Genomic DNA, 120,818 nt, shown 5'->3' on the forward strand with positions numbered 1-120,818 from the left:
GACGTGAGGTGATCTTACGCACCTTATTCCTCAGATAGCTGAGGGAACTCAGCCTGAGAAAAGGAATCCAGGCCCAAAATCACACTGGGAGTTCGTGGCAAAGGCAGAATTAGAACCCAGACACCCCCCCCCCCCCCATCCCCTGTCCACATGCTCCTGCGTCCATGCATAGGTTTACAGGCCGCGGAGAGGTGCGTGGGCTTTTCCAAGCGGTTAGTGCCGTCACTTACCCCGAAACGCACACGTTGACAAAAGCTCCCTCCACTTCTGGACCACAGAGCTAGGTCCCCCAGGCTAAGCAAGCAGAGAGTAAGGCTTTTTCACCGTAGTATGCCTACATTACACACTCCCTATTGCCATGGTCTGAGCTTCCCACCCGTTTTTCCTGCTGCAGGGGACGCTGCCTAGGCAGATACTGCAGGTGCCCCCTGCTGGCCAAACCGAATGTCACAGGCCAGTCCGCCCTCCCTTTTACAGATTCTGGCGCTGTCTCCAGTGGTTTAAAACCTGTTCATAGATATGGGGCTGAAGTAGAGCAATTCTCCACATAGAGGGGAAGGAAAATGCTCCATGAGACTTTGTCCTGTTCATGCTCAGTTGAGACTATGGCAATCAGAACTGCACCCACAAGATCCTGAAAGTATGAAGCCCAGGTAGTGAAGCCCAGAGCAGTGCCTTGAAATTTAATGTGAACAGACATCACCTGGGAATCTTGTTCAAATGCAAATTCTGATTAGCTGGGCCTAGGATGGAGCCTGGGATGCTGCATTACTAACAAGGTCCCAGGTCATGCCAATGCTGCTGGTCCAAGGACCACACTTTGAGTAGCAAGATTGTAGATGGAAGTGCATGGACTTTGGAGTCAGAATGGTCTGAACCCCAGGTTTTCCACTTACCAGCTGTATGATCTCAGACAAAGATGGTTAAGTCATCTTTTTTTTTTTTCCCACACACACACACTGTATTTTATTTTTACAAGAGATAAATAGACTGACACCAAGCATTGTACATGGATGACCACAACAAAAGCAACAATGATTGCAATTACCAAACATGAAACACACTCATACTATGTCATAATATTGACATTCAGTCCAGTAATCCTCCACTGTAACAGCTCCTTTACTTTGCAGTGAAAATTGATTTGTATATTCTTTGCCTCTGAGTCCTTGATGGATTTTTTTTTTTTAATTCAGACAGAAAGTCACAAAAATTATACTCATCCTCATCAGTTCACTCAGTCCCATGTAATTAATTTTTTTTTCATCTTGATCTTTTGTTAGCACTTTTATGAGTTCATCAGTTTTTCATTAGAGTTCTGAAAATGCTTATTCATTCAGTTCAGCAGTACAGTTACCAGAAACCTGTACTTGTCAGAGTCTTTTCCATGAGTTTCTTGAAGATGAAGCCCTTTTATAGGAACATATTTGCAAAATCATCAGAGTACACCCAGAACTGTCTGTAAATGACAAAAGACTTAAAAATGACCATGGTTAAAGATTTGATGAAAGTTCATAATAATGCAGTTGACAAGAAAATTAGTTATTTCTGAGATATACATTTTAAAGTAATAACTAGGATTATTACTTATAACATTATACCAGAATATATAAGATTTTTAGAAGTTTCCTGTAATGTCTGAAACATTTATATTAACATATTTCCATACATATTTCCATACAAATACAAATATAAGATTTTTAGAAATTTCATGTAATGTCTGAAACATTTATATTAACATATTTCCATACATATTTCCATACAAATACAAATATAAGATTTTTAGAAATTTCATGTAATGTCTGAAACATTTATATTAACATATTTCCATACAAATAACCCAATGAAAGTTTAGTATTAGTTGTTTTGTTTGTTTTTTTATACTGCAGGTTCTTATTAGGCATCAGTTTTATACACATCAGTGTATACATGTCAATCCCAATCGCCCAATTCAGCACACCACCATCCCCACCTCACCGCAGTTTTCCCCCCTTGGTGTCCATATGTCCATTCTCTACATCTGTGTCTCAACTTCTGCCCTGCAAACTGGCTCATCTGTACCATTTTTCTAGGTTCCACATACATGCATTAATATACGATATTTGTTTTTCTCTTTCTGACTTACTTCACTCTGTAGGACAGTCTCTAGATCCATCCACGTCTCAACAAATGACTCAATTTCGTTCCTTTTTATGGCTGAGTAATATTCCGTTGTATATATGTACCACAACTTCTTTATCCATTCGTCTGTTGATGGGCATTTAGGTTGCTTCCATGACCTGGCTATTGTAAATAGTGCTGCAATGAACATTCAGGTGCATGTGTCTTTTTGAATTACGGTTTTCTCTGGGTATATGCCCAGTAGTGGGATTGCTGGGTCATATGGTAATTCTATTTTTAGTTTTTAAGGAACCTCCATATTGTTCTCCATAGTGGCTGTATCAATTTACATTCCCACCAACAGTGCAAGAGGGTTCCCTTTTCTCCACACCCTCTCCAGCATTTGTTGTTTGTAGATTTTCTGATGATGCCCATTCTAACAGGAGTGAGGTGATACCTCATTGTAGTTTTGATTTGCATTTCTCTAAGAATTAGTGATGTTGAGCATCTTTTCATGTGCTTCGTGGCCGTCTGTATGTCTTCTTTGGAGAAATGTCTATTTAGGTCTTCTGCCCATTTTTGGATTGGGGTGTTTGTTTCTTTGATATTGAGCTGAATGAGCTGTTTATATATTTTGGAGATTAATCCTTTGTCCGTTGATTCATTTGCAAATATTTTCTCCCATTCTGAGGGTTGTCTTTTCGTCTTGTTTATGGTTTCCTTTGCTGTGCAAAAGCTTTGAAGCTTCATTAGGTCCCACTTGTTTATTTTTGTTTTTATTTCCATTACTCTAGGAGGTGGATCAAAAAAGATCTTGCTGTGATTTATGTCAAAGAGTGTTCTTCCTATGTTTTCCTCTAAGAGTTTTATAGTGTCCAGTCTTATATTTAGGTCTCTAATCCATTTTGAGTTTATTTTTGTGTATGGTGTTAGGGAGCATTCTAATTTCATTCTTTTATATGTAGCTGTCCAGTTTTCCCAGGACCACTTATTGAAGAGACTGTCTTTTCTCCATTGTATATCTTTGCCTCCTTTGTCATAGATTAGTTGACCATAGGTGCGTGGGTTAATCTCTGGGCTTTCTATCTTGTTCCATTGATCTATGTTTCTGTTTTGGTGCCAGTACCATATTGTCTTGATTACTGTAGCTTTGTAGTATAGTCTGAAGTCAGGGAGTCTGATTCCTCCAGCTCCATTTTTTTGCCTCCAGACTGCTTTGGCTATTCGGGGTCTTTTGTGTCTCCATACAAATTTTAAGATGATTTGTTCTAGCTCCGTAAAAAATGCCATTGGTAATTTGATAGGGATTGCATTGAATCTGTAGATTGCTTTGGGTAGTATACTCATTTTCACAATGTTGATTCTTCCAATCCAAGAACATGGTATATCTCTCCATCTGTTGGTATCATCTTTAATTTCTTTCATCAGTGTCTTATAGTTTTCTGCATACAGGTCTTTTGTCTCCCTAGGTAGGTTTATTCCTAGGTATTTTATTCTTTTTGTTGCAATGGTAAATGGGAGTGTTTCCATAATTTCTCTTTCAGATTTTTCATCATTAGTGTACAGGAATGCAAGAGATTTCTGTGCATTAATTTTGTAACCTGCAACTTTACCATATTCATTAATTAGCTCTAGCAGTTTTCTGGTGGCAGTTTTAGGATTCTCTATGTATAGTATCATGTCATCCGCAAACAGTGACAGTTTTACTTCTTCTTTTCCAATTTGTATTCCTTTTATTTCTTTTTCTTCTCCGATTGCCATGGCTAGGACTTCCAGAACTATGTTGAATAATAGTGGTGAGAGTGGACATCCTTGTCTCGTTCCTGATCTTAGAGGAAATGCTTTCAGTTTTTCACCATTGAGAATGATGTTTGCTGTGGGTTTGTCATATATGGCCTTTATTATGTTGAGGTAGGTTCCCTCTATGCCCACTTTCTGGAGAGTTTTTATCATAAATGGGTGTTGAATTTTGTCAAAAGCTTTTTCTGCATCTATTGAGATGATCATATGGTTTTTATTCTTCAATTTGTTCATATGGTGTATCACATTGATTGATTTGCGTATATTGAAGAATCCTTGCATCCCTGGGATAAATCCCACTTGATCGTGGTGTATGATCCTTTTAATGTGTTGTTGGATTCTGTTTGCTAGTATTTTGTTGAGGATTTTTGCATCTATATTCATCAGTGATATTGGTCTGTAATTTTCTTTTTTTGTAGTGTCTTTGTCTGGTTTTGGTATCAGGGTGATGGTGGCCTCATAGAATGAGTTTGGGAGTGTTCCTTCCTCTGCAATTTTTTGAAGAGTCTGAGAAGGATGGGTGTTAGCTCTTCTCTAAATGTTTGATAGAATTCACCTGTGAAGCCATCTGGTCCTGGACTTTTGTTTGTTGGAAGATTTTTAATCACAGTTTCAATTTCATTACTTGTGATTGGTCTGTTCATATTTTCTGTTTCTTCCTGATTCAGTCTTGGAAGGTTATACCTTTCTAAGAATTTGTCCATTTCTTCCAGGTTGTCCATTTTATTGGCATAGAGTTGCTTGTAGTAGTCTCTTAGGATGTTTTGTATTTCTGCGGTGTCTGTTGTAACTTCTCCTTTTTCATTTCTGATTTTATTGATTTGAGTCCTCTCCCTCTTTTTCTTGATGAGTCTGGCTAATGGCTTATCAATTTTGTTTATCTTCTCAAAGAACCAACTTTTAGTTTTATTGATCTTTGCTATTGTTTTCTTTGTTTCTATTTCATTTATTTCTGCTCTGATCTTTATGATTTCTTTCCTTCTGCTAACTTTGGATTTTGTTTGTTCTTCTTTCTCTAGTTTCTTTAGGTGTAAGGTTAGATTGTTTACTTGAGATTTTTCTTGTTTCTTGAGGTAGGCTTGTATAGCTATAAACTTCCCTCTTAGAACCGCTTTTGCTGCATCCCATAGGTTTTGGGTCGTCGTGTTTTCATTGTCATTTGTCTCTAGGTATTTTTTTATTTCCTGTTTGATTTCTTCAGTGATCTCTTGGTTATTTAGTAAGGTATTGTTTAGCCTCCATGTGTTTGTCTTTTTTACGTTTTTTTCCCTGTCATTCATTTCTAATCTCATAGCGTTGTGGTCAGAAAAGATGCTTGATATGATTTCAATTTTCTTAAATTTACTGAGGCTTGATTTGTGACCCAAGATGTGATCTATCCTGGAGAATGTTCTGTGCGCACTTGAGAAGAACGTGTAATCTGCTGTTTTTGGATGGAATGTCCTATATATATCAATTAAATCTATCTGGTCTATTGTGTCATTTAAAGCTTCTGTTTCCTTATTTATTTTCATTTTGGATGATCTGTCCATTGGTGTAACTGAGGTGTTAAAGTCCCCCACTATTATTGTGTTACTGTCGATTTCCTCTTTTATAGCTGTTAGCAGTTGCCTTATGTATTGAGGTGCTCCTATGTTGGGTGCATATATATTTATAATTGTTATATCTTCTTCTTGGATTGATCCCTGGATCATTATGTAGTGTCCTTCCTTGTCTCTTGTAACATTCTTTATTTTAAAGTCTATTTTATCTGATATGAGTATAGCTACTCCAGCTTTCTTTTGATTTCCATTTGCATGGAATATCTTTTTCCATCCCCTGACTTTCAGTCTGTATGTGTCCCTAGGTCTGAAGTGGGTCTCTTGTAGACAGCATATATATGGGTCTTGTTTTTGTATCCATTCAGCCAGTCTATGTCTTTTGGTTGGGGCATTTAATCCATTCATGTTTAAGGTAATTATCGATATGTATGTTCCTATGACCATTTTCTTTTTTTTATTTATTTATTTATTTATTTATTTTTTTAAAGTGGCTGCTAATGTTATATTTTATAGCTGAGGAATTTGAGGCATAGCAAAGATAAATAATATGTTCAAGGTTTACAACTAATAGGCAACTGAGCTGGAATTCAATTCAGGCACTTAGCACCAGAGTCCATGCTCTTATCCATAATGCTATGGGAAATGCATATCAAAAATGGTATTCAATTTTGAGGAATTTCCCTTCCTCTCTTTCTCCCTTCTTCCCACCCATTCTTTTTTTTTTTTTTTTTCCCACACACACACACTGTATTTTATTTTTACAAGAGATAAATATGGGCTTTCCTGGTGGCGCAGTGGTTGAGAATCTGCCTGCCAATGCAGGGGACACGGGTTCGAGCCCTGGTCTGGGAAGATCCCACATGCCGTGGAGCAACTAAGCCCGTGCGCCACAACTACTGAGCCTGCGCGTCTGGAGCCCGTGCTCCGCAACAAGAGAGGCCGCCATAGTGAGAGGCCCACGCACCGCGGTGAAGAGTGGCCCCCGCTTGCCGCAACTAGAGAAAGCCCTCGCACAGAAAACTAAGACTCAACACAGCCAAAAAAAATTTTTTAAAAATATAAAAATAAATTAAAAGAAAAAAAAAAGAGATAAATAGACTGACACCAAGCATTGTACATGGATGACCACAACAAAAGCAACAATGATTGCAATTACCAAACATGAAACACACTGATACTATGTATGACCATTTTCTTAATTGTTTTGGGTTTGTTTTTGTAGGTCCTTTTCTTCTCTTGTGTTTCCCACTTAGAGAAGTTCCTTTAGCATTTGTTGTAGAGCTGGTTTGGTGGTGCTGAATTCTCTTAGCTTTTGCTTGTCTGTAAAGCTTTTGATTTCTCCATCAAATCTAAATGAGATCCTTGCTGGGTAGAGTAATCTTGGTTGTAGGTTCTTCCCTTTCATCACTTTAAGTATATCATGCCACTCCCTTCTGGCTTGCAGAGTTTCTGCTGAGAAATCAGCTGTTAACCTTATGGGAGTTCCCTTGTATGTTATTTGTCGTTTTTCCCTTGCTGCTTTCAGTAATTTTTCTTTGTCTTTAATTTTTGCCACTTTGATTACTATGTGTCTCGGCGTGTTTCTCCTTGGGTTTATTCTGTATGGGACTCTCTGCGCTTCCTGGACTTGGGTGGCTATTTCCTTTCCCATGTTAGGGAAGTTTTCGACTATAATCTCTTCAAATATTTTCTCTGGTCCTTTCTCTCTCTCTTCTCCTTCTGGGACCCCTATAATGCGAATGTTGTTGCATTTCATGTTGTCCCAGAGGTCTCTTAGGCTGTCTTCATTTCTTTTCATTCTTTTTTCTTTAGTCTGTTCCTCAGCAGTGAATTCCACCATTCTGTCTTCCAGGTCACTTATCCGTTCTTCTGCCTCAGTTATTCTGCTATTGATTCCTTCTAGTGTAGTTTTCATTTCAGTTATTGTATTGGTCATCTCTGTTTGTTTGTTCTTTAATTCTTCTAGGTCTTTGTTAATCATTTCTTGCATCTTCTCAATCTTTGCCTCCATTCTTATTCCGAGGTCCTGGATCATCTTCACTATCATTATTCTGAATTCTTTTTCTGGAAGGTTGCCTATCTCCACTTCATTTAGTTGTTTTTCTGGGGTTTTTTCTTGTTCCTTCATCTGGTACATAGCCCTCTGCCTTTTCATCTTCTCTGTTTTTCTGTAACTGTGGTTTTTGGTCCACAGGCTGCAGGATTGTAGTTTTTCTTGCTTCTGTTGTCTGCCCTCTGGTGGTTGAGACTATCTAAGAGGCTTGATGGGAGGCTCTGGTGGTGGGTAGAGCTGACTGTTGCTGTGGCGGTCAGAGCTCAGTAAAACCTTAATCCACTTGACTGTTGATGGGTGGGGCTGGGTTCCCTCCCTGTTGCTGTGGGGGTCAGAGTTCAGTAAAACCTTAATCCACTTGACTGTTGATGGGTGGGGCTGGGTTCCCTCCCTGTTGGTTGTTTTGCCTGAGGCAACCCAACACTGGAGCCTACCCGTGCTCTTTGGTGGGGTTAATGGCAGACTCTGGGAGGGCTCACGCCAAGGAGAACTTCCCAGGACCTCTGCTGCCAGTGTCCTTATCCCCACGGTGAAACAGAGCCACCACCCGCCTCTGCAGGAGACCCCCCGACACCAGCAGGTACGTCTGGTTCAGTCTCCCCCAGGGTCACTGCTCCTTCCCCTGGGTCCCGATGCACACATTACTTTGTGTGTGCCCTCCAAGAGTGGGGTCTCTGTTTCCCCCAGTCCTGTCACAGTCCTGCAATCAATTCCCACTAGACTTCAAAGTCTGATTCTCTAGGAATTCCTCCTCCCGTTGCCGGACCCCCAGGTTGGGAAGCCTGACGTGGGGCTCAGAACCTTCACTCCAGTGGGTGGACTTCTGTGGTATAAGTGTTCGCCAGTCTGTGAGTCACCCACCCAGCAGTTATGGGATTTGATTTTACTCTGATTGCGCCCCTCCTACTGTCTCACTGTGGCTTCTCCTCTGTCCTTGGACGTGGGGTGTCCTCCTTGGTGAAGTCCAGGGTCTTCCTGTCAATGATTGTCCAGCAGCCAGTTGTGATTCTGGTGCTCTTGCAAGAGGGAGTGAGAGCACGTCCTTCTACTCCGCCATCCGGTTAAGTCATCTTGAACCTTGAATTCTATGTCTGTAAAATGGGCATGCCCACGCCTACCTCACTGGGTCTTGCGTGGATTGTATAAGTACCATATATACCTACCTAGGATGGTATGCAGTATGTCATGGATGTCCAGTAAATAGTGTCTATTACCATAATGTGAGTTTTCTCCCAATAGGTTCACGTCCTCAGCAGCTTACTGCTCGTGGGTACTGCTAAAAGGCTTTGATTTACGCAAACATGTAAATCATAGCATCTCAAACTTACGGACGTCACAGTTTCATTTATTAGACCCTCACTGCCAAGGTTAGATCTACTTATACTTGTAAACCCTGAGGCTTTTGGTCAGTTAGAGCTGAATCCTTAACATTCGTCTCAGGCGTCCCTGATGAATGTACATCTCTCACATCCAAACTGGAAAGATACAGAAGAAGTAAGATTGATGCCTCATCGCGACACTGGAGGTGAGCCGTATTTCACATGTGCTCTAGGCAGACACTGGAACGTGACCTGCAGATAAAATCTTCAGAGAAGTGTGTAGGAAGAGACTTAGTGCTGCGAGCTGGAGGGTCTTGGTTCACATACTAGCATCAGTGTTCTGTCACTGAGCCACCTCAAAAAACCCTCTAAGTTATAGGAGCCTTAGTTTCTTCATCTGTAAAATGAGGTGATGAAAATAATGCATCCAGATTAAATGCAGAATGTGAACTGCTTTGAAAAGGATCATCCCCCTTACCTTGGTTCCCCTTATGTGAGGGGAGTTAGAATTCAAGGTAAATTGGGACCCTTTCTCCACAGTTAGTTCTGGACCCAAGGACCGAGGAATTTAGAAGCAGCAGACGTTACAGAAATATTTGTTTGTAATTAAAATATACTGTGGTTTATTTTACATCAAACAGTTTAGGTCACGAAGTGTCAAAAGCCCATTCCCCCCATCTGGGTTACATTTTGAAGCAAAGAGTGATTGAACTAAGGTAACCCCATCTCCATAGCAGAGCCTGTAAAAGCCTTCTGCCCTGGCCCTCTCCATCGCACCCCTGACTCCATCCCCAATAACTCCAGACTCCCAGATCCTGGTGCCCTTTTATACCTCTGCACATTTTCACGTGCCCCTCCCTTGTCCTTTTCCTCAATCCTCCCCAAACTTCTGACTCAAGAACCAGTCAAGGCTCTTGCTTTCAACAGAATCTTTCCCAGGGTGACGTAAGCAGTAAAATCACATATCAGAGGCTAACAGGGAGCTGGCAGAATCAGCTGGAAGGCTGGAGAGAGCAGCTGGGCAGGTGGAGGGAAATTGAGGAAATCACAGTCAGAACCACAGCCAAGACTTCAGAGCAAAACAGCCAAGGGACGACCCCTCTGCTGCCACCACCAAGCACTGGAAGCCGTAGGTGTGTGCCCCACCCATGCCACCGCCCTGGAAGGCTGGCCTTGCCCCCGCACTGCCGCCATCCCCGACCCAGGAAATGAAACTCAGCAGCTGCAGTGCAAGTCCCAGACAGATCTGTCCAGTTGGGTAAGTCTGGGGGACTTTGCCCTTCTTACCAGGAGGGCAGGAAATGGGGATATTGGGCTTTTCAACTTCTGTGGTAGAATCCTGCATTCCAGCCAGACACACTCAGGTAAAGAGCTCAGAAGCCAGGCAGCCAGACGGATAACAGATACAAGGCTACAAGTCTGGCATCACAGTGGTGCCAAAACTTCCCTGGCACACTTTATCTCTGTGTCCCCGAGCTGTGCTCCCAGCACCCCTTAAACTTGATTGTGAGGTTTTATAGTTTTCTGACTAGGTTTCTGTGACTGCCTTAGGACAGACTCCCAAAAAAGCAGACCTTGGGAGGAGAAATCACGTACAAGTAATTTAGGAAGGAAGCTCTCCAGGGAAGATATGTGAGGGAGTGGGGAAACGGGACAGGAGGAAGAGGAAGCCAAGCAAGGGGGAGATCTTGGGCGAAAGTGAAGCGGATGGTGCCTTCAAGCTGAGCCCCACGGGGGACCTCAAGGGCGTAAACCACACCTCAGAATTGGCTCAAACCAAGGCAAGGGGCTGGGTTCCCACACCTGATGCCCAACAGGCATTAGTTAAAGGCAGCCAGGGTTGAAGAAGGAAGGTATAAATATAAATCCAAGGCACGTCCTTGCAAAGTGGCTTCAGTTGCCCTAGCACAGCCCTCCAAGAAGAGCAGCAGGTGCGAGCATGATGTTGACAGCAGCGACGGTAAAATGGGGTCTGAGGGGATGGGACGGAGCTCCGACGCTGTCTGCTCCAGTGACCCCACTAGACGGGGAGCCCCCTCGACAGCACTGCCTGTGACTGATTTGTCCCTACGTTCCCAGCACCCAACACAGGCAGGAGCTTAGGAGGCACTGAGGAAGTGTTCAAAAAGTGAATAAATGCTGGCTAGAAGGGGCATTTTGCTTTCGGGGTGCAAAATGAATCAAAGGGATGAATGCAGACCCTGATGGGAGGCAAGCAGGCAAGGGTCCGGGAATTCCAATCTGGGATTTATAATCCCTTCATTATCTTGCAAGTCCTGGCCACACTGTCTCAGACAAAGGAAAGAAAGAATTCATGGAGTTCGCAAGGTCAGAGGGCCTTCCTCGTCAGAAAGGATTCAATGTCGGGTGAGCACTTGTGTCTAGAAGGGGAACAAGCATTTGGAGTTCTCAGACACAGTGGCCCACAGCTACCCATCCCCTTGGGAAGAGGCTAGAAGCTGGAGCTGACACAGATGGCTTCTGAAGTCACGTATGATAGCCAGAGGACATGGGCGATTTGCCATAGCAGCTCACTTCTTGTCGCCTACTAGCAGGGGGAAGGCAGGACTGGACAGGCTTGTAAGCCCCTGACGGATGCGCTTTCACAGTAGAGTCCCCAGAAGAATTCATCCAGGCTGACTCTGGAGAGAGGGCTATTTTTAATCCTACGCCTTTGAATTGTCTAACCTCAGAGAAAGAGCAGCAGAGCCAGTGGGGCGGGGGGAAGGGGCAATCTCCCCCTCCCATTTTAGGATAAGAAGAGGGTGCAGTGATTTAGCAAAGGCTTGATTTGGGATGCTAGAGAGATCTGGGTCCTTCTAGTCTGAGGCATAGATGGTAGCCCCGGGAATGTGGCAGGGCACCAAGAGAAGGGACCACCAAGTAAGGCCCTCCCTTAGGGTCACCATGGCCCAGGTCATGTCATCAGCAGGCCAGTGCTTAACACCACCATTGGCCTCTGGAGTTAAGGGCCACCGTGATGGTTAATTTTATGTCAACTTGGCTGGGCCACAGTGCCCAGATATGTGGCCAAAGATTATTCTGGACCTTTTTGTCAGGGTGTTTTTGGATGAGATTAACATTTAAATTGGTGGACCTTGAATAAAACTGGTTGTCCTCCATGATGTGGATGGGCCTCACTCAATGAGTTGAAGGCCTGGATCGAATAAAAGACTGACTTCCCCTGAGCAAGAGGGAATTCTGCAGCAGACGGTCTTTGGACTTGAACTGCAATATCAGTTCTTCCCTGGGTCTCCAGCCTGATGGCCCACCTTGCAGATTCACATATATAAGTATAAAGGCTACATGGAAATGCCCAGAAGGATGGAGTCAGGCAGTGTCACAGAGTCTCCACCGACCTGGATAGAGAGAGTTCAGAAAGCAGACAAACGTTTTCCTGTGTGGCTTACCTAGAGGTGCTTTGAAGCCAGGGCAAGACTATCAGCAGGTACAGTGTGAATCTTACGGCTGGGAACTCAAAGGAAATTTCTGCCAGGGTCCAGCAGGAAGACAGGACAGACCTCAGAGGTAAGGTAGGTCTAGATGTACCAGTGGGTATTGACTAGGATGGAACATCTCCTGAAAGGTAGACCCCCAGCAGCCCCATCACACACCAGGGTAAGTCACAAATCCCCCAGTGCTGTAAATCCATCCTGGGAAGAAAAGGGATTGTGAATTGACTGACTTTAACCTGAAATAACCAAATTTTATTCAGAAAATGGGAACTTGATATAAATTAGGTTCAATTACAGAAAATTAAAGTGGCATCTCTTGCACAGCTACCTGAATTATGAAGATTGTAAGTGTCATCCATCATCACAAAGACAGCATGTCCACACTGTCCTGTGCCCCACGGCGGGGGGGACACTTAACCTCAGCAACATAGACTCCATTTCCTTAAAATAGACTAATGCAGAGGCCCCAGCCCAGACCCAGGTGTCAGCATCTCTGGAGTAGGAATATTATTGTCTATTTGTTTGTTTGTTTTTAAGATCCCTGGAAACTGCTTTAGATCTTCCTGTTCATTCCCAGCATGTAATTCTGTGCATAGACAATTTACTGGCTGGGCAGACATAAGAAGGTAATTGAGGTCCTTTCCCCTCTTTGCTAGTTTGTTTCCTTTTTGTTGTTGCAAAGTTTCAAATACAGTCAAGTTAGACTCTGCCTCAAGTCCAAGCTGTAGTTGGGCTTCACTGCTTCCTTCTAATCTGCCAGAAATTACACTAGAAATTTCATGCCATGCTCAGATTAACCAGTGAGGAAGTGACAGCAGTCATTTTGAATGGCCATCCCCTCGTTCTGCCGAAACCATAAAATAACTACACGGAGAAACTGGACAGAGCTGCCTGGTGGGTGGGACCCAAAGTCTCCACAGTATCCCAGCAGCAGAGCCCTGGCTTCCAGCCCCAGAAGGACCCGTGCAGGAATGCTGAGCCACAGGTTCAGGTGAAGAGCCCCTAGGGATGCCCAGAGTGTACTGACTCCAAGTGTGTGCTTTTCTGATGAATCGCCCATGTCTCCTACTGTTACTTTGTCTTTGGAGACCCAAAAAAGGAGAAACTCTACACTGTGGGAAAAGTGAAGAAAGTTAGAAGAAGTGAAATAAACCTTTAACTAGAGACTTCAAATGACCACAGACAGAAATGTACCAAGAATGGGCTCATTGCTAAGAATGAAACTGAGATGCTAGAAAGTCCATCAAAAGCAGCATAACCAAGGAATGTCAGAACACAGAGGATGTCGAGATCCGCCATCCTGGGGTCCAGTGACCACCACCAGGCTGTCTATCTCCTCAGGCACAGAGGGAAATGTGAGGGTCACCTCGTGATGGAGGCGCTGAAACACTACAGCCAAGTTTAAAAGCTGGAGGTTGGGTAATGAGATATGGCTTCTGCCTTCAAAGCGAGAGAAAGAGGTCCATTAACAGACTTTGCAAATGGACCTAGAAAGGTGCCAGTGGTGGATGGAACAGGAGAGCAGGCAGAGACACTATCTGAATATGTGAGAGGACCCATGGCTGGCAAGAAGAGCTGGGACACCCTCAGACTAACTTTGCCCCCAACCCAGTACACTCTTGGCCCTTCCACCTTGGGGGGCTGACTTGTGTAGATTTCACCAAGAGTTTCAGACCCTCTGGTTGTAGGCTGGTTCAGCCACTGGGGTGCCCAGCAGAGATTAGAAGGAGGGAGGAGGGTGAAGGCAGGGTATTTATTTCTTGCCCCAGCTGCCTCCCTGCAAGGTCACCTGAGGCTGGCTGTGTCCCTGGACACAGTCCTGACCTGCTCAAAATGGCCATCTGTATGCGTATCTCCCTCCTCATGCTGTAACTGCTCTCCCACACACCCCACCATCCTGACGGCCTGTGGGGTAACAGCTGGGACGCCACCAAGCCACACACAGGCCACTGCACTTTCCACTGAGTCCCCTACACCCCCACCTTTGTGAATGAAACCTCATCAAATGGCCCTTTGTTGAGGCCCCCTCTTCTTTCCTGTTGGGGCCCCAGCTAATATGGGCACCAACAGCCTCTCGATCTTTTCTTGGCCATTCTCAAGTGTCTGTGGAAAAAGACAAATTACAGATGCAATGGAACAAAAAAGAAAATGATTCCATCTGCAGAAGAAAAAGACAAGACAAAAAGCTTGTGAGAACCTATGAAATGTATCTCTAACTTTTTCCCCCTTTTAAGTTATCATTGTACTTGAGTACAATTGGTTAAAAATTAGTGTTCAGAGGCTTTTTAAATTGCTGTTAGAAATGGTACCTCCCTTAAACCAATAATTGAATTGCTTAATTGAGAACATAAATCTCATTGTGAATATTGATCGTTTCTCTTAAGGGCTCTGTGTGCTACACCTACCAGCCTGGGCTCCATTGTTTTATAGACGTGTCAGGTAAGTGCTTTTAACACAAAGTATTCCTCCCTTGGTATTACTAAGTACTAAAAGTTAAGTTGTTCCTGAAATGATTTTTGCGTTTCTGCTTCAGCTATGAGTTAGCGTCTGCTTCCTAAGGTTAAGAATGTTTCTAATGCAGAGCATCATTAACTAGTTTTCCAATGGTGCATATGTTCAGGGAGTCCATGCCTCTTGAACAAATTGCTAAGTGATTAATGGAAGATGATATTTTGTCAGGCAGACTTGGGAAAGTGTCTTGATTTATTCCTAAAGTAATGTGTTAGAGTCAGGCTCCGGGCTACTAAATCACAGACGTTTTTATGGATTTTAGTTATTTGTTTGAATACTAATTTTTGTGTTCAGCGTACTATTTTGGTTGTTCTGTTTGTTTTTGTTTGCTTGTAAGCCATAAGTGGTCTTTACTTTTCAAGAGTCCTTAGAAACTGGAAATGAGGAGAGAGGTTCCATTAGCTCAAAGAACTTTCCGTAGTTCTGTTCAACAACCAACTACCAGTAGAAATACGAGGCTGGAAACAATACACATGCCACATATAAGGGGGTGGGCCCCCCACCTTATTAAATTGCCCAGCAGCTGCTCAGGGGGAAAAGAATCACTAAAGAACGGCAAAATGAAAGGCAATAATTACAGCCAGTCAGAGCAAGCCAAATGGAAAAACACACCAAAAATCCATGAAGATGTGAGAATAAAAAAGAAATTAACCAGAGTCATGCCAGCACAAACAGCAAGGTGTAATATCGATTAAGAGAGTCAAGAAAAGATAGATGAGGAACAAAACAAGTTATGGAAGGTCTAGGCAGAATTTTTGGGCAACACCCAAGCTATTGGTACAGATTGCTCTTGCCCCATAGGCTTGCAGGAGTGTCCAAGGCGCTTGGCTGATGACTGAGAATCTGAGCAGAATGTGTCCCTTATGATGAATTTGGCTGTGCAAATGTTCAGTTTGTGTGATAAGGGAGGGGTAGATTACCGTATGCTAAAGAGCCCCCCCATACACACACAGCCCGAGTTTGGTTCTGAAGGACCCCGTGGATCATAGGGGCTTTTAAAGCTTTTTCCCTAGAACATACACACACACACACACACACACACACACACACACACACTTATGCACTTTCATGCCTCCATACCTTGGCTTGTGTGAATTTTTTCCTCTTCCTGGAAGCCTCTTCTATTCTTCTACAGTTTAAATTCAGATTCCTATTGGTGATCCCCAATGAGTTCCCCTTCCCTCTACACTCTGCTGCCACCTCCTGCCTGGGTGGGGGATGAAAGAGGGGGTGTCCACAGAGGGGAGAAGCCCCTCGGTGAATGGGTTAAGGGTCCACCATAGACCAGCTTGGCTACCTCCTCCTTCTACAGACTGTGGGTGCTCTTGAGGCCTTTTCTCCTTCAGCTCCCCTCTAGGGGGTCCCTTTGATTGCTGGACCTCTGACATTGGTGCCCCCAGGATAACAAATTTCCCTTCAGAAGAGTAGCTGGCACAACCATTTTTGAGTCTGTCTCTGGCTCTGCAACCTCACCTTCCTCCACTTTACACAGTTTCCTGGAGTAAGAGCTCATAGCCCAGCAAGTCCACGAGATTATCCTGTGGGATGACGTTATAAATGGACACGGAATATTGCCCACAACAGGGACTCATACAGCTGCTCTCAGCATGGTCAATGGAAAGGAGACGTTCACCTCTTATTAAGTGTTTATTGTGGACGCCACGCTTTACAGGTATCATCTTTTTAAAGCCCACCAGCTAAAGCCCTCTTGGAAAACACATATAACCAAAGTTAGATTTATTAGCTGGTTGCGGCAAGGGGAAGCACATACCAGATAATCGTGGGAGCTAGGAAAGGTCACTTGTTGAGATGGGGGAGCTGAAGTTGATCACAGAATGACCTTGGCAGGGATTGATCAGAATCTGTAAACTAGGGAGTTGCCGGAACACCCAGGAGTTCTTCAGAACACATGAGTCATGCAGATATGCACCCATGTTCATAGCAGCGTTACTCACAACAGCCAAAAGGTGGAAGTAACCCAGGTGTCCATCAACAGAAGAATGGATAAACAAAATGTTGTATATACATACAATGGGATATTACTCAGCCTTAAACAGGAAAAAATTCTGACACATGCCACAACATGCATGAACCTTGACGAAATTATGCTAAGTGGAATAAGCCAGGGACAAAAAGGCAAATACGGTATGATTCCACTTACATGAGGTACCTAGAGTCATCACATTAATTCAGACAGAAAGTAGAATGGCGGTTGCCAGGGGCTGGAGGGAGGGGAGAATGGGGAGTTATTGTTTAATTGGTTCAGCTTATCTGTTTTGCAAGTTACAGAACAGTTTTGCCAAGATGTGATTTTTGTTTAAATTCTGAGTTCCCCCACTTCAGACTAGCTGTTAGCAGAGCTTTTTTGACTTTATCAGTCTCGTTTGTTTGTTTATTCCTCTTAACAACTGAAAGTAGTGGATTCAGGATTCCAACCCAAAGTAGTCATAATGCTCAGCCTGGGCTTTTCAACCGTAGGGCTCCCCTAAAGGTGAAAGCAGCCCTTTGAAATTCACACAGCCCATTTGTCCCCAACCCATAACAAATGCAATTCGACAACATTGACTATTCCAGGCACCATAAAACACATAGGTAAATGGCATTACCTGGCCTCCAGGACCTCACAGGCTGAAGGGCAAAACAAATACATACGCAGTTAAGTGTAGGGAAGTATGGTACATTCTAGAAAGCAAAAGATCCTGCGCCCTTGTAAAGTATCTGTATAACCGTGATAGTACTTGCTTACATTTGGTTAAAATTCTTTGACAAAGAAACCAGCCTCCTTTTTAATTACTAGAGATGAGATGAGTTTCAAATTTAAAATGGGAACATGTAACACATTTACTTAGGTTTCTCTGACATATAAATGATGGTGTCAAAATCTTTCCTAAGAGTAGAATTTAGATAAAGCAGAGAAAGAAAGCAAAAGAATTCCTCACCTATGCACCATAATTTAAAGCCAGGGTCGGCAAACTTTTTCTGTAAAGGGCCAGGTAGTAAATATTTTAGGCTTTGCAGGCCATATGCAGCCAAAGACTATGTAAACAAATAGCAAAGCTGTAGTCCAAAAGAACTTTATTGGTGAATGTGAAATTTGAATTTAATGTAATTTTCACAGGTCATAAATTATTATTCTTCTTTTTAATTTTTTCCAACCATCTGAAAATGTAAAAACCACTCTTGGCTCTCAGGCTGTAGACACACAGGCAGAGAGGCCGAATTTGGCCTGCAGCTCTAATTTGCAAGGCTTGCTCCTCGGATTGTAGCTGACAGTCAAGCAGCATCACAGCGCCCAGGAGCTTGTTAGAAATGCACAACTTCAAGCCCCACCCCAGAGCCGCTGAAGGACATTTTAAGAACATCACGTGTGTTCGTTTGCACACCCCGGTTTGAAAAGCACTGGTGTAAGTTCTCTGCAGACTCCAAAGCCAGCCTGATGAATCCCAGTGCTGTAATACAACTTCCCAGAGAATTAAGAGGCCATGGGAAAGTTCTGGACTTCTCCCTGCCTCACTTTCCCCACAGGTAAGATGGAGATGATAGCATTGTCTCCCTCATCACAGTTGTGAGAATTACACACACGCGCTCACGCACACACACACAGAACTTAAACAATATATATTTGTAGTTTAATCTCAGTCTCATGTTATGTTATTTTCCCAGCCACACTCTGAGACAGGCATTGTGGAGAAACTGTGGCCCAGAGAACTGGAGACACTTGCTTAGCGTCACAAAACAAGAGTCTTTCTGCCTCCAAATTTATGCTGAGGATAATGAAGGATTTAAGGGTACAGGAGGGGGCATACTCCCCAGGCACTCAGGTCTTCCTGCCCCTGTGTCCCTTCTAAGGATCCCTTCTCAGTAGCCCTTTTCAGCCCGTGCTTCTTAGATATCCCCCCCACTCCCCAAGTGTGCAGGTCCAACTCTACCACACAGGGACCTCCCCGAATATATACCCCAAGTTACCCTTTCGTCCCTTGAAATTTATCTTCCATTAAGTTGCACAGTGTTTTTTACACCTTCTCTTTCTAGTTATAAATTGTAAATTTTCCCTCTGCTGAGTCTTGTAGCTGGCTGACTGTTTTTCATTATATTTGTAGGGCTCAGGGAAAAAAAAAAAAAAGACAATTCCTTTATTTGAGAATCCTGACATTTATTAGCATAATAAAACTCTCAAGATGAGATTGCAGTTTTCCAGACAGTAATTTCATTTGCAGGACAACTTACAAGGAATTTATTTTAAAGCCAGGTAAAACCTAAAATCTATGAGACGTGCAGAAAGTGCAGGCCCCAAATAAAAGGAAATAAATGTATTAGGCATGGAAAACTCAGCTGTTGTCTCTCACATGTTAATTAGAGGTGACAGGAACAACAGCTTGGGGAATCAGGTTCTCAACCCATCTTGGTCTACTTTCAAAGCTGCTTTGGAGTGAGAACTTTCTCCTTGTTAGTTTCTTCTAAAACACCTTGAAAATCCTCACATCGTATCCCCCTGACACGTCCCTGCTAAGCATGAAACTGTTGCTGCTGTTAAAGCGGTTGTCATCAGCGATACCCTCCATTTGACAGAGCTTTCGTATTTATCATTTAACTGACCTGCCAAAAGGCCTAGCGATGGCCATATAGAAAATTCTCTCCTCAGTTATACTGAACTTTAGTGAGGTTAAATAACATGAACAAAGTCACATGGTTGGTTAAGTAGCAGCCAAAACTCTAATTTGATTCCTCTGAGTCTAATGGAAAGAAGGTAATTTTAATAATAATAATCAGATTTTAAAGCACTTTACAGTTCAGAAAGCAGGTTCCCTCCATCACTTTATTGCATTCATTCAGGGGCCCAGTGAGGCAGGTAGATAGGAGGGAGGACATGGAGTCAGCATGCAAATGGGATAGTATTGCGCACGTTTGTATGATGGGTCCTTACCCTGGCTTCCCCAAAAGGCTGAGCCTGCAGCAGATGCTTATGTGCTGCTGCTTCACTCAGGAGCATAGTCCCAGGGGAGCAGGAGAGAGAGAAAGGGGAGTGAAGCAGAGAAGGAGGAAGAACACACAGGAGGGGGTGGTACTCATCTGGCCACTGCTTGGTTTCATCGTGACTAGTTGCTCAGTCTTGCAGGACTGTCTTGATATGTCTTGCATGTGAAGAACTGCCTCTCAGAACAGTCCCTCCAGAAGGGAAGAGGAAGGGAGAAGAATTGATCACCATCCTCTGTCTCCCATTGATCAAAGGTTCCCCTCATGGGGAGTTAACCTCCAGCCTCTCCTTGGCTGCATGATGTCTTAATGCCTCTGAAGTAACAGAAGAGTGGCCCATAGCACCACACGAGGCAAGGCACCATTGGCCGATCAACACGGTGGGGAAGAGCAGAGCCCATGCAGAACTGGTTTCAGCGGTGGCAACTGGAGTGAAACAAGTGGCCAAGGTGATCTGAGGAACAGGTGAGGCAAGGGGTGGAGTAGAACATAAGAGATGCTTGATACAACTATCAAGTAAGGTAACCAGTTCATTGATGGCCACAGAGTCCATTCATCCTTTTACTCCCACCAAATACAATGCTGCCAGCATTATTATACTAGTCAGTTTCAGGGTGAGATTTGAACCCAAGTCTTCTTGATTCTAGAGCTTAAAATAATCCTATGATAACATGCCATATACAAATATATATATATATAATCTGTAAATGTAAAATACGAGTATGCACAAATAGACACCATCGCTGAAAGTTCTTGAGTTACTGGGAGAGTCTTCTTGTTAATATGAAGAACATACTCAGTATAAATGGAGAGTAGAATCAAAATCAAAAGAAGTAGGAAGGCAGAGGTAATCATTTGAGTAACCTGCATAAACAGGACCACATCCTAGAAAGCAAAGGCCTTATCAGATGTCTACAAGCCATTCTTGAATTTATAATTCCCCCTGGGGCTTAGGCATATCTGTAGGAATACATGAAACCACTGCCTCAATATTGCAAAACCAGGGCCAAGATATGATTCCAAGACAGAGGAGGGATGACGGAAGAAGAGGGAAATACGAAGGCAGGGCAGTATCAGTCATCTCTTCTGGAAGCTGGGGCCCAGAAGCCTTAGGTAATTCCAATGATAATATCAATGAGAGTGACAATGAATATCATTTAAAACACAGTATCTATGCCTTCCATATAAATCCTTTACAATATTTCTTCTCTAATCTCCATGACTTTATAAAAGTGACAAATAGAAAATAACTTACTAGAAATCGTTGCTGATGAGTGTTGGAAAACTTTCAGAAGAAGTGCAGTCATTCAACAAACATTTATTGAATGTCTACCATATGTTAAATTCAGAGTTCGGCACTGGAATTATTTGTATAATTAAGACATGATCCTTGTATTCTAGGAATTCAGTTTAGGGCAGCCATGACAAAAAGGCTTCATCTTCTGAGGTTGTATCTAAATTTTTCAGGAAAGAGTTGCATCAGCTATTAGCAATTTCTGTCCTGGGCACTGGGTCAGGAGCCAGCAGCACATACACCATATATTTCATATTCCTTGAAATATACTAATCTACTTGTCCCTCTGGATGGTGGTGGATCTTCCAGAAGGCCATAAGGATTTGAGCTAGGGAGTTCTTGAGTTCAAAAATAGGATGCCCCACAGAGTCCAATTGAGAAGGGGAAAAAAAAATCATTCAAACAACAGATGGTAGTCTGGTGGGCTGTCCCTCTGTCCACAGGGTTCCTGCAGCAACTCTCCCCCTGAAACAGTGATAATTTCCTCCTAAAAGGAAAAAAAAAGGAAAATTCACTTATAATCAAAAAAAGGAAATAAAGGTCCACCAGAGAGAGACCAGTTTGAGATAGAAAGACTAAGAATATGTATCTGCCTCCTCTGCATTCAAATTTATAGAAATGGAAGGGGAAAAAATTGCTTTTAAAAAGAAATAAATCCATAAAAGCATGGGAAAATAAGAAGGAGGACCACCAACAGAGCAAAAATTTTGGAGAATACTTGAAAACCAAAGGCAATACAGGATGAGATTGTCAGAGGAGTGAATGTGGGGCAGGGGCAAGAGCAAGTGTCAGTGGGACAGGCTGGGGAACTCCAGGTGGCAGAGGTCTTTGCCTCAGGCAGGTCAGGAAGTGAGGAGAGGCACGCAGTTCCTTGGGAAACCAAAGAGATCCAACTAGTTCAGACATCTCCACGCCCAAAGATGAACTACTCACCGTCAACTCCATCCCTCACTTCATGAACAGACTGGATTTGGGAAACAGGGACTATATCCACGGATGGATAAACAGGAATTTCAAAGTTCAAAGATCCCCTCAAAGCCCCAAATTTATAAACATTTAAGGAAGATCATAACCATAAAAGAAAGATGCCAAACTCAACAATCGAAATGACTCCCAAGAAAATATCAGGTTTATAAAACAAACAGAAAGAGTCTTTAAGAGATGCGTATTAATCTCCTCACTGGAATAAGAAGATAAATCATCCATGAAACAAGAATGGACTATTATAAAATAAAAGAACCAGTTAAAAAACCTGGAAATTAAAGGGATGCCCATTTAAGTTAAAAAATTTTTTTCAGTAGAAGACCTGGAGAGCAGAATGGACGTAACTAAAGAGCAATTTAGTCACCAGAAGAATTGACACATCAATAAGAAAGAGACATCTAAGTAGAAAAATGGACAAAAGACATTAACAGACAATTCACAGAAGAAATCCAATTGGCCATTAAACATATGAAAAAATCCTCAGCATCAGTGGTAATCAGAGGAATGCAAGCTAAACAACAGTGAGATACACCGTCTGCCCATCTTATGGGAAAAATTTTAAATGACTGATAATCCCCAGTATTGGCAGCAGTGTGGGGAAACAGCCTCATATAGTTTTGGAAGAAGCATGAATTGGCGCTACATTTCTGGAGGGCAATCTGGCAGATCTTTTCAAAATAAAATGTGCTTAGTCTTCTATCCAGCAATTCCAGTTTGAGGGATCCATCCTAGAGAAAGGCTTGCACATGTGCCCAAAGTGACACATGCAAGCAAGTCTCTGCAGCACTGTTTGTGATCATGAAAACCTGGAAGCTACATAAGTGACAAGCAAGAGGAGGATGGAGAACGAAATTGTAAGATACATCCATACCAAGGATGCGGTGCATGCCTGGACATGAAAAGATCCCACAGACGTATTTCAATAACAGCCAGCATGTCCTGATAGCTTACAAATGTCAGGTATATTGTTTTAGTGCTTTACACAGTGATATCTTATTGAAACCTCCCAGTGACCCTGAGAGGTGAGTACTATTCTTAAACCTACCTTACTGAGGAGGAAACTAAGGTCCCAAATTTGAATAGTTGCCCAAAGTCACACACAGTAATGAAGTTGGGATTTAAAACTTGGCAGCCCGATTTCAGGGACCATGCTTTCAAAAAATACATTCTATGATATATTAAGCAAGTTTTAAAAAATCCAATTGCTAAGCTCTTGGTAAAGGATTATCCAATTTGTGTGAAAAATAACAAAACTATGGACATAAATTTTGTTATATACATAACAAAAAAATTCATGTACATAAATTTCTACATTAATGCCCAGGAAATACCTGGATAGGGATACAGCAGACTGGTAATTCAAGATGGAGGATAAAAATGGGGGTTTGAAATGAACAAGACTTTCGCTTTGTATTGTATTTGATTTTTCTTAGAATGTAATCATAAATTAATTGTGTAATTAAAATGTTAATTTATAAAAGCTGACCACCAGATCTCTACAGGGGCATAGACAAGATCTCTCTTTAGTGTTAGAAACTCAGTTGCCAGCCTCAGACCCTACATTTGGGAGAGCGTAAAGACCTCCAAAGACATCTGGTCTAGCCTTCCTATGCAGGAACCTGTCCATAGCATCTCTGAGAGACGGACACTCACCCTTCCAGGGACAAGGAGATCATCACTGCTCAAAGCAGCTTGTATTGGACAGAGAGAGCACACAGCGTGGCTTATAGGAACAAGCATAAGCTTTAGAGGCAGACAGCCTGGCGCTTATCTCGTGGATCTAGCTGGTACCAGCCATGAAAACTTAGACAAGTTACTCAAACTCCCTGACCTTGGTTTCCTGATCTATGAAATGGGACTAATATGCCTCCCTCCCAGAGCCATGGTGAAGCTTAAATGAGAACATGGATGAGAGCTACAGGCACAGCGATCAACACAGAGAAGGTACCAATATCCACACACCCCTCCTTCCTCTTTCCTATAGTTGTTAGAAGGCTCTTCCTGATGCAAGTAGAAATCTGCCTTGATCCTGGTTAGCCTAGTTTTCTGAGCAGTCCTCTCCTCCCAGCATCTAGGTATTTGTAATTGGGTGGTTTTCTATGTGCTTTACTTATAAGTTCAAGTTAAGAGCTGCCCTAGAGCCCTGGGGACATCCATGAAGAAAAAGTAATACAAATCCAAGAGTCTCTATTATAGCAAAAGCCCAGTGAGGCGGTCAAGTAATTCTGGGAACATTTCTACGCCTGCAAAGCTCAGGGAGATGGGGGACCCCTGAGCTGCCACAGCTCTGTCTCCCGGAATCCTGAGCCCCACCCTTCCGGGTCACCGAGCTTCACCTCTGGCTTTCTCCCAGTTACTACTAATGCCAACAGCCACGTTAACACAAAAGTGGTTTCTTTCTATAGACATCGTTTGGAAGAAAACATCTTTCACAATGTGAGGTCCACGACAGGGGAACAAATAACAAAAAGAGTTGTGGGAAACAAGAACATGCATACCACTTCACAGTCACAGGGCGCTGTTAGGTACATCCCCCCGTTTAACACTCACAGGATCTGAGTTAAGTATTATTTACATCCATTTGCCCAGTTAGCAAACTAAAGCTCGGTGAGACTAAGGAAGCTGCCTGAGGTCACACACACTAAGTGGCAAAGCTATAGCTGGAACATGAGGCATTGTAACTGAAAAGCTTCTCTAACCACAGGGTTGCCTGCCCAGCTTCAGCTAACTAACTCGACGAAGCTGTCGGAGGCCTGCCTAGAATGTCCTCAAGAGGGACACCCTGGAAAAAGCTGGGGGTGAGACATGGGCTTGGACAGAAGGCAGGTCAACCAGCCCCTAAGTGTTGACAGTAGGGAGCTCTCAGGTACTCAAGGTGAGAAGCGGCTTGGAGACGAGGGTTGGAGGTGCCCGCATGAGTAGAGGGTCAGCCAGAGAAGAGCAGTGGCCCCAGAGCCTGGTCTAGACAACCTCTTGTCTCTTCTACCAGCACGGTCTAGATCCCTGTGACCCTAAGGACCTTCTGGGGCTGCTTTCTCACTCTCCATCCCCATCTCTTAGAATGCCCACAGCCTGCCTCTACCTGCCCACCCGCATCAGCACCCCTAAGAGGGGTACCTTGTGGAAATCAATGAGATCCGTGAGCGTTGCATGGCGATTGGGGTCCACTCCCAAGAAGCTGTAAAAATCCGCAGAGGCATCCACAAGAAAATGCTTGAACCCTTTCTGCAGGCGGTAGGAGAGGGTGTAACCCCAGATTTTCTCACTGACCCGGACCAGAAATGCGCCCTCAGTCATATTCTCAAGGAGATCTTCGGCATCTTCTCGGCTGATAATTCCTGTTTTAAAAAAAAAAAGTCAGCAAGATTCTGCAACCCCTTCCCCAGCCAGCCACCCTCCCCAGATCATTCCTGCCCCTCAGCCTTGGTCAAAGGTCTAGAGAAGGGAGGGGCCTCAGGAGCTGTCCAGCACTTGACTTATTCTACTGAGGAGACACCTTGGCCCACAGCAACTAGCAGTGAGCCTGGGGGCAGAGTTGCTACTCAGACCCCAATTTAGCACGCTTTCCCCCAAATTAAGCCACACTAATTTGGATTAATTGGGTAAAATTGGGTAAGCAAAGAATTAGTAATGAGCTGGAATTATAGCATCTATCGATTACAAATACAAGTCAACAAGAATTGCCCTGTGGAGAGCCTCAACAGTACTGCTTTAATGACCAGACCAGAATGACTTACGATTACTGCCTCAGTTATCTCTCTGGTACCCATGAGTGAGCACCTGAAAACAGTATTTCCTCTTAAGAAGTAAAAAGACTTCCTCTGTCTACCTGTGGACACCAGGCAAACAGCTTCTTAATAGGCGCACATAATTAAGCTCCACTTCAGCTCAAAGAACAAAACGTTCTCAGGTTCTGCAGTCCTACACAATGCAGTTTCACCACAGTATGAGAGTCAGGTCTGGCCTTGGAGGTGTTTGTACGTCAGTGTCAATCCCCCAAAAGGCTCTTCAGGAGGCACTCTCCTCTAGGGAGTGAACGAGAGGCCATGTGTCTGGTAGGTCAGGCTCTGGAGGGGGCAGCGGTGGGAAGAGGAGGGGGAGTCAGGAGACCTAGATGACCTGCCCACCTCTGCCCTCACCTGTGTATGGGACCTTCAGCCAAGCCCTCAACTTCCCCAGTGTCCTTTGATGTTTAAGTGACAATCTTAACCTACCTACTTCAAGGGTGCATTACGACTTTCAAGTGAGACCAAGAATTGAAAATAATTGCATAAACAGAAGAGCTATAGAAATGTGGGCTCCTGCTCTCATCTGTTATTTGGGGGAAAGGTAAATTGCAGCACAATGTCCTCTTACACACCCACTTGTTTACCATCTACATTCATTCAGCGGTATTATTTATTGCCAGTCACATAGCAGAGGGTAGAAGGTAGATGGGCTGCTCATCACCATGATCCTGAAGGCACTGCACGCTGTGACCTCCCCCCACTGCACCCCTGGTGCCATTGCCGTGCTTCACTGTAGGGACACTCCCTTCCCATGTGTTTCCTACTTAACAGGAGGTGTGGCAGGACTTCCTTGTGCCCAAAGCGGAGGACACAGAAGCAACCACACTGTCACATGTCCCCCTTTTAAGACAGCCAACACAAATGGGGGCCACCTCTTTCCTCCTTGCCCAAGACTTATCAAGAGGCAATCAAGCCAGCCACGCCCTCCCCAACCAGGCTGTATAAGCAGAAAACCAGGGAGAGAGAAGGAGAGAAGAGGGTGGGAAGCACTCCCACCGCAGGGTGCCCGAAGAATCACACATACAAACCATGTGGGAGGGAGAATGCTCCTTGGATGGCCTTGGTGGGTTCAGCCAGAGAAGCAGGGACAGCCAAAGGAGGACCAACCGAAAGGGCACGCCCAGGATTTGTCAGAAGACTCAGCGCTGTCCCTCACCCTCCTCCCAGGCCCAATACCAGAGGACCTAGACCCTAAAGGTGTCCAGGGCAGGGAGGTAAGTAAGGGGAAACAGAGACTGAGCCAAGGGCTGGGAGGACGAAGGACCAGAAGATGTCACCTCTGTCCCAACTCCAAGTACCTCAAGCTGAAGCCCAGCCTAGACTTGGGAGTTGGAGAGGAGGGGAGTGTTACAATGGGTGGGAGACTGAACAAACTTAAATATGACTTGACTTTTTAATATGCAAAAGTGACCAGTAACCCCAAAATGACAACGCTGTGCATCTCTGCCATCTAAAACCCTTGAAGGGCTTCCCACTGACCTCCGTCTGGCAGAGTCTGCTCCGGAACAATGGACACCAGGCTCTGAATGCCCGATCTGTCCCAGCTGACCCTGAATCCTCATTGAAGGATTCCTCTTCTCGCAGGAATCACAGGCTGCTGGTCACCTACACTCTACCTTTGTGTGGGTTAGAAAAAGATGTCCCTCTGGGTGGTTCAACTAGAAAAAGGTGCCTCTCTGGGCCAACATGGCTAAGCTCACTTTTCTGTATTTCAATGCGTTCTCCCCCAAACTAGCCCCCTTGGCTTCCCTTTATTCAGTGTACAACTTGCTTAACTCCATCAGGAAATCATTTTTGTCCCAGGAGGCTGCTAGAACATCCCACCTTTGGACTTTCATAATCATCTGTCCAGACTCTACGGTATATTAGTAAAGTGGCTGGGAATAGCTCAAGGACAGAGCCTGTGATGGCCGTGGGAGTGTCCTGCTCAGCCTCCCTTACAGAGAGACCCTGCTTCAAGGAGCAGCAATGCTGGTGAGCTGACAGCCTCCAGCTGCTGGTCCTTCAGGATCCACTGTGCACAGGGGGTACTCTGTGCCTGACTCGGGCAAGGGGTACGATGACGGAGCCCATGGGGTACCAGAGCTGCCATGCCTACCCAACGTGGAACTCCTCTAGCAAGCAGTCTTTCCTCAGGGGCTCCCCATCAGCCTGACCAAGATGTTCTCTGAGCTGCACTCCCATATCAGGCTCTTCCTCCCAATAATCTGTCCTTCCTTCCCTCTGCTCCTTCACAGGTGTCAGACCTGTACCATGTTCAGAAGACTCTCCCCATCTGTCCGGCTCTGTCTCCCCTTTATCCTTCACAGACATTTCCTCCAGTAAAGCTCTTGGACTTCTGCTTCTGGAAGACCTGAACAGACACAGAAATCTTATCTTTGTATTCCAAGTGCCTGGAATGTTGGGGGCTTGTTTGGAGCAGTGATCATGCACATGGGCTAGAATCACAGCTCAAGGACTTGATCAATAGGTGGCCTTGGGCAGGTCACTTAAGCCCCTCTGAAACCCAGTTCAGTGTCCTCATCTATTAAGTGGTACTGATTATAACACCTACATCATACGATTGTTTGAGAATTCATTACGTTAAGGCATGAATGTGCTTATCACACATGTGAATGTGCCTGAGAACATAATGACTACCCGATACAACGTAACTCATTTGCACTGGATACACTGAGTACACTACACACATGCTAGTGTTGGATGTTACCTTGAGCTGGTAGCAGCAATGGTCATAGTACTGCCAAGCTGTGCTACCCACACCCCGCACACACAGTCCTCTCCAACAGAGGCTGCTGAAGGTGACTTCCTCTGAAGGGGACCACTTGGGTCCCTGGGCCCCAGCCTGGGATATTCCTGGGAGACTCTCCAGGTATCCCACATAGTAAGCATCTGTCAACTCTGCCCCCTCTTCGATACCTACCTGGGAATCAAAATTGTAATTTGGCCCAAGACCAAAGGTGATACAGCCTCATAGTTCAGGATGGCAAAGAATTTCACGGAAAACCTGACTCCTAAGAGAATTGACTGGTGGCTGAGGGCCGTGCAGGATGATTGTGAGGAGAGGCTGTTAGGTTTTCCTGCCCCATTCACTCTGCTCTCCAGCGGTCTCTCTCTCCTGGATCACCTCGAAGCCAAGTGTACTAGGAATTAGCATTAATCATATCCCATCCCATCCCACCTCCTCTCTGAAATACTCTACAACCTCCTGGCCAAGGAAAGAGGGGAGGGCCTCACCTCACCACTTCTGGCTGGGGAGTGAGCTCACCATTGGGATCACGGAAACTTTCTAACTCTGCTAATGACTAGGATCGTCTGCTGAGGGATATGGTCTTACCAGACGATGTTCCAGGGTAAATTGCTCTGGAATGATTACTGGAGTATGCAGCTACACGTTCTTTCTGAGCCAATTCTCACCCCCAGACAATAGGAAATGTAGTTTTTCCTGTAGTTTTTCCAGAAACACTTTCTCTCCTTCCTTCCTTCTTTTCCTTTTTCCTTCCTCCCTTCAATAAATATCAAGAACTCTCGGGCTTCCCTGGTGGCACAGTGGTTGAGAATCTGCCTGCCAATGCAGGGGACACGGGTTCGAGCCCTGGTCTGGGAAGATCCCACATACCGCGGAGCGACAAGGCCCATGAGCCACAATTACTGAGCCTGCGCGTCTGGAGCTTGTGCTCCGCAACAAGAGAGGCCACGATAGTGAGAGGCCCGCGCACCGTGATGAAGAGTGGCCCCCACTTGCTGCAACTAGAGAAAACCCGCGCACAGAAACGAAGACCCAACACAGCCAAAAATAAATTAATTAATTAATTAATTAAATAAAATTAAAAAAAAAAAGAACTCTCTAGGAACCAGGTCCCATGCTGGGCACCTGGGAGTCAGTATTAAATGAGAAAGAATTCCTGCCTTCCAGAATCTCTGATTCTGGACTGAAATCAAGATTAGCAGAATTTTTTTAAGGGCGGGGGGTGTGGGGTTGTGGCGGGGGGTGGGGGGGTGGTGGTGGGAGGGGTGGTGCTCACTGTAACCAGTGGCGATAAAGGCTATAGGGCGTGGGCTCAGGGAGGCGACCCACCCAGCCCTGGAGCCCAGGGATAGAAGCACCAGTTAGACTGAAAACAGAAAGGTTAAAACAGAGGCAAGGAAAGGAGGGCAGTTTGCAAAAAGGATGAGCACACGATTCTTTGTGGCTGGAGGGAGGGCTAAAGTGGGAGCTGGGGGGAATTCCCTGGCAGTCCAGTGGTTAGGTCTCTGCACTTTCACTGCTGAGGGTGCCGGCCGGTTCAATCTCTGGTTGGGGAAATAAAATCCCACAACCTGCGCAGTGCAGCCAAAAATTAATTAATTAATTAAATTTTTTTAAAAGTAGGAGCTGGGCAGCAGCAAGATGTGTAGAGGCTGGCAGGGGTCAGGCCCCAAAGTGCTCTCCATGCCATTAAAAAGGATTATGGACTTAATTCTGAGGGCAATGGGGAGCTACTGATCTTTCCTACACAGAAGAATGTGAGAATGTTCAAGGGTGGAAAATGGATTGAAAGGTACGGATTGGAGTCATACAAGCCAGGGATTTCAACTCACTGAGGGCTTTTTCACCTAAGTGTTGCTTCACAGCTCCATTTCCACAGTTGTAACATTGGTATCCAGCTCCCCAGCCACTAGTCTACCAGAAACAGCTTCCGTCTTGAGGCAGAAAGGCAAAAGGATACACCAAGGGTCACATGAGAAGCCTTCTATCAAAGCCAGCACTGGGCAGTATCTGGGGACTCAGTGGCCCTCATCTCATTTAGCCTTCCTAACAGCCCTACCATCGTCAGTTCCTAGCTGAGGACACTGAAGGTCAGCAAGAGAAGTGACTTACCCAAGGTCACAGAGCTATTAAGTGGTGGAGCCAGAATTTGAACTCAAGTCCCCAGACTCCAAGTCCAGTGCTCTTTGCTCTACACCAAGTTATCTCATGCAGAGGACAGCAAGTGCTGTGAAAGACACAAGGAGGAGGAAATTAATGAGGCCTGTAGAAGTCAGGGCAGGATTTATAGAGGCAATGAAGGAGGATGGGAAGTGCACCTTGAAGGCTGGGTAGATGCTAGGTGAGCAGAAAGGAGTGACGAGGTGAAAGGAGAGAAGAAGGGGTAAGTGAGTGAAGCGTCACAGTGAAGACCAAGAATGACACAACCATGGGACATTTATATAAATGTGACATAAGTTTAATCTACGTCTCAGGAGGTGAAGAGACATGGAGAATGGAATGAAAGGTCTAACACATGTATAAGCTGAATCCCAAAAAAGAGAGAGGAGAATGAAGAGGAGGGAATATTTCAAGAGTGAATGCTGAGAATTAGTCAAAGACACATAACAGTGAAATGGCACAAAGCTACTCAATGTTTCATTTTGTCAACCAGAGAGAAAAGGCAAAGAATAAAAAATTAAACTGATGGTTGACTTCTCCGTTGCAACAATAGAAGCCAGAGGACAATGAGAGAATATTTTCAGAGTGCAGAGGAAAAAATAATGGTGTTTAATGAAACTCTTTCAAGGTGAAGGGAAAAATAAAGACATCTTCAGAAAAAAAAAATTTGAGATTTGACTACTAAGAAAATTCCAGAGGATATACTTCAATTAGAAGAAATATAATCCTAGACAGAGAATCTGAGATGCTAGAAGGAATGATGAGCATGGCTACTGTAGGTCAATTAAAAAATATATATTGACTTACATTAAAATTGTAAGTTCAACATTAGTGTATCTATAATTATAATTGGTAAAGTCAAGATTATACATGGTGTGAACAGAATGCTGTATAGAAACTATATGTACATTATTTGTCAGCATTTCATGCAAGTGTGATTATTTTCTAAGGCCCTTCTAGCTCTGGTTTTATGAAATATGTGAATGTAGTATTTTCATCAATAAAGTTTAATGCACTAAGCATTAGTTTAAAATTTGAATGAGAACAATGTTAGGTAGATATGAAGTTATTTACCACATGTTGTAATGATCATGTTTTGAATTTATTTCAATATGCAGTATTTGAAAAATGTCAATATGTAAAGAAAAGAAAATGAGTACAATTAAGTCAATATATTTTTAAAGTAATTTTTGTAATTTAGCAGACATTGCATCTTAATATAACTATTAAAATCGTGCCCTTGTGAAAAAAAATAAAAATAAAAATATATATTGGCTTACAAAATAATAATAATGGTAATTTGAGGGTTTGAATAAGATAGAACTATAATACTGGACAACATCTTATCAGTTGAGAGAAGGGTGCTTGGAGTTTAAAAAATCTGTTTAGGAAGAGAGTAAAGATATATATTAACTTTATAATATATTAAGTATGCATGTTAAATCACCTGAATTAACCACTAAAAGATAGGCATTGTTGTTCTGTTGTTCTCCAAACAACAGAAGTGGGAAAATGCAATGAGAAAAAAAAATTTTTTTTTCAATGAAGTGTGAAACAAGCTAATAACTGAAAAATAAATACACTATAGTTCCATTTATATTAAATTGAAAAACTCACAAAGCTAAACACTAGTGTTTGGAGATCAATATATAAACAATACATGAAGCAAAGAAATGAAGGACAAAATACTGAGGATAGGGATCGTATCTGGTGGAAGGAAGAGGGCTGCCCGGGTGAGAAGCACACAGGGGCTTCCAAGGATTGGTGATGTTTCCACTCCTTAAGTTTTCATTCTGCCCTGCTTTTCACCAGGGTCAGCGGCAGAAGCAAACAGAGGTGTAACCTGGAAACTGAGGCAGAATCCCAGCATACAGATGCAGGCCCTTGATGGGGACTAAGGGGAACAGGGCACTGGACCTCAGCGGGCCCACAGGTCCCTGATGTGCCCAAGGCTTCTCGGGAGGTCAGAGGCAATCCGACTAACTGCAGCGTCCTCCGTGGGGACACTGCCCAAAAAGACAGGGCCAAGGTCAGGGGACAGAGGCCCTTCAGGGCAGCAGCCCCCTTCCCCACGGTTGCATCAGGTGAGGGTGAAAAGGTGGGGCAGGCAGAAGGGAACGTGTACGCTGGCACAGCAAAGAAGCCCAGGCTCCCATCACCCCCGCATTAACATCGCAGGCGGGAGTCTGCAGCCAGCACACCTGTGAAGTGAAGCCAGCTGCTCCTGACTCCTGTCTGTTACTGCACCTCGAGCACAATTCCCGAGCATTCTTCCTGCCGCCTCGCCTAATCATCTCCCTGGATTCCACGCAGATGCTCTCAAACGCCAACTACTCCACGTTCGCTATCAAAATATTCAATATTTGCTCCATCGGTGCTAACCAGCGGCAGCCCCAGGAAAGGAAAGGCACTTTAAGCATACTTGCAAAAGACCCTCTGCTCTAATGGACCCATAAATCCACATGTTAGCAAATCCTAAAGCAGACCTGGGATTCAGTTCCCAGCCCCTCCGCCACCTCCGTACCTCCGTCCCTGAAATCTTTAGCTTGGAATTGAACCTCAGTAACCAAATGAGCTCCTTTTATTTCTGTTAGAGCTTCTCCCTGAAAAGAAAGGCAGGCAGGCCAGACAGGATGTTTTACTTTTTATGGGTCTCAATTTATCTGACATGCGTATTTCTTAAAGCTTTCACCAAAGCTACACCTCACCGGCCAACAACTCCATTACCTTTCTCATTCAATTTTGTGACTTTCCTTTCTTACTGCCATACTTTCCAGACGGTATCATTAAGGGGGCTGGAATTATTAATCACTTCATTCTCGACAGTTTCTCAGAGCATCCTAAAGCCACAGAGATTGTGATGAATGAGTTCAAATGCCTTCATTTTTTATAACTCCAGATGAAATTTAGCCACAGTTAACTGCTGAGACAAGTGTTTCTCTGGACAAGCATCTTGATTCCAGATATATTATGCACAAGAGGCCCCATTCCACGCCCATGACTGCCTGCTCCAAGCTGACATGCCAGGTTCAAATCACTGGTGCCGCGCTGTTCATGACATGGTTGCAACCACCCAGCAAAACGACTTCTGAAACTGGCTACACAAGGATCCTGTGTAGCACTAACCTCAACTGGAAGCATAAATTCATTATTTGATTCATGCCAGTCTCGCTTACTGTGAGTTCCACTAGGCCAGTTATTTTCCTCGATATGGTGGACATCAATTGGTCTTGCCCACTCAGGACCATTTGCCCTTCTTCTGGCAAGGGAATGGTGAGCTTCCTTTGGGAGGCCACACTATCCCACTCGGTCTATACAGTTGCAATGGGATGGACTCTTCCCTGCTCTGGGGATGGTCGTGTGACTCAAGCCTAGCCAATCAGAGAGCTCATCCCTCTGCCCATGGTGATTGGTTCAGGAGTGGGCATGTGACCGAACCAGAGCCAACAAGGCAGAATATTGGGACTAATACCAGAAATTATTTGAAAGAAAAGTATGCCCTATCCTCTGCCGGATTTGAACCTAGGAGAATGAATGCACACATGCAACCACAGGCTGATACATTGCTTGAGAATAAAAACAACATGGAGAGCAGCAGAGCTGAGAGATGGAGAGAGGCCAGTTGCTAAAAACTTAAGCTCCCTGGATCAAGCAAAGCCTGAAGCTGGCCTGATGTTTGGGTTTTTCCAGTCACATAAGCCAAAAAATTCTCTTTTGAGTATATCAGTACAATTTTTTTTCTGTTAATTCCAAGTGAATGTAAGTGCCATGAGGGGAGGGAAGTTGTCAGTTTTGTTCACCACCACATGCCCTGTACTTAGTACAGTGTCTCATGGACAACAGAAGCTTAATATTAATAATCAACAAATGATTTAACTGCCTTACACAGCGAGCCTGCTCCCTGGTGCCCCTGCCCAGGGAATTCAACAACCCCAAACTCTGACAACTCCCTGTTTTACTCCATTTACTGCATTTACTCCATGAGGACTCCATTTATTGCGTTTATTGTGGAGACTGGGATAGCATCCTTCAGGAATTCTATGGGAGGTGGCCCCAGCTGCAGGAGGAGCAGACACTTGCCCCAGCCAAGAATAAGGCATGGCAGCTGAAACAGCTGGCCCCACGGCCCAGAGATGGCGGCTGGATGTCTCCTAAAGGAACAGCCATCTCTTCATCCTCAAGGAGACATCCTGCGTGCCCCAGGGCAGTTTCTTAACCTTTGGAGCCTCTAGTTCCTTACGTTGAGATGGCAGCAAGGCCACAGTGCGTCACAGGTAGGAGCGTGGACTGTGGAGCCAGACCACCAGGGTTTGAATCCCACCACCCCCACTTACTAACAGTGAACCGCAGGCAAGTGGCCTCAGTTCTCTATGCCTCAGTTTCCTCATCTGTGAAATGGGGCTAATGCTAGTAGCAAGCACACAGTGTTATTATGAGCATCAAAGAAGTTAAAGTATGTGATGTGCTTAGAAGAGGGCCCCACATACTGTAAGCACCATGGACCTAACTGCTGGTATTATTACCTCTTCCAGAAAGTTGTGCAAAGGGTAAATGAGATACTGGATGTTCGATATTTACTGGACACAAAGCTAGCACAAAGGAAATGGTCACTAAATTACCAGGTAAAACATAAAAGCCAGTGTGAGCCCACACATGAGGCCAACCAACCACACCTCGGGGATACAGACCAGTGCACACCTGACGGAGGAGTGGTACCACCTCAGGTACCCCCTGCCCAGGGATGCCATCAGTCCAAGTGGTGCCTCTGGGCACCTCCAGATAGACACAGCCCCATGCAGGGGACAGGGCCTGGAAACAGGGAAGAAGGGGTTGGTGATAACTTCATGAGATCAGAGAAATTATAGAAAAATAAAAGTGCATTTTCTTTGTACACTTAAATAAACTTGAAATGTGGCTACACAAATGTTGGTAATGCCTTACTGTCTGCAGGGGGCTGACAGTGTATTTGTGATGATTACAGGAGAAAACACACGTTAATTGCAAGCCATGTTGATCCCCTGCAGGAAGTGTTTCCAGGAGGTTGAATCCTAAAGCAGGGGACACCCTCCTGCCTCGTGCACTCCTGGGGGCTGATGTGGGGGAGTGTGAATCACAACACCCAAAAGCAGCATCACTATTTTAAACGAAAGCTGTAAGCAAATGACGCTGACATGTGAATGTATAAAGAACTTAATTACTAAACAGAAGGTAATTTGGGTCTAATAAACTTTTAATAATTAAGCATAAGTGTTACATAAGTCATTTCCAGAAAGCTTCTCAACTAGTGTAGTGACTGTACTTTATTCTCTAGCAAATGTCAAAGCCGCCATATTTGTCTCTCAGATAAACAGAGAAAGAAGAGCTCACAGTGGGAAGGTGGGGGGAGAAAAGTCATGTAATCTGATCTAATCCCCATCAGACTGGACAATCCACACTTTCACTGTCTTGACTGAAGAGCCATCTGGCCTCTGTTTACACATCCCAGCAGTGGGTGCTCCTAGCTCCTGGAGGTAGTTTATTCCATCTCAGGACAGCTAACTGCTAAAAAGATGATCAGACTGAACCAAAGTCAGCACCTTGTGATTTTCACCAGGTGCTCCATTTCTTGAGGCCACTGACCTTGAGGACATTAGTGGTTTGAAGACAGCAGCTGTGCCACCCACCCCAAGTCTTCCACCTCAACCCCATGCCTGTCATCACAAAAATGTGAGGCCAAGGGCTCTGGCATGAGCTGGAGCCCTGGGTGCCAGGGCTGGGATGAGCTGGGGGCTGGGGATTGGTGGGAAAGTAGCCTACAGGTCCCAGAGCAAAAAAAACCTAAAGGCAGTTTCCTGGGTCTAACCTATGATAGAAACTTCCCGGAGTTAGCAAGGTAGGAGGAACCTCTTGTAACCACCAGAAATATGATGAGACTGTCAGAAGTATATTAAATCAATTACATCAACAGAAATCAAGTTGACTGTCACTCTGTGCTTCTATTTAATCCTGATAGAAAATAAAAAATCACTTCTATCAAATCCAAGCCATCTAGGTCCCCCAACCCCTGTCCCTTCCCACACAGTTTAGTTACCCACACCTGTGCATCAGAAAACAATCTCAGCAAAACATCCAAACTAAAAGTGTTAGGTAGACAAGACACAAAGGGTCTGAAATCAGAAACATGGAATTATAGAGAGCAGAAAGGAAAGAGTTACAATCTTGGGGACACCATTACAGTCAATGCTTTCCTAAAGCAAAAAATAATTTCGCTCTTCTTTGTAATCTTTTCTTGATACCCTATAGCCAGTGCACAATTCTTTTAAAAAAGAAGGAAAAAGATTCCTTTATTTCTTAGTTGGAACAGCTTAAACAAGAACTTAAGAGAAAAGTAGGTCAACTGACCTACTTTTTTTATTCTTTAGAAATGTTTGCATTTGGGATCAGATTTGGTGGAAATTTTCCATTCCAAATTCTGCTCAGGAAAGGAAAATTAGCAATCTGACTTGACGAGATGGATTGTGACATGCTAACCGTCCTTCCAAATGACCCATGTGTTACCCCTCACAGCTTTTAAAAAAATTTCAAGATGGGTATCATATTTATAATGAAAAAAATTCAGACTTTTACTTTTTTGTGGGGAAGGCTAAATATGTACCATCTTCCTTTTGTGAACAGTCATTTGATGTCATCTTTCTCTTTACTTCCAAGTGATAGCAGTGGCATACCCTAAGGGTATGAAGCCTCATTTACATGCTTCAAATCCCAATATGCATCTCCAAAGGCTACCATGTTTATTTATTCTATATAACAAGTGGAAGCATTTACTGCAAGTTCTAAACACTTTATAAATATTATACATGTAATCCTTATAACACCACCACTACTTTCTCTACCCCTGGTTTCTTCAGCTAGTCCTTGCTTCACATGGATTTGGTGCCTGGGTCCACACCACCCGGGTCCCCCACTCTGGCTGCCACCTCTCAACAGGTTCCAAAGCCTCACGTAGTTTCCTATCCTTCCACTGATCTTGAAAGCTGAGGACAAGAGCCTAGCTGGCTCACTCCCTCCATCTCAGCCCCAGACACTCTAGCTCCTGAGAGTGACCCCAAAGACCAAACAGGGCATTCCCAGATTTTCCCTCAAGCTGGGCCAGGAGACCAGTGGCAGCTCTGCTCTGGAAGGCCCACGGATTGAGGAGGGGTGAGATTTAAAAGAAAGAACTCAGGCCGTGCGTAACAGAAGTTCAAGTGAATATACAGTAAGGGATTGTGAATCCAGAGGAGGCACTTTTTCGCCCCAATCTCCCTGCCTGGCTAGCGGCATATTCAAGGGGCCACCAGAATGCAGGAAGAAAAACTGGGGTCCAGAAGCCCTGCATCTTGTCCCAGCTCCCGTGCTTCCTGCTGGGTGAATAAGGGTGATTTCTCAAGCTTTCTGGTCATCAGCGTCACCATCTGTAAAGGGCTAACCGTGACCAGCTCAAGGAGAGGTTGAGAGTACCTGTGAGCTGGTGCACGTCAAACCGCTCCGCACGTCTACACAGCTAGGCAAACACGCAAGACTTCACATGTGCTGTCCCAGTGCATGCAGTTGTGGGGGACCGGGGGGGGGGGCGCAGCGAGCGAGACCCCATTCCCACTCAGCCCCGGCCTCCCCAGGCTCAATCCTTCCCACCTCGTAGGGGCTGCCGCCCTGCAGGACTCCCGGAAGGGTCATCCAGACGGGGCGCCCACTGCTATGCCTCAGCTCCTGGACCACAAACAACATCACTAACAGAGACACAAATAAGGCGAAGAAGCACAACAGTCACTGGGAGAAGAACACCTTACTCCACAGCCCGCAGACTCCCGCCCGGGTGCCTGCTCTGTGGCCAGCCTCACACCCTGGCCAGCCTTCCCCATTCTCCTGACCGCCTGAGAAAACTTTCGAGGTCCTGGGGCAATGCCAGCAGAATCACACTGCATCCCAGATGCTAGGGAGAGAAAGCTCTCAAGGGCCCTCGGGCCACCCATCTGAGGCGTCCAATAGCCATCCTGCTGCCCAATAGTAGCTGCAACCATCTTTCTTCTATTGAAGTGAAATGTGTCTCTTTAGAACTCCCAGCCCCCAAGCCCCTTTAATTATCTCCCTTTCTCCAGACAGGACTCCAGAGATTGGGGAGTAGTGGCTCTGTTCCCCGCTTCTGCAAGACAAACATTTCCCCAAATAATCACTAAAAATGACTGCTATGACTTCTACATCCTCCCCCCCGCCCCCTTCAAAGACATTCGGATGCGCTGTGGTCACAAGCAAGGTGGACAAGGAGGCCGAAGGGAGGGACCCGTCCTAGAACCCTGCAGCCCTGAGACCTTCAACACTCCTCTCCTCCACGTGTGCCCTGAAGTCGCAGCACGGGAAGGTAGGAAGCAGTGCCCATTCCACTTAGGAGCTCTGCTTTGCACGGAAAGCCACCCCCCAGCTGCTGGACCCCCGCAAGCTGCACCATCTACATGGTGCTTGTCAGAAAAGGCATGATGTGAACACCCCACCTGAATGCAGGACAGGCCATCAGGAGATCCACTCCGGAGCCCCAGCTCCACCATCCACTGTGCCGCCGCAGTCCCCGCCAAGCCCTAAGGGCCAGTCGCAGTCAGCCAGTGGGCTGCTGCCAGGACAATGAACCATGGACCAAGTGTGACTGTTTTCTAGACTGTTGTCTTTTCTCAGGAAAAGAAATGGGTTCTGACTGAGCCAGTGTTCAGACAGAGGGTATTCTTAATAGTTTTAGATACATGTTAAAGTCCAAAAATAGATATTTTTCCCCCGCAAAGCCAAGCTTATATGCACTAGCTTTTCTCAGGAGTATTTTTGTATACCAGAAGTCTCTCTTAGAACCGCTGGAACATAATAATGAACCGCGGAGAAACGAGGAATGACTTTAGCATTTTCTCTCTCTTTTTAACAGTGGGGACTTTATCAAGAACCCCATGGTCCCAGCAGGAAGCCAGTTCCTCCTTCCCTCCCGCTCTGTGCTCTGAGCCCACTTCCCCAAACTGTTTCCCCAGGGAGGTGGGATCTCTAGTGGCCCACCTCAGTGCATCAGCACTCATGCCAACGGCTCGTTATGGTGGACAGAGCACATTTGTTGGCTTGATCTTCATACGTATCCTGTGGAGTCAATGTTATCATCACAGATGGGGAATTTAAAGGACATACCCAAGGTCACAGAGCTGCTAGGTTCTAGAGGGGGCCCCAGATCTTCAGACTTTTTGTCCGCATCGCTCTTTGGATTACACCTTGACACATCCAAATATGTTTGATAGAAGGGAAGAAAATAGAAGTCACAGTAGTCCTTTTTAACCTGCATCTAAAATCCATCTAAATTAACTAGGAATGCTTTCCCCAGGAAAGAAAAGATTTATATTGGGATTGCGATCGATTGCATTATTGGCTCAAATTCTCCTCCCCTCCCTGTCTTCATACCCTTTGACGCATGGCTTTGCAGTTCCTCACACGAAAGGAGAATATTTTTCCCAGCGCCTCAACTCTGTGACATATTGTGGCCAATGGCACGAGGTGAAAGTGACAGCGTGCTGGTTCGGAGGCTAGACTTCTGGAGCCTAGCGTGCTGCCACGTGCTCTCTGGTTCCTGAGAAGAGCACGCCTGGGCTAGCCTGCCAGTCCCAGGAGGAGCCTGAGAGCTACACGGAGCAGAGCCGCCCCAGCGAAGATGCCCCGCCAAGACCAGCTGGGAGCAGAGCCCCAGCCAACTTGCAGCAGACTCCCTGACAATTAGCCTGTGCGGCAGGAGGTTTCTTCTCTTGTACAGATCAACATGGGGGAGTCCCACCAAGGATGCTGTAGGGAATTGCTACGTTGGAAGAGAAGTTGGACCATACCAGGAGTTCCAGACTTTGGGATTTTAGGTATAAGTAGAAAGTGTGGAAACCAACATGGGGCTGCTCCCTTTTTGCTTTTCTGAGCAAAGGCAATATATAAAAAAAAACTACTGCTTACTATCACCATCAATTCATAAGAGATAGGACATTTTAAAACTAAAACTGAGGAGAGGATATCATCTTCGAGTACAACACAGTCCTTTTCAAGCAAAGATAGTTGGCCACCCTCCATACGTGAGCCTTTTCCTTTCATCTTGTCACAGATCAGTGAAAACTTTGACACATAGCTCTGGTCTGCGGATTAGCAACGTTCCTGCACGCTTTATGGTGGAACTGTCAGAAGAACACGAAATCAGTTACATAAATTTCGAGACTTAAATCATGGCTCTGCTTCTTCTGTGACAATATAAAAACTACACGTCTTTTTCATCAGGATAGAAAGTAAAGCTAAAGATAAATGTAAGCACCTCTGCCGTGCCTTTTCCGTTGGTTGCCACAAGTACAGCAGAGCAGCCTGTGGTTCTGACAAACCCCAACCGTGACAGAATTTTTAAGGTGCACTACGCAGGTGCCCAAGATGCTAGTTTTGTGCTTCCATGATTATGATAATATACGAATGAAAAGGAAAGCAGTGGGCTTCCCTGGTGGCGCAGTGGTTGAGAATTTGCCTGCCAATGCAGGGGACACGGGTTCGAGCCCTGGTCTGGGAGGATCCCACATGCCGCGGAGCAGCTGGGCCCGTGAGCCACAATTACTGAGCTTGCGCGTCTGGAGCCTGTGCTCCGAAACAAGAGAGGCCGCGACAGTGAGAGGCCCGCGCACCACGATGAAGAGTGGTCCCCACTTGCCACAACTCGAGAAAGCCCTCGCACAGAAACGAAGACCCAACACAGCCATAAATAAATAAATAAATAAATAAATAAATAAATAAATAAATAAATAAAAAAAGAAAGAAAGAAAGAAAAGGAAAGCAGTGATGCAAATGGAACCTCCCACAGGGGCTACGGGGACACATAACAGGGACAGAGGTCAGAGGCAGGGAATCCCCGGGACACACAGCTAGGCCACACATGAACGTTGACTGTCGACTTTCTGAGCCATAAAGAGCCACCCCATCCTTCTGTTAGATTTGTGGAGGCCCAGGAGAAGGAAGGGGTCTGAAGGTGGATGGTGGTCCTAACAGATTCTATTATCATTCCAAACTGTCCATACCACAGATGCCAGGCTGGCTCTGGCCAGAGAAATGTGAGCAAAAATGGCATACGTCAGTTGCAGGCAGAAGCTCCGGGAGCCCGTGTGTCCCTGGCCATGCCCCTCTTTTTCCCTCTGTCATGAGGTCACTGGCGTTTCCAGTAGAGGCAACTCCTTCTGTCTGTGGCCCAGATTAAAGTTCACGACCAACTCCCACTGGGCATGTTACATGGGTAAGAAATGAGTCTTGGCTGGCAGACGTCACTGAGACTTTGGGATCATTTCTCACTGTAGCATAACTAAGCACAATCTGACTGACACAATGGGGATGTTATTGAGGTGAAGAACTCAACATCAGTGGCAACAGAGAAAGAGGGTACATTTGTCTTGGATGCGTTTCTCTACCTGATCTCTGAGCAGGTAGGAAGCAGAGGTGAGGGTTGAATACAGAGATGCCTAAGACACAGGGCCCTGGCCCCTTTGAGCCCTCGGCTAACCGGAAAGGCTAGTGTCACCTCTCCTGTGGCTGGGTTTTCTCATTGCTCGCAGGTTAACCTCACTCATCAGGCCCTCAGGGGCCTCACACACCTACCAGGCCCCATGCGGAGACAGAAGGTGCCTCTGAGGAGCCCTGGACGGCCAAGGAGGCTGCGCGGTGAGGGCAGTGGGCAAGGGTCATGTTCCTCCCTTCCCAGCAGAGGGCAGTGCACGTCCAGAGCCCTGGGGCCTGCAGTCCCCTGCACTCCCGCTCACAGACGTTGTGCTTGGTCCCTGACCATCTCCACAAAGGTCACTCGGTGTTTCAGCACACGCCCTGGGGAAATCAAAGCTTGTGCCTTGAGCTCAACACACTCAATGAGCAAAGACAGGACAGACATGACACCTCTCTCTACTCCACTCCCAGCAGGTGAGCCAGGAGCGCTGAGCCTTAGCCTTGGGAGACCGGCCAGTCTTTGCGGGGCCGGAGTGGAATTAGCAGAGTCTAAAGTCCTTGACTCCTCTGACTGTGGCGGCCCTTCAGGACCCCGCACCACCCCCAGAGGGAGGCTGAGACGTGGAAATGATCTGCCCCGGGGATCCGGAAAGCCACCCTACCGTGGAACCAGGGGGCGATGGCTTTGGTGCTCCTCTCAAAGCCAGCTCGGCGAGGCAGCTGTTCCTCCTTAAACCAGCGGACGATGACTTCTCTGGAGGCAGGACACAGGGGCCGCTCCCAAGTCCTGCGGAGACTGAGTGTGGGAGAGTTAGGGAGAGAGCAGAGGGTGAGAGAGGGGAAGGAAGGAGCGGGAGGGAGTGGGGAAGACCGCTGTGAGAGTGAACAATCCCGACGCCCACACTCAGGCCTGTGGAGAGGATTAAATGAGTCCAGGTACTTGAAGGCACTTTGCAGATTATAATGTACCAGCTGTTATTGATTTTCCCAAAAGAAAACTGTTGTCACTTAGCTTGAAAAAAAGCCACGCAGGTGCGAGTGCGAAATAGGATAGGAGGGGATGTCTGAGGGAGGGAAAAGGCATATTTGCCCTCTAGAATGGCCAGGGCATAGACATCAGCATCTATGAAGAAGGATCGTAATGTAATAGGAGCAAAATCATGAATATGCGCGTGTCCTCCGCCCTCCCCAAACCCGCACTGAAGAGAACTCTGGTTTTGCCGCTCCCCGTCTCACCCACCCCTGCCGTCTAAGGGGACACCTGGCTTGGCCAGCTAGCCTTCCATGCTTTATGAGGCAGAACCAGGACAGTGAAGAGCCTCAATCTGCTCTGGAAACGGCTGAGCTTCACCACCAAGAAGTAAGAGGGAAGAGGACAGAGGAAAGGGAGAGGGGAGGAAAGAGTCGCTGCACGGGCTGACTTTTGTTGGAGGAGCGGGTGTGGAATTGAAGATCCTGGGAGGGAGATGAACGGGGGCACTTGAAGAAGGTCTGAGTAATAAATTAGATGCTTTTTGACATTTTCTCATAAGTAAGCCCAGATTTTAATTGTTATACTGTGTCTTCTGAACGTATACAGAGACGGGGCCACGTGAGACCCCACTGTACTACAGCCACACTAACATGAAGCCCAGTAAGGGTTTGACAGCACTTGCCCCATAACAACACACACCACTGTGTGTTGAGGTGATATGCAGCAAGATCACACTGCACTGCTGCGTGGGATGAAAATAGAGCTTCAGCAGACTTTGGGCCCAGCTTGAACAACCACAGCTTTTTCACCCTTCCACCTGAGTGACAGCAGCCTGGCAAATTCTCACACTGTCATCGCTGTCTGTCCACCTAATAGCACTGGCATTTAGAATTCACCACCACTGTCATCGTCGCTTATGAAATAAACGTCAGCACGAAGTCACGACGTCTTTGCATTTCCCCTGCACCAACAAACACTTTGATGCTGAGCCCAGCACTTCCTGGCAAACCCCAGAATGAGCTCCTATTTTTACTCACCCTAACATGAATCCACATACACACACACAGTAGTGAACGCTGTAGATTTTAGAAAAGATGCAAGAAGAAAGACAGAGGGTGAGGTTCCATTGAACAGCTTAAAGCCATCATCAGTGGAGCCGGTGCTCCAAACCCCTTGCTTCCCACTGCCACCTCTGCAGGCTTTTTTTAACCCCCCCACCAGCCAGCTTTGCTCCTCTGTATCCGCCCTTGAGGGTTTCCCTCTTCTCAGGAACCTCAGGTGCTCTGCCTCTTTATGAAGCAGCACACTGCAGCCCTGCCCCAGCCTCTTCCTTCACACTTGCATTCCCCGATAAACAACTGTGCTCAGGGGGAAAAAAATATCCTCTGGTTTCTAGGACTCATTCTCCTTAGAAGGCAAGAGGAGGTTATAAATAACAGCAAGGAAAATTCGTTCACTCTTGTCCCTCTGTTTCTAAGCAGAGAATCTGATTCCCCAGAATATCAATGCTAGGACCAAGTGCTCCAAGAGGCCACCTGGCCAGAAGCCTCACGCCTGCACCTGGAACTCTCTCCCATCAACAATGTGTCTGCCCCCAGCATAACCGGGCGAGCGTGGGCCGGCCGCCGGTGCCAGCACCACAGTGCTGAGGGCAGTGAGGCCACGGGGACCTGTTCCATGGGGCAGCCGCAGGAAGGAGGCTGGTGCATGGCTTCTGGCGCCTGGGTCTGCCGCTGCATCTGCATGGTCCCTGGTCCCCCTGCTCCACCCAAGGCGGCACACTGTGGCTGTCACTTCTCCTCTACTGACAGCCACACACGGCGAGCCTGGAGCCAGACTGCAACACAGTTCATGCAGCTCTGTCTTCTGGGCCTGAAGGACAAATTATATGTCTCCTTTAAAAAAAAAAAAAAAGCACAAGAGGAAGAAGGCTTTTCTAACTATGTCTCCAAATCCAGGAAACATAAAAGAAAATCTGACCTCGTAAAAATCAAGAACTCCTGCATGACAGAAAACATCATCATAAAAGTCAAAAGACAAATGACAAATTGAGGGGAAAGAAATGTTTATCACAAAGAAAAGCATCCCTAATATTTTCCCTAATATTTAAGGAGTTCCTGGAAACAGATGGCGAAAGGACCAATAACACAATGAAGAGGCAGGAAGGGAAATGAACAGACAGAGAAATACCAAAGGCCCTTACACATATATAAAATACTTCATCTCACACATAAATAGAAATGCAAATTTAAATTTTCACTGAGATATTATTTCTCACACAAAACAAAAGTCTGACAACATATTGTTGGCAAGGCTAAAGGATGAGAGTATTCATTGGTACCACCCCTGTGGAGGGCAAGTTGATGGTAACTATCAATACTATAAGTGCACGTAGCCCTTAACCCAGTGGTCCCACTTTTGGGAATCTCTCTTGTAGATAATAGTTTGCATGTGTATAAAATTAATGTCTACAAGGTTACTCATTAAGGGCACTGTTGGTAGTAACCAAAGATTTCAGACAACACCAATGTCCATTAATAGAGGTTTTGAAAAATAAATTAGAGCACAGCCATGCAGTGGAATACTATGCACCTGTAAAAAGAAAACTAAATAAAAATCATCAGGTAAGAATCGATATGTAAAGACCTCCAAAATTTATAGTTAAATGGAAAAAAAATCAAGATGCAGAACCATGTGTATGATAGGCAAACTTTTATGCAAAAAAAAAAAAAAAGAGGGAGATACAACTTTTCACCTTGGCAGTTGCGAAAAGGAACTGGGAGGACACACAAACTAAGAACAGTGGTTCCCTGTGCAGGGAAGAGGGAACTGAGTAGACGGACGGCAAGGATGGGAGTCAGCCTTTTCTCCATGTATCTTTTTAAACTTTCTGGTTTGTGAATCATATAAATGACAAGGAAGGAGGAAAGGAAGGGAGGGAAGGAAGGAAGAAACGCAGATGTGGTCAGTTCTCCCTGGGCTGCAGGGAGAGGGAGAGGGGGTTTTATGAATAATCCTAAATCCCAATTAAAGCAAAACCCAGACAACCCTCTATCATCTGGGGCTGAATGGACTCTTCTGCAGGTTTATTGTGGTTCAGGGAGCAGCAGGAACTCACCATCCAGCCTCTGAGCCCTCACTGGGGCAGCAGACAATCAGCAATAATGAGGAGGGGAACCAGCCTTAGGGCTGGCCTGAGGTGGGCACAGGCGGCAGGTGGAGAGGCTCCAGGCAACCTCCTGATCCTCGGTCCCAGCAATCATGGGCAGTCAGTCACCTGAGTGCCCTTGCCAAACCACTCATCAGCCCAGCATGTGAGGACCCTCCTGCACTCAACTGCGTTCATCTGCAACCGGCTATCAGAACCTGGGATGCACCAGCACTGCCTGTGGTTACAAAAAGCAGCAGCCAGTTCTGGTTCCAGGCTGCTGGGCCACATTTAACCCATTTGAGGTCTTATATTACAAGTTCTTAAACTGGGGTCTACGGATCTTTAAGAGCTGGAAATTATATGCAAACATTTTGGGGTATTTACATATGTGCATTTCGCAGAGAAGAGGGTATACACAGCTTTCTTTAGATTCTCAAAGGAATCCTAGACCCCAAAGAGGTGAAGCCTCCCAGAGCTCCAGAGTTGGTAGAAATCTCCAACCCCGACTCCTCTCCCCCGCTCCTGACCCATTACACAGACTAGGGCACTGAGGCCAACAGAGGGGAGATGACTAGCCCCAAATTTCACAGCAAGTCGGAGGCAGAGCCGGACTGGATCCCTGGTGCCCTACGCCCCAGCCGAGGCCCTCCCCCCAGACACACCGCGGATGCGGATGTGGGATGCGAGGTCCGCGACCCACCTGCCAGGCACGGCCAGGGGTGAAGGCGGCCCCGGGCCCAGGAGGTGGTGGCAGAGTCTCGCCTCCTGCTCGTGGCTCTGGCCGAGCTCTCGGAACCTGGAGCTGAGGCCAGCGACCGTGCCCTTCTGGATGGCGCGGAGGGAGTGGCGCCGGTACTCGTCCCGGGCGCGCTGGGCTCGGCGCCTCCTCTCCTCGTCAGCCGCCTTGGACCGACGCACTGGAAAGGAATAGAGAGCGTGTTCACCAAGACCCGCAGCCCAGGCCATGCACTGAGCAAGCCAGTACATGGCCAGGAGCCCTGGGACTCACCCGGAGTCCCAGGATTCATCCGGATGCACCCACGTGCGCTGCGTGGAGGCTTGGCACCCGGCAATGGCAGGCCCGACCAGAGCCAGCAGCCCTGGGTTAGCCTGTCCCTGTGGGGATAAAGACACTCATGACAGTTTGGGGTGGTCCAGCTGTTCCTGTGGCCCTGTTCCAGAATGAGCAAGCAACTTTTGGATGGAAATTTACATCTCCATGTGTAGTTCTTCCTGGAGTGCCCTGCTCAGAGCAGCTTCTCAAACTCCGTGCCCCGCCCCAAGGACACCTGTCGAAGGGGTTAGCATCTCAAATACCACTGCCACCACCCATGCTGATTACAGCTTTCTCTGTGCCAAGCCCTGAGCTCCGGGCCCTCCCTGCAATATCGCATTGTAGACACTTCCTCCAGCCACCAAGGGAGGAGGGCACGTCACTACGTTTGCACAGAAACCCAGCCTCCGGGAGGTTAAGCAACTTGTCCGAAGTTAAATAGCTAATAAGGGGCAGAGCCAGGGTCGGAACCCAGGTGTGTCTGGCTCTGAAACCCACGCAGCTCTCTACACCACTCTACCCCACTTCTCAAGCTTCCTTCCATTTTAAAATCAGGTGTATCTGACACCAGAGCCCCTGCTCTTTCCTACAAAAAGCCACAAGAGCATTTAAGACCATCCCACCCAACCTCCTCATGTTACTCATGTGGAAACTGCTTTCCAAGGAAGGACGCCGACTTGCCCAGCTGGGTCAGTGGCCAAGCCTGGCCAGGAACCACCCTGTCTGCTACCACAGGATGAGTTGTTGGAAACTCTGGAGTCCCAGTTACGGTACCCTTTCTCCTTGGTGTCCTGTCGCCTTGACAGCTGGTGGGTGAGTGCGTTGGAGGGAAGGGAGAGGATCCTTGGACAGCTCTGTCACGCCGCAGGTTCCAGAATGCCACGAGGCCCCTCTCTCTAGCCTCTGTCTTTTCATGTTCCCCAAGGCAGGGTGGGCATCTGCAAGTTGCTGCTTCTAAAACTCAAAAGGGAGTCCTGGGGCTGGGAAAGTGCCAAGAGAGGGAACAAAACCTGTTGCAGGCACGGTCTAGGATTAAAACCAATTATTTTGCAGTCTGATTGCATCGTGTCAGGCCCCTGTCTGCCTCTAAAATCCAGTCCTTTTGTAGAGAACTCGTGGAGCTGGCCGTGTTCTTCTCGTTGTGCAAGACCGGGGATTGCCCTGGCCCAAGCAGGTCACCCTCCCTGCCGGGAGTAAAATCTTACCCATAGTCTAATTCTACTCCAATCTCCATCCAACACCTGTGTAGCAAGCACCTACAACCTACCAGTCAGGGAACTGTGTTCTGTTAGCATTTGGAGGATACAAGGCACATGGCCCTCATGCGGAAAGAAAGCGCTTCTCCTTCTCAAGTTGTCAAAGTCCACTCTCGAGAAACATAACATCCCCCAGATCTGAGGAAGGCAGCAGGAAGTCTGTCCCTCAGAAGGTATTTATGGATGTGGAAGTCACATGCAGAGGATCTAATAAGCCGAGAGCTCCAGGGCAGGAGGGGAATTTTCTTTGGTCTATTCACTGATGCATTCATATGCATATGAATACATATGTATTCAGTCAGCAGGTGATAATATGCTTGGATGACTGTGCCCAATTAAGTACTTAACTCTGCCAGGCCCTGAGCTGGATATAGAGGCAGCAAAGACCAGCCGTCTTCCCTCAAGGCACTCAGAGCCTAGCTGGGAAAAGAAGACAAATAAATATCTCTAGCGCAAGGAGAACAGGGACTGATGAAGTACTGTCAAGAGATTAGGGGCAGCGGCGCTCACATTCTGTGAGGAAGCCAGGGGCCACCACAGGAGATGGAGCGTCCCACTGGGTCTGGAAAGGTCAACAGGAGTTTTTCCAGAAAAAGAAGAGGGAGGAATCCACCCCAGGGGAAAAAAACCCCTATATTTCCACTCCAGGTACTAAGAACACCATAGTGCCTGCTACCACGAGGCTCAAACAAGGCCAGGTTCCCCAGCACGGGCTTTGCGGTCACTACACTACAAACTAAACACAGAAGCTTGTGCCCTATAAGGGCCAGTAACCTTTGAGTGTTGACAGCCCCTGAGAGACGGTCACACTCAGTGACAGAAGGAAGTCACATGCAAACTAGGAAGACAGATTTTTGGAACTTGGCTAGGAGAGTGCACAAGCTGTGGGTCACAGAGGGACTAAGCCCAGCCTCCTAAAACCCAGCTCTAGCTTTGCCATTGTCTTCCTTGGAAGCCTTCAGTGGCTCCCAATGCACACAGGACAAAGGGCAAACCCCTTGGCCCTTAAGGTGCATCCTGCCCGCCCCACTTTCTTTCCCAGCCCAGTGGGCCTCTGAGCTCCTGCCCACGCTCTGCGTTCGGGCGCCACCAAGCTCCCCACCATTCTGCGAACTCTCCTCTGTGCAGCTGTGTCCACCGACTCAGACCAGCTGTGATGCCCAGGCAGCAGCCTGGAGGGCACTCGGAGGTGAGGATGCAGCTGAGGCTGCACCAGGAAGCCAGCCCTGCCGCCCAGCCCCGACTATGGAAAAGGGACTGATGTGGAGTCAGACAGGGTTAACGGCAGCTCCGAGAGGGCTCTCTTGGGTCTTTTTCTTTTCTCGTGTTCTTTTTTTGAGACATAATTGACATATGTAAGCTTAAGGTGTACTATGTGCTGATGTGATACACTTAACATATTACAAAATGATTACCACCATAGCATTAGCTAACACCTCCGTCAGGTCCCATAGTTAATTTTGTGTGGTGAGAACATTTAAGATCTAGTCTTGGCAACTTTGAAGCATGTAACATATTACTGTTGACTGTAATCCCTGGGCTGTGCATTAGATCCCCAGAATTTATTCATCTTCTAACTGCAAGTTTGTACCCTTTGACCAACATCTCCCTAACTCCTCCCCACCTCCCCCTTCAACCACCCCCCCTTCAACCACCCCCCCCCCCGCCCCCTGGCCCCTGGTAACCACCATTCTACTCTGTTTCTGCAAGTTCGGCTTTTTTAGATTTCACATATAAGTGATATCGTGTAGTATTTTTCTCTGTCTGACTTTTTTCAGTTAGCATAATGCCCTGAAGGTCCATGTTTGTTGTTGCAAATGGCAGGATTTCCTTCATTCCCATGGTCTTTGTCCAATCATCCATTGACAGATGTTCATGTTGTTTCTATAGCTTGGCTATTGTGCATAATGTTGCAATAAACATGGGAGTACAGATATCTTTTTTTTTTTTTTTAAAGGATTTTCTTATTTATTTATTTATTTATTTATTTATTTTTGGCTGTGTTGGGTCTTCGGTTCGTGCGAGGGCTTTCTCCAGTTGCGGCAAGCGGGGGCCACTCTTCATCGCGGTGCGGCGACCGCTCTTCATCGCGGTGCGCGGGCCTTTCTCTATCGCGGCCCCTCCCGTCGCGGGGCACAGGCTCCAGACGCGCAGGCTCAGCAATTGTGGCTCACGGGCCCAGCTGCTCCGTGGCATGTGGGATCTTCCCAGACCAGGGCTCGAACCCGTGTCCCCTGCATTAGCAGGCAGATTCTCAACCACTGCGCCACCAGGGAAGCCCCAGATATCTCTTTAATAGCCTGATTTCATTTCCTTTGGAAATATACCCAGAAGGGGGATTGCTGGGTCATATGGTAGCTTTATTTTTAATTTTTTGAGGAACCTCCATACTGTTTGCCATAGTGGCTGCACCATTTGACATGCCCACCAACAGTGCACAGGGTTGCCTTTTCTCCCATCCTCATCAACACTCCATGCCAGCTTTCTTAAGAAAGTCCCTGAATGCCTCTAGGCCTCACTTTACAGCTCTGTCAAAATGAGAATGACATGAATGTCTGCCACACTGAGTTATTATGAAGATTAAATGAAACATAAAATTCTATAAACTATGAAGTACTTTTTTCAAAGCAATGTCTTACTAAATCAGGCCTCTGACCTTGATCCTTTCTTGAGATTTCCCAAAGCCTGATTCTGGAACCTAGCTGCCTGGGTTCAGATCTCAACTTCATTTACCAGCTGTGTGACACTGGACAAGTTACTTAATCACCCTGGGCCTCCGTTTCCTCAAAAGTAAAATGGACGTAATAAGAGTCCCTACCTCATAAAGTTGTTATGAAGTTGTTAAGAGAGCTAATAATATAAACCACTTAGAACTGTGTCAGGTACATTTTAAGCACCATGGTAAGTGTTAGCGAAAACTTTTATTTTCATTAGCCCTGGCATTGCCATGTTCAAAATATAGCCATAAACAATTCTTGGCCAGTCCAGGAGCGGGCACCCTTGATGCTCGGTCACATGGAATCTGGGTCTGTTTACAAGCAGTGCGGGATCTTAGCTCCCCGACCAGGGATTGAACCCGGGGCCACGGCAGTGAAAGTGCCAAGCCCTAACCACTGGACTGCCAGGTACTCCCAGCTTACCCTAAATTAAGCTTTGAAATCTTAAAAGGTTGCTTCTGTTCCTTCTCTGAATCCGGGATAGATTCGAACTGTATCATATGACTCTGCCATGGAAACCCTTGGCCAGAATTCGAAGTTTTTTCTTCTATCCCATTGAAAACAACCATAAGCATCTTGTGCCCTGAAGTGGCAAGTATCGGACAGTCTTTGTCCCCGGAGGATGCACTGCAGAGACGAGGGCCCCAACTGAGTCACCCGCTTCCTCCCACGGCCCAAGTTCCCAAGGCCTGCATTGCACGCAGAACAAAGCGGGGCCAGGGCCATTCCCACTTCTAAGGTAGGTTCCAGGGTCTCCTTTCTCCATCTGTTAAGAGGGAGAATGAACCTCATCTCTCAGAAATACATAAAGACAGCTGAGCAGCGTGAAAACACTGAGGACCAGAAGAAAAGATGAATTTAGAGACTGAAAAAATGGACCAACCAGAATGAGATTCCTCTTCACACCTATTTGGATAGCTATTATTTTTTTAGTTTTTTAAATTAAAAAAAAAAAGGTGAAAATAACAAGTATTGGCAAGGACATGGAGAAATTGGAACCCTTAGGCATCGTTGGTGGGAATGTGAAATGGTGCAGCTGCTGTGGAAAATAGTACAGCAATTCCATAAAAAATTAAACATACAATTACCGTATGATCCAGCAATGCCAATTCTGGATATATACCCAAAAGAACTGAAAGCAGGAATTCAAACAAATATTTGTACAGCCATGTTCATAACAGCATGATTAACAACAGCCAAAAGGTGGAAATAACCCAAATGTCCATCGATGGATAAATAAAGAAAATATAGTATACACATACAAGTAACAGTATCCAGCCTTCAAAATGGGAGGAAATTCTGACACATGCTACAACATGGACGAATCTTAAAGACATTATGCTAAGTGACTAAGCCAGCCACAAAAGGACAAACATTGTATGATTTCACTTATATTCCACTTACTGCACTTAGAGTAGTTAAATTCACGGAGTAGAAAGTGGCGGCTGCCAGGGGCTACCGGAAGGGTGAAATGAGTTACAGTTTAATGGGGACAGAGTTTCAGTGTGGGAAGATAACCAATGTTGGAGGTGGGTGGTGGTAATGGTAGCACAACACTATGAATGTACTCAATGCCACTGAACTACACACCTAAAAATGGTTAAAATGGTCAATTTGAAGTTGTATACTTTACCACAATTTATTTGGTTTTTATAACCTTTTTGAGGGGGGAGGGCCGTGCCATACAGGATGCGGGATCTTAGTTCCCTGACCAGGGATCGAACCTGCGCCCCTGCAGTGGGAGCACGGAATCTTAACCACTGGGCCACCAGGGAAGTCCCCTACCACAATTAAAATGAAAAAAAAAAAAAAGGGCATTCTGGCTTGGGGAGCAGCGAGCTGAGAAGGAAGAGGCCAGAGCACAGCAGGGTGTCACCATTAGCTAGAAATGTCCCCAGCTGTGTCCCTGCTGCCACCCCTCCGTTCTCTCACCTGCAGATCAGGGGGAAAGATCCCTTCCATCTCTGCTCTCCTAGCACGAGGATGCACCCACATCTGCCCAGCGTGGGACCACCTCCCAGAGCTAAGACACCACCCTCCAGGACTGCCTGGCCTGCAGCCCTCCTGCTCAAAAGAAACCAAGTCCCGCAGTCTGGGGAGTCCGGCCACACCCATGCCAGAGCTGGGAGTTTCAGCTGTCCCAGGCTCGGGGGTGGGGAGACAGCTGAGCATTCTGCTTGGCTTTGCTCCTAACGCTATCTAGCCCAGGACAAGTTTTCATCTCTCTGGGTCTTAGTGTTCCCTCCATGGAAAATAGAGACCATCCCCCCCTGCTTCGTCCAAGGGCTGCCAAAACTGCCAGGCTGCTCGGAATCACGACCCTGCCTGTGCCCTAGCCTCCCGCTCAGTTCTCCAATGCTGAAGAGAAACAGCAGGACTTGGGTTTCCTCTTGGCAGCATCTCTGGGAGCAGTTACAGAGCTCCAGAAATATGGCCAGGCCAGACATTGCAAGAGGCAGGGTTCTTAACACTTTAAATAACACATTCGGGCACTAAAAACACATTTATTCAGCACATGTGTATAGTGCCTCCCTGTGCCAGCTCCGTGCTGTGCAGGCCCGAGCTGTGCATTGCACAACTCCAGGGGGCGCAGTCGCCCATGACCATCATTGATATGTACAGATGTTGTAACAATTTCCTGGTAGATGGCAGTGTAGCGTCTTATAGAATCGGTGCCTTTTTCTAATTTTCACAAGGTCACCATGTCAGCTGGCTGCCTGGCTCCTGCTAGGGGATGTGGATAGAGCAACCAGCAAGACACAGTCCACGCCCTTGGAGAGCTTACTGCCTGGGAGAGGAAACACGCCAGCAAATGGTGAATGGAGCTGTGTGGGGTGTGCACAGGGTGCCGCGGGGCCCCGGAGAGGGGGCACCTCATCCAGGCAGAGAAATCCTCTGGAGAAGGACATCTAAGCTGATGCCTGGTGGACACACAGGATTCAACAAAGAGAGGCCCAGGAGAGGCAATTCTAGGCAGAGGAAGCTCAGGGGCAGAGGCCCAGAGGCAAGAGGGAGTTGGAGCATCCCTCTTAGAATGGCTGGGGGGGAAGCTCCTGTGGGGAGGGGACAAGAGGTGAAGATGCGGAAACAGAAAAGGCCATTTAGGAGACCAATAAATACCGGCTAATGAATTTCAGTGCTTTACCAAAGGGTGATGGACGCCCCTGAAAGGCTTTAAGCAGGAGAGCAGGATGCCCGTTTGCACTTTTCAAAGACTGACTTGGCTATGGTGTTGGAAATGAATCTGACAGGAACAAGAATAGAGGCTTGGAAACCAGAAACCTAGGCAAAGAGCAATGGGGGTTAATGTCAGGACAATGGGAAGGAGGGGAGTAAATTCAAAGAATATTGAGGAGGTCAAATCTTTACAACTTGGTGGTTTGGGGATTGGTAGTGAGCAAAAAAGAGAGACCAGAATGACAGCCAAGTTTCTGCCTCTGACAGTCAGGTGATGAAGCAGGTGGGGGAAGAGGAGGATGGAGTGTCGGATGTGTGGAGGGAGAGGTGCCTATGGGATTCAGGGGAGAAGGTCCAGGGGCTACAAGGTTCTGGAAGATCATTAACTGTTGCTCTTCATGAGACCCGTCTCTAGAGCACTTGCCCATGGTTCTCCCTACCTCTGCCCAGATAGAAAAGACTTAGCGCTGAATAGAATTCAGATGAGCCAGTTACAGCCTGCCAAGAAACCAAATGCTTCAAAGCAACATCAATTTGTAGTAACCCCTTGGGTAAACAGCATAATGTCTCTGAAAATTAGTGAATAATCCTATATACAGGAAAAGGCACCAATAAAGATTTAAATTGTGTATGTGTGTAGACGTGTTTAAATTCTGCTCCGTTTTCTGATGCATGGGAACCTTGGACAACTTGAATTACTATACCTACACTTTATTTCCTCACCTGTAAAATGAGGGCCTCGTAGGGTTACTTTGAGGCATCAGTGAGATTGTACATAGATGGGGCTTGGACAGTTCCGGGCAAGTGGAGGAGGCTCATTAAATATTATCTATTGTTGTTATGATCATGTTGACTGTGAGAGAAGGGGACTGGAATACCACCTTTAGGATGGGTCCAGCCCTGTTAAGGCACAAAGGGGTGAAGGTGGGGAAGTGGTGTAAGAATGGGGGCTGGGTGGAGTCAGGAGCTCTTGTCAGGGAAATGGGAAAAATGAAACTTTGTGAGACGGGTACGTTTCCTGACCCCTGGGAGAAGGGAAACAGGTGGTCCGGATGCTGAAGGATATGCATACAGGCCTCTGGTGACTCAACCTGCTGGAGCAGCCGTCACCTGGGGAGAGGACGGGTTTGGTGCCAAGACAGTGAGCTCTGATGAGCCTCAGGGAAACCCAGTGAGGCTCACCAACAGCTAAACAAGGCCAAAGGAAGGGGCTCTCTCTACCTGGACCCCGAGGCTTCTGAGGCCACCTGCCAACCCTCCTTGTTCTGCTTGCAATCCTGATTGCTGCCAACAGTGACCCCCTGTGGCCACCAGGAGGAACTTCAGGGGTTCCTTAAGACCAGAATGCTCCCCATGCCAGCATGAAGCTCAGAAAGACTTCACTTTGGGGACAATATAAAGCGCCCAGGGATTCCTGAGTAATTCAAGAGGGGAGAGAACCCTAAGCAGGACATGAATCAGGCATGTGGGGACTCATGCTGGCATCATTCTGAGCTGTAAAGCCAAAATTATACGGCACCTGGAGTTTGGGGATCAGTTCAAACTTATGTCCAAGGAGCAACTACACAATTTCCCACCCCATCAGCAGAGAGAAAAAAAATCCTTCCGTGCTATCCTTCAGCTTTCCTTCAAGCCCAAAACTCTTCTTTGCCCACCCCGTCGGCAGACCCACACCCCACCTCCACAGGCCCCTTCAAGCTCTGCCTGTGTCAAGCGCACAGCATTTTAAAATCACTGACTTTAAACCCAGACTCCAGAGCACGTGCCCTTTTAGGAGCGAAGAGAACAGAACCAGCATAACTGGACTCCCCACTGGGCCCGAGCACATATTTTCTCAGCTCTGACCGAAACCCCACAAGGCATGCGACACTAGAGTGCTAGTTATGGGGGGGGGGGGCGGGCCACAACCGGGATCACACAGCTCAAAGAGGGAGGGGAGGAGTGAACAGTCACACAGATCCAATTTTTGTAAATGATACCGTTAACCAAGTCAGGCCGGCTCATCTCTAAATCTCCGGGTGACTAAAGGTTACCTAACTCACGCTCTTCCAAATTCACAGTTGAGAAATTATTAAGTGAATTTCTGCCTGATATATTCAGAGCTTCTCAGAAGCCAGAGCCTGCTCTGCTGTTTGAACTGAATAACTAACTCTGTATTCAAGTGATATTAAAGGGAACAATTCCCTTTTTTTCTAACTTGGAGAATTTAATTTAGGTGTTTTATCGAAAACTGCTGCTCCCAGTAGATTAATGGCCCACTATATCTTTCATATTAAGTTAATTGAGTGCAGAATGGCTTTGCTGGATTTGAATGACAGCCTCCAGAGTTTAGCTCATCATTCTTTAAGAAAGCATAAAATGAGGAACCAAAATCATGGGCCTGAATGATCACATCTTTTCTCTGTTCAGGGTAGCTTTTTCCATTTTCGGTTCCCACACAGTACATTAATTAGCAATCAGGCAGCACTGGGGCCAAATGATTTCCATCCTCCATCACCAATGAAACGCCAGCCCAGCCCATAACTTTCCATCTCATTGTGTAGCTACAAAAAAGAGGGACACTTCGTGAGTGACAGCCCTTCACAGCTTAGAGAGCACCTGTGCTTCCTCCCTCTCATTTCACCCTCAGCTCTCCGTGATTACCCTCATCTTACAAATGAAGAAACTGAGAAACGGCGCAGAGAGAGAACTTGCTCGAGGTCACACACTAGGAAGCGGCAGAGCTAGGACAGGGCTCCCAGGCCGGTGCTCCTTCCCCAGACCACGGTAGCCTCGTGTGACTTCACTCTGTGATCCTTCACTATTTTTTTCAGTATAAATTTTGTCCTGCCTTCTTTTTTCACCCATCTCTTCATCCATTCCAAACTTAAACAAATAAATTCTTCGTTAGCTCTTGCCCATCTTACCTTTCTAGCCTCATTTCCATCATTACCCACCGTGAACCCCAGGCTGCGACCGCATCAAAGCACGTGCCGTGTTCTATGCACATAACGACCTTGCTTTTGCTCAGTACTGTTCCCTCGGCTGCGGTGCCCTTGCCCGCCTTATTTACCTCCCCACTTTTCCCAAACCAAATGCCATTTCCTCCATGGGGCCTTTCCGAATGTACAAATAGTTTGTAGCAAAATATTACAGGATTCTTGCAGCTATGTTTATCAAGGGTACTGGCTTGTAATTTTCTTTGCTTGTATTGTCTCCATCTGGCTTTGGTATGAGATGATGCTGGCCTCCTAAAATGAGTTTGGAAGTGTTCCCTCCTCTTCAATTTTTTGGAATATTTCGAGAAAGATTTGTATTAATTCCTTTTTAAATGTTCAGTAGAATTCATCAGTGAAGCCATCTGCTCCTGGACTTTTCTTTGTTGGCAGATTTTTTATGACTGATTCAATATTCTTTTTTTGTTTTTTTCCAAGGCCAGAATGTTTCTTTTATTATTATTATTTTTGTTTGACTTAAGATGGTTGAATGATTTCATTTTCATTTATAAGCATTACAGTAATTCTCATGCAAAAACCAAGACCATATATGCCTAATTTCAATCGGCCAAAATCCAACCCGTGAGACTGGACATTCAAGATCAAAATCAAAATGTTGCTTGACCTTTCCAATAGTAGACATCACGGTCATCCTTTGAGAGATCGGCAGGCCCCTGACCTCCCAAACACTACAGTTTGCCATGAGTTCATACCAAAACAGGGAGCTGATCGATGCCTTGCAGCACCTAAACCTGGCAAGTAATTACATTCATGAAGACAGGACACCTCTACACCAAGGCTGCCACCCACAGTTATCTCCTGGTTCCTGCTCTATAGAAAAACCTGCTTTTGAACAGGCATGGTATCTTCTATTTGGGGACTGATATTAATTTTTCCTTCCAGTTTTCCTCAAAACTCTCAGTAGAAGCAAAGAGACTTTACAAAAAAGCTTACCTCTATAATGTCAAAAGAAATACAGTTGACCCATGAATAATGTGGGGTCAGCAGCACCAACCCCTGTGAGGTTGAATATCCATATATAACTTTATGATTCAATATTCTTATTAGTAACTGGACGGTTCAGATTTTCTATTTCTTCATGATTCGGTCTTGGTAGGTTGTATGTTTCTAGAAAGTTATTCATTTCTTCTAGGTTATCTAATTTGTTGGAATATAATTGTTCATAATAGTTTCTTAGGATCCTCAGTATTTTTGTGGCAGTCGTTAGGTAGATGCAAATCAAAATCACGATGAGGTAGCCCTTCATACCCATTAGGATGGCTATAAAGCAAAACACCACGAAAAACAAGTGCTGACAAGGATATGAAGAAATTGGAGCCCTCACACATTGCTTGTAGAAATGTAAAATGGTACAGTCACTTTGGAAAACAGTATGGCAGTTTCTCAAAATGTTAAACATAGAGTTATCATATGACCCAGAAATTCCACTCCTGGATATATATCCAAGAGAAATGAACATATATATTCACACAAAAACATACACAAATACTCAGAGCAACATCATTTATAATAGCCAAAGAGTGGAAACAACCCAAATGTCCATCAACTGATAAATGGATAAACAGAAATGTGGTATATGCACACATCAGAATTTTACTCAGTCATAAAAAAGAATGAATGACTGATCCATGCTACAATGTGGATGGACCTTGAAAACATGCTAAATGAAAGAAGTCAGACACAAAAGGTCATATAATATATGATTCTATTTATATGAAATGTCCATAACAGGCAAATCCATACGGACAGAAATTAGATCAATGGTTTCCAGGGGTGTGGTGGGGGGAGGAGTAACTGCCAGCGGGCAGAGTTTCTTTCTCTGGTGATGAAAATATTCTAGAATTAGATAGTGGTGATGGCTCCACAACTTTGTGAGTATACTAGAAACCACTGAATTGAGCACTTTAAAAGGATGTATTTTATGGTATGTGAATGATATCTCAATTTTTTTAAGTCTGTCTAATGAATCTGGCAGATGACTAAGAAGTGCTGAGGACCAGAATGCTGGCCGGCAGAAGGCATCTCACATCTCTGCTCTCCCTGCTGTGGCCCTAGTTCTCTAAGGTGAACCATTGCAGCAGCTTCCTCCTCGCTCTCACTCCCAAACCTAGCCTGAATCACGTCACTCACCTTTAGAAGCTTCCAGTGTCCACCCATATTAATCATGCCTTTTTATTTTCTGTATTTTTCGAAGTTTTGACATCTGGGGCCTTGCCGATCCTTCAGAGGCTGCCCCTCCAAGAGCTAGCCAATTCCTAAAGCTAGTAAAGGACTCACCTGCAAGTGTGCCTTTCAAATGCAAACTAACCCATGCAAAGCCCACATTCCAACCACCTCTTTTATCTAGTTCTTACACACCACAATCTATCCATCTGCCGTAATCACCCCAGGGCCAGGTATCAGAGAACCAGAGACAGCCCCTGTACCCCAGAGCCTGCTGAAATGATTCATACTAGCCAATCCTAAGCCTGTTTACCCTGCCCTACCTTACCTTTTCCAAAGAAACCACAGTGAAGGCTCTTGCCCACTTTTTCCCCTTGCTCCCTCTGTCCCCTGACTCACCCTCGTGCTTCCCCATGTGGCCCTGCCTGGCATGCCATGCTCTCCAGGTCTAGGAATCTGTGAGGAAAAACTTCTTCCTGCAAGACAGTCATTTCCATGTCTGAATGTCTAACCATACCTGATTAAAGCAAATCTCAAGAACATACTAAAACACCACCCTTCAAACCTGGTTCCACCCTCTTTTTCCCACCTAACTTCTTACCACCCCTGACACTCTCCAAGTTTAAGAGCCACCCCGTACATCTCTAACTTCCTAAGCACACCACATTCCTTTGTCACATTCTGGGTGCTCCTTCCCAAGGGCCCTCTCCAGCTTCTTTGTCTGTTATCCCTACGCCGCCATCAAGCCTCACTTTATAACTCCTCAACTGGAACGCCACCAGGATATAGCCACCAAGTGCTCCAACAGAACATGTGCATTTTCCCTCACAGCCCTTAGCCTGTGTGTCTATCTCCTGTCTGGCCAGTGAGTTCCCCCAAGATAAGGACCGTGATCCCTCATCTCTGGATCCCCAGGGCTTAGCACAGAGTCAGAAAATTATCGGTAACTCAGTAAATGTAGGGTTTTATTCTTTCGTATGAGAAACCTCCCCAACAGGCAGGTAAGTTCCTTGCGGATGGAGCCCTTACCCCCTGGGTCCTTAGCAGGACCACATACATGGTTGACCCCAGGCAAAGGCTGCTGGGCTGACTGAGTGAACTGGAATGATGACTGAGCAGATAGACAGGTGGGAGGAGAGCGGTTGAAGAAGATAGGCCAGCCTCCCGGTCCCCAGGAAACAAGCTGTACTCACGCTGTTCTTCCCACTCGCGCTCCTCCTTCTCGCTGGGGCGGCTCTGCAGCTGGGCCTGCTTCAGGGTCCAGTAGAGTTCCTTCGCCCTCTGTTCTTCCTGGAGGCGAATCTGCTCTTCTCCTCGCTTCCTCTCCTCCTCCTCTTTCCTCTAAGAGATCACGGGGACAGGATGACGTTAGGTGACGGTAACAGGGCACGGGCAGGGAAGGGCTGAGCTGTCAGGTGAAGAGGCGAGCCAGTGGTGCCCCTCCAGGCTCTGTCTCTACGCACATGAAATGGTGATACTTACACCTAATCAGGCCACGGTAAGGATCAAATGGCCTGAAATATGTGAACGATTTGTAGACTCTAAAGCTTTCTGCAATAGTAAGAGGACTTTGGGCCACCCTTGGTCACACTTCCATTCTGGGGGAAGAGGGAGGGTAGGCATGGGGAGGGGCACCTGGTCTTCCTGGAGGCCAGGTAAGCAGGATATGATTATATCTTAATCTTATTTTCAGAGAAGATATTTCAGAGAGAGAGCAGGTTTGGGGGCCCCAAATCTCCAATTATTGTCCTGCTTTCAAGCTCCAAAAGGGCCGTGTATTTTCCTCTACCTTTGTTTAATCAAAGCAACATGCACACACATGTCAATCGTGCATTATATGCCAAAAGGCTTGTTATAAAAAAAACATCAGTTCTCCAAACCACTTCACCCCAACCTACCCCACCCTCATCTACTGCCCAGAGGTCACCATCCTCAATTATTTTAGCTTTCCTTCATGTGGTTACATCCATGTCTGAATAATGCCGCTAATTCTTGATTTATCAATTGTAGACATTAACTACTACCTTTCTTTTTTGGTACATGAGTATTTAGCACTTATATTTCCCACACAGGTACGTACCCATACTTTTCCTCTCCTTACCCTCACAATAGATTTACATCACAATTTGTGGTTAAATCAAAGATGGGTTATAGTTCACTGTAACGCCAAATAGGGTGCTATTTCCACCAATTCTAAGAATTACATTTTTTAACTTTCTAATATCTCTAAAATATGTATGTCTTACAACTTACTACTTGCCTTTTTCATAGCCAACAGTTTTTTTCTTTCTTCTTAAAATAATCATAGATTTTACAATTAATGGCATCTGAAATTCAGTAAAACATGGCAGTGATGACTTTTTCTTTCGAATAATTTTCTTTCCTGAGTTACTAGTTGCTTTTTCTTGAAGTAGAGTGTTGAATTTTTGCCAAACTTCTCTAAGATCTGCAGTAAATCTTTCTCTGTGTTTAACCAAGTGCTTTTTTTATAACAGACAATACAGCAGTGATCTTTTCCAAGGGACGCCCGCCCCCCAGATGCATCTCTCCTTCCCCATCTCAGCTGGTTGCCATCTAGGTCTCCTGTCCGTCTGTCCTCTCAGGACTCGCCTCTCAGCCTCCCGTGAGTTGAAGCCCCTGTTTCTTTGTTCTATGTTTTCTTTCTAGTCCACGTCCTCATTTTGCAGCAACATAGTTCACAATACCTCTCAGAAAAGGATGCACAGAGAGACACTTGTCTGAAAATATCTATATTTATATATATATATGTATTTATCTATATATATCTATAGATAGATCTATATATAATCTATATATCTATATAGAGTCTTGTCTGAAAATATCTATATGCTACCGTCGCATGTAACTTCTAGCTAAGCACAGAATCTGACTAAAAATAATTTTCCTGAAGAAGTTGGAAGACTTTACTATCTTGTCTTCCAGCATCCAGTACTGCACTCGGATTCTCATTCTTCTGCATAAGGCACTAATTTTTCCCTTTATCACTGAATTCTGAACCTTTTTTTTTTTTGGCTGCGTTGGGTCTTCGTTGCTGTGCGCAGGCTTTCTCTAGTTGTGGCAAGCAGGGGCTACTCTTCATTGCGGTGCGCGGGCTTCTCATTACAGTGGCTTCTCTTGTGGCAGAGCACAGGCTCTAGGTGTGCGGGCTTCAGTAGTTGCAGCGCGTGGGCTCAGTAGTTTTGGCGCACGGGCTCTAGGGCATGCAGGCTTCAGCAGCTGTGGCTTGCGGGCTCTAGAGCACAGGCTCAGTAGTTGTGGTGCATGGGCTTAGTTGCTCCACAGCATGTGGGATCTTCCTGGACCAGAGATCGAACCCATGTCCCCTGCATTGGCAGGCGGATTCTTAATACTGCACCACCAGGGAAGTCCCTGAACCTTTTTAATAGATGTGCCTTGGTGTGCATTTTCTTTCATTGCTTGTGTTAGGCACTCAGGATGCTTCCGATTGGAGATTCAGGTCCTTCTAGTCTAATACATCTCTGCCTAGAATTTTTGTGATAATTTCTTCTCCTCTCATTTTGCTATTTTCTTTCTAGAATTCCTATGTGTCAACTGCTGGACTGCCTGATTTGACCCTATAAGTGCCTTATCATTTCTCTTTTATTTTCCGTCTCTTGTCTTTTTGTTCTACTTCCTGGCTGATTTCACTGACTTTATCCCCCAAACCTTCTACTGAATTTTTTATTTCAGCTAGCACATTTGTAATTCCCAAGCCCTCTTTCTTATTCTTTGGTTGTTTCTTTTTGCTTCGTTGTACCCTGAAATTGTGTCATGAATGCAATAGCTCATCTCTGAGGATTTTAGAGATTTTTCTCCCCCATATTCTGATTTAGATCTATTTCCTCTGTTCTTTGCTTTTTTGTTTTCTTATAAGTTTGTTTGATTTGGCACCTGTCATTTGTTTTGGAGGCTTTCCTCTGATGTCTGATGTTCCCTGACTGCTCACATTCAAGAGAGAAAGTGAGTATGTATCTAAAACAGAGACTCAGAGTGTGTAGTCAGGGTTTCCTTGAGAAGTGGGCTTAACTCCAGGAAGATTGGATGAAGCATCAGCCATTTCATTGAGGACCCTCAAATGTAAGTATCTGGAGGTCCTTCCTCTGAGATTATTCAGTGTCTTCTCTGTCCTACCTGGGTGGTATGAGACCACCAGCATCCCAGGAGTCTGTGTGGGATGCAGGCTGCAGGTAGAACAGCCCTTAGACTCAAGCAAGCAGGACCCCTAGCCTAAGCCCCACACTTCATGGGAAACCGATGCTTTGAGGTGCCTTTTTGCAAATTTCCCTTGCAAGTTCCCCCGAGACTGGCCAGAAATAGTACCCCCAGGAGTGGCAGGGGCAGCAGTGTGGTCCAGGTGAGATGCCCCAAGCCCAGACCAGGTCCCACATGAGTCCTAGTGCCTGCGTCTCCCCTTCAAGGTGCTCTCTGACCCTCTCCTCCATGCAAGGGGTTAACCAAGTGCCCCAAGGAGCTCCAGGATTCATATTTATGGAGTTACCCTGGGGCCCAGTGGCCAGGCCCTGGTTCCAGAAGGGTGGCCCAGCAAGCAGATGAATCCTACTGGCCAACACAATATTTTTATCATAGGATCACTTGAGATTGGGCCAACAGAATAGAGCTAATAGACTGATTTTATGTAGTTCAAATTGTTAATTTGCTATAGACAAAAACACCACCAAAAAAAAAAGTTGCCAGCCCTGTACGCCCTACAGGCAACCCTGGCTGCAGGTCCCACTGTTCAGAGTTCATACCTTTGCTTGCTCCCCCTGTTTCCCACTTGCCCCCCATCTGCTCTCTCCACTCAGCCTGATACGCTGAGCCCCAACCTTGCCCTTGAAACTCCCCATCTCCTCCTGGTTAGAGGAAGGGATGAAGTAGCCTGGAAGAAACAGGTGAAGGCAGGCACCTGAGGGTCCAGCCACTCCACAGAGAAACTTGCCACCAATCCCACATTCTCAGCGCCATCCTTCATGTATCTGCTGCCCCCAAGTCCCAAGCCTGTGGGAACTCTGGACTGAGTCGGCTCAGTGCCACCAGCCCTCTTCCTGCAGGAGCCCCGCTGACCCCCGCACCACTCTCTCTCTGTCTTCCAGAAACCAAACTTCTGTGGACATTTTCTCATCTGTTCTTCCCTCCTCTCATTTTCTCTGTTTTTGTGGCTTATAACTTTTTCAGTCCATTGATATTTTAATGGATCGAAAAAAAAAAGAAGACAGTAACTGTGAGTTTTGAGTCCCTCATTTAAAAAAAAAAGGCAAGGATTTTGTTGCTTCTGAAATGGCACAGATTGAGGACTTTTCTCCAATTCAATGACCATTTTTTAAAATTTTAAAACATAGACAAAATTCCGACTTCCTATTGACCCACTCTCTAGGAGTCAGGAAATAAGGGCTAAAGAAGTTGAGTGGCTTCATCAGATCATTCACCAAATCCTTACTGAGCATCTAGGAGGCTCGGCCTGCTCCAGGCACTGGGGATGTAGCCATGAACAAGGCAGACACAGCCCCACTCTCTCGGAGCTTGCCTTCCAATGACGGAAAAATACGCATCAAGTAAAATAAAAAATATATCAGAAATAATAGAGCGTGCAGAGAATTAAAACAGGGTAAGTGATAGAGTCTGGGAGGCTACTGTAGGCTGTGTGACCAGAAGTCCTCTCAAAAGGGACTGATCTGAGACCTAAATAATAAGAAGGTTGATGAGTGAGTCTCAGGGAGAAGAAATTTCCAGAGCAAGGGAACCACAGGTGCAGTGGCCCCAGCATTGGAAACAGGTTTGGCATGTTTGAGTAGAGAATTATCCACTGTGGCTGGAAGGAAAACAAACAAAATTCTATCTTTAATGAGTTTGAGACACCATCTGATATCCAAGAGGCCTGCCGTGGGCATTGGGACGCCTGATCCCAGGACTTGAGGGTGAGTGCAGGCTGCAGATGCTGACTGAGAGGTCCTCTGCTCGGGGGTGATGTTTCTCAGTCATGGACTTGATGTTATCAATGCAAGAAAGAATGTAGATCAAGAGAAAATAGCCAGGGCGTCTTGGGGCGCTGAGCCATTTAAAAGTTGGGAGAAAGAGCTGGAGCCAGGAAAGGAGACTGAGAAGGCAGACCAAGGGGTAAGATAAAAAACCAGAAGGGGCGACGTCCATGCGGGAAGCCAAGAGAGGAAAGCATTTCAAGTAAAAAGGGAGTCGTAAGCTGAGCTCAGGCTGCTGAGACATCACAAAAGATAAGGACAGAGAAGCAACAAGGGACAGCAGGACGTGGTCTCAGGACGTGATGGGAGATCTTGTCAACAGCAGCCCTAGTGGCGCGATGGGCAGCCATCCAGGCAGCGTGGCGGAGGCAGGGGAGTGACCGCAGACAACCCTTTCAAGACATTTCCTGTAAAATAGGAGCAGAGACAGGAAGTGGCAGCCGGAGGGGAACGTGGGGTTAAGACAGAAATGGGGAGGGAGGGTGTGTTGGTTGGCTGGTTTTAAGATGGGAAATACTAGAACAGAGAGTTAATGACTGATGCAAAAGTGGAACCAAGGTCTGTCTGACTCCAAAGCAGAAGTTGAATCTTACCCCAAGGCTGTATTTCACCTTCATCAGTCACTAGCATCTCAGAAGCACAAAAATGAAGCATCACACTGGCACAGCACTTCACAGTTTACACAGTGGGTTTCTATTCCTCCCCCAGGAATCCCTAATCTGACTGTGGTCACCACATCACGCAAAACACAGGGCACCAACCAAGACAGCTTCCACCCGGGGACTCTAGATCCATCATCTGCCCCCAGGAGTCTTCCAGACAGGAGTGGATCTCAGGGAAAATCCAGGCAGTCAAGGCATGTCAAAGTCAGAGGGGCCTCAACCCCCTAGTCCTACTCCCTTGTAAGGATAAGGGGTGTACTAGCTCACCCGGCTGCCATAACGAAGTACCATAACAAAGCTGCCATAACAAAGTACTTGTAGATGGCCATCTTCTCCCTGTGTCTTCACATGGTCTTTCCTCTGTGTTCATACATGTCTGTGTCCAAATTTCCTCTTCTTATAAGGATACCAATCATAGGGAATTAGGGCCCGCCCTAAAGACCTCATTTTAACTTAATTTCCTCTTTAAAGACCTTAGCTCCAGGGGCTTCCCTGGTGGCGCAGTGGTTGAGAATCTGCCTGCCAATGCAGGAGACACGGGTTCGAGCCCTGGTCTGGGAAGATCCCACATGCCGCGGAGCAACTAGGCCCGTGAGCCACAATTACTGAGCCTGCGCGTCTGGAGCCTGTGCTCCGCAACAAGAGAGAGGCCGCGATAGTGAGAAGCCCGCGCACGCGATAGTGAGAGGCCCGCGCACCGTGATGAAGAGTGGCCCCCACTTACCGCAACTAGAGAAAGCCCTCGCACAGAAACGAAGACCCAACACAGCCAAAAATAAATAAACAAAATAAAAATTTTTTTAAAAAAAAGGACCTTAGCTCCAAATATAGTTACATTCTAAGATACCAGAGGTTGGGACTTCAACATATGTATTTTAAGTGGACACAATTTAGCCCATAACAAGGACACTGAAGGGTTATGACTGGTGTACCATAGATAAGTAGCATTTGACCAACCACCTCAAATTAAATGCAGTGTTCCTACTCCAACCAGCTGTGGTGACATGAAGCAGCAAGGTAAATGGCAGTGCCCACTCCCCCGACCCCAACCCAGCAACCTCCATTCTACTCTCTACAAGTTCGACTTTGTCGAACATTCTACAGGTTCGACTTTGTTAGACTCCACATTTAAGTGAGATCATGCAACATCTGGCTTTCTGTGTCTAGCTTATTTCACTTAGCATAATGTTCCCCAAGTTCATCCGTGTCGTCACAACTGGCAGGATTTCCTTCTTTCTTTTTTTTTTTTAATTATTTATTTATTTATTTAATTTTGGCTGCATTGGATCTTCATCGCTGTGCGCGGGTTTTCTCTAGTTGCGGCGAGTGGGGGCCACTCTTTGCTGTGGTGCGCAGGCTTCTCATTGCGGTGGCTTCTCCTGTTGTGGAGCACGGGCTCTAGGTGCACGGGCTTCAGTAGTTGTGGCATGCAGGCTCAGTAGTTGTGGCTCATGGGCTCTAGAGTGCAGGCTCAGTAGTTGTGGCGCACGGGCCTAGTTGCTCCGCGGCATGTGGGATCTTCCCGGACCAGGGCTCAAACTCGTATCCCCTGCATTGGCAGGCGGACTTCCAACCACTGAGCCACCAGGGAAGCCCGATTTCCTTCTTTTTTAAGACTGGATAATATTCCACTGTACATACATATATACTACTTCTTTTATCTATTCTTCTGTCTATAGATACTTAAGCTGTGTTTGATGAAAAGGCACAAAGTTTCAGTTACGCAGCATGAATAAATTCTGGACATCTAATGTACAGCATAAGGACTATAAATTAACACTGTATTGTATATTTGAAATTTTCTCAGGGTAAATCTTAAGTGTTATCATCACACACACACAAAGTAACTAGGTGAAGTGATGGATATGTTAATTAGCTTGATTGGGCAATCATTTCACAATGTACATGTATATCAAAACCTCACATTGTACATTTTAAACACATACGATTCTGATTTGTCAATTACACCTCAATAAAGATGGGAAAAAATTACTACCAATAAATAAATAAATAGACAGATAGCTAGACGGATGGCAGAGCCACTGTTCACTCAAACCTTTTCTCCTGAGATTGAGACAACACCTAAGAGCCAGAAACCTGCATCAACCTCCATCTCAAAGGAAAACAACTGGTCACTTACTGTGACAAAGGCAAGCTCTTCACAGGGATGAGTCGACAAAAGAAAATGCTTTCAATTACAAATAAAGAGTACTACCTTATTCTCGCCCTGGTTTTGCTAAAATGCTCAACCTTCACAGCTAAAATTGCCTGAAAACTTTCACTGTTGCTACTTTCAGAGTCATCTGGCCCATCTGTGATGACTGAGGAAAAGGCCATCTTTCTTAGGCTTAGCAGCCAAAGGCCAAGGCAGCCAAAAGGCAGATAGGCAAAAACACTCGCCTTCCACCTTAGGAGTCGATTGCTTTTTTCTGGCAAGCCCAAAGCCCTCTGAGCTGTCCAGCTTATTCAATCCCCCTTCTCCTGATAACCCATCAGTCACAGCACACCGCAGGAGCCCACAGAGGCCTGGCCCGTCTCACCCCAATGGAAAATGTCACGGAGACAGATGCTTTTTCTGGAAGGCATAGTTGTTTTTGTTTTTAGCCTGGCCCCAATGATACCATTGTGCCTTGTGGGATGATGTACTCCCAAACGACAGGGCCAGGCCTGTGTCATTTATTCCTCCATCGCCAGTTCCCAGCACAGGGCCTAGCAGATACTGGGTGCTCCGTAACACTGACCGAAAGAGTGAGTGAATGAACGAATTGATGACGAGAGGGTTTGTGATGATCCGTGATGGGGGAAGGGTAAACCACACCACGCTGTCTTGTTGATGCCAGCCTTGTCCAAGAGAAACTCAGATAAAGCCTACAATTTTCGAGAGAAAATGGAAAGTGGAAGGTTTTCCCACCGGTTATAACCTGATTGGGAATAAGGCAGCGATAGTTTCTCTAGTTGTGGAGGATGTCATGAGGTGGCCAAAATGAACTCCAGCCTTAAACGACAAAAAGCAAAGAGAGAGTGACCTTGAATAGAAAACAGAGAAATATGAGGGACTTCCCTGGTGGTGCAGTGGTTAGGACTCCACGCTCCCAATGCAGGGGCCCCGGGTTCAATCCCTGGTCAGGGAACTAGATCCCACATGCATGCCGCAACTAAGAGTTTGCATGCCACAACTAAGGAGCAGGTGAGCCACAATTAAGGAGCCCACATGCGACAACTAAGGAGCCAGCAAGCCACAAGTAAGACCTGACACAACCAAATAAAAATAAATAAATAAATATTAAATAGAAAACAGAGAAAAATGAAAGGACAACTTAGCTGTACGTGTCTTCCGCATCAGGGAAACTGGGAGGAGGCGGGAGGGGGCAGGAGACTTGGAGGTGGGGAAAGGAGGTCACAGGCCCTGAGGGAGAGGGAGAGAGCAGGATCCTTAGCCCATGTTCTGTGGTCGGAAGCAGAGGGAGAAGCATCCAAAAGCAGTCTTATGGGTTAAGGAAGCAGGGGAAAAAATGCAAATTTTATCTGGCCTCATGATCTCCTTTTTTCTAAAAAAAAAAAACTTCTGTGTAAATCTCATTCAAATGGTACCAGCCACAACAGAATGGTTTTTAAAAACATGTTTTTAGCTGTCTGTATCTCCTATTTTGAAGTTTCCTCTTTAACCCTACACAAGGTTCTGGGATTTTTTTCCCCCCATTTTCTAAAAGGAATTTCCTATGACCAGGAGAATTTGCAGAACGCGCCTACATCCTCAACACAGGCTGCCCAAAGTGAGCCCAGCCAACCTCCCTCCACCACCAGGCTTCTCATCCAGGTTCTCTCCTCTCCTCTAGCCCCCACCCCCTCCCCCTTCTGGGTGGTAAAAAACAAAAATAAAACAAACAAACAACAACAACAAAAAACCCCTCAGCACAGCCATTCCAAGCACATTCTCTCTCCTCCAAGTCTGCCCCTCCTTCCCAGGTCCCCACGGTTAGAGGGTGGTGTCCTCTACCCATCCCTCAGCCTGGGGGGCTCAGACGCTCAGCTCTCTGCTCTCCCTCATCCCGACATCTAATTGATGCCAAGCCTTGTTGATTTCACCACCACCGTTTCTCTCTGTCCATCCCCTTCTATCTCTCCATAGTCACAGACTCTGTCCAGACCCTTATTTCCCACTTTGACCACTGCAAAGATCTCCTAACTGGCCTCTCTCTCCCTGCAAACTTTCATCACTTGAATCACACCCTCCCCACCAGTTATCTTCGTAAAACTTGATCCAATCGTGGCCCTCTGTATCCTCACAGGTCTGCTTTGCCCACAGAAAACAGTCCACCTCCTTAGCGTAGCATCCAAGGGCTCCACAGCCTACCTTTCCAGGTTTACATCTGGCTCCACCCATCGTGTGCTTTTTTCTCTGCCCCCAGCAGACCATTCATCATTCCACAGATCTCCTTTCCATTTCCTGTCTTTGCTCGTGCAAGACTCCTGGAGGGACCTTCGCCCTCTATGGTCCCCTGAGCGTGGTTAGGGCTGAGGGCTGCTCATAGAGTTGTCTCTCCCCAGGCACCCTGTAAGCTTTTTGAGAGCGCGGAGTTTATTACTACGACCACCATCCTCCCCCAAACAACCTGCACGTAGGTTCTCAGGGGGAAAAAAAAGTATTAAATTAGATGAATGTTATCGCTGCATTGCTGCATGCAAGACTCACATTATGTTAGAATCTTGGTGTTGAAAGACACATAAAAATTATCTAAACCAATTTCTAGCCCGATGCATGAATCCCTTTGGCAAAGCTGTTGCAGTTATCTATTGCTAAGTAACAACAAGCTATCAGCAAATTTAGTGGCTTAAAACACAACCGTTATATGTGCTTGTGATTCTGTGGACTATTAATTCGTGCGGGGCTTGACTGGGTGGCCCTTCAGCCCCACATTGTGTCAGCCAAGGTCAATCACTTGGTTGAGGTCATTGACTGGAAGAACCACGAAGGCTTCACTCACGTGCCTGGTGCCTCAGTGCTCCTCCACGTAGCCTCTGTTTGGCTCTAGCCTGGGTGTCCTTGCAACCTGGGAGTCTAGGGCAAGGAGGGCTTCTCATGAGGCAGCTTCCAAAAGTGAGCATTGCCAGAGGGGCAAAGGTAGAAGCTACAAATCTCTTACAGCCCATCCTCAGAAGTTACACAGAGTCACTTCCACTGCATCCTACAGACCAAAGCTCGCCACACGGCCGGCGGAGACTCAGAGTACGGGAAGCAGACCCCACTTCTCAAAGGGAGGTGAGGCCAAAAAGTTACTGAGAGGCATATTTAATCCACCACAGAAACCTTTTCAGATACTTTCAGCCTACGCGTAACCATTTCCTGTGATGAAGAGCTCGTCACAATGCAAGGGTAGTTCATTTACGGACAGCTCTGACAGAAAATATCCCAGCTCATAAACATGGACTGTCCAGTGCCAGAGTCTGACCTGACGTTCCTTAATGAGCCCCTCCAGGGCCTCAAAGATGCTACCTGCATTTCTGAGCCTCCTCAAAATACAGACATATCCATCAGGGTTGCTATGTATATTAAACAAATATTAAACACATCCACACTCAGAAATTTAATTTTTAAAACACAAACACGTAATAACGATAACCTTCTTTGGAAATAACACCAAAGCCTGCATTTGGGTCCCTCAGTGAACCTGAGGCCTGGTCACATAGCTTTATGATCCTTCCATGAACCCCGACACAGAGCCAGCCCACAATTTATATCCGTCGATCACTGAGGTCCTCAAGGAGAACATCAACCAGAAAATCTCCGCTGCGAACTGAGCCCCAAGACCCCAGCTCCACTGAGCTACCCTCCCAGCTTCTGGGACTCAGCTCACCTCTAGGGAGGAGGGAGTTCAGAGATTGGAACAGGTGACTTTCGCTGTTGGAGACATATAAAAAGTATTGTTTTTCTTCCCCAGCAGATTTAAATAATCATATGCAAAATCCAACAATACAAACTAAATACCTCTCCACTGTGGATTAGATTTGAGTTACTATTATGGAATCATATTGTTAATTGCAATCAGTGTGATAATGATTGTTGTGGCTATGACAGGAAATGTCCTTTTTCATGGAAGATCTTCGCTGAAGGATTAGGGTTTGATCAGGAGGCAGCAAACTGAGGCTCCCAGGCCAAACCTGGCTGACATGCATTATTAAAAGTCTCACTGGACCACAGCCACACCCTTTTGTTTACATACTGTCTGTGGCTGTTTTTGTGCTACGATGGTCTGGGTGAGTAGTTGTGACAGAGGCAGACTCAAAAAGCCCAAAATATTGATTATCTGGTCCTTTACAGAAAATAGTTTGCTAACCCTTGGGTTAGAGTTACTATGTCTGCCACTTTCTCTCAAATTGTTCAGCAAGATGACAGCAACCAAAAAGTGCATACATGTATCTGTATGTGTGTGTGTGCGCCTGTGCGCACGGAGAGAGAAGGACGGAGAATGAAAGTGTGGCAAAATATTAATAATTGGTAAATTTAAGTGGATAATATGTGAGTATTCATTTTATTATTCTTTCCATTTTTCTTAAAGTTTGAATTTTTTTTAAATAAAGTGTTTTAGAGTAAATATTGCTTCACTTAAAAACTCAAAAGATGGGAATTCCCTGATGGTCCAGTGGTTAGGACTCCGTGCTCTCACTGCTGAGGGCCCGGGTTCAATCCCTGGTCGGGGAACTAAAATCCCACAAGCCGTATGGTGCAGCCAAAAAAAAAAAAAAACAAACACTCAGGCTTCCCTTGTGGCGCAGTGGTTGAGAATCTGCCTGCCGATGCAGGGGACACGGGTTCGAGCCCTGGTCTGGGAGGATCCCACATGCCACGGAGCAACTAAGCCCGTGAGCCACAATTACTGAGCCTGTGAGTCTGGAGCCTGTGCTCCGCAACGAGAGGCCGCGATAGTGAGAGGCCCGCGCACCGCGATGAAGAGTGGCCCCCGCTTGCCGCAACTAGAGAAAGCCCTCGCACAGAAACGAAGACCCAACACAGCCATAAATAAATAAATAAATACTTAAAAAAAAAAAAAAACACTCAAAAGAATCTCCTAGAAAAAAATGCAACTCATAGGAAACTTAACTAAGGAGACCAGTAACAATATAAATACATAACTAGCAATTGCAATAAGTTTAAAAATAATGAGCATAATCACAATAGCAATAAAAATATTAAACCTAAAGTTTAATCAGAAAAGAAATGTAGAGCACCTAAATAAAAGAATAAATTTTACCAAAGTCCAAAAAATAGAAGCCCACAGGTACGTATGTCATTGAGAATGTTTGGGATTGGGTGGCCAGTGCATTTACAGGTGTTTAAAAAAAAGCCTATATCAAAGACAAAAAAGAAGCTTTGAATAAAAGGAAGAAAATACCACATTCCTGAACAAGAAGATTTAATTGTTCATATTATAAAAATGTTCATCCTCCACAAATACAGCAATAGCATCGATGCAATTCCAATAAAAACCACCACGTTTTTTTTTGATGTTGTGGGGAGGAGGATAGTGAGAAAATATTTCAGAAGTATCTCTAATAGGAAAAAATGGATGAGATTAGCCAAGGACATTTTAGAAATGAAGAATAATGATAGACTCTGACTTTAATAGATGGTAAAATTTATGTTAAAGCTGCATATAATTAAACAATTAAATCTGGCTCAGGAATAATCAGTCAAAGAAGAAAAATCCAAGAAAAGATCCAAAAGTAAGTAAGAAGTAAGAATTGAGGCAGCAAATCCAGTGAGAGGAGAGGATGGTTTACATAGTAAATGATGTTAGGATAACGGGCTAGCCATTTGGAAGAAAATAAAGTGAGAGCCATACATCATACCACACTCCAGAGTGAAGGAAAATTAAGTGCAAAGAAATGAAATAAGGAAAGATACATAAAACAATGTAGATTAGTATTTTTAAAAGCTTGTGATGGCACAGATCTTTCTATGCATAAAACAAATAATAAAGAAAATGATATAGATGCTAATAAAAATTTTAACCTTCTGTACATCCCAAACCACTGTAACCAAAATTAAGAAAATAGCAACAACAACACTGAGAAAAAATATTTGCAATAGAAATGATATTAAGGGGTCAATGTCCCCATTATCTAATCATTATGGGGGGAAAAGTTTTTAAAACTTCAAAAATGAGCAAATGCCATTAATATACAATTCACAAAATAATACAATTGTTGAGATTCAGCATGATTATCATTTTTTTCTTTTTGTTTATAGTATTTTCTGAGCTTTCTATCCCCCCAAAATGTATTATTCCTGTAGAAAAAAAAAAATCTCAAAATAAGAACGAGGAAAAAAATTTTTTCCTTTTCAGGAAACCTAAGCTTCTTGCCAGAGGACAGTAAACCTCCTTTAACAGCTCCAAACTCTCTCAGAATGAGTAGATATGCAAGGTTACAAACAACCTCCTATCCTGGGCAAAAAATATATATTTTTCATCTCCTCAAATCCTCCAAAAATCTCAGGTAGGGTGTTGTTAATACCCTAATATTACAGACAAGAAAGTGAAGACTCAGAGAAGTTCAGCAAGCTTCCTAAGGTCACACAGCAGTAAGCAATAGAGTTGGAACTGGATCCCAGGCTGGTCTGACCACAAACTCAGCTCTTTTCAGGCCTCGTTTCAGGACCCTTGGGTTGGGATGCAGAGGGCTGAGTTCTGATCCTGGCTCTGTCCCCAACCACCAGTACACACAGCCTTGGCAAGTCTCTTCCCCTGTCTGACCCTGATTTCCTCATCTGTTCAAGGGGAAGTGGATTGGCCCAAATGGTGTGTCAAGTTCCTTCCTGCTCAGACATGCCAGATTTTTGTTCTCATAAAGCACTCATTAGCCCAAGGACTGGTCCAAACCAGAGATCAACCCCAGGGGCCTGGGGGCTGGAGCAGGTGGCCTCACACAGATGCCCAGGCACTGGCCCACCTTGAATTCCTCATGGATGCGCTCCTCCAGGACTTTGGCAGCCTTGCGGTCCTCCATCTCCACTTTCCACTTCTCCACCAGGATCCGGGCTTTCTCATTGGCCAGAGCATCCCGGAACTTCTTGGTGATCTCTGCCTCCTTCTGTCTCCTTCCAAGAGAACACCAGCAGGTATCAGGAGGTATGGGAAACTGAAGGACCACATGCCAACAGAACTTCAAATAAAAACCATGCGCAATCATTCTTGGTCTATCAGAACGGCAAATATCTGAGGTTCACAAAACTCAATGTTAGCAAAGCTGGGGAGTATAAATCACCAGAATTGCTCTGGAAGCCAGAAAACAAAACCTCAGAAACCCCATTTCTCACTCAAGTTTACAAAGGTGTAGGGAAAAGCTCATCAGAGGGTTTTTATAACATAAAAAGTGGCAAACAACCCAAATGTCCCTCAACAAGACCAATAAATTGGGTTTCTCACGTAATGGGATACTATACAGTAATCTTAAATAACACTGTGGATCTATATTAATCAATTTATGAAGGTGTGAATAAAGTAGTTTACAAAGCATGTATTGCCCAAATGCTCACCATGGTTATCTTAGGTGGTGGGTATTGAGTTGTTATTTAACTGATTCTTTACAATTTTCAATGTTGTTTACATGTTACAATTTTATGATTAAAACACTGTCATTAAAAATTGGGGGGAAAATGTTGGAGTCGACTTCATACAGATTTCCAAGTCTGGCAAAAAATATGTTAAATGTGGTTTATGAAAGAAGTCTGACCCCCCAGTATCAGTAGGGGCTCAACTGTCCATCTTGTGTGAGAAATGGAGGTAACACGACGAGGAACAAGGAGATTTTAAAAGTGAATTCAAATGGCTCTGCTGTCCTCGGGACAACTCAGTGAGGAAAGAGGCAGAAGGATATCATATGCATTATCTCAGTAAATCCAACTACATCCATACAGAAAAGGTGTTGTGATGCCCAAACCACAGATGTGAAAACTGAGGCCCTGGATCAGCTCACCACGAATTAGTGGAGCCAGGATTTGAACCCACAAGGTCTGCCTGATGTAAGACTAGTGCTTTGGTCCCCTAATCTTAGCAGAGCTCCACACAGCCAGCCAGCTGCCTGGCACCTTCTCCCTCCCACCCGTAACCTATTGTCCTTGATTTGAACCCACCCCAAGCCTCCGTGTTCAGGACCCGCCCCAGTACCCACTGGCACCTCTCACCAGAGCTCCTCCGCCTCCCTCTGTGCCTGCAGCCGCGCCCTCTCTGCAATCAGCTCCTCAGAAATCTCTTCATAGGGCTTGTCTCCAGGGCCTTCTCCCATGACCCAGACCCAGACTTCGCCATCTGCCCCCAGGAGCCAGTGGGTGTGCTTGCCACTCGCTGCCTCACGACACAGGAAGAACAAGGAAGGAAGGAAAGTCAGGTCTGCGTTGTACTGAGTCAGGAATGACCTGGGCTGGCCAGGGGTGCACAACCATCACGCCACCCTACAAAACGTGGTCATCTGCAAAGAGGATGCCAGAGAGACATTGACCTGAGTGCAGGTCCATGGCCATCTCCCTCTCCCACTCCCTCTAGGGAGCAATATGTCAGCCAAGTCAGCCTGCTGAGCAGGTGTTCAAAGCTGGAACTGGTATCCGAAGCCCAGAGACCCTGAAATCTTCAGCACAGAAGACATCAGGTGACAGCACTCGCTGAAGGAAGACTTGTGTCACTCCCAAGCCAAGGCAGTTAGGAGCCCGGAGTCTTCTCTCCTCTCTCTCTCTCTCCCTCTCCCTCCTTCCCTCTGTCTATCTATCTCTGTCTCTATCTCTATCTCTATCTCTCCTGTCCATTGGCTGAAAATAAGGAATTGGAGATGGTGGCATTGCAAGATGAAGCAGCTGACCCCTGAGTCTCCCTGACCCACATCAGCCTGTAACCTGAGCAAGAAATAAACCTGTGTTGGATGAAGTCACTGAGATTTTTCAGTTTGCCTGTTCTAACAGATTCCATTGATAACCATGACTAAAATGGAAATCTAAAGTGGGGTACTGGCTGAAACAGGAATATCAACTAAGTGTCACTGCCTTACCAGTGATGTTTAACAGGCTGAATGGCTGGAGATCCACGTGATGCAGGAGCAAAGCATCTGGTAAAGTTATCAGACACTATCACTTAAAAGGCAGACCCTCCCGCCTTCTGAACCCGTCCCCCCTAAGGGAAGATATTGGAAAATAGAACTTTCGTAGTGGGTTGGTTGCTAGGAGCTGTGTTTGGCAAGAAGTTAAGTTCAAGGAAGAATTGAGCACTTTGCAAGTAGAAATGAAAGGGAATAAAGAGAATATAGAAATCTGGGACTTCGTAGGTTTGGAAGAGCCATCTCTTTCTAGGGCCCAAATTGCAAGAGATAGGATTTTTAAAGGTTTTGCATGACTGGCCCAGTAAAACTTTTAAGGTGAGTAAAGGGCCCTAGGACACAGATCTCTGTGATGGTCATGAGGATGTGCTCCACGGACATCCCACAACAGGGAGCGTAACTGACTGCGCATTCCAGCTGCTACGCCCTTGTGTTTGCCCAAGGCCACACTTCCAGAGGAGGCTCCCAGCCTTTGACTGAGCACGGCGGGCTGGTTCCTGGGACACATGGGACTCCTCTGATGGGCAACTTCCCGGAAGCCTTGACAAACCTTCCCTGGACTGCGTGGCTGCCTGGGACACCTCCACCCCACCTGCCCTGCCCCTCTCCTTCACTCAAGGTCACGCCGGCACTGCAGTGTGATGGCTCTCCCAGCCTCCTCCAGCTCCCTGCCCTTCTTATCTCACAGGCGTTTCCTGAACAAAACCCTTGTGTGATTTTCTCCCAACCTTGTGTCTGCTCCTCACAAGCACACTCAGAGTGCAAGCTCTCACACTTAGTTTTCAAAGAGCCTAACGTAGATGACCTTCAGTCGAAAGGTAGAGGCATCAGGGTAAAGAGGCAAAGAAAAACGGGCAATCTGCGAAATATGTCCAGAGAAGAATCTTAGATGTTGCTCCTGGCACATGGAAGCAAACAGATCAGAAGCCTCCTAAGTCTCTGAGTCTGGACTAAAAAAGCCTCTGATTGTTCAAGACTTAAACAACCGTTGGGCACCCAGCCTCGATGACCAGGGGGCAGGTTTCAAAGGCTATACTGGTCCAAGGAGTGTGCGACCCTCAGCACTCACTCTGGATGTGGCCAAGGGGAATCATGAACAAAAGGAGCCTCCAGGACACAGACAGTATCCATTCAAGGCCATCCCTTCACCGCCAGGTCAGGGGGACCTCGCAGAGCCTGACCTGGAGGATTTCAGGATGCTATAGACTAGTGACTGAGTGGGGCTCACACTCCCCCCTTTTCCATAGCGGATATTCTGACCCTGCTCCCCCACTGTATATTGTGTCTTAAAGGTGGGCCGTGTTAGGATGACATGTCTTTTTAGCCATATCAGGACCTTAGAGTGGCTAACGCAGAACATGTGTAGACTGCGAACTTTGGGTTGATGCAGTGACCGGGTGAGACGTGCGGGCATCCCCTTAAGGAGGTGGTGAGTGTATTTATGCAGAGAAGAACAACACAAGTGAGTAACCAGAAGGACACTCTGTGACAGTGACCATGCTATGTCCAGCACCCCAGCTCCACTCCCTGAGCCCACCAGATGACCACTTTTCTCAGGTTCCCTTCAATTCCACGGGGCCACATGACTGAATTCTAGTCTGTGGAACGTCAGGGGAAGTGATTTGTGCCACTTTCAGACTGAGGCTGGTTGCAATCTGAGTGCCTTTTCCACATTCTCTCTCCCATCCCTTCAGTGGGAAATAAACGACTCCAAGATGGTGGAGAAAAAAGCAACCTGATCCATGAGTCAGTGTTCGAAAGCAAGCCAGGCAGACAGCTACCTAATCCACATCAAACCGCGACTTAATCAGAAGTAAATCTTCATTATGTTAACCCACTGAAATTCCAGCGTTTACCTATTGCAGAAGGCAGCATTAATTCCCCCGGCACTGGTAAATTTTTAGTATGTAAAAGCAATATAGTAATAGAGGAATATAAGTTTAATTATGACTGATAGAACCAGGGAAGCAACCACTACTAGAATTGTAGAACTTCCAAATTAATAGTGGGCAAAAGTAAATATAAGAGGCTTACCAATCCTGCAAAAATACTTAAAGGGGAAAGAGAAAACAACAGAAAATGTGCAGTTATTATAGCAGGCACTGCCAGTTACCTCCTCATCGCCCATTCCAGCCACCTTCCTGCCTTACTAAAAACCCCAGTTTGTTCTGGGGAGTAACAGAGATCCCTTGGTTTCAGAAGAGGCAGGTTTCTACCCCAGCCTCAAAGGACAAATAAAATTAGTCTAAACCCATCATGTAAATTTATTCTCATTGGCAAGTAATCGATCTAGGATTGACCAGACATCCCTGTTCTTGACAAAGGAGATGCAGGCGGAAGTCCCAATGACGGGTACTCATTCTCTGAACAAAAGGTGAAGACTTCTTAAGGTTGCAGACAAATACTGTTTGATTCCACTCATACAAGGTACCCCGAGTAGTCAAATTCATTGAGTCAGAAAGTACATTGGTAGATGCCAGGGGCCGGGGGAGGTGGGGGTAGGAGGAGTGGGGAGTTAGTGTTTAATGGGGACAGAGTTTCAGTTTAGGAAGGTGAAAAATTCAGGAGATGGATGATGATGAGAGTTGCATAACAATGTGAATGTACTTAGTGCCACTGAACTGTACAGTTAAACATGGTTAAAATAGTATGTTTTATATTATGTGACTTTTACCACAATAAAAAAACATTAGGGCTTCCCTGGTGGCGCAGTGGTTGAGAATCTGCCTGCTAATGCAGGGGACACAGGTTCGAGCCCTGGTCTGGGAAGATCCCACATGCCGCGGAGCAACTGGGCCCGTGAGCCACAACTACTGAGCCTGCGCGTCTGGAGCCTGTGCTCTGCAACAAGAGAGGCCATGACAGTGAGAGGCCCACGCACTGCGATGAAGAGTGGCCCCCACTTGCCACAACTAGAGAAAGCCCTCACACAGAAAACGAAGACCCAACACAGCCAAAAATAAAAATTAATTAATTAATTAATTAATTAAAAAAAAAAAAAAAGGTGAAGACTTCTTAGGAGAAGCCCGTTCACTCTTTACTCGTTTACCTCACCTCCTTCTTCCTGCCTGGAATGAAGATGTGATTCCAGGAGCTGCTGGAGGACTTTTGCAGCCATGAGGAAGAAAGCCACATGCTAAGGATGAGTAAGTGGAAGGACTGAAGGAGATGGGGCCTTGATGATCTTGCTGAGCAGCTAAACTAATCTATCCATTGCAGTACACCTCCAGAATTCTTATCATTTGAGAAAAATAAGGAACTCCAAGGAATAAAGTTCTGTAATTATTAAATGAAATGTGGTAATATAAATAAATATGAAAGATTTATTTAATTAGGCAACTATTAATCGTGCATTCTGTTACTTACGGCCAAGCACATCCCTAACTGATACAGATAACAAATGAAAAATAACACAGAAGCCCTAAACCCTAAGTATATTCATTAACACAAAAATGGGAACAGAATTAATTTCCCTATTAAAGATCTGAGACTGTCAGATGTAAATAAAAAGTAAAAGACAAACACTGCTTTGGGAAAGACCCTAGGTGTTCTCCTTACTGGCTGCAAATAATAATAAATCCTTCCTTGGGGGTGGTGGGATGAATTGGGAGATTGGGATTGACATATATACACTAATAAGTATAAAACAAATAACTGATAAGAACCTGCTGTATAAAAAAAATAAAATAAAATAAAATTCAAAAAAAAAAAGAAAGGAAAGAAAGAAAAAAACCCACTATTTAATGTCATTAATTAAGTCATCACTTTCTGACCCTACTTCCAACAAGGCATATTTCATTATAGCTTCAGTGTCAATTTTCTCTTCTTTTACTAAATTAAAATTCCACTGGACTGGTCACTAAATTAAATTTCTACTGGTGAACATTCTAATCCTGTAATTCTGGGCATAAGGGTGTTTCACATGAGAGTTGTCCTTAGAAAATGCTGCCAGTTATATTTTTGAATTTAGGTTAGATAAAGTATTCCCAAGTTTTCCCCATCATGGAAAAACAATAATAATAATAATAATAAATCCTTCCTTCTGATGGGGAAAAAAAAGTAAAATCCAATTCTGTACTATTTAAATAAAACACACATGTAAAAAAGAAAAAGTTTAAAAATAAAGAGCTGGTTAACAATAGACCATACAAAGGCAAGCAAAAAGAAAGCAGAAGTGGCAATGTCAGACAAAGTAAATTCAAGGACAAATGTGTTAGACAAGACAAAAAAGAATATTATGTAATTATAAAAGATGCAACCCACAAAGAAGACATAACGGACAAAAAACTTTATACAACAAACAACATAGCAGAAAACTGCATAAAACAAAAACTCCTAACAGCACAATGAGAATTTGAAAATGTATATATACTCATGGTGGAGAGTTTCACTATATTTATTTAAGAAGCTGGTAGGGCTTCCCTGGTGGCGCAGTGGTTGAGAATCTGCCTGCCAGTGCAGAGGACACGGGTTCGAGCCCTGGTCTGGGAAGATCCCACATGCCGCGGAGCAACTAGGCCCGTGAGCCACAATTACTGAGCCTGTGTGTCTGGAGCCTGTGCTCCGCAACAAGAGAGGCCGCGATAGTGAGAGGCCCGCGCACCGCGATGAAGAGTGGCCCCCACTTGCTGCAACTAGAGAAAGCCCTGGCACAGAAGCGAAAACCCAACACAGCCAAAAATAAATAAATAAATAAAATTAAAAAAAAAAAAAAAGAAGAAGCTGGTAGACCAAATAGATTTTAAAAATTAATAATATAGAGGATTTGAATAATATAGTCAACAAATTTTACTTAATAACTACAGAACTTTACTCCTTAAACATTGACAATATACTTTTCTTCTTCTGATCTTGCAATTATGAGAAAATTTTATAGACCGCATCCTCAAATAATAATACAAAACTTAGAAATCAATGGGGTAAAATAGCCATCAAGAAAATATCTCTTAGAGAACCCATGGATCTTAGGGGAAATCAAAACTGAAATTACACATTATCTAGGGGGAAAATTGTAGCAAAAAATATGGGCACAGATAACAGTAAGCTCAAAAGAAAAATTATAAGCTTAAAGGCTTTTCTTTTTGATGTCCCCGTGAAGATAAAATTCTCTTCTCCAAACACAATATAGATGCCTCCATTGACTCTATTCCAAACAGAAGTATGAAACAGTGAGCATGGTGGATGCTCCCATGTGGGTCCTGAAGCAAATAGTGGTCACCAGGAATGAGACTCCTACACGGTAGAGGGGAATCAGAGTTCTCCAGGTGAGACTGGGACCTGAGTAGGATTGAGGTCAGATGCTGGTAATGTGCTTGGCAAGTTCATGAAACAGCAAGGAGACCACTGTGGCTGCAGCAGAGGGAGCAAGAAGGGAAACTGGAAATGCAGTTGGAGAAGCAGCAGCTTTAATGCATTCAGTGCGGGAAACAGCGGACAAGAAAACCTGTAGGCCAGTGAGCATTTGTAATAGTCCAGGGGACAGACAATCATTTCTTGGACGAAGATGGTCCTGGTGGAGGAGGTATAAAGTGGTTAAGATTTAGGATATATTCTGAAGGAAAAAGAAATATTTGCTTAAATTTTGGATATGAGTTGTGAAAGAAAAAGAGCAAGAAAACTCTAACTTTTCAGCTTAAGCAATGGAATGGATGGTCATATTACTGAAAAGAGTAACATGAAAGAAACTGCTTGGATAAATCAACATTTCTGTTTGGGCCAAATTAAGTTTGAGACGTCTATTAGACATCCAATAGGCAGTTGAATAAAACAGAGTTCAGAGGAGAGGCTGGAACTAAAATATCATTTTTTGGAGGCATCAGTGTACAGATATTTAAAGCCACAAAACTGGACGAGAGCAGGTAGAGAGTGAGTGTAGACAGAAAACAGGAGAGGTCGAAGGACTGAAGCCCAGCACACTCCAACACCTAGATAGGAGGAGGACCCCCAAGGAGATGAGGACAAAGAAGGCTGCAAGGCAGGAGAACAACCAAAAGAGAGCAGTATCCCAGAAGCCAAGTGGAGAAAGAATTTCAGGAATTAAAGGGAGGTCAACTGTGTCAAAGGCTACTGATGGGTCATTGGGATGAAGACTCGAGAATTGACCACTGCATTCAACAACATGGAAGTCACCAATGACCTTGACAAAGGTGGTTTTATGAGTCTGTGAAAAGGAACATTTGGATGCTTGGAAACTTTTAAAGGAAAATATAAATGCATATCATTATTACTTTGGGGAAGGGAAGAATTTCTTCTATGAGACATAAAAAGAATAAACTATGAGAGACAATGTTGATATATTTGAATACAGATTAAAGCTTAAAATTTCTACACATAAAAAATACCATAAAGACAATTAAAAATCAAGTCACCAACTGAGAGAAGATACTTGAATACACATAACTGTCAAACGACTGCACCAATTAATAAAAGCAATAGTAACAGCTAACATCTACAGAAGGCTTATCTGCTAATCATGGTTCAACATATTTTACATGTATTAACTTATTAATGTCTAGAACAATCTTTCTCTACTAGGGTCCTGTGAGAGAAATAAGCCCTATAAAACATAATTTGAATGGCCATTTTTTTTCTCAGTTCTCCCAAGAATGGTATATAGATAGTACTAGTCTAGATGCATTGTAGAAAAGCTAACTCATTGCAGACAATGTATCCTTTAAAGCATCTGTTATCAAATAATTTGCTCTCAAGACCCCTTTATAGTCTTTAAAAATATTGAGTATCTCAAAGAATTTTTGTTTATGTGGGTTATATCTATCAATATTTACCATATTCAAAATTAAAACTGAGAAAATTTTTAATATATATTTGTTTAAAATAATAGCAACTTGGGACTTCCCTGGCGGTCCAGTGGTTACGACTCCGCACTTCCACTGCAGGAGACGTGGGTTCAATCCCTGGTCAAGGAACTAAGATCTCACATGCCACAGGGCGTGGCCTAAAAAAAAAGTTACTTCAAAATAAAAAGTTTAAAGATTTTTAAGCAAAATAAAATTAAAACCCATTGGTTTATTTTGCACTTTGAATGGATCTTTTACTCATGTGTGATTTTGCAACATTCCTCATTGGTCCTTGGAAAATATTGGTTCACTGAATCAAGCAGATCTTCTAAATGTGGACCCATTTTATTTTACAAGATCATAAAATTGTTTGTTAATATTACTATGAACCTCAGAGAAAAGCCTTTATGTATTGGGAATCTAATAAGTTCATTGTAGCTGATACAAGTTTTCCAAAAATTCTAATCTTTGCTTGAAACCTGGAATTTTATCACTGGAATAAATTTTATCCGTTGTTTTCCTTGAAGTGACAGATTCACTTTATTCATTTGCAAATACCCAAGTCTGAAAAAAGACATAGTTTGTCAGTCTTCTTTCAAGTAAAAATGGCATTCCATGAATAAAGAGGCTAGTTCAGCACATAACTCAAAAAATCACACAGTGCCTTTCCTCAAGACACCCATCATACTTCAGAAATGCTTTATGCATCCTTCCATTTTGTCATACAATAAAATGAATAAGGTTTACTGTTTCATCAAGGAGTGAAACCATCATTAATTTTACTGTGAGTGTATGATGATGAAAAATACAGTCATTTCACTCTTACAAGACTGGAAAGAATAAAAAAGTGTGATGACAAATTCTGATCATTGAAAAGGATATGGAGCAATAATAATTCTTATAAATTGTTGATGGCTGAAGGCACTGATACAACCACTTTGAAGATATTTGGCAAATATTTAGTAAAGTTGAACATGCTACACATTATTACCAAGGAATAGCACTTCCAAGTACACACGTGCCCAGAGAAACCTGAACAAGAAGGTTCATAGAAACATTGTCCAAAATATTAAAAATCAGGAACAACATAAATGACTAATCAAGGAAAACAGATAAATAAATTATAGTATGTTCTTATAATGCAGTACTCTATAGCAAGAAAAATAAATAGGTTTGAACAACACAGACATATCTCCTTAAAAAATGCAGAACCAACAAATTAAATTAAATTCAGATTGCATACAGTATAATGTCATTCATATAATGATTAAGCAATATACTGCTTACAAAATATATGTTAGGGCTTTCCTCGTGGCGCAGTGGTTGAGAATCTGCCTGCCAATGCAGGGGACACGGGTTCGAGCCCTGGTCTGGGAAGATCCCACATGCCGCGGAGCAACTGGGCCCGTGAGCCACAACTACTGAGCCTGCGCGTCTGGAGCCTGTGCTCTGCAACAAGAGAGGCCGCGATAGTGAGAGGCCCGTGCACCGCGATGAAGAGTGGCCCCCGCTTGCCACAACTAGAGAAAGCCCTCGCACAGAAACGAAGACCCAACACAGCCAAAAATAAATAAATAAATTTATTTAAAAAAATATATATATATATGTTAAAGTATGGAAAAGATATAAGGATGATACATGTTGAATTTATAATAGGCTTGCATATGGGGAGGGAGATGGGGAGTGAAATTTTAGAAAGGCATTAAAGTGGGTCTCAACTGTATATGACGTACTTAAATAAAAACAAAGAAGGCACTAAGTCAACACTTAACAAAAACATTATGGGTCCATAAGTACTTATTATATTATTTTCCATTTTACCTATATGTTTAAATATTTTATAATGAGAAATTTTAAAAGCTTTATTTTAAAAAAAGATGTGGGACTTCCCTGGTAGTCCACTGTTTAAAACCCCGCACTCCCAATGCAGGGGGCCCAGGTTCGATCCCTGGTCAGGGAACTAGATCCTGCACGCATGCTGCAACTAAGACCCAGCACAGCCAAATAAAATAAATAAATAAATAAATATTTTTTAAAATATGAAATAAAATGTTTAAAAAAGATGTAACATGAATAAACTAAGTTCTCAATCTAAGACATAAAAAAAAGAACAATAAAATAAAAGCAGGAGAAAATAATTAATGAAAAAAACTAATATTAGTGAATGCAAAGCATATACATTATAAATACAACCAAACATTTGTTCTTTGAAAAATGTAATAAAGTAGGAAACCACCCAGCATGCTTAAATTAAGTTAAAACATATATATATATGTTATATATATGCCATATATATGTTTATATATATATATATGGAATGTGTATACAGTATATATAATATATATGGCATTAGGAATAAGAAGACAATGTAAAACAAGAACTGATTAAAAGAGAATATCATGTGCTATTCTGTGTTAATAAATTTGAAAATATAGATATAGGTATAAATCTTCATGACCTTAAATTAGACAATGGTTTCTTAGATATGATACCAAAAGCACAAACAACAAAGAAAATATATATCAATACAATTTGGACTTCATCAAAATTTGAAATTTAAAACTTTTGTGTTTCAAAGGATGCCATCAAGAAAGTAAAAGGGCAATCCAAAAAGTGGAGTAAATATTTACAGATCATATATCTGATAAGGAACTTGTGCCTGGAGTGTATAAAAATTCTTACAGCTCAATAATAAAAAGACAACTCAGTCTAAAAATGGGCAAAGGATCTAAACATACATTTCTCCAAAGAAGATATATGGATGTCCAATAAGCACAAGAAAAGATGCTCAAAATCCTTACTCATCAGGGAAATGCAAATCAAAACCACAATGACATAACACTTCACATCTCCCAGGATGGATTTAACCAAAAACATAGATAATAACAAGTACTGGTGAGAATGTGGAGAAATTGGAACTCTCATACGCTGCTGGTGGGAAGGTAAAATGGTGTGACTGCTTTGGAAAACAATCTGCCAATTCTTCAAGTTATTAAACATAAAGTTATCAAATGATCCAGCAATTCCACTCGTAGGTACACACCCAATAGAAATGAAAACATACATTCACACAAAAACTTGTACATGAATGTTTGTAGAAGCATTATTCATAATAGCCAAAAGTGAAAACAACCCAAATGTCCATTAACAGATAAATGGACAAACAAAATGTGGTACATCCATATAATGGAATATTATTCGGCCGTAAAAAAAGAATGATACTGATACATGCTACATTGTGGATGGACCTTGAAAACATTATGCTAAGTGCAAGAAGCCAGTCACAAAAGTCTAATATTATATTATTCCACTCATATGAAAGTCCAGAATAGGGAGACCCATAGAGACATAAAGTAGATTAGCAGTGGACTTCCCTGGTGGCGCAGTGGTTAAGAATCCACCTGCCAACGCAGGGGACATGGGTTCAATCCCTGGTCCAGGAAGATCCCATATGCCATGGAGCAACTAAGCCTGCCTGCCACAGCTACTGAAGCCCACGTGCCACAACTACTGAAGCCCGCACGCCTACAGCCTGTGCTCCACAACAAGAGAAGCCACCATAATGAGAAGCTTGCACATAGCAACAAAGAGCAGCCCCCGCTTGACGCAACTAGAGGAAGCCCACTCGAAGCAATGAAGACCCAGTGTAGAAAAAAGAAAAAAAGTAGATTAGTGGTTGCTAAGGGCTGGAGCAGGAAGAAAGGGGTCTGGCAGTTACTAGTTAAAGTGTATGGGTTTTCTTGAGGTGATGAAAATATTCCAAAATTGATTGTGGTGATGGCTGCACATCTCTGTGAATATATTAAAAACCATTTAGTTGTACACATTAAATGGGTGACTTGTGTACACTTTAAATGGGTGACTTGTATGGTATATGAATTACATCTCAATAAAGCTGTTTGTGACAACAAAAACTCTCCTGGTAATTTATATGATAAGGTAATTTATAGGGAAAAAAATCAGTTAGGGTATAGAGGTCTAAACAACATATTGACCAACTTAACCTAACTGACGTCTATAGAACACTCCACACTACAGCAGAATACTTTCTTTATCAAGTGCACACAGAAACAAGGTTGACTACATTCTCAGCCATTAAATTTCAAATGTTTGAAATCGTTTATGGTACGTACTGAGAACCCAACCGTGGTGGCCAGATAATAAGCACATCTGTGAGATGATAGGATAAAAATAAATGCTCCCTGAGGCCCTGTCATTTTGAAAGGACATGAGGGAAACAGGTGTGGAAATGTACCCAAAGAATTTAAACCCCAAAGTTGAATGCAAAATCTGGTTCCAAATGCAAGAATCCTAGGAAGCTTTGCTAGTTTTTACGTGAGAAAAACCTGGAAAGCAGCGATGCTACTAGCCACTGGGAGAGATAACAGAGGGGCCGGCAGCCGCCTGCAATCTGCTACTTCAGCCCGGCTCCCCTGAGTGGGGCTGACACCTGGCGTCAGGTTACAGGGAGTCAGGAGATAACCAGCTGGTGGCCCTTCTCAGAAACTGCCCCTGCTGACCTGCAGGTGCAAAGGGAAGCAGTGAGGTGGACAGTTAGGGAAGGAGGGAGGGGGCAGGCATGATCACCCCTGAAGCAAGGGGAGGAAATTACACCCGGCCAGCTCAGCCCAGCATCCCCAGCTGGGGCCTTGCAACAGGCAGGAGAAGGGCTTCCCTCCAGCCAGAGCTGAGCAAAACTCCATCTGTTTAAAGAGCCCATGGGCTGTAGAAAACAAACTTATGGTTACCAGGGCGGAAAGGGGGAGAGGAATAAATTGGGAGATTGGGATTGACATATACACACTACTATATATAAAATAGATAACTAATAAGGACCTACTGTAGAGCACAGGGAACTCTACTCAATACTCTGTGATGATCTATATGGGAAAAGAATCTAAAAAAGAGTGGATATAAGTATAACTGATTCACTTTGCTGCACACCTGAAACTAACACAACATAGTAAGCCATCCATACTCCAATAAAAATTTTTAAAAAATAATAATACACAGCCCATGGGCTTTTGGCAGCAGCCGGGAGAAAGTTGCAGGGACAGGAGAACCCCATCCCCGTGGGCCCAAGCTCCTCGGGAACCTGCAGAAAATCTGTCCCTCCACAGCCATGCAGGAGAGAGAGTATCTCTTTCTCTGGATCCCCATCAACATTACTACTAGCAAACTTCTTTAACTTTTGCTAGTATTATTGTTTAAATTTGCAGTGATGTACTGATTGTTCGCTAGTGAGGATGAACACCTTTCCACATGGTCATTGTGACTCCAAGTTGCACTCCTGTGAATGGCTTGTTCATGTCTATTCCCCATTTTTCTACTGTCTGTCTTCTGCTAACTGATTTAGGAAGTTTCTTTATTCTCTGGATACAAGTCCTTTGCCTGTTATAAATGTTGCAGATATTTTTCTCTCATTTATCTCCTGCTTTGTTCTCTTTTTAAACTCCGTTTGGTATCTTTTATCAAGAAGATTTTTAAAATCTAGTCATATTTATCTTTATTTTTCCTTTTATTTTTCTTGTGGTATCTTATTTTAAGAACACCTTCGCTCTCCCCACTATTCTCTCATATTTTCTTTGATTACTTCTATGATTTTGTTTTTGCTTTTTCTGCACTGGTCTTTAATCACCTGGAATATGTCATTTCACCATGGGAGCAGCTGTGAGGAGGAGGAAGACGTGTGCACTGCAGTGGGGGGAACTGGAGCCCCCAGCAGGCCTGGACCCGATTCCAACTCCACCTCGACTCAAACGGAGATAATAACATATTTCATTAATTTGAAGACACACACCTTGACATTTCTGAAATCAGGATGTATCTTACAAACAATGGTGTATCGTGGTTTAATTTACAGCTTTCTTAGTAATATATAAAAACAGTGTGTCTTTCAAGCTATGGCATCTTAGATTTCATGAAATACAAAGGACCCAACCTCAGGTCCCTAAGGGGGTGGGATAAACAGGCACTTAAAGGGCCCAGGACAGGTCAGACACACAGGAGGCAAGGCGTTCCATCTGGGTGAGTTCTCCTTCATTCCAAAGAATGCAGCGGCTCTGAGGCTTCATTCTTCCTGCAGCCCTGGCCCTTCCCCCTTAGCTTCCAGAACCTGAGCCTACTCTCTGGGAACCCCTCCAGGCTCCCCTACCAAAGGCCTTCAGCTGGACAAGGCCACACCTTCAGTTCTCTCCTTCTAGATACAGGATGCTCAGAGCTGACAGTTAAGGCTGATCTCCCTCCACAGCCAAGAAAACGGCACTCTCATGCCTGGGGACACCCACACCTGCTGGGCACCAAGAGCCCCACATGCTCTCATGGCAGCTTCTGCCTAGCTCCTCCCACTGACCGCCTGGTGAGTCTGGGGCTTTGCAGCTTCTGCAAATGCTGGCACTGGAGACGGGGACCCGTGGATGCTGGCAGAGCTGCCTCGGCCAGAACCACAGCGCTGGCTGGGGGAAGGCAGGGAGGAAAGGGAGTGAGCTGGTGGGCTGCAGAGGCCCCCAGCCAGGGCCAGCGTGGGAACTTTGCACAGTGGCCCCTTCAGCCTTACAGCCACCCAGAAAGCCCTTCCCTCTTCACGGAAGAAGGAACTGAGCTGCAGGGAAGCAGAGTGACGCCCCTCAGCGATGCTGAGACTGTACCACGGAGGACCTCGCTCACCAGCACTGCGGCCCCACCTTTCTGTCCACCATATGGAGGCCCAACAGGGCTGAGGAGGCAGAAAGTGGGCTCTCCCCCTCAAGGTCAATTCCACACACCTGGGCAGAGCACCAACTGCATGGAAGGCCCACCCTGGGTCTCAGAGTCCAGGCGGGGGTAGTGGTCTGGCCCCTAGCCCCTCTCTCCACGCCCTAAGGGGTCCCACACCCAGCTGCACAGTCACAACCAGGGTGGTCCCAGGCCATACACTATGCAATTCCCCACGGACTAGTCCTCCCACCCACCATAATGCCACATCTTTGCTTCACCTGTAGGAAAGCTGATCAGCATCCAAGAACCAAGAGTCTCCTTTTACTGGAATAACTGAATTTCTTCCAATTTACCCTAAGAAGTAACCACACAAGGAATAATGATTTGACAGACACAGGAAAAGTCCCATCCCCACCCTCATCCCTGAGACTCCAGAAAAACTGAGGTTGGCCAAGCAGTGGTGGAGCTGGGCCCATAGCCTGGGTCCCATGGGAACATTCAGGAAGAGGCTGAACAAATTCCAAGGGCATCTGCCGCCAGAGGCAGACGGAGGCAGTGAGGAAAGGAAGGAGGTGGACATGGCTTGGCTCTTATGTGCCCCGCATGGTGGCGGGAGCTTTCCCACTTGTTGAAGAAGCTTTTTGAACCCTGCCAACAACTGCTGGGGAAGGGTTATTATTCCCATTGCACAGGTGATGTTCCAAGGTCAACCCAGTAGACCAAAGATGAAAATCCAGGGGACTTGGTTCTATTCCACCACGCTAGAGACATGTTGAAAATAGCATTAACCCAAGCAAAAGGTGGAGAAGTGATCTGTGACACTGTCATTTCCCACCCTTGAGCCCCTCAGGAAATGAGCTAACGGAGCATCCCTTCGGGTGTGGAAGTCTGGAAGAGCAGGCAGCATCTGCCTTCCCCCCACATACACCCTGAGAGCTGCAGTGCCTATCTACAGGTGACAGGCGCTAGGACGCCTCTCTGGGGTCAGCTGGATGGCCTGGTGTCACCACAGATACACTTCTCATGACGTTCCTCTTGCCTGACTCCAGGGCTCTCGCTGGGAAGGTGGCAGCACCCCCATTGCTCGTCTGCTGCCTTCACTGGTCCCTCGGACCCGCACTCAGCCCCAATTTACCAATTATCGTGCCACAGGGGACTTTTTACCTCTTGTCTACCTTGCACAGGACTCTGGACACCCTCCCGCACCACCAGACACCTCTTTTTCTCTCCCCATCACATATACTCTGTGAAAAAGATCATTCTCCCTCCCCACAGAATTGTTCTTTGAATATTTGCATATGGACAGGAAACACCTTCTTAACAGAAGGGATGGGACATGACTGGTGGATAATCCGGCACCGTAAGAAACCAGAGGGGCTAGATTCCCCAGCCCCCTCCCCCCCATGGCACTGTCCTAGAAGCACTGTCCCACTGTGCCCAGGAAAGGGGCCATGAGCAACAGCTCCAAAGAGCTACAGTCCGGAAACCCAGGGCATCCATGCCCCTGATTCCCCAATGTTCCTACACAGTCACCACCCTCTAAGTGGATCTACTGGAAAACTGTTGGAACTAACAGAAAAATTCACAAAGGGAGTTGAAGAAAATCAGCATGCCTACCACCATATGACAGCAAGAACAGGGACGGTGCAGGAGACAGCTTCAAATGTGGATTTCCCTTCATGTTTAATAACTTCTGTGTGACGTGCTGAGAATCCGAACAGCAAGGGGTGTGCTGCTGGGTTGGCCAAAGCATTTGTACAAGGGGGCAAAGGGGGAATGCAATGTTCATCACTTTCCCCTCAGAGGGAAAAATGTGGGGTACGAGTAATACAAAGTGGAGTTAGTGTCCAAATAATTACTGTTATTATGATTTGATTATGAAACCACTGTTGGCATAAAAAAATAAGTCTTGAAAGATAAGTAAACAAAAAAATCTAAAATTCTTGATTATGCCAACAAAATCATGGAAACGGATATTAAAATATCCTTAAGTTTCTCATCTTCAGTAGATAATGTTTCATTCCTGATAAAGAAAATGGGTTCAACTATATCTTTAAAATAAGTTCTAAACTAACATATGTTATTTAATATACATGTTTCAATAGACTCCCTTAAAAAAAATGGTATCAAAAGGCGGGGGTGGGGGGAGAAGAGATACAGGGAAATGTACACTAAGTGGATGCAAAGGAAAAAAGTAGCATTGGTCAAATTAAAATCTAAGTCAAAATCCTAAAACAAGAAATGAAAAAGAAATGAGTTGTAAGTATGAATGACAAGGTGACAGAATTGCCATTACTTATATATTATAGATTGTAGTTCAGCTTCTACAATATATCCCAAAACACAAGTATACTGGGATTTTTAGACTTTTACTGAAGATTTTCAAGGTCTAGGGAAGGGGTCACACTGCACAGCTCACAGTCTTCTACTCAAAAGGGAAATCCTTTGATACCCGTCTCTTCTATCAAGCCCCACTGACACAACACTCATGCAACGGTCTTAGCAGCTCCCTGCCCACAGCTGCCCCCCAACCATATCCCTCAGCCTTGTTCCAGACGCTGGGATGGAGGCAAAGCCGCCGCAGCCATGGTGTCATGGCATGTGCAGACTAACAGAGGAGACAGACCATAAACAAGCAAACAGATACATGAAAAAAGAGGAAGATGACGACAACAAAGGCAAATCCATAGAGACAGAAAGCACATCAGTGGTTGCCAGGGGCTGGCGGAGGAGAGGATGCAGAGTGGCCGCTTAAAGGATACGGGCTTTCCTTTTGGGGTGATGGAAATGATAGAGGTGGTGGTTGCACAACATTCTGAATGTGCTAAATGTCACTGGATCGCACTCTTTAAAATGGTTAAAATGGTAAATTTTATGTTGTGTTTTCTTACCACAAACAAACAACAACAACAAAATGATACTTTCAGATGTGGTAAGTGCTTTGAAGGAAATCAGGCCACATGTTGTAAGAGAGAGAGACTGGGGTGGGGTCCTTGAGAGCGCGTAGTCAGTGAAGAGCTCAACATTTCACTGAGAAATGAATGAGGGGGAGGACCCAGCCTCATGAGGATTTGGGAAAAGAGCATTCCACACAGAGGCACCCAAAAGGGTGGAAATTGGGTTGGAAAGTAGGCAGAGGCCCCCGAAAAGCATTCGTGTTTCTTTGAGTGCAATGGAAGCCACGGAGGCAGGGAGATGCCTGAGCTAATCAGTGTGTTAAAAGGACACTTTGGCTGCTCTGGGGAGAAAAGTCGTAGGGCGTGAGCCTGAGGCAGGGGAACACTGAGAACATGGGTGCACTGGGAATGTCTGTAGGCGAGTACTGCTTCCACGCCCGGAAAGGAAACACTGAGGCTCGGAGGGCCTGGGCCCAGCAGGCAAGGTTGCCATGGTTACTGGATGGTTCCCAGGAAACAGAGAGAAGGCAGATGCCCAGTGAGAAGGACTGTGTCACACAGCTTTCATTAGAGCGTGGACCAGGCCCACCTGGACACCCAGTCCAGGGCAGACGCGCAGCGGGAGTGGCTGAGAGCTGAGACAGGATGCTGGATCGGGTGCCTCCCTCCAGCCCCAGGTCAGGGCTGCTTGTGGGAGCACCACAGGCTGGGCGGGCAGAGAGAGGCGGGCCTAGCAGGTGGGAGGTGCCTCTTGACCCCAGCTGTGGGGAATGGAAGCAGTGAGGGCTGGCCAGCTGGACTTAGAGCCCTCCACAGGCTGGACTGGGGCCGGCACAGGGCTGGCTGTGAGGGTGAGAATAAGGCACCTCCTTGAGGCTGCAGGTTTGGTTTGTGGCGTGGCCAGTGTCAGGCACGTGAGAGAAGAAAGCAGGAAGGAGGGTGGGGAAAGAGGTCTTGTTCCCAGGCAGATGACATCCAGATGGATAAGGAGATGGTCACCGAGGAGCCAATTTAACACTGACAGAAACTGCCAATCACAGCAGAACCAGCGAGACCAGGTAGGGAAGCTTCCTGGGTCACAGCAGCAGTAGGAACACATGTGTCCTGAGTCCTGTGTCCCAGGCGACACCCAGCTCCAGCCCCAAAAAACTGGGATAACTGGGCCAGCCCAGAAGGGGCCAAGGGTTGTAAAGGCTGCAGCTCCTCACACGGGGTGTGGGTTCCTGCGGTGGCAAAAGGGCACGAAAAGGGGAAACGATGTTGAAGGTCATGGTAATGCTGGATGGGCGTGGCTTAAATCTAGCGAGAATGTAACGTGATAACCGCCTTCCCAAAGTCTCAACAAACAACACAAATTCCCTCTGGACCTCAAGTTTTGTCAGAAATGTGACAAACAGCAAACATGACGGCAGATGGGAAAACAATGTAAGCTGAGGGTCTGTATCTTCCATGACAGGGCAGAACACCAGAAGCTTCTCAGCAAAATATAAAGTGAAAACAAAAAGACACAGCTGCGTTTTTTTACTGAGCTCTGACCGCCACAGCAACAGTCAGCTCTACCCACCACCAGAGCCTCCCATCAAGCCTCTTAGATAGCCTCAACCACCAGAGGGCAGACAACAGAAGCAAGAAAAACTACAATCCTGCAGCCTGTGGACCAAAAACCACAGTTACAGAAAGATAGAGAAGATGAAAAGGCAGAGGGCTATGTACCAGATGAAGGAACAAGAAAAAACCCCAGAAAAACAACTAAATGAAGTGGAGATAGGCAACCTTCCAGAAAAAGAATTCAGAATAATGATAGTGAAGATGATCCAGGACCTCGGAATAAGAATGGAGGCAAAGATTGAGAAGATGCAAGAAATGATTAACAAAGACCTAGAAGAATTAAAGAACAAACAAACAGAGATGACCAATACAATAACTGAAATGAAAACTACACTAGAAGGAATCAATAGCAGAATAACTGAGGCAGAAGAACGGATAAGTGACCTGGAAGACAGAATGGTGGAATTCACTGCTGTGGAACAGACTAAAGAAAAAAGAATGAAAAGAAGTGAAGACAGCCTAAGAGACCTCTGGGACAACATTAAACACAACAACATTTGCATTATAGGGGTCCCAGAAGGAGAAGAGAGAGAGAAAGGACCAGAGAAAATATTTGAAGAGATTATAGTCGAAAACTTCCCTAACATGGGAAAGGAAATAGCCACCCAAGTCCAGGAAGCGCAAAGAGTCCCATACAGAATAAACCCAAGGAGAAACACACCGTGACACATAGTAATCAAAGTGGCAAAAATTAAAGACAAAGAAAAATTATTGAAAGCAGCAAGGGGAAAACGACAAATAACATACAAGGGAACTCCCATAAGGTTAACAGCTGATTTCTCAGCAGAAACTCTGCAAGCCAGAAGGGAGTGGCATGATATACTTAAAGTGATGAAAGGGAAGAACCTACAACCAAGATTACTCTACCCGGCAAGGATCTCATTTAGATTTGATGGAGAAATCAAAAGCTTTACAGACAAGCAAAAGCTACGAGAATTCAGCACCTCCAAACCAGCTCTACAACAAATGCTAAAGGAACTTCTCTAAGTGGGAAACACAAGAGAAGAAAAGGACCTACAAAAACAAACCCAAAACAATTAAGAAAATGGTCATAGGAACATACATATCGATAATTACCTTAAACGTGAATGGATTAAATGCCCCAACCAAAAGACATAGACTGGCTGAATGGATACAAAAATAAGACCCATATATATGCTGTCTACAAGAGACCCACTTTAGACCTAGGGACACATACAGACTGAAAGTGAGGGGATGGAAAAAGATATTCCATGCAAACGGAAATCAAAAGAAAGCTGGAGTAGCTATACTCATATCAGATAAAATAGACTTTAAAATAAAGAATGTTACAAGAGACAAGGAAGGACACTACATAATGATCCAGGGATCAATCCAAGAAGAAGATATAACAATTATAAATATATATGCACCCAACATAGGAGCACCTCAATACATAAGGCAACTGCTAACAGCTATAAAAGAGGAAATCGACAGTAACACAATAATAGTGGGGGACTTTAACACCTCACTTACACCAATGGACAGATCATCCAAAATGAAAATAAATAAGGAAACAGAAGCTTTAAATGACACAATAGACCAGATAGATTTAATTGATATATATAGGACATTCCATCCAAAAACAGCAGATTACACGTTCTTCTCAAGTGCGCACGGAACATTCTCCAGGATAGATCACATCTTGGGTCACAAATCAAGCCTCAGTAAATTTAAGAAAATTGAAATCATATCAAGCATCTTTTCTGACCACAATGCTATGAGATTAGAAATGAATGACAGGGAAAAAAATGTAAAAAAGACAAACACATGGAGGCTAAACAATACGTTACTAAATAACCAAGAGATCACTGAAGAAATCAAAGAGGAAATCAAAAAATACCTAGAGAGGGGCTTCCCTGGTGGCGCAGTGGTTGAGAATCTGCCTGCTAATGCAGGGGACACGGGTTCGAGCCCTGGTCTGGGAAGATCCCACATGCCGCAGAGCGGCTGGGCCCGTGAGCCACAATTACTGAGCCTGCGTGTCTGGAGCCTGTGCTCCGCAACAAGAGAGGCCACGATAGTGAGAGGCCCGCGCACCGTGATGAAGAGTGGCCCCCGCTTGCCCCAACTAGAGAAAGCCCTAGCACAGAAACGAAGACCCAACATAGCAATCAATCAATCAATCAATCAATAAAAAAATAAATCTTTAAAAAAAAAAAAATACCTAGAGACAAATGACAATGAAAACACGACGACCCAAAACCTATGGGATGCAGCAAAAGCGGTTCTAAGAGGGAAGTTTATAGCTATACAAGCCTACCTCAAGAAACAAGAAAAATCTCAAGTAAACAATCTAACCTTACACCTAAAGAAACTAGAGAAAGAAGAACAAACAAAACCCAAAGTTAGCAGAAGGAAAGAAATCATAAAGATCAGAGCGGAAATAAATGAAATAGAAACAAAGAAAACAATAGCAAAGATCAATAAAACTAAAAGTTGGTTCTTTGAGAAGATAAACAAAATTGATAAGCCATTAGCCAGACTCATCAAGAAAAAGAGGGAGAGGACTCAAATCAATAAAATCAGAAATGAAAAAGGAGAAGTTACAACAGACACCGCAGAAATACAAAGCATCCTAAGAGACTACTACAAGCAACTCTATGCCAATAAAATGGACAACCTGGAAGAAATGGACAAATTCTTAGAAAGGTATAACCTTCCAAGACTGAATCAGGAAGAAACAGAAAATATGAACAGACCAATCACAAGTAATGAAATTGAAACTGTGATTAAAAATCTTCCAACAAACAAAAGTCCAGGACCAGATGGCTTCACAGGTGAATTCTATCAAACATTTAGAGAAGAGCTAACACCCATCCTTCTCAAACTCTTCCAAAAAATTGCAGAGGAAGGAACACTCCCAAACTCATTCTATGAGGCCACCATCACCCTGATACCAAAACCAGACAAAGACACTACAAAAAAAGAAAATTACAGACCAATATCACTGATGAATATAGATGCAAAAATCCTCAACAAAATACTACCAACAGAATCCAACAACACATTAAAAGGATCATACACCACGATCAAGTGGGATTTATCCCAGGGATGCAAGGATTCTTCAATATACGCAAATCAATCAATGTGATACACCATATTAACAAATTGAAGAAGAAAAACCATATGATCATCTCAATAGATGCAGAAAAAGCTTTTGACAAAATTCAACACCCATTTATGATAAAAACTCTCCAGAAAGTGGGCATAGAGGGAACCTACCTCAACATAATAAAGGCCATATATGACAAACCCACAGCAAACATCATTCTCAATGGTGAAAAACTGAAAGCATTTCCTCTAAGATCAGGAACGAGACAAGGATGTCCACTCTCACCACTATTATTCAGCATAGTTCTGGAAGTCCTAGCCACGGCAATCAGAGAAGAAAAAGAAATAAAAGGAATACAAATTGGAAAAGAAGAAGTAAAACTGTCACTGTTTGTGGATGACATGATACTATACATAGAGAATCCTAAAACTGCCACCAGAAAACTGCTAGAGCTAATTAATGAATATGGTAAAGTTGCAGGATACAAAATTAATGCACAGAAATCTCTTGCATTCCTATACACTAATAATGAAAAATCTGAAAGAGAAATTATGGAAACACTCCCATTTACCACTGCAACAAAAAGAATAAAATACCTAGGAATAAACCTACCTAGGGAGACAAAAGACCTGTATGCAGAAAACTATAAGACACTGATGAAAGAAATTAAAGATGATACCAACAGATGGAGAGATATACCATGTTCTTGGATTGGAAGAATCAACATTGTGAAAATGAGTATACTACCCAAAGCAATCTACAGATTCAATGCAATCCCTATCAAATTACCAATGGCATTTTTTACGGAGCTAGAACAAATCATCTTAAAATTTGTATGGAGACACAAAAGACCCCGAATAGCCAAAGCAGTCTGGAGGCAAAAAAATGGAGCTGGAGGAATCAGACTCCCTGACTTCAGACTATACTACAAAGCTACAGTAATCAAGACAATATGGTACTGGCACCAAAACAGAAACATAGATCAATGGAACAAGATAGAAAGCCCAGAGATTAACCCACGCACCTATGGTCAACTAATCTATGACAAAGGAGGCAAAGATATACAATGGAGAAAAGACAGTCTCTTCAATAAGTGGTGCTGGGAAAACTGGACAGCTACATGTAAAAGAATGAAATTAGAATACTCCCTAACACCATACACAAAAATAAACTCAAAATGGATTAGAGACCTAAATATAAGACTGGACACTATAAAACTCTTAGAGGAAAACATAGGAAGAACACTCTTTGACATAAATCACAGCAAGATCTTTTTCGATCCACCTCCTAGAGTAATGGAAATAAAAACAAAAATAAACAAGTGGGACCTAATGAAACTTCAAAGCTTTTGCACAGCAAAGGAAACCATAAACAAGACGAAAAGACAACCCTCAGAATGGGAGAAAATATTTGCAAATGAATCAACGGACAAAGGATTAATCTCCAAAATATATAAACAGCTCATTCAGCTCAATATCAAAGAAACAAACACCCCAATCCAAAAATGGGCAGAAGACCTAAATAGACATTTCTCCAAAGAAGACATACAGACGGCCACGAAGCACATGAAAAGATGCTCAACATCACTAATTCTTAGAGAAATGCAAATCAAAACTACAATGAGGTATCACCTCACTCCTGTTAGAATGGGCATCATCAGAAAATCTACAAACAACAAATGCTGGAGAGGGTGTGGAGAAAAGGGAACCCTCTTGCACTGTTGGTGGGAATGTAAATTGATACAGCCACTATGGAGAACAATATGGAGGTTCCTTAAAAAACTAAAAATAGGGCTTCCCTGGTGGCGCAGTGGTTGAGAGTCTGCCTGCCAATGCAGGGGACACAGGTTCGAGCCCTGCTCTGGGAGAATCCCACATGCCGCGGAGCAACTGGGCCCGTGAGCCACAACTACTGAGCCTGCGCGTCTGGAGCCTGTGCTCCGCAACGGGAGAGGCCGCGACAGTGAGAGGCCTGCGCACCGCGATGAAGAGTGGCCCCCGCTCTCCGCAACTGGAGAAAGCCCTTGCACAGAAACGAAGACCCAACACAGCCAAAAATAAATAAAATAAAGTTAAAAAAATAAAAAGAAATGGGGAGAAATTTAAAAAAAAAAAAAAAAAAAACTAAAAATAGAATTACCATATGACCCAGCAATCCCACTACTGGGCGTATACCCAGAGAAAACCATAATTCAAAAAGACACATGCACCCCAATGTTCATTGCAGCACTATTTACAATAGCCAGGTCATGGAAGCAACCTAAATGCCCATCAACAGACGAATGGATAAAGAAGTTGTGGTACATATATACAATGGAATATTACTCAGCCATAAAAAGGAACGAAATTGAGTCATTTGTTGAGACGTGGATGGATCTAGAGACTGTCATACAGAGTGAAGTAAGTCAGAAAGAGAAAAACAAATATCGTATATTAATGCATGTATGTGGAACCTAGAAAAATGGTACAGATGAGCCAGTTTGCAGGGCAGAAGTTGAGACACAGATGTAGAGAATGGACATATGGATACCAAGGGGGGAAAACTGCAGTGAGGTGGGGATGGTGGTGTGCTGAATTGGGCGATTGGGATTGACATGTATACACTGATGTGTATAAAATTGATGCCTAATAAGAACCTGCAGTATAAAAAAACAAACAAAACAACTAATACTAAACTGTCATTGGGTTATTTGTATGGAAATATGTTAATATAAATGTTTCAGACATTGCATGAAATTTCTAAAAATCTTGTATTTGTATGGAAATATGTATGGAAATATGTCAATATAAATGTTTCAGACATTACATGAAAAAAAAAAAAAAAAAAAGACACAGCTGCATGGTCGGGGGAGTGACGTGTGCCCAGCCACGACCGTCATCCTTCACCCCAGCTTACTTCTGTGGAACCCAAATGTGTGTCCCAGGACCAATACAAACCCTGAGGTTCTGTAAACTGGAATAATCCCTATCACCCATGTTTACACCTACCCTCTGCAGGAGAAGCAGAGAAGTTCTCAGGGACAGGGTGCACCTTGCCCTGCTGGGCCCTCAGGACAGCAAGGTCAGGCCCGCTAGGGGCTGGGAAGTGTCCTCAGAAGAGAGAGGGTGGGAGGGAGGTCTCGGGGGACAAGCAGGACTGAGGAGATGGATGGGCAGGAGGAGGTGCAGGGTTATTCCAGTCTGACCGGAACTGAGTAAGTTGTGCTCAGGGATCCCAAGGGGCTGGCACACACAACGGGACACAGCAGATGCTTCCTTCAGGACAGGTTGGAGGGAGGGAGGCAAAAGCTGGGAAGGAAGTGCCTGTGAAAGGAAGGAAGAGAAAAGATCCAGCCAATGGAGTCCATCCCCACACACCCTGTCCTGAGCTGCTGTGCGGCTGCTTTGCCCCAGGCCACCCTCCTGGCACTCCCGTTGGCATGTTCCCTGGGATCTGATCTGTCTACCCATGGACTCAGAGGGCCAAAGCTCTGTCCAGTTCACCAAGGTCAGCGCTTAGTAATGTTGGCTAAGGGATTGAATGAATAAATGAATGAATGAACAAATGAACACATGAACAGATCATCCATTGAATGGAAGTCCCAAGTTCAGAAGTGAATGAGTAGAAAAACATCAGCCAGTGGACCAAGGTCAAAGTCACGGGGTGTACATCCCGTCTCCATTCTTAGCAGCTAGGTGACTTTGGATGGATTGTGTCACCTGTGAGCAGTGGCTTGCTTCCTCATCTGAGATGGGGTCACAGGGCTATGGGGGCATTCAGTGAGGACAGGCACATGATAAACAGTAAAGGTCACAGACCAGGTGGAGGGTTGTTCATTGAGATCCTAGGACAGGAAGCAGGCACTGTGCACCCCAGGCCCACAGTAAGAAGCTCTTCAGCCTCTGGGGCCGCGCCTGCCCCTCAGGGCTTCCCCATCTGCCCAGACAGCTCCACACCAGGACTGAAGCAAAGAGCTGAGATCTGAGCGGGATCCTGACCTGGAATACACACATTCCTCCTCTCATCCATGCTTTATAAATCAGAAAATTAATTATCTGGAAAAGAGTCTTCTGCACCTTCAGAAACCCAAATGAGTTTAATGTATAATTTAGACACGACAATGTAGATGTCAATGTGTGACAACTCGCCGTAAAAACATTTTTGCAGTTAAAGCTTTAGGCGTCTGTCCTCCTCGCGGAGGAGCCACCTTACAGACAACATGAGGTCCCAGGGCTCAGGCCGGGTGCGGCAGGAAAGGCAGCTTGTCATCTTCAGTGATGCAGCTGCCAGGGCAGCCCCACCCTCGGCACCAGCCACACGCAGTCAAGTCATAGCTCTCCCTCCTTGGGGTCCTACTGTGTCTTGTTCAAAAGGGGATTTCACGTTCTGAGCCAGCTCTGTGCTAGACCCAAGGATGGAAGACAGAATGGAGGATGTGCTCACTCCTGTGGCTCTGAGTCCCCTGGGAGAGCCAGGCAAGCAGACGATGAAGGACACTGACAGTGTGGCAAGCGCTAGGGCAAAGACGGGTCCTATGTGCCGAGGAGCAGGTACTTCCCTATGCCAGGAGCATTCCCAAGAGACTCCAAGAGGCAGGGGCTAGAACTGAAGGAGTTTGTTTGTCAGGAGGATGAAGGCGGGAGAACGTTCCCAATGGGGAGAATCACATGTGTAAAGACAGAGGCTAGAGCAAGACGTCCAGCTGGGTGCCAGCGTGGCCTATGGCACATGGCAGGGGCTGTCTAGCAGTGCGCCTGGAGTACAGAGAGGGAGCAAGGTCACCAAGGGGCCTGTATGTCCAGTCCAGAAACAGGACTTTGTCCTGGACTGAAAACTTACAAACACATCAAGTCTGCACTTCACTCTGGTCAACAGTATGGAGACCAAGAGGAGGGCTGTTGTGGGGAGTGAACGAGAGAGAAGATGAATGGGCTTTGCAAACTGTGAGGTGCAGCATCCACATAAAGTGCCCTCCCCAGCAGGATCTCGAGTCCTGCAACAACTCAGCAGCCTGCCTGCTTCAGGTGCGCCTTCACTCACAGGCGCCCCAGTGACGGCCTTGACCGGCACGTCACTGCAGAGTAACCACCTGAAACGTGGGTTGAACCCTTGCTTCTTGTCTGCAGTTGCTATTGCCATTGGGCTTGGTCACTCTTAGCGCAGGACATTCCCTGACACCCTCTCTCCAGAGGCCCACTGGGGCTCCAGCACAACCCAAAGCATCCTCTCACACAAGGACAGGGAGGAGGGGCACGGGCACTGTGCTGGAACCACTATTCCACACACGCAAGTGAGGGAGGGGCCATGTGTCTTTGTTGCACCCTGGCCCTCTGTCCAGAACCACTGGTGAGGTTCAAGAACATGGCCTCTCCCCACCAGGCAGTCACCAACAGGGTCTGAGAACAATCTGAGATCCCAGTGGTGTCTTCCCAGAACCTGGGCCCTCCACAACAAGACAAAGAAGTCCCCATGCCCCAGTGCCATCAGGGTCCCCAGGCAGTTCCCTGTGCAGCCTTGGAGCCCTACAGACCTGGTCAAAAGATAGACGCCCAGGCTAATGGGACAGGATGCTCACAGAACAAGGGTTTCAAGCCCCCAGCCCTCATCACACCAGTGCCCATTTTAAAGAAGAACATAGCCTGACATCAACAACTCTTCTACCTCCCGGGAGGCCAGGGGTCTGCCCCTTGGTGACTCCCACCCACATACCTCGCTTGACCTTGGGGGGCCTGAGGCCCTCGACCTGGGCCAGGGCCTCCCAAGCCTCACGCTCCCTCCAGCGTCGCAGCTGCTCCTCTCGCATTTTGTAGAAGAGGATGTGCTTCTGCACATCACTGAGCTCGGCCAGGAGCTCGGGGTCGATGTACATGTCGTGCAGGATCTGCTGCAGCATGGTGTCACCTGGGATGCACACGTCAGGAGGGACACTCCAGGCCACTGCTCGCCCCTGGCTCCTCACACCAGGGTCACTCCCAGAGCCCCTTTTCCATGAAGCACCATCGCTCTGCCTCAGCTCCCAGCCAGCAACGAATTCATCTCCTCTGCCCAGGACAGCCACAGGGATCAGGCAGCAGGAAGCAAAGAGGCAGCCAGGACCTGCAAGGCGGATCCAGCACCAGGAGCTGTCCAGTCCTTCTACTGGGTCACCAAGAGCCACATCCCAGCAAAGCCTGTGTCTTGACCTCCCCTGGGCTCTGGGACAATGGGAGAGTGAAAGCCTCCAGCTCTGCGGGCAAAGCCCAGGCCTGGCCCTTCCTGGCCCTGGCAGGTGTCGAGTGATCTGTTCGTGGAAGGTAACGATGACACCAGCTATATCAATGACACTGCCCCAGCCAACCGGGAACTGATCTCTCCTCCACAGGTAAGAGGAGGAGGAGGAGGCAGCTTTGCCTATTAATTCCATGTCTTTTGAGCCAACGTCAAACAGGCCAGAGGAGCCAGCCAGGAGCTTCTAGGCTGCCCGGCCTCTCGCTCTACCTGCTCCGTCATTGCCAATCTTCCTCTTTTCCAGGATGTTGGGCTACTGAGGTAATGCTTCTAACACTCGGCCTTGGAGGAGAAAAGAGCTGTCCTTCTTTCTGTGTTGCAGCCAAGGAAGAAAGCAAAATAGAATCAGTAGGGACACCCGAGGGGCTTGATCATGGAATTCAAGGACATGAAGGAGGCAAGCATCCTCTGCCTTTTCCCTATAATGAGGTTCTAAGGCTATGCATGTGCTGACAGATTAACCCTCAATTTGGGGTCAATTTTGGTCGTTGCTTATCTTTTTTGTTGTTGTTGCAAGTACGTGGAGATGATCACAAACAAAGAATGCAAGTGTGTCTTCTCTGTCCTCTCCATGCCCTGAATGTGAAGCACCCTGGATAGAGCAGGATGTTGCTTTCTGCTTGGAGGGAACCCACCTGTCTTTGGCCGTGAGGATGGGTAGGTGCTGCTCATGCTGAGACCCAAAGTTCACCCTAACAGCTGCTCAGAGCTACTCCCAGCTGCCCCTGTATTCAAACTGGGGTTCAGAGAAGGTAAGCAACTTGCCTACGGCTACCCACCCTGGGACTCCATCCAGCTTTCAAATATGACAACCACTGGATACTGTGAATCTTTTGATGGTTTGTAGCACTGTGGCCTAGTTGGGGTGGTGACCTTCATGTCCCCTTCCCTCCCCATGAGGACTAAAGGTGGATCAGGCACCCAAAAGTGATGGAACCCAGGTGTGAGTGGGCGGTCTTCTCCTGCAAGATTGACCCACAACAGTAAGGATTAAGCGGGTTCAGGTGAGCTTTAATCCCACGGGGTCACAAGAAGTGTGGAGGGCCAGGCATCCCCTCCCCCAGGTCTGGCTGGCTTGTCCCCGTGTGACCCAGACCTTGGAGGCTCCACGCAGAGGCTCTTGCCATGCAGCGCTGTGGCCCTGGACCCCACCCGCCCTCTTCTCTCTCCTCCCCACCGAAGACATTTCAGGGCTCGGCGTCCCGGCTCGCTCAGTTTCTTAGACTGAGGCCATCCCAGCCTCCGGCACAGCTCTTGTCTCCCTTGTCCTAACTGTGGCTGGGTGGGAGCACGGCGTCCAGAGAGGAAACAAGGTGAGGAAGGGCACGAAGGGAGTCTAGCCTCCCGCTGGCAGCTTCTTACTTTCTGGGTCCACCAGACGCCTACAAGAAGAGGGGAGAGACAGCACAGTACGGGGCCGTGGGGATGGGCTGGCTGCTGTGGGCGTGAGGTCCAGTCCTCTGGCTGAGCGGTGATGGTGTCATCCTTGCGGTGGTGACACCGTTGAGAGAGGGTGGGTGGCGGCCGGATGGGAAGGGCCCCGCTAGCTGCCCGTCTTGTGCCGCAGCCGGCGGAGCGCTCCCCGGCAATCCCAGGTCAGTGGGGCAGGAGGCCGAGCGCGCTGCGCAGCCGCGGGGCGGGCTGGATCCGGTTTCCGGAAAGACGCTCTCGGGCCGGCGCGGGTGGGAGGTGCCTGGCCCTGATTGGCGCCACCTCTGGGCTGGTGTCCGCCCGCCCATCGCCCTCCGCCGGCGGAGGAGGCCGCTCAGCCGGGCCTGTGGCACCCCCTGGCGGCCGATCCGAGCGGGAGCGGCAGCACGTGGGAGAGGCAGGCGCCGGGAGCAGCACAAGGGCGGCTACGCCCGCCGGGATGCGCTGGGATCCGGGTGCGGGAGGACCCGTTCCCGCCATCCCCGCGGTGCGGCGGGTACACGATGGCCGTCCAGGGCCCGGACCCCAGCCCGGGAACCGCGCAGACCAAAGGAGCCCGCGGCGGTTCCGGCCCAGGCAGCTTCCGGCGACTGGAAACGAACGAGATGAGAGGGCCCTGGGGTATTCACACACGGTTTTCTGCCGCCTTCCAACTGGTTTTATTTTGTTTTCATTTTTTATTGGCCGATGTGATGTGTTTAACTTTATATGCTAACGCCGTTCCCTCTGGGGGCGGGGTACACGCACGCAATGTTGTTATGAAAGTGACTGGAAACCACCTGAATGTCCCTCAGTGGGGTGGGGCGGGGAGGGCGCCTGGGGAGGAACAGTAACATTTGTCACAGAGAATGAAGTTCATCTGTCTGCTTTGGCCGGGGGAAATGTCCAGGGCAGAAAAATGAAAAGGCGACACGCAGAATATTGTGCACGGTGTAATCCATTTTTTAAATTCTATGTTTGATTATTTTTGTATGGGCAAAGGAAAAAATATGAAAGAACACACACATGGTTTCTTCCTTCTTGGAAGGGGGAGGAAACCCACTTTAGACAATTCTGTATTGCTTTATGCAGTGACTAAGATACATAATTCATGTGGCTGAAATAAATGTATTTCAGAAGTTCTAAAATGTGACCCAAGAAAATTGGCCTCTGGAGTTCAGTACTCGTGGGGCAGGATGTGCACAGCCTTGTCCACACTGGCACCCACCCCCAGAGAGGGACACGCAGACAAAGCCAGACCTCCCTAGCCTGGGAGGCTAGAAGGTTGGCAGGGATAAACCGTTCATGTTGCCAGAGTTCCTAAGCTGGAGAAGGACTTGGAGACGTTTCTCCGAGACAGAGGAACAGGAGGCGGGGAGAAGAGTCAGCAGAGTTTGGCCAGAGGCTAGGAGGGAGATGATGAGGACTGTAGTGGCATTGCCAGTGGGGACCGAGAGGGCAGAATTGGGGGACATTTCCTTATCCCAGAGCCTCCTATCAGGTGTCTCTGCTTCCATCTAAAATCATTTTAAAACTTAGATCATGGGCTTCCCTGGTGGCGCAGTGGTTGAGAATCTGCCTGCTAATGCAGGGGACACGGGTTCGAGCCCTGGTCTGGGAAGATCCCACATGCCACGGAGCAGCTGGGCCCGTGAGCCACAGCTGCTGAGCCTGCGCGTCTGGAGCCTGTGCCCCGCAACGGGAGGGGCCGCGATAGTGAAAGGCCCGCGCACCGCGATGAAGAGCGGTCCCCACACCGCGATGAAGAGTGGCCCCCACTTGCCGCAACTAGAGAAAGCCCTCGCACGAACCGAAGACCCAGCACAGCCAAAAATAAATAAATAAATAAAATAAATTAAAAAAAAAAAAGAAAAAAAAACCTTTAAAAAATAAATAAATAAATAAAAATTAAAAAAAAAAAAAAAAAAAAAAAAAAACTTAGATCATGTTATTCCTCTGCTCAAAACCCTACAGTGGCTCCCATTTTACTCAGAGAAGCCCAAGGCTCACAGGATCTGCCTTCCACCCTCCCTCCCACCCCCTCAGATAGCCCCTGGCACCACCACTCCCGCTTCCTTGTGCTGGCTGTCCCTCTGCCCAGAACCCAGCTAGCTCATTCACCCCCTTCAAGTCTTTGCTCAAACTTTTAACTCCTCCGTAGTCCTGATCCCCCATTATTCGGCTCTATTTCTTCCCGTATCACTCACTTTGTAAAATACCATTTTACAGTTTGTTTGGTTTTGTCTCTCTCTCTCCCGACTTGTAACAAGCACCACAAGGGCAGGTGCTTCGCTGATGTCTACAAGAGCACTGTTTGGCCTGCAGCAGGTGCTGGATAAATACTGTAGCTACTGGAAACAAGAACGGATGAAGGAACGTTCATACCGGAGTTGACCAGAGCCTGTGCAAATGCTGGGGAGGCGTCCAGAATAGGGCTCTGGAGAGAGGTTGCTGGAGACTCGTACCTGGAAGTCGTGGGCAGATAGGCTAAGTCTGTGGGGCATTAGGTGGACTGGCCCGGCCACAGGCCGCCTCCCCTGGCTGTCCCCCCATGCCCTGACCACAGGGCTCCCTCGAAGGTAGGGTCACGTGTTGGCCAGAGGACCCTGTCACCTCGGCCTCAGGCAGCCCCGAGCACAGACACCACGAAAACATAGGCTGCAGGAAGGCCCTCCTTACATTCCCCCCCGCCTCCCTGGCACACAGTCACTTGAGAAAGCTGGTCCCAAGAGCACATTTAGGATCTTACCTGGTCTCAGTTTTGCGATCCAAGGGCTCAGTGAAAGCCTAGCGGAATTTCTGCTTTGTCACCCGTTAAGCTCCACGGAAGAATCATGGCCATAAAAATCAATAGTGTCCCTGTATGAGTGCAACAACTACTTAGAAAATACAATGTAAAAGAGATCCCATTCACAATAGGAACCAGATATAAAACTCTGGGAATAAATTTGATAAATATTGTGGGGGACCTATATGAAGAAAAGTAAAAATCCTCACTGAGAGCATACCTAAGATTTAAGTTGATATAGAGACACACCACATTCACAATCAGGAAGACCTAGTACCATAACATGTTCAATTCGCCTCTGTGTTACTAGCCTCCAAGACGGTTCCCGATAATCCCCGCCACCTGTTATCTGTGACCTAGCGTGGCCGCTCTCACACATATCCGTGTTGGTCTGTGTCATCAACACGATACGCCAGAAGTGATGATCTGTCACTTCTGAGATTAGGTTATAAAAGACTTTTCTGCTTCCCCCTCGGGTTCTCTCTCTCCCTCTCTCTCTTCCCCTCTCTCTCTATCTTTCTTTCGTCATTCACTCTGGGGAGACCATGTCATGAGACCCACATGTCAAGGAACTGAAGCCTCCTTGCCAACAGTTACATGAGTGCGGTTGGCACAAGACCTGGTCAGGGGAGACTGCGGCCCCAGCCAGCAGTTTCAGTGCAACCTCGTGAGAGACCCTGAGCCAGAATTCTCCAGCCAAGCTGTTCCTAGATTCCTGAGCCTCAGAAAGGGTGTGAGATATATATGTACTGTTTCAAGCTGCTAAACTTTGGGGTAATGTGTCATGCAGCAATGCATAACTAATACAATCTCAAAGAATTCATCCGTTTAATACAATTTCGAGCCAAACCTGAAATTTAATTGGGACGTGGAGGAGAGACTCAATAAAATGATCCACAAGTTAGCTGAAAGAATGAACAGATGAGAACAGCCGAGAAAATATCGTGGAATATTGAACTCTATACTGCCAGTATTCAGACTTCTAAAACAAACATTTTGGTTCTGACAAAAACAGGTAGATTGAAGTGAGAAAGTCCAGACAGTGAGCCAAATACATATGTAATTATTTCGTATGTGATCAAAAGAAAGTTAATAATGGGGTGGGGAAGAATGGATATTTGTTCAATAAACAGAGTTGGGTTAATTAGCTAGATCCTTGCCTATTACTTGTGATTCTACTATACAGCCATTAGAATTAACGTTGAGAGTATCTGTTGGCATAAAAGTGTACTCATGATGTATTACTGGGGGGAAAGCGTGTGTAGGATAGTCCCAGTTTTACGTATCAGGAAAAAGAGTATTTTAACCCTCACTGCCTTCTAAGGAGAGTAAGCAGGTCCTATTGAAAGAAAAGGCCTGTGAACTTCTGCAAACCATGCTAGGTTTGGGTTTGCACATTTGGGAGGCCAAGCTGGGGTGAGCTGCGTTACTACATGTAACACAGGACTGAAAATCAGGGTTCCTGAGCCCAGAGATGGCAGTGGAAGAAGCGAGGGGCACGGCCACACACCCGAGACTGTGGACCACCCTGCCCTAGGTCTTTATCAAAATGATTTAACTTACAAAACACTTGCTGTGAGGTTTCTTATTTAGAAAAGAAAAAAAAGTGAACTTTATCCAATCCTGCCAGGACAGACGAGGGACATAAAAGGGACCATTAAGGGACACAGGAGTGGGAGGCACAGGGGCACGAGTGCCAGGAATTAGCAGAGTTCGTGGGAGAGGGCTTGGGGCTTTCCCCACCATGGAATTGCTGGGATTGGAGTACCTGTGCAGGGTGAGGACACCAATGCTGACATTTGTAAACAAAAAGACAAGAGCACAAACACGTGAGTTTATGAGCTCAGCTTCAGAGCCCAGGGTTGCAGCCAGCCAGGCCTGACCTCCTGGGCAGAGCTTCTCAAGTAATCAGGGCGCTGCACAGGGCTTTTGTCATAGTCATCTGGCCAGGCTCACAGTAGGTGACAGTGGGAGTTGTTTCCTGCTCCTTAATATGGGACCTGCTTCCTCACTAACTTGGTGAATCAATATATTAGGCAGGGGTTGTGGGTGTTGGTAGCTAGTTCTGTGTCCCCAGACTCCTTCTGGTTTAAAGGAAAAAGTCCTGAGTCCCGCACAATCCCTGGGCCAGGGGTTGATACACAAACACTGGCAGAAATCGGCTGATTTTCTACTACAGTTCTAACTTGGGGCTGCTGGTACTTGCGTCTCCCCACAGGGGTGAGGGTCTGTGTGTAGTAGGGGAGATGGGCCTGTGTGTAGTAGGGGAGATGGGCCAACCTGAAGAGAGGCGGAGACACTGATGGAGAGAAAAAAACACTGGGCAGTGTGAAGTCTGTTCCAGCCCCCAAGGCCCCGCTCCCCTCTGTGACTGTCCCACCCTCCCTCCCTATCATAGGAGTCCCCTTCTGCTTAACCTTGTCTGAGTTACGGTCATTGCAACCGGTGTGTCCTAACCACCGCAGTGGCTTGGCTCGCCCTCCATTTGTCTTGCCAAGGATGCTGCGGAAGTGGACAGGACGTGACACTAAGGACCTGGGCCAGACCCTGTCTCAGGGCCCCTCCTGCTGGCCCATTTCCCACAGGAGGTCCTCCTGGGCCCCAATCTCTCTCTGATTGCAGCCACCCCATCTCCTTGCTGTCCAGCACCCCTTCCATCGCCTCCCCCGGGAAGCCAGTGACACAGCAAAGAAAAGGCGGTTTCCAGAGAAGGCCAGTCCTCTGCTCACAGGATGCCGAGTCCTTTGGCCTGCACACAGCTGGTGCAGTAGGCAGCTCCGGGTCCTCAGGCGGAGGGAGTATTGAGCCAGCCGCCCCCCTCTCCATCAGCCGGCCCTCTGACGCAGACAGATGACCTATACTCGCCTGCACTCCTGCCCCCAAAACCTCTCCAGGAGCCCCAGCCCTGCTAATTAGAAAATACTCTACTCCATCCAAATTCCCCTGGAACCAGGCCACTCAGCACAAGTATAACAGATTTACTCAGTCTCAGCCCAGGACAGATTCTTATTAACTCAAAGAGCAGGAGGAAACTCTGAGGCTGCAGATGGCAAACAGGCTTCGATACTGGCAGCCTCCCACACAGCCCTCCCCAGGTCCCCTGGCACCTACTAAAGACCACACAGTCGGCCAGCCCTGCTTGCTGCCCCTCTCAGCTGCAGAGTCACCTCCAGACCACAGGCCCAGCTCCAGCAGGCCCCAAGGCTGTCCTGCCCGGTAGAGAGGAGAAGCAGTGCCCTTGCCCTGTAAGCAGCTGAGAACTCCAGTGAGCCCTGGACCCCCCATCCCCAGGCCCTCCTCAGAAGAGCAACCAGAGATTACTGCTAATATTTCCTACACACCCACCGTGAGGCAGCAGGCACTGCGCCAAGGGCTTTCTTCTCCTAGCTTACTTAATTCTCAGAACAAGATTATGAAGCAGGCAATTTTATTATCCCAAGGTCAATTTTATTGTCAAGGTCAAACAGCTGCTAATGCTCCAGGACTTAAACCCAAGTCTTACTGAGCCCTAACAGGTTCCTGCCCTCCCATCCTCCACTCCCACCCCGTGTACTCTTTTCTGAGCTGGACGGTCCTTCTGGGGCCATGCAGCGGTGCCTTACCTCCCCAGTGGTCACACCTGGAGGGCACAGACAGGAGTTCGTGTGCCGTCTGCCCCCTCATCTGCTCACAGACCACATCTCTAGCCCCGCGGGATCCCACACACCCACCCAGCTTGATGAGGTGCCCTCCGCCTTCAGGCTGCTCTTGGGAGCAGTGAGGAGGCTGAGTGGAGGCTGTGAGACAGGCAAACAGCCCACCACAGGCTGGGCCCTCAGTTCCCTGCAAAGGGGGACTCCAGCCCCAGTCCTCACTTCCCTAAGCTGTGGGTCCCGGGGCACAGACCCCTGGTGTCTTCCGATACCTGGCCTCGCCTCTTCTTCCTGGACACACAGCAAAACCTTTTCCAGCCCTGGTAGTTTGACGTGGCTTCTGAGTTCTGGCCAATAGAACGTGAGCACAAGTGATGTGCAAGCCATCCAGGCCTCTTTCCTAAGATTCTCCCTCCCGGCATCTTCACCCTCTTCCCCAGCCACCAGCTGACTAGACTAGAGACTTCAAAGACCTGTCAGAGGGTGGAGTCACAAAATGGAGGGAGTCTGGGTCCCTGAAAGACTGCGCAGAGTGTTTGCCAACCCAGCCCCTCAGCCTTCCACCGGAGACTGTGACGTAAGCAAAAAAGATTTATTTTTCAAAGCCATCAAAGTTTAGGGGACATTTGCTATAATGGTTAGTCTATCCTGACTCTAATGCAATGGTCCTCTAACTTGAGCTTGCATTCAGATCATCAAAGGGCTGGTTCAAACAGAGATTGCTGAGCTCCCTTCCTGAGTTTTTGATTCCACGGGCCCGGAGTGGGACCCCCGAATCTGCATGTTTAACAAGTTCCCAGGTGACACGGTGGCTGCTGGTCCAGGGAGCCGCACATTGAGAACCACTGCACTCTTAACCAAGCTGCAGTGTAAGAATCACTGTCCCCACTTTACAGAGGAAACAGTCCCAGGTTCCCGGCTCTCTCACTAGCACGGTGCTGCCTTCACACTGTGCCACCTCAGTGCATGTCCACCGCCCCCCCCCAACACCTGCCCGCTTCTGTGCTCACTGATTGTGTCTTTTGAGTGCGTATCCTCAGAGGGAGAGAGAACAGTCCTTGGACTAGACATCCTGGGCTGTAAACCCAGCCCTGCCCCTCACCAGCTGTGTGGTACCAGGCAAGTCCGGTTTCCTCTCGTGTCCAGCAGTGTTGCCCACAGTAGGTTTTTTATGAGGCTGTCTGACTGTCGCACTTCAGTAGCAGATACTTGCAACAGCAGGAACAAATGTGGGTCCTAGATGAGCCCATTCCAGCCTCACCTGTATTGCTGCCTCCAAGGCCAGTGGCTGACATCTATCCTGGTACAGCCTTGGGGTGGAGGAAGTGGTGGGGGTGGTGGTGTAGGAAAAATAAATAAATAAACCACAATTGAAAACTTTAAATGCACCTTTGCCGGGTGTAAGAATTGTGTTGCAGGGAGGAAGGAGGGGAGTTCACCAGCTGGGGGCTGGGCCGCACACCCTAGTTTCTTAGAACGTCATGACAGATTCATTTTTATATGAGAATCCTACAAAGACCCCCCCAGCCCCTGCAGCTTCCAAGAATGGTTTTGAGATCTGCAGAGAGGGGAGGTAAGCTCACTTCAAAATGCAGTTATTCGAATGCACATGAGAGGTTTAACCTTTAGAAGAGGTGACCAGATGTTCTGTTGACTGTGGAGGAGCCGATTTCATCCTCAGAGCCCAGGTGATACCCACACTCCTGGATTTGGCCCCTGGGTGGATGGTGGTCCCCTCAGCTGAGATGGGCGAGACGGGGAGGAGCAGGCCAGGTGTGGTTGGGATTTAGGGTTGGAGGAACAGAAGACAAGTTCAACGTGTCTGCAGGAGCGGACGGGGACATGGGTCTAAAGCGGCTTTGCTGACACTGGGCTCTCTGGGCAGCAGACCACCTGAGCCACCCAGCCCCTACTGAGAGGGCAGCCAGTGCCCCCGGGACACCTCTCACAGTGGCTGACCCTTACAGAGGAGACACCCTAACCCCTGGGATTCACTTTTCACAGTGAGAAGTTGGCTCCTTTAGATTCCCTGCCTGGGTCCTAATTTTAAAAGTGAACTCTGCCAGGCAGAAACTAACACAGTATTGTGAAGCAATTATACTCCAATAAAGATCTCTTAAAAAAAAATAATAAAGTGAACTCTGCCAGATAGACAAGAGGTAGAATGAAATTTGGAATAAGCAAGAAAGCATGGGTGTCTCCAGTGGAAAACTCTGCATGGTTTAGAGCACAGCCTTCCAGTTGCCTTTGAACTGCTTTACAGCTCTCTAAGTTGTGGAATTAATGCAAAATACTTCTTGTCTATGGACGCGCATATTGTGTATTTGAATGAGGCCCCATTGACCCTTTCCCGCTGAAAAAAAAAAGCCAGTCTAGGGCTTCCCGGGTGGCGCAGTGGTTAAGAATCCGCCTGCCAATGCAGGGGACAAGGGTTCGAACCCTGGTCCGGGAAGATCCCACATGCCGCGGAGCAGCTACGCCCGTGAGCCACAATTACTGAAGCCTGTGCTTTCGAGCCCGTGCTCCGCAACACGAGAAGCCACTGCAATGAGAAGCCTGCGCACCACAACGAAGAGTAGCCCCCACTTGCCGCAGCTGGAGAAAGCCCGCGTGCAGCAACGAAGACCCAACGCAGACGAAAATAATAAATAACATAAATAAATTTATAAAAAACAAGCAAACAAACAAAACCTCAACATTCCTTTACTCCATATAGATTTACAGTCCACTGCGATTTCTCCTTTGAACTGGTTGTTAATCTTACCAGTTCCATCACTTAATTAATGAGTTATATAAAATCTTTGACATATGCATATGTAACATTTAGATGAGTGATGCCGGGTTTTGTTGTTGTTGTTTTTTTAAAAATAATCTCTAACCAAGGGCACAGGAAGGACCACTGCCCCTCTCAGGGATGGGAAGATTCGCCATGCAGCACAACTCCCCACCCCAGCCCCATCCATATCACCCCCAACAGGAGGCATCCAGCCTGGGTTTGCACACCTCCAGGGACAGGGTGCTCAGTCCCTTCCAGAGACCAATTCTCCACATATGGGACCACAGCTGTGCTGATTTTTAAAAATAGAACGAAACAAGAACAAATCTAACGCTAAAAAACCCCACAACCTTCTCCCCCACCCCCAGCTGACAGAGAATGACTGCTTGGGCCCAAAGAATCACCTACAAACGGCCTGCAACCCAGGGCACCCTGCAAAGGCACAGCGAGGCTGAAATGGCTGGGTAGTGAGGGCGAGGACAGAGGGGATGACGTGGCCCAGAAGGTGCAGCCACGAGGCGGAGCATGCAGGTGAGACTGCTGGGCTAATGCTGCCTTAGGACAGAGTCGCGACTGAGGCACTATTTACTGGCTGCCTTCCTGACCTTGGGGCTCTGAATAAAACCCACATGGTCTTAGACACAAAGATTTTCTCCTGGGGGCCTGGGCTAGCGCGCGCGTGTGCGCACACACACACACACACACACACACACACACACACACACACACGCTTCCAGTCCTGCTGAGGCTGCCCTGCTTCGGGGATGCGCACCCTCACTTGTCAGAGGTGGGAGATGCACGGACCACCTCCTGGACTCAGCCCCTCACTCTGAGGCCTCGGGTGGGTCCCAGCACTTCCCTGAGCCTCTGTTGTCCTTACCATGAGTGGGACCAGATGGGGTCTCCCCAGCCAAGACCCTCCCCATCCTGTCCAAACATGTCATCTTGCTGGTTTCAGAGCATCTATTCCGGCCCTTTCTTCTTTCCCGTCCAAGCTCCTCTAACCCCTGTTCTCCCCCAGATCATCCCTCCTGGAGCCCTTGAAGGCAGGCTGTGACCCTCTGCTGGCTACCTCGGGCGGCCTCTGCAGATGGCCTGGCCCCCTTGACAGGTGGGGACCACTCTGCTTCCTCTGGGGGCTCCAGGAACGACTTCTCAGGCTGTGTTGATTTCTGGCAGGATCCACACCCCAGGCAAGAAGAAACCCCTTCTCCCCCCTCCCCACCCCCATGACACAGAAAGCAAACAAACAGACCTTGGACTCCAGATGCCTGCTGAGCTCCCCACAGATCTAAGCCTTGTTCCTGAAAGGACAGGGAAGTGGGTCTTTTCATTTCAGTCTGGCTGGGAACTTGAGCTGTATTTCACATAACCCAGGCAGCTAAGCCTGGTGAGGACTGGTAGTTACAGGTAAAATTTCTTTAATAATTGCATTAGCAGTAATTCTGGGGGGCGCCTACTAAGTAATCTAGACCTATGTCAAAACGCTTTACCCACCTCATCTCATTTAATCCTTGAAACAACCCTGTGTTGGGGTGTTTTTAATCCCAATTTTACAAAAAAAAAGACTCAAAGAGGTTAAGTAACTTGCTAAAGGCCACAAGGCTAGTGAGTAGTAGTGGCTGCGGAGTCGATAACACCTGCCAAGTTTACCAAGCTCTCATCTACACGAACTCATCAAATGCTGCCAGAAACTTTGTGAAGTAAAGAAATAAAATGATCTCCACTTGACAGATGAAAAAATTGAGGCACTAAGGTGTTTCGGGTTTGCGTGTGTGTGTGCGCGTGATTTTTGTTTGTTTCCGAGCCCCAGCTCAAACTCAGGCTCAGTGCTCTTCCCACTGCAGCACAGGCCTTAATCCTTAATCCAAAGCAGTATGCTTGGTGCTACAGAAGAACCAGATACACCGCAACCCCACCCAGTCTCCCTGGGAATGCAGCCCCACAGGGCCACGACCCCCTCTTCTCCCTTCCCCACTTACCCTGGGTTCACTGTCTAGTTTTGCCTCTGGCATGTAGCTGCCTGTCTGGGGAAGTGGCCACATGGGCAGGCAGAGCCCACCGGAGTGTGCTGCCCTTCTCCAGCAAGCAGGCAGTGGGCCATCTGGACCCCAAAGCCCCATCGCAGGCTTGTCTGCCAGGCTCTGCAGCTCCCTCCCTGGCAACCTCGGGGTGGCACTGGATCTCCAGGGCATGTCCTCATCCGTACACAGGGATGCCACCCAAACCACTGCTCTCCCACACAACCAGCTATCTCCAAAGGCAAAGGCGGACTGCAGGGCCACCTTGCTGAGCCTCCCTATGGAAGCTGTGCTGTTGCGGGCCACAGGCTACTGGAGGAGACGTCACCGCCTCCCTCCCAACTACCCCTCTTGGCCCAGAAACAGCCCGTACATCCCTGGTGCTCAGGCCACCCTCACACACACCAGCCCCGGGTAGCCGCTCATTATGAAGCCAGCCCACCTCCCTGGAGAACTTGTTTAAAAACATGTTTTTCTTATAAAACCTTCTAGGAAGTAATTCTAATAACAAAATACTGTGGGGTTCTCATAAGCCCTTGTAAGAGCAAAACACCCCGTAACTGAAACGTCCACCCACAGGAGTTAATGGGGGTGGTTGGCAGCCTTCCCCATGTCCATCTCCTCCCATAGGAGCCTGGTTTCCCCACCATGTGGTTTCAGCGGGATGGACAAGCACAGGGGGCTGGGGCGGGGGGGGGGCTTCCCTCAATGGGACCACCATGCCGTCCTCACCAGAGGCTCAAGGTGGTCCATGGTGGGGTCTCGCCTCCCTCTGCCTTGGGTGATGGGAACACTGTGACAGGCAGAGCAGACAGGGGAAAGGAAACCGGATCCTCGGCGCTGGCATCACTGAGTCACTCGGATCAATCCCTTAAAGTCACCCCACCTCTGGACTTTCCAGGTTCAGGAGCCAAAAGCCTCCCTTCATTGTTTAGGCCAGTTTCAATTGGGTTTTCTGTTACCTGTGACTGTAAACATAATCCCCGTTCCAGAGCAAGGTTCATTCACTCATGGCGGTCCTGCAGCGGACTGTGAAAACACACTGTGGATGCGTATGCGGCCACAGAGAAATATTTCTGAGATACACCGAGTAAAACTCATTGTAAAACACGATTCTCATTTGGGCGGAAAATTCTCATTTGAATATGCATGGACGTTTCCTAGGAGGGTACTTAATAGTGGATGCCTCTGGAAAACAGGACACATACTTTTTACACTCTATGCTTGGATTGCTTCTACTTATCCTGAAAAAACCAGATTAGTTTAAAAGCTGTTTGAGGTAATAAAATTACAGTCCAAGGGGATAATTTAGTTTGGTAGTTATTAAGCCATGGTTTTGAAGCCCCTGCTGACGTACAAGATGCAGAGCATGGGAAGAAAGCAGAGTGAAGAAATAACTCTTCCAGACCTTTATAAGGCATACAGACTTCCTCCTTTTACAAACCTGGAGTCTCTAAAATTGGTAAGTACACCAGAACAGTATCCATTTGAATGTAGCCTTAACTTTCTCCCTCCCAGTTATACTGCCATTGCCATTCTATAGTGCCCATGTCAGGTTTTCCTGAGGTGCCCTGGAGACCCCAAAAGTATTTTGAGAATGAATCTACCTTTACTGTAGTCTTTGAGGAGGAAAAGCCAGGTCTTACTGAGTTTACAAGGAGCTAAAAAGGACCTGAAGTTGTATAATTCTCTGGATTTTTGGAGAGAGCACCCTGATGAAGGAGAAAGGAACTGCAGGAGGCCCAGTCTGCCCTGGAAGGCTGGGAGGCATTCTCTTGGATGACAGACAAGCACGTGGAAGCACCTGTACCAAGATTCATCCCTGGGGACAGGTTACCACAGTTTGGGGGCCGATATCCTACAAACCCTGTGGCCAGACACCTCACATGACCCTAGAGCTAGAAAGCGCCCAGCCATGCAGGTCATACAGCCACCACACTCACCGGGGACAGCTGAGGGCATTGGACCGCAAGGTGACAGGGCTGAGCTCCTGACACCTGGGCAGGAGGATGCCCTGGGCGCTGGGACCACAGCAATAGCCCCTCCCCTTTCTCTGTGCCTCTGCAGTCCACACTCTGAGCTTGCCGGCCAGGAAGCGATCAGGTGGTCCCTACTGCCGAGACTGAGTCCCTCCCTCCTCTGCTGGCCTCTCACCCAGCCTCCTCTTCTGGGGAGCTCTCCCCTGGGGTCCCTAAGATTGCAGTGGCCTACACTCACAGGCACGTCCATGACTGCCCCAGTGGCAGCCCCCAAGTAGAATCTCCTGAAGAGAAAGCTATGCTCGATTCCTCACCGCCCAGCAGGCTTGCTGGGTGGACGGCAGCTCTGGCGACGCAAGGAAGTGAGCTTGCTGCTGCTCAGAGCCAGGGCCTCCAGCACAGGGTGGGGCTGAGCTCCTTGGGGATGACATCATGCTCTCCCAAAGGCCCCCCAAACCAAACCAGGCACCCAAGTCCAGGTATAGAGACGGGGATCCGCACTCTTTCTCCAGCTGCTTGTCAACGTGCCTCAGAGCCCAGTAACTGGATCATCCTCAGGACACTGATGCTTCTCAGTCGTGCCCTTGGTGCTGGTTTTGCTCAGCAGGCACCAAGCAGAGGTTCACAATCAGAAGCTGGCAGGCACCAAACCTCCTTTTTAGTTGCAGGTGCAGGTGCAGGGGCAAGGCTCCCAGACTTTCAACCCAGCTCTTCCAAATCCTTGACCAGCAACTTACCTCATGTTTTGAGCATAAAAATGGCTTCCCCGAGCTCTTCTGGTGACAATCAGTTTTTAACTGTTAGGTACTCTGTGTACTTCCTACGTTCCAGGAAGTTCTGGATCCATTAATTTTTATTGTTATTCACGTGGAGAAGACCAGCGCAGTCTCATGCACCGGCACAGATGGCTTTCCTGCCCGGCTCACAGCCCTGCCTTGGGGGCACGGGAGCCCCAGGAGACAGGTGAGCCCTGGCAGGTGCAGCTGAAGGTGGGACAAGGATGGGCGGAAGAGGAGACCTGAGAGCCCTGGCGGCAGCAGAGGACTTTGAGGATGGGGTGGTCCAGAGCGTCAGGTGCTGCAGAGGCCAAGAGAGGCACGGAGGCCGGTGATTGGGGTGTGTGGCTTTTAGTCAAGTGAGGAGAGTACTGGGTGGTGGTGGGAGGGGGACAGAGCCCGGACGAGCAGACGCCTGGGAAGGAAAGCAGTGGTGGGGCATGGGCTGGTAAGAGGGCAAGAGGGCCAAGGCAAGCTTTCTGGGATGGGGATACGTGGGATGGGGCGAGGACAGCAGGTGGGAAAGATAACAGTGCAGGAGCCGCCGGAGGAGGTGGGCAGGAGGGTCACAGGAAGGATAAGCAAAGACCCTGAAACTTCAAAGCGAGAGTGTATGGGGGGGCAGGAGGGGAAGTGCAGAGGCACAGGCTGGCCTCTGTCTCGGTCTGAGAGGACAGGGAGTG

At 46.2% G+C, this 120,818-nt stretch overlaps 1 protein-coding gene and 1 non-coding gene across 6 annotated transcripts; one reads left to right on the top strand and one right to left on the bottom strand.

The window, feature by feature from the left end:
• Positions 1–18,930: 18,930 nt before the first annotated feature.
• Positions 18,931–106,352, bottom strand: SH2D4B (SH2 domain containing 4B). 5 transcript variants are annotated; one of them, XR_009005737.1, is made up of 9 exons: positions 104,196–106,352; positions 76,538–76,697; positions 75,304–75,451; positions 60,890–61,037; positions 47,034–47,250; positions 42,872–43,005; positions 25,149–25,369; positions 21,009–21,534; positions 18,931–20,207 (listed from the first exon to the last, which is right to left on the bottom strand). XR_009005737.1 is itself a non-coding variant. In XM_057531571.1 (8 exons), the coding sequence occupies exons 1-8, from the start codon at positions 104,887–104,889 to the stop codon at positions 21,442–21,444; spliced, it is 1,806 nt and encodes a 601-aa protein (XP_057387554.1). In that variant the 5' UTR covers positions 104,890–106,352; the 3' UTR covers positions 18,931–21,441. The 5 variants fall into 5 exon arrangements, 3 of the variants coding, with proteins under 3 accessions (XP_057387554.1, XP_057387553.1, XP_057387555.1); XM_057531571.1 differs by having other exon boundaries at positions 18,931–21,534; positions 42,872–42,996; XM_057531570.1 differs by having other exon boundaries at positions 18,931–21,534.
• On the top strand, positions 72,982–73,054 carry TRNAE-CUC (transfer RNA glutamic acid (anticodon CUC)). The gene has a single exon. It is a non-coding gene; the product is annotated as a tRNA-Glu (tRNA).
• Positions 106,353–120,818: the final 14,466 nt, after the last annotated feature.

Source organism: Balaenoptera acutorostrata, chromosome 16, assembly GCF_949987535.1.
Source record: "Balaenoptera acutorostrata chromosome 16, mBalAcu1.1, whole genome shotgun sequence".
Classification (NCBI taxonomy): Eukaryota; Metazoa; Chordata; class Mammalia; order Artiodactyla; family Balaenopteridae; genus Balaenoptera; species Balaenoptera acutorostrata.

Bases quoted from the DNA above. Each gene is read 5' to 3' on its own strand.
- SH2D4B (XM_057531570.1), bottom strand. From the start codon at position 104,889: ATGGAATTAATAGGCAAAGCTGCCTCCTCCTCCTCCTCTTACCTGTGG. The intron at 75,452-76,537 runs GTGAGAGGTGCC...TTCTCTTGGAAG, and splicing joins AGGGAGGCGGAGGAGCTCTG to GAGACAGAAGGAGGCAGAGA. The intron at 43,006-47,033 runs GTGGGTCGCGGA...TCCCACACTCAG, and splicing joins CCCCTGGCCGTGCCTGGCAG to TCTCCGCAGGACTTGGGAGC.